The sequence below is a fragment of the Nannobrachium achirus genome, assembly GCF_963921795.1.
Source record: "Nannobrachium achirus genome assembly, chromosome: 13".
NCBI lineage: Eukaryota > Metazoa > Chordata > Actinopteri > Myctophiformes > Myctophidae > Nannobrachium > Nannobrachium achirus.
Window position 1 is genome coordinate 34,239,508 of NC_137833.1, and position 144,179 is coordinate 34,383,686.

Genomic DNA, 144,179 nt, shown 5'->3' on the forward strand with positions numbered 1-144,179 from the left:
AGGCAAGCACATTAGACACAGCCTACATCACTGAGTGAACCCGCTCTCCATCGCGTCACTTCCTGTGAGGATGTCTGTGATTGGCTGGTTGTGAGTGGAGGGAAGAGATTTTAGTTGTTTTTTTTTTTACAAATTTCTTTATTGTTTTTTGGCAGATGAACAGAATAAAGGATTAGTCATACAAAATTACATATCTGTTTTTTTTCCCAATAAAGAAGAACAAAAGAAAACAAGAAGAAGCAACCACACAAACACATTCATCCAAGGTGGGGAGGAGGATAGGAGGGGGAGAGGGGGTTTCTCTGCTCTTAGCCTAGAAGGAGAGGTCGTCGATTATGGTCAAGGTGCCAATATGGTCCAGCATGGGCTGCCATTTTTTATAGAAGGACTCCAATGAGCCACCCAGCGAGGCCCTGAGCCTTTCCAGTTTTATACAATACAAAATTTCCTGGATCCACCTATTGTGAGTAGGAGGAGAAGGATGTATCCAATTTAAAAGAATTAACCTCCTAGCTAGTAGGGTCGTAAAAGCTATAACTCTTTGAATGGCAGATGTTGAATTGGGGATTGAGGTGAGACCGAAAATGGCAATAAGGGGATCTGGATCAATACGTACACCTATTGCTCTGCTTAGGGTGTCGAATACAGCAGTCCAAAAACTTGTCAATTTAGAACAGGACCAAAACATGTGCATGTAGTCCGCTGGGGATTGTTTACATCTATTGCAGGCATCTGATCTATCAGGGTATATCCTAGCCAGTTTGGCATTAGTAAAGTGAACTCTATGTAAAATCTTACACTGAATAAGCCTGTGCCTAGCACAAATAGAAGTAGTATGTACCAGTTCTAATATTTCATCCCACTGCTCGTCTGAGAGAGTAATTCCGAGGTCCTGGTCCCATGCAGCTCTTAATGAGTTTAAATGAGTATGATTCAACTTGGAGATGTCATCGTATATCATTGAAATTAATTTTTTATCTCCAGGGTTAAACTTCAAAAAGGAATCAAAGGCAGTCTCTGGTGGGCGATTAGGGTAATGAGGGTACATATTCCTGACAAAGTCTCTAAATTGGAGAAAGCGAAAATGGTGACTGTTGGGTAAATTGAATTTTACTTTCAGTTCAGCAAATGAGGAGAATATACCATTTGAAAAGAGATCCCCGATAGATCGCGCACCCCCTTCTGACCAGATCCGGAAGCCCGGGTCCGAGCATGACAGAGGGAAGAGATGATTTCGATATACAGGGGCAAGCCCGGAAGCTGTATGTAAACCGTGTTGTTTTCTCAGTTGAGACCAGATTTTCAATGTATTTACAACCAAGGGATTATTAGAGGCTTCCTTAAACTGAATCGGCAAATGGGAGCAAATCATAGACCATAGAGAATACTCCGAGGATGCAGCCTCCATTTCAGCCCATAGGGGTATAGAGCCTGTTGCTTGTTCAGTATTCCAAAAAAGGATCTTATTGATGTTGGCGGACCAGTAATAGTGGCGAATATTAGGAAGTGCTAAGCCTCCCTCATCTTTGGAAAGTTGGAGAATCTCTAGCCTAATACGTGCCTTTTTATTACACCATAGAAAGGTTCTAATAAGCCGGTCAAGATTGGTGAAAAATGATTTACTGATAAAAATAGGAACGTGTTGAAAAGGGTACAAAAATCGGGGGAGTATTATCATTTTAATCAGATTGACCCTACCCAATAAAGAAAGGGGCAGGGTAGACCAACGAGCCAATTCCTCTTTACACTTATCTACCAGTGGGCTGAAGTTCCTGGCGAAAAGTCCAGTGAATGATTTAGTGACATTGATACCCAAATATTTAAACCCTTCTGTAACTTTCCTAAAGGGAAAGCGAGAGTGGGGAATTTGATCGGCCAAGGGATTAATCGCTAAGTACTCGCTCTTTTGGAGATTAAGTTTATAGCCCGATAGCACCTTGAATTGTTCTATAATGCGCAAGATAATAGGTAGAGAGGTCACTGGGTCCGAAATGTATAATAAAAGGTCATCTGCATAAAGCGACAATTTGTGCACGTGCCCAAAACGGGAGATGCCCTTGAACCCCTCTTCTCCGCGCAGCCATAAGGCCAGTGGTTCGATGGCGAGGGCAAACAACGACGGAGACAAAGGGCAACCTTGCCTATTCCCGCGGGAGAGCGTGAAACGACCCGATTTCATTCCATTTACATTAACCGAAGATACTGGGGAAGTGTACATAAGTTTGATCCATTTAATAAATTCTGGGGGGAAACCAAATTTGTCAAGAACGTAGAATAGGTACCCCCATTCCACGCGATCAAACGCTTTTTCGGCATCTAAAGAAAGCACAATTTCAGGTGAGTCAGAGGCGGGAGTGTAAAGAATATTAAATAATCTTCTCGTGTTAAAAAAAGAATGCCTCCCGGTGATAAAACCTGTTTGATCAGGATTAATAAGGTCCGGCATCACACCTTGAAGGCGAGTCGCCAAGACCTTGGCCATAATCTTAAAGTCCACGTTTAAAAGGGAAATTGGTCTATAGCTACTGCACAAAAGCGGGTCTTTATCTTTTTTAAGCAATACCGAAATCGAGGCTTCTGTCAAAGTAGGGGGGAGCTGGCCTTTCTCAAAGGCGTCATTGTAAACGCGCACTAAAGTGGGAGCAAGTATTTCAGCAAATGCTTTATAGAAATCTGTTGTATAACCATCAGGTCCTGGAGATTTGCCGCTCTGTAGAGACTTTATAGCATCAATAATCTCCCACACCATTAAAGGGGCACCAAGTGTAGTTGTAGGCCCTTCTCCAATCTGGGGATAATTCAAGTTATCTAGTGGGTTGGGTCCTTCCCAATCGTTTATATTGGATTCTGATGTATATAACTTAAGGTAAAAGTCAGAAAAAACATTACTGATATTGGCAGGGTCGGTTATCGTTTCTCCAGCGGGTGTTTTTATTCTAGGGACCAGCCTCGAGGCTTCCGCCGCCCTTGCTTGGTATGCAAGCAGTTTCCCCGCTTTGTCCCCGTGTTCAAAGTAGCGTTGTCTAGTCTGAAGGAGCTGTCTTTGAACAATCGTCGTGGATAACATATCATATTCAGCTTGAAGTTGGACCCGAGTCGTATAAAGGGCCGGAGAAGGGTTGACTGAATATTGAGCATCCAGATCTCGTATTTTGTCCGCTATTGAAATTAATTTGTTTTTTTCCGTTCTTTTGAAATAAGCAACAAAAGAAATTATCTGACCCCGGAGATAAGCCTTAAATGCTTCCCAAAGTGTGCTACTGCACACATCTGGGGTATCATTAATCTCAAAATACTGTTTTATTTGTATGTCGAGGAAGTCTTTGAACATGATTTCCGAGAGCAGATGAGAGCTAAATTTCCAAAATTTGGATGGAGGTCTGCCTTGCTGAAATTTGAGTACTAAGGAAGTCGGGGCATGGTCCGAAATAACTATGGCGTGGTATTTACATGCCTCGACACTATGCAGTAGTCTCTTATCCAACAAAAAGAAGTCAATACGAGAGTACGAACGGTGTACATATGAAAAGAAGGAAAATACTTTGTCCGAAGGGGATTTGGTCCTCCATGGGTCTAACAAGCCAAGTTGGTCGGCGTGAAATGTCACTGCTTTGGCCGATTTAGATAGCGTAGATTGAGCGGCAGATGACCTATCAAGATTAGGATTCAAAACAAGGTTCCAATCTCCGCCAATTATAATCTGATGGTCATTTAAATTAGGTATCGAGGAGAAGAACCTAGAAATAAATCCCTCATCGTCCCAAGTAGGGGCATACAGAGAGGCCAGGACCACGGGAGTGCCCTGCAATTTGCCCGACACTATTACATATCTACCATTGGGGTCAATCTTTGTTGTGTTCAGTTCAAAGGCAACATCTCTATGTATAATTATAGCAGCCCCTCTTGCCTTTTCAGAGTATCTAGAATGAAATAGGTGGCCCATCCAAGATCTTTTAAGACTAGAAATGTCTTTTGTGCGGAGATGTGTTTCTTGTAAGAAACAAACATCCCCTTTCAACTGTTGTAGGTGTGAAAGTACTTTTCCAATCTTGGAAGAAATATTTAGCCCTTTGACATTCCAGGAAATGAAATTAATATTCCTACCAGTCATTGGCACCAACGTCTAAATTATATCGGCATCTGAGCAGAGAGAGAGGGAGTGGGGAGGAGAAGGGAGGGAGGGGAGGGGTACACACACACAAGCACACAAATCCAAAACAATCCAAAAAATAAAAAGCCAAAAACAAAAACAGCGAAAGTCCTCCTGGAAGCACAGACGTGAGTATCATTGTAGATACAGACTAACCAAGTGGACCCTCCTATAGCTAAATATGAAAACAGTTCTAATCGACCTAAATATGGAATAATGAGCAATATAATATGTAGCAACGATCAGCAAGAAAGAAGAACAGAAAACAAACAAAAGAAAAAAAAGGGGGCCTACAGAACCCATTTCCCTTTATTTAGTTTTTTTCTCTACTTTTTTTTGCTTTTTCATCGAAAAACATTTCTTTTTTTTCCCCCTCAATTTTTATCATTTTATCTTTTTTTTTTTTTTTTTTTTTTTTTTTTTTTAAATATATATATATATTTTTTTTTATATATTTATTCCCGATTTGTTATTGATATTATTGATGTGCAACTGCTTATAGTACAATGGGTAAACCCATATAAGTAATCTCTTTGATCCCAGCCTCTTAACCACAATCCACATTATGTTCAATGCCAATCTACTCTGTGGAAAACTCAAGGCACTGCAAGGGTTACACCACACATGCAGCGTCACCCAAACAGCAACCAACGTCACTTCGGCATGAGCCGGAAGTAGGTCGCGTTAGACCCGGATGTGAAAGAAGTATTGCCGCGAAGTGCATTGTGGGATATAGGGTTCTGTAGGTTCAGTACACAATGGCATCATAGCCACGTTAGCAAGCATTGTAGTTTCAGGAACGTAAACACAAAAGCATAAATCCTACCACCCCCTTGTGCTCACTCGCATATAACAATTGTCAGAAAATACAATCAGCGATCTAATAGGTCTGAACATTAACGTTACAAATTATAGAGCAATAATTAAAAAACAAAAATAGTATAATGAGCGCAGACCATTTAAGTAGGGCGAGTGGCAGTTTTGAACAGAAAAGCTAACGGCTAGCGCACGACCACGCTGCCGAACCTATGTTTAATCACGGTTGTTATTAATGAAGTCTAAAATATAATAGCTACGACGTCGGCACCTCCAATCCACAGCGAACCGCGGCTTAGAGAAACGACGCCGTGCCTCCATTTCAATACAAAAACAACAAACGGGGGTGGTAATAAAGTCAGCATGGAAGAAAAGAAAAAAAAAACACACAAAAAAAGGGGGTTATCATTCCAACGAACCCATTTCGTAACCAATACAATAACAGTAGCTGCCTTGATCACTCCCAAACCCAAACAGAATAGAATAGTAGTAGTGCATGCCACTAATAATAAAAAATAATAATTAAACGCCAGTTCTCATATGGCTACTATAGCTACATAAACAAGAAAAGAGAAGGCTGTAAAATCCCCCCTCCCCTAGATACAATAAAGTAACAAAAATAGTTCCCTTAGTTATTTTCAAGCCTTGACAAAATGATAGTAACAATAATAGGAAAACAGCACATCAGTACTCGATCAGAAAAAAAAAAACGAAAGGGGGGTGAGAATTCAGATGAGTAGCCTAGTAGTTATCGGAGAAATGAGACTACGGATTTAAAACCAGCAATCAAATATTGCGATCATTTCGGGCAAAGCCACAAGAGTTATATCTCAGTTCGTTAGTCCTGTCCGCATCTCATTTCGTAGCTAAGAAAAAAGGCCAAAATCTAAGGGAATACAATAAACAATATTAATAATAATAAAAAAAAAAAATTATAGAACAAAGAAAAGTTGTGGGCAGAGGCTGATTTCAGCAGCAAAAGGATACGATCGGTGGGTTGAATCAGGTTCAATGAAGAATAGTCCTCGACATTAATAAAGTTAGTGAATTAGAAAACAGTCAGCCGATCGATGAACATTACCCCGTCCCATTGTCCTCGTCCTGCGTCTCAGATAGTGGAACCCCTTCGCCATTCGTCTCTCTGTTGATCGTCCCAGCCAGAACCTCTGCGTCCTCCGGGTTGTCGAATGAGTGCGTTCTCCCCAAATAGGTCACCCGAAGCCGGCACATAGGGTAAACGACTCCGGCTCTGATGTTCATATCCTGGAACTTCTTTACGACCGAGTCGAATCGTTTCTTCTTCTGGTAGAGTTCTGGTGGTACGTCTGTCTGGAACCACACACGTCTGTTGCCTAGCTTGATCTCCTTCTTCTTCCTGGCAGCTTCCCAAACCATGTCTTTGTCCCGATCATTAAGAAACTGCATGATAATGGTTCTGGGGTGTGCTCTTGCATCCTTTCTCGGGCCCAGCCTATGAACCCTACCAAGAAATATCTTGGAAGTAGGTTTGACATTCAGAGCCTTAGGAATCCAGTCCTCCAGATACGAGCATAATTTACCATTTGGTACTTCTGTCTCACAGGCGTTTGCAAGCTTCAAGTTGGACCTTCTGGATCTGGTCTGAAGATCCAGAACCTTTGCTTTTAAATCTTTGTTCTCGTTGTCTAGAGAAGCCACTTTAGCCTGGAGACCATTGACTGCATCTTCAGTATCAGAGATACGGGACTCGGTCGCAGTAACCCGTGTGACGCACCCAGCTACCTCAGCCTTAATTCCATCAATCGCCGCCATCACTCCGTCGAATCTGCCGTTTAGGCATTGAAATTTGCGGTCAAATGAGGTCTCCATAGCCCGAATAGCGTCCAGAACAGACCTGTTTCCATCATCTCCACTCCCGGTGGAGGGGGTAGCGGTAGCCATAGCTTCGTCAGACTGCATGTTGGAGTCGCCGTGTTTGTCCCCCTCTTGCTCGGGTTGTTTAGCGTGAGTTTCCATCGGGGAGAAAAGTCGATCAAAAGCTACTCTAGATTGTAGACGAGTTGCTGGTTTCTTGTTGGTCGATAATGCCATCGATTTAACACCAAAAATGCTCACTTTTATTAAGAACTGTCCAAGTTATATCAGTATTTTGAGTAACACTAGCGGAGGTACACCAAACGTGACTTGCTAGCAAGCCGCCATCTTGGAAAGTCCGAGATTTTAGTTGTTAAAGTGAACTGTGCTTACCAAACATCACATTCTCAATGGAGAATGGAAACATTGTCTTAGCTATACACAGGATTAGTCAACGTGGATCATTCCAATTACTCCACACAGGCCTGCTTTCACTCTGCATGTCCCAACAGCTTAGCTCATTGACTGTAATGTAACGTTAAAACGCTAGTTGTGTTTCATTATTTTAGGATTATGCTATGTTTGTAAATGAGTTGATTTGCCCAGAATAAGTTCTTCTGCATCAGTGTTTTATGAACATTCTGGGCATGTCATGATAGGCGAACATTCTGTGAAAATAGGCAGGCTTTCGGCAAACATACTGTAGGCTAACATTTGCAGGACATAGCATAGGGCTATTTTTCACTATACTTTCAACAAAGTAGTGTGGTTAAGCAATATCTCACGAGCGGCCATGCTGTTGTATTTTATATCAGCACAGCTGTAAATGTATGATTTTGTTGAGGACATACAGTACTGTATATCCGGCCCTGCTAATAAATGAAATTCCTTCAGGAATTCTCCAGCGGCTCTTTGCAGCGCTTCAGTGGTTGCACTGTAGACTGCACGTGGTTTCCCATTAGTTTCAGACAGTCAGCAAATTAACCGTCACTGTCAAATATCCTGTGGATTCAAAGATGAGCGCGCTTTGTCCACCACAGGAAACGGCCACCACACGTCTCTCTCAGGCCATCTCCTCCATACAAAGCATCCACAGTCATTTTAGAATAATCCCACTCTTTCACTCACTGTGTGTTTGTGTGCATGTGTGCATGTGTGCGTGTGTGCGTGTGTGCGTGCGTGTGTGCGTGTGTGTGCGTGTGTGTGTGTGTGTGTGTGTGTGTGTGTGTGTGTGTGTGTGTGTGTGTGTGTGTGTGTGTGTGTGTGTGTGTGTGTGTGTGTGTGTGTGAGAGAGAGAGAGAGAGAGAGAGAGAGAATGTATAGGTCTTGGGATTGAGTGAATTCCTGCCAAACTATGAAGTCATTATTTGTCCCTTCACCCCCGGCCAGGATGCTGCCTCCCAGAGTGGAGTGGAGTTGAGACAAAACTATTGCTGTTGTTGTTGTACTACTTAGCCGTGTTTTTTATTCAGCTTTTGAGCTAAATATTAAGCAGAAAATCATTAGCATGTTTTAGCCCCGCTGGCAGGGAGATGGTAAGACCGTCTTTGTGTCCATCCCAAAAAGAATGTCTTTAAAACCACTGACTGGATTGCCATGGAATTTTCTGTGCAGCGTCATTCCCGCGGGAGGATGAATCCTACTGACTGGTGATGATGACCTTGTGGCTCCTCTAGTGCCACCCAAAATGTACAATTGCATACGTCAAAAAAATCTCATGGGCATCAGATTGTCACGCTTTTGGGTTCTTGCTAGCTGATGTTATCTAGTATGACTTACCATGAGTGAACAGGTGGTCAGGGTTCAGTGTCTTTGTAAGGATTTTTGAAAGGTTACCTGGTTGGTTGACTGACCTGACCCTGCAAGGGGAAATATTATGATATTTCTACTGTATGTGGTGTTACCTGCGTTTGTTTTATGTTGTAATTACTTGGATTTCTCTTGCAAACCACACGCAATCATGGATCTAGATTACACAAAGTTCATGATATACATAATTATGTTTCTACATTTAGTTTTGTTGCAAGCTAACTCTGTGTTACACCATGGTAAGATAGGCTTGCCTGTCTGCCTCATGTCTCTTTTGATCTGGTTTGCTTTGCGTCCCACCCGCTGTAGGAGACCAATAAAGGCACACTGCAGCATGCATGTCTGTGGGTCTGCACTTGTAAGTTGCAAGCACCAGCGAAAATATGTAATGAAAATGTCTAACGATAAATCATGCTGAGATATGGACACACGTGTGTGTTGTACTAATCAGCATTTGTATAATATAGCAACGTACGTAAGGACTCCCCAACTGTGTCTGTCTCTGTGCACTGTGTTCCCCAGCTGTGTGAAAGCTCTTTGATGTGTGATAGTGAGAGGGTTTTGGTGACACACAGACTGGTATGAATCACTGACAGGCCCCTTGACCACATTCTCCTCAACTTTGCATTCTGTGGTGGGAATACAGCAGCTAATGAGCCAGCTAGCCTTCTAATGCCTTGGTTACTGAGGGGAAGGGCACACCACAAGTATTATAGTGTAATGGGTGCTATGCTCTTGTATTTCTGTGTAGGTTAGTTCTAAACAATGCGGTAGGCCTACTCTCACTGTAGCCCAGCCCCCGTAGTAACATTCAAACAGTGGGACAATGGGAGTTTCCACATTACTCTATAGTTTGCCCTGCTTGTCATTATAAAATCCAGACATCGAACTATTTCCATAAGGAACGGCTGTTGTGTTTTTTGAGCGGTGGTCACAACGCTCCTATACGTGGCCGTGTGTGTGGGTCTGTCTGTCTGTCTGTATGTAGCCTGTATGTAGTACCTTTTGTGACCACACATGTTAAGGGAGGGGCGCTGTTGTTCAGGCCAGGCCAGACCAGGCACACACACGCACACGCACACACACACACAGGGGGTAAGGGGGAAGGGGGGGGGAACCACCGCTCAGTTCACACGGGTGTGATTTTTTTATTTTCTGTGGTTGCGTATATTTGTGACAGCTTCAAACAGACAGCCAGAGGTGTGCATGTGCAGCTGATTAAAAGTTTACCATAAGGATTATTGATGTGGGCTTACTTAGTACTTAAGAGGGCAGGGGTGCAAGGGTTTAGCTCAATAATCGTTAATTCTGCGTCTGATGATCCTGACGTGGCACTTTATACCTCTGACTGCTCCCGTTGCTTGCAGTGATTACCGTCAAAAGAATCAGTGAAATCTGAATCTTGAATAAAGTCTTGAAATAAGGAGTTATTAAATCATTGCAACATTGCAAGGCATTTCATAACTAATAAAGAACAGCTGACAGTTTCTTTTCACTACTGATCTGGTACATTTGGAAAATGTGTTCCACTTACAGTAGCATTTATCATCACATGGTTCTGTGTTGAAAAGGCCAAATGGCAATCAGTTTTCACATCGGACATATTACAACGAGGCAGGCAGGCAGTCAGTCAACAAGTGAGTATGCCAAATATACAGCCAGCTGTTATTCAGTCAGCTTGCACGTCACCCGTCGGTCAGCCAAACAGTCAGTCTGGCAACCAGTTGTTCAGACAGTTCATTATTCATTGTATACAGCCAGCGAGCCAGTTATTCACTTTTGTTTAAAGTTGTTCTCTTGGCCTGGGCAGTTAGAGAGTTGGAGAGGGGCAGAGTTTGACCTCCTTTCCAGCTCATCTGAAGGAGGAGAGAGAGAGAGAGAGAGAGAGGGGAGGAGGGAGGGAAAACAAACGTCCTGCTAGGGAGTTCAGCCAACATTCCTACATCACTTCCTCCTCCGGCATCTGGCAATGATCATGCAGGGTGAGAGAGCGAGAAAGCGTTGGAGAGAGAATGAGAGGATGTAGATAGCCAGCTAGCTTAGCATCATGTCCCATGCTTAGACAGTTAGACATCACGCTGCAAGACAGACCCCTCACTCATTCTCTCTGCCAGCGAAAAAACAAATAGGGCAAGAACAAATGTTTGGATTATAAATGTGTACTCCAACCTCTGCTTTTTCTCTTTGCAGCTACTGTTTTGTTTTTCTTGCATTTTAAATTACTCTGTCTCACTCTCTTTTTGTTTCTCATGTTCAATTTTCCCTTACATCAATATGTGATCTCATCTCACCTTCAGTTTCAGCTCCTTGTTTCCTTCCCTGACTACAAATGAAACAACCAAACTAAAATCTCCTCCTTTCTCTTGTCTCCTCTCCTCTCTCAGGATGGCCTAAACGTGAGGTGCTGTCAGCAGTGAGCTTCCTGGACCAGAGGTGTGTACTAGCCCATTATTACAATACAATTTCTAATATTTCAACCACTTGAGGTGTGCTTGTTTTGTCTTTCCACAGAATGTGTAGAGCAGGGTTCCCCAATTAGTTTCCCCCAAGGGCCGAATTATGTCTAGGGTGCCAAGCCGAGGGCCACAACATTGTGGGGCGACGGTGGCGTTCCCGCTACTCCAGCGACAGTTCAGATATCGTCGTTGTCGGGTGAAAATCTTGTATGTCCAAAACCGTTCGTTTTGCATTTATTATTTTAAAAATGATTTAAACTAGTGAAAACAGCCGATCTACAAGCACACAACGCCTCGCACCGCAAGGCGTTGTGTGCTTGTAGATCTGCTGTTTTCACTACTTTTGTGCGACAGCCTTGTACGATGAAGCAGGGCTTTACTTTGCGAAAGAACGTACAAATTTGGAGATAACGAGGTTTCCACCCGACAACGACGATATACTAGTGTTTTTTCTGCTCTTATACCACCATTATTACTGGGGTTGGTGGGGGCCAGACAGTAGCCCCCGCGGGCCGCAAATGGCCCGGGGGCCGCCTATTGGGGAACCCTGGTGTAGAGCCTTAACATTGGCACATTGGTACAGTATTGACATAATTTCAGCTGTCCTTGGGACAAGATTGAGTATTGAGCTATTATTTTCACCAAACACTACCACCTGTCCAAATGACAAACCAAGTGTTGTTGTTTTTGTTTTATGTATTTCAAATGTGAAATGTGATTATGATACTACTGTGTACTGTGTTACTCGCTAGGTGTGTACCAAAGCCAGCAGCAGAAAGCAGAGATGAGTGTGACCTCTTGGTTTCTGGTGAACAGTGGGGGGACTCGCCACCGCCTCCCCCGAGAAATGATCTTTGTCGGGCGTGATGACTGTGAACTCATGCTCCAGGTGAGATGCATATTACACACATTCATACGCATATTGTAAACTTTGGTCACTTTTGATCCCTGTCCACTGGCATGCATAAAATAATGTACACACACACTCATGCATCCATACGCACACACACACACACACACACACACACACACACACACACACACACACACACACACACACACACACAGTACACACACTATTTCATAATCTGAGCAGTCGAAGAGAAAAAAGCCTTTGAGTTGAAATGATCAGCAAGAAAATTGCGTGGAAATTGTCATCTGTCATGCACATTCATTTCTTGATTTCTCACATTGATTCAATGACTTCTCTGAAAGAACCATTCTCTGTAATGCTCAAAATACACACACACAAATAAAGGCATAACAGAATCTCCTGTAAGCAGACAGATATCACTGTGACATGCTGAAAGCCAACAGTTACTCACTGAAATATGCTCTCATACTAGAATTGAATACTTGCTGTAATTATGCAGGATATGCACAAGATATTACACCTATACAACAGGCTATGCTTGTGTGAAATAAGCCAGGTGAAGACCCTGCATTTGGGTCTGTACATGCATAGCTACGCTAATAGAAGGTGATTGACCCGGTCAGGGTCTTGGATGGAGGCTATTGTACACTGTAGTACCGTAGCAACTTGACACTATTGCAATTACGACATGCATGCATTTGTGTGCGACGTGTGTGTGTGTGTGTGTGTGTGTGTGTGTGTGTGTGTGTGTGTGTGTGTGTGTGTGTGTGTGTGTGTGTGTGTGTGTGTGTGTGCGTGTGTGCGCGCGTGCGTGCGTGCGTGCGTTTGTGTGTTTGTGTGTGTGTGAGTGTGTGTGCACGTGCATGCATGCCTCAGATATAGTACTATTTATAGAAAGTGGGCCAGATACCAGATCTTCTTAGAACAGTTTGTAGGGGCTGGGGCTGGTACTTTCTGTCAATACATGCCGAGTGTTCATATCCAGCTTGCATCTAACATAGATTAACTGTGATCTATTGCTTGCCAAGTGCCTGTTTTATATTATTTTAAAGAGGACATTCAGAACACACATTTCAGTCGAAGACAGAAGATAACATCACCATGTAGAGCACTATAAATTGTAAATCCTTTTATTTTGCTATGTCTGGATTTCGTACTATAGGGCATTTACAGTCTAGTCAAACAATATTTTCAATTGGCTTAAAACTTCAAACAAGAAAACAAGTTTATATGATGCCCTTTTGAAACGTGTGACTTGTGAAGTTAGCATGATATCCTGTTGCAAATGTTTTGGACATAAAAAAGTATCTTTTGGCTGATATTAAAGCTATGCTAGGCAACGTTATAGCGGATCATCAGTTTCCATCTGTTTCTGAATGAAGACTTTTATTATGAATTAATTAATTAACATGTACACACAGCAATCGTACTGTATTTGATGTTAATCTCGTTAGGTCAAAACTTGTTACCCTGCTGATTTTTACATATTAGTCAGCAGAATCAAAACTAAATCACTTTTCTCCCACTCTGCTACATTCACTAAACATACTTTATTACATTAACAGAACAGCATAGGCTTCAAAGGACAAGACAATTAGGCATGCTTGGTTCCAGTATCTGTTTTTACTTTACCAACACTTTCTCTAAAGGGCTGTGTGTGTGTGTGTGTGTGTGTGTGTGTGTGTGTGTGTGTGTGTGTGTGTGTGTGTGTGTGTGTGTGTGTGCGTGTGCGTGCGTGTGCGTGAGTGTGTGTGTGCGTGCGTGCACGCACATTGTCTATAGCTGGAGAGTGTCACCCATGTGACAGTTAATCTGGCCATGGTGTCATATGGCTCACTGCTATGTGTTGCTTGTTCCATGGGGTTCCCAAATGCAACAAAGACACAGCGACACACAAAGCCAGAGAATATAAGAACATGTTTCCAAATAACGCATAACCTACAGCACGGAATATCAAACTAAATTCAATTATAGATTAGTTTGGGGTAAATGTATTGATTTATAATTGCATAGTATTGTTAAGTACACAATTTCCCTCTGTATTTAATCCATTATAACTAATGCTTAATGTCGTTGTTGTGCACCAAAAATAGCAGGTCTATTCAATGCATTGTGAGCTTGTAGATCGGCTGCGGCACCAGCACTCCACTAATAAATCTGGCGTTCGGCCTAGTATGCTCAGTATGAAGTTGAACCTTTGGAGCATTGTGGATGCAGGCTACCCTCTGAATTACATTGTTTTGTTACTTTACAGTAACTTACATATAATGTCTATCTACGGTACAAGCTCAGTGAGCTTGTAGATCTGCTATTTTTGGTGAAGAGACCTGGTGTACAGTACTGTAGGCTGAACAAGATTGCCAGTACAGTCCAACTCAGGTCTGTTTTACTAAGTATAAGTGTTAGATATGAATTATGATATTCTATGATCTGTGTATGAGGCTCATATGACCATATAAGGTTATATTATGAACTGAACTTACAGTATAGGAGACCATATTTTGGTTGTATACTGTAAGTTCAGGCTAATAGATTACAGGTCATGGCAACTTTGGTTGCCCTGACTATGAAATCATGTTTTGGTTTAGACTGTATGTCACTAGTGGAAAGTTACCAACACTACGTGTCACTGTCTTCCTTGTTATGATCTGGGAACTAATCAATGAGTCCCACAAAGATCTTACTGTCATAATCTGTACTCTTTATACCGGTATACTGAATGTTAACTTCCATTTTGAAAGAGAGAGAATTAGCAAAGCTGCCACTATGGTACGCTCACTGTTTTGTCTCCTTGTCTGACTCTCTTCAAATACAGCAATCTACGATATAGTCCTTTGGCTCGTCTCTATCTTATTTTGGTTATGGATTTATCCATACCCATATATTTATTTAACTTTATTAATAATTCATTAACAATAAGCATCTTATTTAGCAAAGTATTTTGAGGCACCCCTGGGACTGGCGTCCGGGCACCCACTTTGAGAAACCCTGCTGTAGAGAGTGCATGATAGAAAAGCAAAGTACCTCGGTACCGAGTCAGTTGTGCTATACTTGCATGACGACCACATCGAGACATTGTGATCATAGAATTCTCGATTAAATGTATTAGTTTGATTAACTGTTGTACCACTAAACTGTTTGTATGCAGCTCCAGAACAATACTTCTGAGGAAAGAGCTAAAGAACTAGTGCCAGCATGCGCATACATATCCTCACATGATCCATCATGCAGATTTTAAGGACTATGAAATGTGCAAAAAATCCTCATTTCAAAACATGTCTTCCCTTTTGTAAAATTCTCTGCTACTTTATTCCACTAAGTGTAACTGGGGTACTGTATGGTGAACTGTGTGGTTACTGGATTGTTTTAGACTAGAGCAATTTCTCTATAAAATGCACAATAGCTCTATTGTTTGTTCCCGGGAGCTACTTTAGCCCTACCTGGCATTCGAGCAATGGGGCAATGAAAGGACATACCGTATGTGGTGTTTTTGAGCGGTGGTCACACCGTCTCCATAGCGTGGCCGTGTGTGTGTGTGTGTGTGTGTGTGTGTGTCTGTCTGTATGTAGCCTCTGGTGTGTGTCTGTCTGTATGTAGCCTGCCTGTGGTGTAGTACCTTTTATGACCACACATGTTAAGGGAGGGGCGCTGCGGGGGGGGGGGGGGGGGGGGGGGTAAACCACCGCTCAGTTCACACGGGTGTGATTTTTATTGAATATACTGGCCATGGTGATTTAGAAATGTTTGCTGGTGGTTCTCAATGGTGAAACTTCTGTGGTCTTATAAGTATTTGGCCTGTTTCAGGAGCAGTGGGCACTGGGCACCAGTGGGCAGGGCAGCCATACTTTGTATGTCAGCTCCAGTTTTAAGGCTAGTTAGTGCCTTTTGTCAAGGACAGTGTCAGGAGTATGCTTGTCTTTTGATGTGCAAGGTAACCAACATGACCACAAGGAGAACATTCAAACTCTTTAAAGGCTCCACTTGGTCCCCAGTGGGATTCAAACCCATTACCTTCTGGCTGAAAGGCAACAGCGCAAACCGTTGGCCTCAAGATTTCTGGAATTGTGCTGTTATTTTCATAGACCGAGCAGCAGCTTGTTTTTGCCAAGTCACACTCCAACCAACAGTTTAGAACAACGCTGCTTACAAATTATGCAAGCACAGTTAGAATACTTGCTAGTTGTGGTTAAAACATGAAATGCTGTATTCTTGGGAAGTTACAGTATATGGACACAGTGATGTGTCCGTGTTGTCCGACTGAATCATAAGAGTATTGTATCCAACCATGGATATGAAGAGACTGGATGAGATGTGGTATAATAGCTGGTCGTTCTCTCCATGTCTCTCTGCATCATATCCTCTGTCTCATTGGATATAGTCCTCCCTGTGTGTGTGTGTGTGTGTGTGTGTGTGTGTGTGTGTGTGTGTGTGTGTGTGTGTGTGTGTGTGTGTGTGTGTGTGTGTGTGTGTGTGTGTGTGTGTGTGTGTGTGTGTGTGTGTGTGTGTGTGTGTGTGTGTGTGTGTGTGTGTGTGCGCGCGCGCGCGTGCGCAATCTCATGATGAATCTCTCTCATTCTCTCTCTCCTGTGGCTTAGTTTCAGTTTGGACATTATCAGAATGTTTTTACTTATACTAACATTTTCAATTTCAACTTGTTTAGAGGAAAACACTTTCAAGTCCACTTTTTTCCCAATATGAAACTACTAGTAAGACGCCTCAGGGCACCAATTCTTGGCCATATGGAGATCCATGTACTGTATATGGTACATCCCTTTTATGCCCATACATGGATATGGCCATAAAAGGGATTCTGTTAGAGTGGTTCCCATGACATCACAACATACAATCCATTTTATGCCCATACATGGAGATCCCTATTTGAACCAGCCACACAGATATGGGCCATGTCTTGGCCATCTGGCCAGTGATGTATATCGATCAGGGATCTTCATACGGTATATGGGCATAAAAGGGATTCTGGGGAATCCCAATATGGACTTTTACATAGGTGATGTCGCCTGTGATATCACCTGTTATGTCACAGTAATGTGTCAGGGGAACCACAATGTCAGGCGTGACCTACAGACAGAGATACGCGGACAAGATGCTGGTTTTCATAGTAATCTTGCGACCTATGGGGGGGCACGGTGGCGCAGTTGGTAGCGCTGTCCCTCACAGCTAGATGGTCCTGGGTTCGATTCCCACCGGGGGACGCTGTGGACGCTGGGGGTGTGTTCTCTCTTCCGAGTCATCAGCGCGCACACCCTAGGTAGGGTTGGCGAAAGGGACTTTCTGTGTGGAGTTTGCATGTTCTCCCCGTGTCTCAGAGGGTAGATACCCTCACAAAAACATGCAGTAATCCTGGTCTCTATAATGCCTCCCCCTGGCCAGCCGGGGCGCCTGATGGAGGGGAAAGGAACTGGTTGGAATAACGTGTTCCTTCCACACGCTACGTCCAAACCGGGGAAATCCCCCCTGTCAGGTGAAAAGAAGCAACTTGGACTACTCATGCTGCACTGAAGGAAGCATGAGGTCAGTCCGTTGTCTCCCCAGGCGCGGCAGAGGGAGAGCAGAAAACAGGATAACAGGTTAGGTAATTGGCACTGGGTGAAAAAAAAGAAGAAAAAAACCTTGCGCAATAACTAATATATTATCAAACTATAGTATTGTATTTAGAAACTACATCTTCTATATTATGAAAATATTTCAGAGCTGTATTTCGTGTGTTGTCTGTGTGCACATACTGTACTAAGATGAAACACTAAGTCAGGTCAGTCTGGTCTAAGTTGTGGAAGCTGTGGTGTTCCATGTTAAATCTCTTTTCAATCTGATTCCATCTTGTTTGATATAGCCTACCTCACTAAGCTAATCTGGGAGACGGTTGGCTCTCAGGAGCAAGCAGCTACTGTAAATGTGGCTCTGTCCAGCTGAAAGGCAGCCATGTGCTATAGGTTAAGCCTAGGGGGATTCCCACTTTCTGCTGAGATGACACTATGAGAAAGTGAGTTAAGACCAGCGGGAACTCCAGCACTCTTTGTATTTGTGCTTTTGTTTAGTCAGATAGTTGGAAAGCCAAGAGGGAGACTGGGAGACACAGGGAGGAAGACTGATGGGATCTGATTCTGATTCCTAGAGCAGCAGATGTGCATGTGGATAAGTGTCTTAAAGGAGTAGTTCACCCAAAAATTACTTATTTTCTATCAATTACACCCCATTCATGGAGATTCTTTTGTTTTTGTCACATTCCTATGCCAATAATTTATTGACGGGCGGAGTCTCCTACTGAGTCTCGTATTGACCGATGTCCCGGTCATCAAAGCACACGCGCACGCACGCATGCACGCACGCACGCACGCACGCACGCACGCACACACACACACACACACACACACACACACACACACACACACGCACACACATTTTCGAGGTGAGCTACCCCAACCACTTAAACCCTGTATACTTCTTTGACAGGAATCTCCCAGCAGTCTATTGCTAAATATCTTCGCCAATAATAGCCGACCTACAAGCTCACATGTTTTGAGCATGTAGATCTGCTGTTTTTGCCAGATGTTCACCCCAGAATAGGGACAATATGTCTACATTTCTCATTCATCAGTCACTAATTCCTCTTTTTTTATTTAGTTTTGTTTCTAGTTGATGGGTCTGTGATTTGTCACTTTAAGGACTGGGCTTGTGTAGCAGTATAGTAGCAGTATTGTTATTGCACTGCTTTATTACTAAATACATTAATTTAACCAAATAACTGCTTCTCTTACTGGTCAAGAACATTCATTGTTGACAAATCAGTCACGTCCTTTAAGTTACATAACACACATTCCTTGTCATAACCTATTAATCTTTATGTTAGCTGCAACTGGCAACATGCTATGGTCATGTCTACAGAGTCAGATATTTGGAAACAGAGGTTCCCAAAAGCAACACAAATATATTCTACCTTGAGATAATATCTGCTTAAATATATAAGGATTTCTAATTATGTGTGTTAGCTGGAATTCACAGTTTGTCTTATCTCCCCTTGGCGACCTTGATGTTTCATTCTTCTACAAGGTTGATGGGTCTTTGTTTGTAACAATTCATCTCGTCCTCTAAATAGCTGATAGGCTTATATCTGGAGAGAGTATGGAAAATCAATACTTAAAGCCAGAGTCTGTCTTTTCCCTGTGTTCGCTTTCCCTTTGTGTGTGTACGTGCATGCGTGCATTTTTGTGTGAGCTTTGTGTATGTGTGTGTGTGTGTGACACACACACACACACACACACACACACACACACACACACACACACACACACACACACACACACACACACACACACACACACACACACACACACACACACACATACACACACACACATGACTGCATGATACAGCATTAATATCCTATCATGCTCTGTAGAATGTGTAAAAATGCCTTGATGACCTTGATTTCGGTGCCATCTTTGGGAAAGATATGTTAAATAGGGTTAGAAATCATTGTCAAAAGCACACTCAGTCACTGTGATACATTAGTGTGATATGCAAGGAAAAACAGAAGAGGAACTCTTCCTCAGGTGACTGAGTATCTCAATGCAGGTCAGGACTGGGTCAGTAATAATAGTTGTCTGTACTCTGTAGTGTCAACAGCTATATACATAGAAAAGGATGTTAGTTAGAGTTGCAGTGCATAAACTCCTTGTTACAAAGACAAAAGGACATTTGAGAGTTCAGTGCTGGAAAACCCATAGGCAATCTACAGAGATGTGGAAAAAGACAACATGGTCAGGTGAGCCATGCTGCCCCATATCTCCAAAAGTGGGTGAGTGCATGTGTGGCGTACACCAAGAGAACGGTACAGGCCTGAATGAATATGCTTGACCCCTAAAGTGAGGGGATCTGATGGGTGATGGCTATGCTTTACTGTGGGTGCATTTTCCTGTTGAAGACCGGTGCCATAATGATTGCAAGTAGTTGCAAGGAGTTGCATTGGTATGGACTGGCATTTAGACCTACATGTTTGACAGCCTCTCTACTACTGTCATCAAAACACAAAATGTTGTTGTTGTTGTCACTGTAAATGTGCTGTATGAATGCATAGTACAATCATGTACAGTATGTATGTGTATAGAGGTTATGCGCATGCATAAAGTGAATGGCAAATCGATTGGCAAATTGAGTGGCAAACTTGAGTTTAATGTTGTTTAATGCAATCAGATATAACTTTTCTGTTTGGATGTATGAGCTGTCAAGGCCAGAAATTGTTTTTTTGCCTTCCGGGTATGATGATGATGTCACGCGCTTACCCTCTATACAGAATATAAACATCAATCACATCACATACTCTAAAAATAACACTTAACATCACACTGACACTAAAAATGAACGCTTGGAGTTGGAAGTTGTTTTTCTGGGTGTGCATGCATGTTAGTGCAGGTTAGTGTCCACACAGGCACAAGTATACAAATGTGCCTATTCATTGTCTCAGGGCACTAATTGAAATTCAAATGCTGCTATGCAGTAAGATGATATCACATTGCAACGTGTGCTGCGTGTAGGTGGTCCACTGACATTGCAGGTTACTACTAAGTATGCATTCCAGACATTGGATATTAATACCACTACGAAGGTTTAACATTGCTGCCAATGTCACACTCTGCCCTCCAGTGTGTTTTAATCTAGTATCTGAAACAGTTGCTGTTCTACAAGGACATAGTCTCACAGCTATGAATTCCTCATACTGCACTGTGGATTGAATCCAGTCCCAATTCACAACACAATTCAACTTGGTAGTGCTTGGGGTCATGTATACACAGTATTTTCTTTTAACAGAAGAAGTGTGCTTTTCCCATTGTAAAGCACACTTGTTTGGCTTGGATTGGATTTTATGGTTATGGTCTAAAATTGAGAAAGTGCATCAACATTTTATGCAAGCTATCCTCGACAAAGCATGGTGCCTACAGTACCAGATGAACGGTTGCTTATACTGAACACTTATACAGTAGTTATAACATGACTGTCAAAAGGCATGATAATAGGTTAGACCTTTTCACATCCAACTTATGCTGTGAATTGCACAGTCATACCTAAGCCTACTCAGTGTTGATGAAGTATGGGAAAGAAACAGAACTACTGCATATACAATACAAAACAATTATAAGTCTGTCTGTGTTTCTCTACTGGTGGGGTTGGTGCCGAAAATGTAAAAGTTCAGACAGGGTTACGGGCAAAGACCATCTATGTATATCGTCACTGTCGGGCAAAAACCTTGTATCTCCAAGTTAAAAAATGTGTAATTTTTTCGCAAAGCAAAGCCCTGCTTTATCATGCAAGGCCGTCGCACAATGGTAGTGAAAACAGCAGATCTACAAGCACACAACGCCTCGCGGTGCTAGGCGTTGTGTGCTTGTAGATCGGCTGTTTTAGTTCTAGTTTACTAGTTTAGTAAAAAGAATTAAATGATAAAAACAAACGGTTTTGGATTTGACTGTGTACTGGAATGCAAAATCCTGCATTCCAGTACACAGTCAAATCTTTGTGTTATTTATCTCTGACAGTGTACTAACTGAACCAACTAATTGGATGCGTATGGACCCAATAAGCGATAATTAACAGCAAGGACGTATCTGTGTAGGAAACCAGTTGAGCACATTATACAGTAAAGAGACCGAGAGGAAGAGCAGGACAAAGCAACAACACAGACACAGATTGAAATAAATCTAGGGGACACTTAGGCATTCATATTCAGAGGACAGTATTTTGCTAATCAGACGATGATAACCTTTCCATGGGCAGATGGTAAATGTCCACATTGAAGTGCTGAGTGAATCTGACCGTGTGTTTTCTTTTGCAGTCTCGCAGTGTGGATAAGCAGCATGCCGTCATCAACTACGAGGTCGGCAGCGATGAACACAAAGTCAAAGACCTGGGCAGCCTTAACGGGGTGAGTAATGGATGATAAGAGCTTATGGGAGAAAAAGATAGCAGGGTGGTAAAAGAATGGAATGGACACAAAGTAATCATGCGAGGAAAGAAATTGAATTTGAAGGAGGACATTTTGTTAAAAGAGAGATGCAGGGAGAGCTAGACAGAGAGAGAGAGACAGACAGACAGGGAGCAGATTCACCGTAGGGATGAGGTAATGCAAATCGGGGTTAGAGGTTAACCTTTACTTGGCAATCTGTCAATAGGTTAATGAAGATCTGTATCAGGGTCTGGGTCAACTGGAATCCAGATCCAATTAATTTAACAAGCCACAGTAAATTAAGCACGAAACCAGTTTGTGTCTCGGTACATCATGGCATGATATCAAAGGCAATGGTCGTCCTTTGTTGGATTATGCTATAACAATGAAGTCACTTCAGCTTGGCCTTGTGACCAATATTTCTCGGCTGACCAGTGTTGCTTTTATGGATAATGCTGTGAATATATAAAAAAAAGTGAAACAAAATGCAGTGAGCAGAAAGAAGGAAAAAAAACCCTGTCTTGACTCTCAGAATGGCATCTTTATTTAGCTTTTATAGCTTTGTTGGGGTGGTTCTCCAACGCATGGTGTGAGTCATCTGTTCCGAAAATCTGCTGACGGCATGTCAGTAGCTCACTATCCAGCTTTATGTTTTCTTATTTGTCAGATTGAATTAAACAATACATGTGTATTCTTTACAATGGTAGCCTGAGGAAGTGGTTACAGTGACAGGGGAATTCAACACACGTGCACACACACACACACACACACACACACACACACACACACACACACACACACACACACACACACACACACACACACACACCCTAACCCTAACCCACACACACATAATGTGAAAAGCTGGTGTCCAACGTATGTGGTTTGTGTTTTCACTACTATATCTTCGTTGTCGGGTGGAAACCTTGTTCGTTTGTTTTGTATTTATCATTTTTAAAATGATTTAAACTAGTGAAAACAGCCGATCTACAAGCACACAACGCCTCGCACGCGAGGCTTATAGATCAGCTGTTTTCACTTCTTTTGTGCGATGGCCTTGTATGATGAAGCAGGGCTTTACTTTGCGAAGAAATTTACAATTTTGAAACTTGGAGATACAAGGTTTCTGCCCGACAGTTACGATATGTGTGCCCTAAGGTGCCGCGGCTCCCACTTTGAGAAACCCTGCCCTACAGAATATCCATCACTGCTTTATGTCACACTTAGACAGTGGTGGAAGTACTCACATTCTTTACTTGTATTAAAAAGTATCAATACCACTATACTCTCTTACAAGTAAAAGTCAGATATTTAAAATGTACTTGAGTACAACAGTATTGGCATCAAAATATACTTAAAGTACCAGAAGTAAAAGTACTCATTATGCAGAATGGCCCATTTTTAACAAGTTCAATATGTATAGAAACCTTTTGAAAATACAGATCTATAAGCTCACAACACATTGCTTTTGCGGTGCGTTATGAGCCTGTAGATCTGCTATTTTCAAATAGCAGAAGTATATACTGTACAGGTATAAGGCTAAAGCGATTCATTTATGTTTTCTAATAAAAATCGAAAACCTACAAAGTAATTAGTAACTAAAGTTTTCAAACGATTGTAGTGGAGTAAAAGTACAATATTTGCCTCTTGATGTGTAGTGGAGTAGCTAAAAGTATTGACAATTTGAAATACTCCAGTAAAGTAAAGATACCTTGAATTTGTACTTAAGTACAAATACTTGAGTACATGTACTTAGTAGTTACTTTCCACCACTGGATTGAGAGAATTATAGCTCTGAAAACAGGATGCGGACATCGCATTTTTTGAAGCCACGTGGCGTGAGTCATGCTGCACAGCAGCAGCTTCAGCGCTCAGTCACGGCCCGCTAGCCTAGCTTACACACTACATCCCGTATCCTCTCCTCCTGGCATCACACAGGAAGCCACGGGTCACTTCCTGCCCTGTCAGGCCTAATTGGCTCGAATCCCTTCTTCTGTGGTGGTGAGTGACAGCAGCCGTACTGACAGGCAGGGGTGTGGCACCAAATTCTGGGTACAAACTCACATTTTGTGCTTTAACTTATGATAAAATAGCAGATATACAAGCCCACCGCGCTGTGAGCTTGTAGACACCCCCCCCCCCCCCCCCCCAAGCAAAATTTGAGTTACAAATGTTCGCTTAAAAAATACATATACTGTATATTGAAAGATTTGCACACATTTTCACAACTTTTCAAAAATTGCAGATCTACAAGCTTGCAGCGCGGCACTCGGTCCTGCGCTGTGAGCTTGTAGATCTGCTATTTTTCAATAGCTAAAGTTAAAATAATTAAGGCCCCCTCCACCTTGGGCCCTAGTAACCACTCCCCCCCCCCCCCTCCCCCCTTGTGACACCCTTGCTGACAGGATGCTCTCTCTGTCGCTCTCGCCGGATCAGTGGAAGTGAGGTGTGTGACATGCCAATGTGAAACGGCTTAACAAGCCTTGCGAGTACTGAGAGCTCCCTTTTTTTCTGTTGGGGGTCTGACTGCAAGGTTGTGATTTCATTTAAGCAAAGGGGAAGGGGAAAGTTGGTTTTACGACCACACTCAGCAACCTTAAGGTGTGATTGAATTTCTGCTGCCGGCCTAATGAAACGTGATCTGTGTGGTCATGCTGAGGAGAGCAGGAGAGAGAGAGACAGAGAGAGAGAGACACACAGAAAGAGGGAGAGGGAGAGGGAGAGGGAGAGAGAGAGGGAGAGAGAGGGAGAGTGTATTTGACAGTCAAAAGTGTGGGTGATGAGAGAGAAAGCACAGAGGTAACTGGTGCTCTGTCACTGTCAGGCTAGTGTCCTCTGCTGTACAGACCACCTGACACCTTCCTCTACACCAGCCTCAGCTGACTCTAGTGGCCATCTACAGGCCAGTGCTCAACAGGACCAACCTGACAACATGGCATTTTCCAGTTCAACTCCAGGCTCATTTGTCATGCAGGCCTATTGTTTATAAGTTGTCTATCCACGAGTTTCCTACGCCCCATAGTGCATTGCGCAAACGTCTGCACCGAGGTTCCGCCGCCGATTTACAAGCTCACAACGGGTTGCATCTGCGACGCGACGTGAGCTTGTATGTCTGCTGTTAAACCCGGAAGTTTGGTCCTGATAGTCTCCAGTAAACTCCCGCGGAAACTTGTGGATAAGTTGACCCATTAAGACCTGGGGCTGATTCTACAAATGCCTTCTAAATCAGTAGTTCAGACTCAAAAATAGCAGATGTACAAGCTCGCGGCGTGGCATGAATTGACGTGCTGTGAGCTTGTGTATCTGCTATTTTTGAATAGCCAATGTTAAAATCTAAAATGACACCGATGCTTTCCCGGTTTTAATGGGTAAACAGTATACAAGTTACTCATGAGTTACTATGCTCTTCAGTAGAGCTGCAACTATCGATTATTTTCATAGCGATTATTCTTTTGATTGTTTTTTTGATTAAACAAATAATCCAGGTGAAATCTTGGTTTACATTGGTGCTATTAAAGTCACTTCAGTTGATTTCAGTTGGAGAAAATTTTGGTTTTGCAAGCTTTGGAGATGTGATTAGTTCATTTTCATTAATGGGTAATGTTTTGTTTTCAACTACTTTAAGCCAGCCTATCCCATAACAAAGCATTTGAATATTGTGGGAGACAACACATCTGTCTCCAGAGACTAGTTTTTACATTCATTTAGCTGTGGTTACTACTGTATATCCAAATGAAAGTAAAATACTCTACAACAAATGTACAATATTTTAATTTGATACACCATTTATTTCGTACAAGCTTCTTAGAATCTTAGATTGTCAATTATTTACAATAATGTCAAACTTCTGCTGGAGAATTGATGTTGCTGATGTATAATTAGCATTTTGTGTGTTTTTATCTTCTTCAGACCTTTGTAAATGATGTCCGCATCCAGGAGCAGATGTACATCACTCTCAAACTGGAGGACAAGCTGAGGTTTGGATATGATATCCTTTTCATCTGGTTTGGACTCTGACAAGTAGATCTCTACCACCTAAAAATGATCAACTTATAGGTGCTAGTATTTCCAGGTTAACTTATCAGGATAAACACCAGGTAAATTCAAATACTCCTTCCCTTGGCTTCTACTATTCCTACTTTTGAATTAAGGTCTTTGCACACTGCTGTGTTTTTTCCACCAAATATCGGAGCGAATTTCGGAGCACGAAAATAAAAAATTTACCTCACATTATGTTAATCACGTTTGCCCACTGCCGCCCGGCCAGTGTGCAGGACCAGGGTTGATTTTTTCAGATTTTCGCAACTGTCGCAATAATCTAGGAACACCACCTGATAGAAATCAAAAAGGGTCATATTAGTCTGACTACTACCCTATCCACACAGCGATTCAAATTAATGATCAATACTTATTATCAAGCACCGAAGTCACTTAACCCTGCATCACATCTGGGGTTCTATAAAGACGCTGGCCCAAAACCGACAGGAGTGGAGATGCTTTGTTGCTGCCCTACATGCCAGCCGGCATTAAAGGCAGTAAGTAAGTAAGTAAGAAGTCACTTAATAAGCACTATTTAATACTCATGCATAGATTCAGGTCTCATAGCAGCAACAGCTGCCAGTAAGAATGAAACACAGGACAGGAGTTAGTGTCAAGAGTTATTGATCATTCATTTGAATCAACTGTGGGGAGGGAGATCGTCTAGGTTAAGTAGGCAGACTAATTATATGCCCTTTCTTATTTCTGTCAGGTTGTGTTGCCAGACTTCCCACATTATTATTGACTAACACGGATCACTGGAATTAATTGAATAAATTACAACAGGAAGTGATGCCCATAATTCACGAAAGTCCTCATGGGACACTGGAAACTCTGGGCTCAGTCACACACAATGCAGACGACAGTGTGTGTGTGCGTGCGTGCGTGCGTGCGTGCGTGCGTGCGTGCGTGCGTGCGTGTGTGTGTGTGAGAGAGAGAGAGAGAGAGAGAGAGAGAGAGAGAGAGAGAGAGAGAGAGAGAGAGCTGGCTCAGCGGTGCAAAGTCATAGAGCACTTTGATTTAAATGCATAGCAAGCAGCACACCCAGCCAGGCTGCGCTACACATAATAACCTTATATACTGTAGACTTGGTGCAACAATATGGATGTGTGGTCAATAAAGCGCAGAATTACCAGCAGCTCAGACTACTTTAATGGTCTTCTTTCAGGTCTCCTCCCAGGCTCATTTAGAAAGTTCTAGAGTTGTAACAAGGTCTAAATCCACTATTTTATGTTCTCAGATCTCGGCACTTGCTTCCAGTGGCTCAAAATCCCTCAAATGATTAAAGGCTGAAATACATCTCTTACTGTTCCCTGAGTTAAAACAAAGCATGGCGAGTTACAATTAAATTCCAGAGGATCTCGAGACTTGCGCCAACTCGGACTAAATCCAATCTAAAACTTAGATTATGTTCTCCCCTACCTTTTATTACATTTTGCACTGTGGCCTTTATTCTTTTTGTGCAATTAAATGTCTATTCGTTGAAATCACATTTATGCTTTATTTATAGTAAAGCACTTTGAATTGCCTTTGTGGGTGAAATGAGCTATACACATTTTGCCATGCCATGTCCATCTTATATTTACAATGGGCTTATTGCCGCATCCCACTTCCACGCCCCCTTTACATCCACTACAACTCATAGGTAGTCGTCTAGGACGTAAGGAATACAGCCCCTAACCCTATGCCGTCCGCTCATTCGCTAAGCACGAGAGAGAGGAGGCAACAGGGGAGGGGGGGCGGGCAAGCGAGAGAGAGAGAGAGTGAAATTTGACACCACTGTGTTTGCACGTGCAGCTCCACACTCACTTGTGGAGGAGTGCAGAGCACGGCAGCAGAGTCCCCGCTACAAGACAAGCATCAATGATCAAATATAGAGCAGTCCTGCCTGAGCGCCCGGAGGGCGCGAAGTCCTAGGAATGGAGCGGCGGCGCAGCCGCCGCGACAGTTCTAGTATATAACAAATGATTAAGTTTACCTTTCGAGCTGTCCCGAGATCACAATTTGTCAGTCTTTGCCATGTCCATATCTAACAAATGATTAAGGTTACCTTTCGAGCTGTCCTGAGCTCACAATTTGTCAGTCTTTGCCATGTCCATATATAACAAATGATTAAGTTTACCTTTCGTGTTGTCCTGAGCTCACAATGTGCCAGTCTTCAGTGCTCTCTGCTTGCAGCCCCCACAGGTTGCGTGGGAAGGCAGGTTGCTTTCCTATTTAGTCTTGGAAGCTTTGTCCCCACCATTGAGCCCATGGATCAGGCTGATCTCAGATGACTGATTTTAAGTCGCACCTGCGTGGGTGCCCGGCTGTCCGCTGACGTTTGTGTGGGAGCAGAGACGCGCAGAGAATGTTAGAGAAGCAGGGGCTGAAATTTATAAAGGGGCCTTTTGGTAGAAATATTAAAAATAGCAGACCTCCAAGCTCACAACGCATCACGCTGCGACGTGCTGTGAGCTTGGAGGTCGGCTATTTTCAGTGTGTGGTACCACTCTGAACTAAGCATAATCAAGTCAATCCTGGATATGTTGCGTAACGGCATGGATTTCTACACAGAGAGGGCAATTCTTTCAGCATAAGATGCTGCATTCAAGTTCAGGAGAGTTTGGACGAGGCAATTCTCTTGAATGCCGATATGGCATGGCATATGGCATTTGCATAACTGCATTCATGGTCTGGAAAGGGCACTTTTTACAAATGGATAAAAGGGCAGGGGCTCAAGCCCCCTTTGATATCTATGTGTGCACGTGCCTGTGTGGGAGTATCAGTTTTCCCTTTGCCAGAAGTTCCTTAACCTGCCTGTCTCACATACCAACCTGTTCACTGTGGTTAGAGGAGAGCTCACTGTACCTGAGGAGGCTCTCAAGGTAAACACCACACACACACACACACACACACACACACACACACACACACACACACACACACACACACACACACACACACACACACACACACACACACAGACAGACAAAATGGGCCCTGTGTGATTATGGACAATGACTCTTTGCTCAAAATCTAGAAAACAGTGTGCATAACAATGTAGTCCATTGCAAAACACATAGTTTTGTAACAGCACACAACACAATGCAATCAAACACAATTTTTTTAAGACACTCTCTCAACAATAATATGAGTGAAAAACATTAATGTTCAAATTGCAACATCATTAATACAATTTCACTCTCACATTATTTTTGTTTCATTTGCTATAAATCCTGTTAGAGGTTTCTAATTCATGATAAAACTTCATAAACATGCTTGTGTACTACATTGTGATTTTGCTTGTAATGACCTATAAATATGGGCATGCCTTTTATAAATTTCTTTCCCTCTGTATCTATCTTTCACTCTTTCGTCACTCCCCCCCTCGTCCGTCTATCCTTCTCAATCCAGCATGAGAAGTTCACCAGCGGCCTCCAGCTTAGCAAGAAGCCATCTAATGGTGAAACCACAACCACCACCAAATCTCCCATCAAGACCCCTACCAAAGTACTCAAGGCACCCGGTGGTGGCAGCCCGAAGCTGGGGGAGGGCAGGACAGCAGATGGCGTCGCCTCCCCGGCTGAACCAGCTAAAACCCCTGACATGCACAAAGTAGATGACAAGACAGCAGGTGAGAGAGCATGACAGTAGTATGAAGCTGTTTCACATGTTTTACACCAACTGTATGTTTATTTTTTGCAACCGTATAGGTCGCAGTTTACTATCAGAACCGTCGCAGCCTGACTGAATTGACATTTCGTTTCACTCCATTATTCAGTCTGAACGTGCTTTCATCCAAGGCAGTTTCTGGGATGGGCGTTGCCAAAGAGGCAGTCTTCTGTGATTGGTTCACCGTCTGACCAACACAACAGTAGCAAAGCAGATGATGTAGTGTTGTTATGTGGCTGGCTAGTGGCTAGCCTGTTGCTTGCTAGTGCTACTTGCTAACCAAAGAAACAGGCAGAATAGGAGCACTACGAACTAGTAATCAAACACAACATAACATGTCTGCTACTGATGTTTCATAGCGAGATCGATACGATCGCAATTTACCGCAACTGGCGACGCGATTTATGTTTGGGAATGTGCGGCACGGTCCGGCGGCGGCGCTGGTTTACTTGGAAACGCACATGAGTTCTGGGAACACCCCACCCACTCTGCTCACAAGACACTGATTCACGACACTGATTCGCTGTACGGATTTCCAAACGAGGAAAACCTCTTCAATGAGAGCACTTCCAGACTACCTGAATCGCCAAAACAACATTTTAAAGGGGTGTGGCTAGCGATTCAGGGTCTGGAACCAGGCTAAAACTCATTGCAACCCTGGATACTCTGGAACAGTCAATTGAGATGTACAGTACTGTATTACCCAACCTCAACATGTGTTGAGATAATGTGTGTTTGTGCCCTCTTTAAAGCTGTACTGTGGAAGCTGCTCAACTAGTGGTCAGTAGCGGTATTGCTTTTTTCGGCCGGAGTCGTTCCGGGGGTCGCGAGCACCTCCGCCTTGCCGATACGATTCCGTAGAGCCGTCTCCCATCATTTTTAGACCAGAATTGAGGGAGTAGCAAGCAAGATTCCTTCACCAATGTAAACACAGTTGCTGAGGGAAGCTACTTCCTTTAGAGACAGCAAGACTCGCTGTGATTGGCTGGTGGTGTATGATCGGCGCTGTGATTGGCCGGTAGTGTATCATGTGGGAGATGACATCATTTTGCCGGGAAATTCTCCCCCCCTCACAACTCATAGAAAACATATAAAGAGAAGGCTTCAGAAGCTGAAAATAACAGAGTGGGGGTTCTAAAACTTTAGCGATTTAACAGTTAGGACAATTTTAAGATTTGTTTTATAAAAAAAGTTACATGGTATAACTTTAATAAAAGCCTATGGACTTATAAGGAGTCAACCACACAGTCAGTTATCCACCTTTATTATTGTAAACTGGCTTATCCAGGGTCTGGAAAGAAAATCCATTGTAAATCTGACATTGGAACCCATGGCATTGCTAATTCCAGGTTGGTCTCTCTATAGAGAGACAGGATAGTGAGGGCAGAGGGGAGACATACAAAATGCAATGCAGGTTGCAGAATGGCACTGTGGTTGTTAATGGATATTGCTATAGCTGGCTCACAGCTTACAGGAGTGCCTTGATGCAGGTGATGTGAGCAGTGTACATACTGTAGATGGCACCGCTGCAGTTTGACATAACATCATTTTTTTGTTATTCTCCAAACACAAGTGTCATCCCAATTGTTTCTTTATGAAAACAATCAGAAGAAGGGGAAGGCCTCAAAGAAGTAGGAAGCTGCAGCAGGTTGATCAGGCTGGTTGATCAAATGTCTGTCTCGCTTAGTGACCATGCTCCATGCACACACACTACACTTCAACACCCACACTACACTTCAACATAGAGCATCATAATACAAACACAACATGTGCAAACATAATCCACACCTGTCTTGTCAACACAGTAGATGGGACACAGGACAGTAAAACATCACTTTAATCCAGGAGTCTTCAACGTTTTCAGGCCAAGGACCCCTTAGTTGAGAGAGAGATGAAGCAGGGACCCTCACAGTTTAATCGTTTGACAGCACAATCATCAGTGTATTTTGGATTCATGTCAATTTGTGTTTTCAGATATTTAACCACTTGAACCGTCAATACTTAACAATCTTGACCTTTCACTCTGTACTTAGTTTGCTCTTTTTTCTCCTCAACACCAAACCTCTTTGCCGAAAATAGCCGATCTACAAGCTCACAACGCCTCGTAGCGTGAGGCGTTGTGAGCTTGTAGATCAGCTATTTTTGGCTAAGGTTCTCAGAATATATGGACACTAGGGTTCAAGTGGTTAACATAAAAAAGGAGAAAAAAGGTTTCTATCACACAAAGATTTGGAGGCCCCCCCTGTAGTAACTCTGAGGACCCCCTAAGGGTCCTGGACCCACTTTTGAAGACCTCTGCTTTAATCCTTGTGGGCTTATACACCAGCCCAGCAGGGGGCGATAGATGTGTGTTTCAACCCTTTAGCTAGAGACTTACTACTCAGTGCTGGTTATAATATATCCAGTATACTCCCAGCCAGGTATTTCACTGAATCTATCCCAGGTCTACAGTATTCACTGACTGGAAGGTTATGATCAAAACTAGGGCAGGGGTCCTAGCAGGGGGTCTGGTCTAAGCTCCAGATGTTGAGACAGGGTCACATGGGGTGTGTCTGGGTTTGTACAGCTTAGCCCAGAGCGCTTTTATTAGGGTCACAGTGCCCAGACTGCCCACCCACTGCATGGCTTTAAATCCATATCGCCACTGTCGGGCAGAAACCTTGTATCTCCAAGTTTCATTGTACATTCTTTTGCAAAGTAAAGCACTGCTTCATCACACAAGGCTGTCGCACAAAAGTAGTGAAAACAGCTGTGTGCTTGTAGATCGGCTGTTTTCAGTAGTTTAAATCATTTAAAAAATAATAAATACAAAACAAACGGTTTTGGACATACAAGGTTTCCACCCGACAACGACAATATGCAACCATACTTTGCTCTTAAAGCAAGGACACATGCGTAAGGACGGACACACACACACACACACACACACACACACACACACACACACACACACACACACACACACACACACACACACACACACACACAGTATGGTATAGAGCCCCATATACCACCCACAAGACATGGTTCTACTGTAATAATCCTTGAGCGTTGCTACTGTAAAGCCAGGGCAAACCACATCCTCAATAACACCTCACACTAAATACATCCATTTTGTAACTTTATATATAGGGTAGGCCTCCCATCTATAGTTAGGAGCAGTACATGTATCATTATCTGCTTTGAAATGACTGGACTCACATTGCTCTGTTAAAGGGGCGTTCAAAATGAAATAGTCTATGTGGCAAAGTGTCCCGCTGGTGAGAGAGAGAGAGAGAGAGAGAGAGAGAGAGAGAGAGAGAGAGAGAGAGAGAGAGAGAGAGAGAGAATGTCTGTCTGTCTGTCTCCATCTTGTAGTAGGCTAACTGACCTGTAAATAGGTCAGTGCAGCTAATAAAGCCAACCAGACCAGAGCTCCCAGAAAAGGGAATGAAATGAACACACACAAATACATACTTACACACACACAAATACACACACACAAATACACACACACACACACACACACACACACACACACACACACACACACACACACACACACACACACACACACACACACACCGATTACATGGAATGTATTTGTCAACATTTTAAAAAGTAAATTTTGTTATCTATGTGTGTGTCAGGGGACATAGCAGCGGTGCACCGCGGGACGCCCCTCTACGGTCAGCCGTCCTGGTGGGGGGACGGAGATGCAGACGATGAGAACTCTTTCAAACAGGAAACCAAGACGTCCAGCAAAAAACACGACAGCTCTGCAGCAGGTGAGAGACGGTTTCAAACAGTCAATGCTCTAACACAACCTGGATACACGGTCACATTGTCAGATATTGTAAATATATATTTTTTTTTTTACACCTAACAGTGTATAAATGTAACCTGTAAGGGCCTATTGGTTACACTTTAACACTCACACCGTTACACATTGATACATTTACACTGGGGATTTTACTGTGTTCCAACAAGGCTATGGGAAGAAGGAACAGTCATATACGGTCAGTGTCACCGCTCGCACGCTCAGTCTGTGCTCTCGCTGACTCTGCTCTTTAGATAGGCCTGCCTAGAGAAAGAATATAATACACACATCGAAAAGTAAAGGATGAGGAAACAACATGTGATAGTTCTTCTTTTGATTTGTTGAATCCTTTATGTGACAAAGGTCACAGTAAAGCCCTTTGCACACAGGCGCGTTTAACCGCACGGATAAAACGGACAATATAATTTTTTGAAAAGAAAACAATGATTCTCTATGACCTCATGCACACCGGCTCCGAATTAGCCGTGCGACGAGTGGCTGCGGCCGTGCGTTTTTTTCTCGATCGAACCCAGTTCGATTCGTGCGTCTTGTTGCATGCGGTAAAAAACTCATCACTCCTTTTATGACTCCTTTTTGGATCCGCAGCGCCGATTCCGCACAGCCTTGCACACCAAATCCAATGCGTTTTATTCATGCCGCAAACGAAAAAAACGCAACTGTCCTGTGTGCAAAGGGCTTAAGTCAGCCAGCACTGGTTTCAATAGAACTGGCTCCACCTCTGCTATCGATATTACATTATGTGAAACGTATTATAACTAACATGCCAACAGCCAACCAGATGTGTCACAACATCTACGGCTTCTAAAGCAACATGAGTTTTTGGATGAAACCATCTAGTAATGATATGATGACTGTTTTAGTAATAGTTCATGTGCTGTCTCTGTAGCCTCATTGTAATACAAAATACTAAACATAGGAGTGTTAGAGCGATGTAGGCTATTTGTTGGATTGATCGTCACTTGCACAAATGGACATGTCCCAAAGCGCTTTCCTCACTGCAACCATTTTGTTCATCAATGTGTCCCTGAGCAATTGGGTACAGCGCCCCAGCCCCCAGTCTAAAGTCCAAATGCTTCCACACACCGCATGTCAGCTACTGTATCTACAACAGTTACTCTTCATCTTCAAAACCTCACTGTTCAGCAACAGAGTGAATAACAACTTGACCTTTCATGTAACAGGTCATACAGTTAATTTGAACTGTATTTACAATGGTTTGGCTTGCTTCAGGGTCATGAAAAATGACCAGGTGCTGAAGGTGTGTTGTCAACGGGTCTATTTGCTTCCATTTGTGCTCTTTCTGAGGTAAATTAACATTGTGGAGTCTACTGTGTATGTTTCAGTGGGTGATGGTCTGAGACACAATAGTCAGAAAATATATAGGTTCTATTTGTCATGTTGTTTTAAGGGTGCTTAAGTAGTGCTTAAGTAGCTGTCTCCACACAGTGTGACATATTAGACCAGGCTGAGTTTTATTTTCTTTAAGCATTGTAATGAAGCTTGGATCTTAAAGCCATCTAGCTTAGTTTATCTGCTCTTGTTTGTGCTGGGGGTAATGGCCAAACGGACTCTCTGTCTGTTTGTGTGCGTGTGTGTGTGTGTGTGTGTGTGTGTGTGTGTGTGTGTGTGTGTGTGTGTGTGTGTGTGTGTGTGTGTGTGTGTGTGTGTGTGTGTGTGTGTGAGTGCATGCGTGCACGCTTGTGTGCACGCTTGTGTGTAATGCTTGTATGAGTACTCTGTCCACGTGCAGACAAAGGTTTGTGTTTGTATGTGCCTACTGTATGAGTGTGTCTATATGTATACGTTTGTGTGCACACAAAGGATATTGTGCGTGTTTGCGTGTTTGTGTGTGCGCAGTCTGCGCACGAATGCGCGCGCATGTGTATTGTGACTGTGGGTCTGGGTGATCCCATTAACTATCAGTAGGGTGCTGTGCAGGAATAACAGGATTAGAGATCAGGCAGAATTTCAGCTGGACCATAATATGACACATTGAGTAGTCTGGTCTAGTAAGGGATGGATGGATTGATGGGGGAGGTACGGTAGACCACAGACAACCAAAAACACCAGGCTAAAGCTTTCTTCAAATCTATTTCAGTCTGGGATGAACACACGAGCAGCACTATGGAATAATCTCCCGGGCAGACAGTCGCGCTTGTTCTTGATGCTGGTGGCATAAGATATACCATTTAGCCCATTTCTCTGTGTTGACCCATGTTGTGACATCGGCAGTGGATTGCGTGCTGGCGGTGGAGAATCAACAACATCTTTGGCGATGTTTGTGAGATTGGAGTAACACTGATAATTTATTATACTTTTCGTTATAATTTGTTCAAATGGGGTTGAGAACTTCGGTAATAGAAGTGGGTGAGTACTACCTAGTTGGTGTTAATGTGTCAATTTGGTGGAATCGCAGCTACTCAACTTAAGATGGCTCAGGGGCCACCCAGAAATACAAAAAGTCTAAGGGCCACAAGCTAAAAATGACGGACCTATTTGGGACGTTTAGACAATGACTTTGTAACACACCACACAAGTAGTCAAAAGAAAACATCCACATTTACATCTATAAGGCCAAACCTCATTGTCATTGAACAAAAAAGATTGTCATGGAATGATGATTAACCCATTCAGGCCGGGTACACATTTTAGTGTATGGGAGGGGCTTACAGTACATGTACAGTATGTAGCAACATATTTGTTTTTGTAGGATAAATTCTGATTTAGGCCTAACTATAGGTTAGGCCTAAATGGGTTAATGATGAAATGATGTATCTTCTTTTGGAACAAACAAAATAGCAAAAAATCGAACCTCTGTTCGAAGTGGAGCTGTGTGTGTGTGTGTGTGTGTGTGTGTGTGTGTGTGTGTGTGTGTGTGTGTGTGTGTGTGTGTGTATTGCAGTTGATGCTCAGGGAAGGCTAGACTCAACAGCACCTCTCTGGTCACCCAGGATCATGTGTACCGATTTTTGTGACATTTGAAGAAAATATGTAGGAAAAGGAGCAAAAAGTGTGTTTTGGAGAAAATTCAAGATGGCGGAAAATCTATCCTGGCGCAAATGGGCGTGGCCTATATGGGGAGATGCGTCTTGACCCAAGGAATTCAGGGAAAAAAGAATTTTAATTTTCCGATCTACGGTTCAAGAGTTACGGGGCAAAACGTAAAGTGGGCCGTTATAGCGCCACCATGAGGCCGAGTGATGTAATTATTTTTCGATTCATTCTTAAAATCATTATGAATCTCCTCTCCGAGGTTTGAAACTGTAGCTCCTATGGTTTACGAGAGAAAAATACTTGAATGTGATTTCTTGCATTGTCCCATTATAAGTCAATGGGGACAATTAAGCGTCGTTTTTTGCCGATTACGTCGGCATGGTAAGGCGGATCGGAACGAAAGGTAATAGAACACCATTCCCGGCCGAGCCGCACATTTTGATGTATATATTGCGCGAGTGGCGTAAATGGTGCGACACTAGTTACGCGCCGAAGTTTAGGCTACACGGACGGACGGACGGACGGACGGAGACAGACAGACCCACACACACGGCCACGTATAGGGAGCTTGTGTTCCACACAGCTCCAAAAAGTATTGTACTGTATAAAAAAAGACACAAATTGTTTTCTAGTGGTTTTGGAGAGAAACTGAAAAATGACATTTGTCCACACTGAAAGTAGACAAAATATATTTTATTGGTATGACCATTACATGTAGCAAGGGCCACATGCGTCCCACGGGCCGCAGATTGAGTAACGCTGGTCTAATAACATCCAAAGAAGTTCTTGTTCTGCTTGTTTTTGTTTTGCATACAGTATCTGCTTTAACAAATTGCTAAAAAGCAGAAGGCAAGTGGTAGTGAAAGAGAGGTTCAACTGGCGGCAAAGCCTTTGTGTGTACGTGCGCATGGGTGTGTGTGTGTGTGTGTGTGTGTGTGTGTGTGTGTGTGTGTGTGTGTGTGTGTGTGTGTGTGTGTGTGTGTGTGTGTGCGTGTGTGTGTGTGTGTGTGTGTGTGTGTGTGTGTGTGCGTACACGTTTCAAGTGCATCCCTCTCCCCTTCCCAGTGAATAGGCTGTGTTGTTGGACCCCCCCCCCCCCCCCCTTCCACCCCCCTCTCTCTGTATTGTCACTCAAGCCTATTGGGTTACACCCAACCCCCCCCCCCCCCCCCCACCTCACACACAGATACACATGAACACACAGCACTCACACACTGTCTAGTGTCTACTACTCTCTCTGCACCGGAAGAGTCATTAGCCTATCTTTAGTGCTGTAAGTACCTCTATAAATTCCCTGTTTGATAATTGTACTAATTGTTTTAAGTCTTTTAGTTTGATGGAAATCTGACAGTGAAGTGTTTCACTCACACGTCAGCGTATTTTATGTTTTTGCTTGTCTACCTGTGTGGCCCTTTGAGACAATATGTTCATTCACCGGTCGGTTCTCTTTAGCTTTGTAGTTGTAATGTCACAATGTGGACACTGGACAGACACGTTGAGATGCATAAGTAAGAAATATGTAGTTTGGTGTTCAAACAGTCCTCACTGAAGCCATATGTGGTCTGTAGCATGCTGACTGTATGGTCCTGCATCGTTCAGTGTCATTAATTATGTAATACTTTAACCGTTAGCTAGTTTCACTGCTTGTTATTCTCACGGGCTATTGGTTACCTTCTTAGCTTCTTGGCACTCTATTTTCTTGACCGTTTATCCTTTTCTTTGTTGACTAGAGTTCATGCCACTTTGACTTACTCTAATCTTGCACTTTCAGACAGTCAGGGTAAGAGTGTAAATGTTAATGCTAATATAGTGCAGAAACATAAATTAAACTAAAAGCAGAGAGGTGCTCATGTAAAGTTAAAAGTTAATGTTTTTTTTTCTGTTTTATTTAGACCGTTTTGAAGGCATTCATCATGAGTCATGACGTGCTTTTGCAAGGAACAGTACTTTTTGTCACATACAGTGGCTGTATTTCAACCGGGTTCTTCCCAGACATATCATATGATTCATAGTAACGTCAGTGGAAGTTGTTAGAAATGCACAGTGTCATGCATTATCAGAAATAGGAACTGCCTCAATTCAAAATGTCGTCAGTTAAGGGAAGAAATTATGGTTACATGTAGAATTGTTAATATAGACAATAGAAAACACATGGTATTAATATAATACAGATCAATGAGTATAACTGAAATATCTTTCTATCAGTGTTTGCACTCAGTGCAGTGTGTTACATTGGTTTCAGTTCTTAAACCTCACTCGCAATATATTTCTTTTCATTTATTTTGACTTTGAGTGTCCATATCACCACTCTGTTCACAACCGTGCTTGTAAATCTTCCCAGACTTGCAGAGTGGCTTAGGCTGGCGAGAGCTTATCGTGTTTCAAACATGAGTCCAAAGAGAAGTTTTAGGACAGCGTCAGCAGCTCAGCACATAACCTTAAAGTGAGGATGAGCATGTACCGAGGCCGCCCGTCGCTCAGAGTCAGTTTCCAGCAAGATCCTGCAAGGTCACAGTTTCCATTCATATTATTATGAGCAACATTTATGTCTCTCTCTGCACAGAAAGAAAAAGCACCAATATCCCGGTAACTGCTATGCAGTATTCAGTTTCTTTTTGTTTAGTGATTCTTTTCACCTTATGCCTCACGTGTCTTGATTTTTTTTCCCCCTCCTAAATGTGAGCAGCTGGTTCCTCTAATTTCTAAACAGTATCATTTATCAAGTCCTGGTTTCACAGAGGCCCTGTTTTGTTAACGAGAACAGATGAGAAAATAAATGGTCCATATTGTTTATTAGCAAAATGCCCAGAGCAGATTTTAGACCGCTGCACCAGCAGCTTTCATCGCGAGTGACTGACTACATGCATGCATGCGTGCGTGTGCGTGTGTGGATGCTTGTGTATAGTTGTATAATAGTGTGCATTAATGTGTTTTTGTGTGTTTGTGATGGAAATAAATAGAGATACACAATGATCATGTGTTGTGTCCTTTGGTTGTAGTTTAGATTGGTGTCCGCTGCCATTCAAATTGAGACACTTATTTTGAAAAATGGCGAGACAGTCTCAAAGGAGACACTGATTAAATTGGCCTATATGGGGCCCCGAGCTTGACCTTTCACCTTAGTGTTTAGATAATGATCCCCATTGTCCGCTCTCTCAGTGACATTGACATCTTAATAAGCTAATAGATGACTCCTTCATGGAATGCCCTACATACATACTGGCTTGTCTGTGTATTTACCAGTAAGTTAGATAAGTTAAACGTAACTAGGTCAAGTCCTTTATCATCGGTTGCTGCTGAAAGAACACTAATGTATAAGTACCGATGGCACATTTCTACTCATGTGCAGAGTATAATCTTTATTCTTTATTCCAAAAACAAATATGAAATACCTTCGCTGTATTTTTAAATGTTTTTATTGAGGTGAATATTCCGATTGTTGAATACTCTCTCTCCCTGTTTTGTGGTTGTAGACGGCAGAGAGGCACGGCGAGGAGAGAAAGCCAAGGAGGACAGCCTCCATGCATCCACAGGCCAAGAGTACTTTGAGATCCCCACCAAAGAAGGCCCGGTGGCCAGCAACGGCATCCACGAGATCCCCACTAAGGACACGGAGGGCACTGGCGCTAATGCTAACTCCGCTACAGGTGAACGCAGTGTTTTAACCTGAATCTTATCGCTCCGTTTTGAGGACATGTGAAAATCCTGACATCTCACTTTTATCTAGGCACTCTGCGTTGAGAGGTCGCACTCATAGGCGTAGGAAAAGCTCTGCTATGATATGGAAAAATCACACCCGTGTGAACTGAGCGGTGGTTTACCCCTCCCCCCCCCCCCCCCCCTTCCCCCCTGTGTGTGTGTGTGTGTGTGTGTGTGTGTGCGTGTGTGTGTGTGTGCCTGGTCTGGCCTGGCCTGAACAACAGCGCCCCTCCCTTAACATGTGTGGTCATAAAAGGTACTGCAGGCCTGCAGGCTACATACAGACACACACACACGCACACACGCACACACACACGCATACACACACGGCCACGTATAGGAGACGGTGTAACCACCGCTCAAAAATGTCAGTACCTTTTACGTGGAAGATTTTCCAGTGCCGCTGCAAGTAATCTCTCAAGATCCAGAACACATTGGTGCATGTCAGATACGATTTTCACGTCCTCTCAACAGTGTCATGGCATAAGGAAAGTTTATGTTAGCGGCAAACAAATTGAACCCATTGAACGACACAAGCTGGCAAGCGATAACGACACACAAATTTGCCAATGGTGTGAAAACCTTGTCTACTAAAAAGCATTTGCATGCATGGCGAGCACCTGACAAATAACCTGAGTCTTTCATCTTTCAAGGACACGCCTCCTTCACCATAGAGTTCGACAACACGTCGCCTGGGAAGGTCACCATCAAGGACCACGTGTCCAAGTTCACGGCCGACCAGCACCGTCCGCGCTCCAAGAAGAGCGGAGCGGGCGGCAGCGGCGGCGGCGGGAGGGACCTGACCACGCTGCAGGCCGCCATGATGGCCTCGGAGAGCAAGGTGGCCGACTGGCTGGCCCAGAACGACCCTACGCTGGTGCGCAGCGAGTCCGCGGAGGAGGACAGTAAGAGCATCAAGAGCGACGTGCCTGTCCACCTCAAGAGGCTCAAAGGTGAGGTCATTTATTCTCTAGAGACTGGTGATACTGAAGCCCTGCTGTTCATCAGAGCTTTGTCAGCATCACCAGTGTGCAGACTCTGGGCCACGGATGTGCATGCCCTACCTTCTTCATTTATTCTGTCTTCTCTCACTCTCTGTGTCTCCCTGGCTCCATTGTCCTTAGCCCCACACGGACAGGATCAGATCCCGAAAGACGTCTGAGATATAATTATTAACAAGACAAGTCATTTCATCATGTTCCCAATTTCAACTACAGTATCCGGTAGTGTTAATTCACAAAATCCAGACATTGCTGTACATTTATCAGTCCCCCTGAATTTGACAGAAAACTGCTTGTAATTCACTTGGTAATTTTCACAGAGGTGGCTGGGTGAAAATCACAGAACCAGATGGAATTATGTACTCAGTGATATTAATCTGTGTCAGAATCTGATAGATAGGCCTGGACTACTTAGCCTAGCACAGCCAGCCATGTTAAAACAAGGTGGGGATATATATACTGCAGTTAGTTAGCTGCATTAGTATATAGTCTGGCCAAGCCAGGCTATGGACTGCTGGCCTAGCGGCCCAGACATCTAGGCTCAGTGTAGCCTGACAGCGTGTTGCGGGTTTGACTCCTGATCCCGGCAGCCTTTGCTGCGTGTCACTACCCATCTCTCTCTCTCTCTCTGCCCATTTCCTGTCAGCCTACTGTCCTGTCAATAAAGGCGTTAAAAAAGCACAAAAATAAATCTTAAAAAAGAAGAAAATCTGACAGTCTCTCTCTCCATCCACTCATCTTTCCATCCACAAAGTCATCTTCTCATCATTTCTCTCCACTTCTCTAACTGTTTCTGTTCTTCCTCTTTTGTCCTCTACCCTTTTATCTCTCACAAACGCACGCTGCTGTAAACTGATACAGTAAAAAGGCTCTTGTTTACACTCTCTGCGGCGCTGTTACCCTCCTGTGACTCAGTCTGTTGCTCTCTCGTGGCTCATTGGATCACAAGTAGCATCACATTGTGGTGGAAAGACACTTCATCATTGCAATATTTCAGTCCGTCCCACCCTTCCATTTCTTGTACCTGAGTAGCCGTTTCTTTGTGAGTAGCCAGTCAATTTAGCAGCATTAGCTGAGCCGGAGGATTAAGCAGTTTGCAGACGGGACCATTTAAACCCGATCCCCTCCTCTACCGCTCTGACAGCCAGTTGCGAGGCTTAGCTGAGAGCACACTTAATATTCAGGGTTCCTACAGAAAGTCATGAATTGTCTTCAGTTGTTTTCTCATTTCCATGCCTTAAAAAGACTGAAATGCAGTTAAATATACCAGGTCACGCAGACTTACTTTATATTCTCAAGTTTTAATGTTGTTTATTTTCACTGGTGAAATTGGTCCTTTCATTCGAGCTGTTATTATTTAAAATGGTCTTCTTAACCCATTAAAAGCAGGAAAGCATCTGTGTCATGTTAGATTTTTGTGTTGGCTTTAAAAGAAATTGCAGATAATATACAAGCTTGCGGCTTCCCTCACCGAACACAGGCCAATTGTGTTTACACAGACGCTCGACAAAGCCGGATTCACCACGGATTAGAACCCACCACCTCCGTAGTGGTAGGCAGGGACTTTACCACTGTGCCACCCAAGCGCTGTACATCTGCCATTTTTTATCCTTTTTAAAAAATCTTGAAAGTGTGATTACTACTGATTAAGAAGTCAATAATTGAACAAGTAAATATCAATGGCCATTTTGTGGGCATGGATGGAGACACCATGAAGTGACGGAGAGACGCAGATTTGATTGGGATAAATCAACATTGCTGTGGTTTTAGGTGCCCCTGGGGTACGGCTGGTCTCTGAAGCAAGCTGCTTTAAATACATGCATGCTTCTCTGTTCCTCATTGTTCCCTTTACTGTGTGTGCCTGGTAGAGCTGCCAAGTGCTGAGCAGGCTACTCCTGCCAGGAGCTCCTATGGGCTACAGTAGGTGCTGGGCTATAGGTGGGGAATACATGCTGCAGGTAGTATGGATGACTGAGGGAGAAAGTGGAGTGAGGTGAGGCTAGGAGGTTCATTAATGAAATAGGGGACAATTTATGATGACAGGGGCCATGAGCGCGCTTGTGTGTGTGTGTGTGTGTGTGTGTGTGTGTGTGTGTGTGTGTGTGTGTGTGTGTGTGTGTGTGTGTGTGTGTGTGTGTGTGTGTGTGTGTGTGTGTCTGTGCGTGCCTGTGTGTCCGTGTTTGTGCAGCTGCAGTTGATGAAAATGGAAATCTATGAGGTGGCAGTGAAAGGGAGGGAAGCCAATTCATTAGTTGGACTTACTGCTTCATGTGTGTCAGCTGTGTGTGACTGGCTTGCGGACCTGATGACCGGCCTAATGGATGGGAATGACTGCCTATCAAGTGTATAATGTGTGGCTGACAGATTGACTTACTGACTGACGGACAATGCAGTCTTTCCACATCTTAGGTGTGGCTCATTAGCAGTGTTGAGCTACTGTTGTAACTCTGGACACCATGAACTGGATCTCTCAGTGGCTGAAGAAGAGATGGAAACCACAGAATGGCCAGAAGGGTTGGTAATGGAACAGTAGTTTTGGCGAGGGTTCACTCTACCAAGAGCTGCACAGAGGAAGGGAGGGAGGGAGGGAAGAAAAGACAGGTGTGCACTGGGTGAGTAGGAGGAGGAAAAAGAATCGAGGAAGAGAGGGGGAGAGAGAGAGAGAGAAAGGGGCGAGGTGTATGGCTTGAGAAAGAGAGAGCTTATTCAGTGATATGCATTGTAGCTGCAGTGAGAATTGTCCTGATAAGCCAGAAAAGCACATCGGGGAGGAGAGATGGAGGGAAGCAGAGAGAGAGAGACTGGACTTTAGTGTAGTGTGGAGTGCAGGCTACAGCATTGCCCTTGCTGACAGTACAATCAGAATCAGACTTTACAGTAAGAGAAAGAGAGAAAATCAACAGGAATAAAGGCAAGAAAGGAGACTGCAGAAAGCAGAAAGGGAGGTAGGGAAGGAAGAGAGAGGAGGAGAGGTATTGGTCAGATAGTTGTTATAGTAACAAAGGCTGTCAGGAGTGAAGAGAGAGAGAGAGAGATGCAAGAGGAGGGAAATAGAGACGAGGCAAAGCGCTGGAATTGCTACACGTACAGTAGGACGGACAGTAAGTGTGTGTGTGTGTGTGTGTGTGTGTGTGTGTGTGTGTGTGTGTGTGTGTGTGTGTGTGTGTGTGTGTGTGTGTGTGCGTGCGTGTGCGTGTGCATGCGATGAGTGCGAGGAGATGAGCATGCATGTGATTCGGCAGAGTGTATGTGTGAGGCATGCGTCAGTGTATGTGTGGCGCTCTGTGTGTTTGAGATGTGCTCAGCGATGATGATTTGCGGGTGAGGAATGCAGCGTGTGTGAAAAAAGGTGTGTGAGATGCACATTGGGTGTGTCGGAGCAGTAGAGAGAGAGAGACAGAGACAGAGACAGAGAGGGAGAGAGAGAGAGAGAGAGAGAGAGAGAGAGAGAGAGAGAGAGAGAGAGAGAGAGATAGAGACAGAGGTGACCAACACTTAAATCTTAATTTTTCCGGTGAGCGAGTTCTTGTTACTGTCATTGTGTCAGGGTCTGGCTGTGTATTTATGTGTGTTCATACAAATACTAACGGTAATTGTAATTACAGCTAGTCAGTCAGTATAGATATAGTCATTTCTTGCATTCTCCCTGACAGAACGACATGGTTCTGAGAGGTGTGAGGGTGTGTTCCTAGATTGCCGTAGGATAAATTGCTGCAAGATTCTTGTCAGACAGATTGTATTGTGACCTTAATCTATTGTGCCTCGTTTAACATTCATGCATAATTTAATATTGCATATTCATTAAGGGTCAGAGAGAGAGAGGGAGAGAGAGAGAGAGAGAGAGAGAGAGGGAGAGAGGGATTGTGTGTGTGCAGCATGTGTGTGCAGGCATGTGTGCAAGCAGGTGCTTGTTGTGTCTGTAGTATGCTGATGCTTGTGTACTGGAGTGTGTGCTTTGCCACAGGACGTGCATGCATGGATACAGTATTTTCATGACTGTGTGTGTGTGTGTGTGTGTGAGTGTGTGTGTGTGTGTGTGTGTGTGTGTGTGTGTGTGTGTGTGTCCAGTGTGAGTCATGGTGGGGCTAGTGGGGCAGAGCGCTGGACATTCACAGACCCCTCTGTTCTCCTCTGACCTAACGGCCTCTTTGTCTGAAGGACACAGCATGACAGCTCTGCCTCTCTCTCTCTCTGTGTGTGTGTGTGTGTGTGTGTGTGTGTGTGTGTGTGTGTGTGTGTGTGTGTGTGTGTGTGTGTGTGTGTGTGTGTGTGTGTGTGTGTCTCTCTCTCTCTCTCTCTCTCTCTCTGTCTCTGTCTCTCTCTTTCTCTCTCTCTCCCTCTCTCTCTCTCTCTCCTTTACCTCTTAAGCCCTGAGTCTCAGCTTTAGTACAGTAGGTGCACAGTAGTGCATGACAGCAGTGGCTCGCACACAGCGTACTGTAAGTGTGGATCCTAGAAGTGCTGTATCCACTAGACCAGATGGTCAGGTTTAGGTATAAAGTTAGAAAAGGTGGTTGGTCAGGTTTAGACATTAGGTAAGAAATGGTTGTGTTAAGGGCAGGCGATAGGTTAGAGATGGTTCAGGTAAGGCAATAGGTTAGGATTCTTCCACTTGGACCAAGGGTCTTCAACAGGGGAGGGGGTCCGGAACCCCTCGGGGGTCCTCGGAGTTACTACAGGGGGTCCTGCACATCTGTGAGGGATAGAAACTTAACTTTGAAGACCCCTGACTTGGACTTCATATTATAACATCTGGATGTACATTTGAATATTCTAGCTATCACTATAAGCTAAAAGACTGCTGTGCAACATGCTGCAGGTACAGCCGTGAACTAGGACAGTGCCGGAGTGCTGCTATTTGTCTCATTCTCCAAGGATGGTATACTGTCGCCTACTATAGAAAATATCTAAATAGCACATTCTTGGCAATGGTATATATTCTTCATAAGTGTTATATATTTAATAAAAAGACAGAACGGAAGGGAATAGGCAGTTGCATCATGAATTGCAGCCTTGTAAAGGGCCAGTGTCCGCTGGCTCATCTAAAGTCACAACAGTGTAGCTATAATCTCCCCTCCTGCAGTCGGCTACCTCCGAAGCCTCTAGTGACTTACTGACCATTTGCCTTATTGACTGACTGACAGTGTGACCCTTCACTGTGAAATCCTTCAGCAGATATTTAACCCCTGAGAGTTTACAAACGGACACAAATGCTCTCACGATCTCATCTGTGTCATTTTTAGATTTTAACGTTGGCTATTCAAAAATAGCAGATCTACAAGCTCACAGTGCATCACTTCGGGCCGCGCTGCGGGCTTGTCTGATATCTGATATTTTTGAAAAATCTTGAATCATTTTGAATTACAACAAAGTTTGAGAACTAGCCTACTGATCTGGAAGGCATTTGTGGAATCGGGCCTCTGGTCTTAATAATGGGTTAATGTGACTGCCTGGCTGTCATCTCTAGCAGCGTGTGCCACATCCTGAGTACCAACCCCTCCTCCTCCACCAAGTCTCTCTCTCCTTACTTCTCCACCAACCCCCACCCTGCCATTTCCTACTCCCTCCAGCTCACACCCCACTCACCCTGTCAGCTTTACCCCATTTCTCTCTGCTTCCACCCCTCCATCCATCGCCAACCCCCCCTATTCTCCCCTGCTGCTTCCTCTCCCTCCCTCCCTCCATCCTTCTCTCTCTCTCTCTCTCTCTCCCTCTTTCTCTGTCTCTATCTGCCAGTGAAGTAGGCAGGGTTGATCACATTGTGGTGGCACGTCTGGATTAGTGTGGCACACAGTCTGCACACAGCAACGCGCCAACGCGGCACGCTAGTTGGGCTCAGAGAGAGGGGTGCGTAGGGACAGGAGAAAGCCACGGCAGGAAGGTAAGGTGGTTGGTTGCCCTATTTAGGAGCCATTTTGAAGTGGAGAATTAACCATTTAAGCTCCATGTTATACTTTGTCATGTGTGTTGTGTGGTGAAACTGCACAACAACACATTGCGAGCGTGTAGATTGGCTATTTCAGCTATTATTGTTGGTAACGTTTGAAATTCTCATCTGTAATGACATGCCCAATATTGTGATGCCATGTTGAAAGTGGTTATGATTAAGTTCTCAGTGGAGAAGTTAGAGTTAATTTCGTGTGCTATTCTTTCTTGTCTTTGCCCTCAAAGGTGGTCTTTATGGGACCATTTGTCTTTGTCAAGATTGAAGCTGAAATGTGGTGCCGCTGCTCTTTCTTCTGTTAAGGGTCTTGTCAGGATATACTAGATGTGGAAAATATCACCTGCCATAAAATTTTAGCTGGCGATGTTGTATTGTTTGTGATTGATTGTCTTGTCATCTGGGGGCAGATGCTTGCTATGTTATTGCTATTTTGTCCCTTTTGTCAAAGGGCATTTCCATAATTTAGACGTATTAGTAATTTAGTGTATATGTATATGATTTTGTTTCATTTAATTTCCTTTACACTGTTGAAAGACAGAATGAAAATAAGACATTTTGACATGATATTGATTTTTTTTATATTGCTCATTAAAATGTATGTGTGATATTCTCAAAAGTAGTTAATATAGCATCACAATGATTTGAATCACTTCATCCATTTATATGTTGGCTACTTCATTCCGCGCTGCGAGCTTCTATAACAGCTATCTTCTGTATTCTCAAAAAATGTTAACACAAATCTAAACCCTTTCAGATATCTATTTGACTTGAAAACGTTTTGAGAACCACTGCAGTCCTGTCCAGTATAGGGTGCATACTTACTGCAGTGCTTTCTCTTTGTCTGTGCCCCAACAGGCAGCAAGCATGAGGACGGCACGCAGAGCGACTCGGAGAACGGAGTGGGCCTGCGCTTTGCCGGTCGCCGCCACGCGCTGGAGGAGCGCCTGAGGGCTGCACACATCCAGGCAGCGGGTGGGGGAGGAGGAGGAGGAGGGGGAGGGGCGAACGGTACGGTAGCCGGGGCCCGGCCCACGGGAGGACCTCGCACGGCCTTCATGATCGAGTTCATCGACGAGGAGAACCCAGGACGCAAGCGCCGCTCGTACTCCTTCTGCCAGACGGCTCCCCTGCTGGGGGGAGGCCCTGGCGGGGAGGCGCTGTGCCCCCAGCCCCCCGCTCACCCCAAGGTGTTCAGCATCTCCACCTCGGCCACCATCAGCAGCGCAGAGCCAGGTAAACCACGCCCCGAATGGGAGCGTTTCTCTCTCGGCTCAATCAAAGACATGGATCTAGGTCAGGGGTTCTCAAACTTGGGGTTGGGATCCCAAGTGGGGTCCCCAAATTATTTTGTGGGGTCCCCAGATGATTAGCTTAATGTCATTTTTTTCTCACTCAATGGTAAACAAACCAACACACAGTATAAGTGTATACATGGTATCTGCACATTTATAAAGTGATAATTTAAGGACTTTCAATACTAAACTGGCCAAACTGTCAAATATTAAGTAAGCAAGACGCGAACATTGAGAAAATAGCAGATCTACATGCTCACAACGCCTCGCAAATGCGAGGCGTTTTTTGGGGCATGTCATAAAACATTCAGTGAAAATAGATCTACAGTATGCTGTTTTTGGCAAAGAGATTTGGTGTAGGTGGGAAAAGGAGGGGGCCATGGACAGAGCCCTGGGGGACAATAAGGTGTAAAGTGGTGAAATTAATGCTCCTATTTTATTCTCTTCTGTTCTGTATTAAGTACAGTACAGCTGTTTGTGATTGGCAAAAGTGTAGACTCAGCAGAATTGGACAAAAGCTGCATACATTTTTTGTATTCAAACACGAGCACTGTCTGCTTTTTTGAGTCAGGTGCAGTTCAAGTATTTCTTCCCTATAGACTTAGAACACTATTTTAAGTAATTTAAGAAAAAGGGATTACATAGATAGCAGCTGCCTTTCCTTTCTTTCTTCTGACTTGTATCTTGCCTGGGTTCTTTGTAGGTAAGGGTCCGGTGCCAATATCAGCGTGCGTGGCTGCAGGCGCTCCCAACGCCGCCCGCGTGCTCCTCAAGCAGAGATCCGAAGACCAGAGCATCGGCCAGAGTTCGGCCAGCACGGGGTTCCAGACAGGCAGCCCTACCAGCCAGTCACTTGCCAGTCCCATCGACGAGGCCTCGGTCGAGGGGAACGGAGCAGCGACAACCAGGGGAGAGGCGGAGGATGACCGAAGCGACAAGGGGACTTACACCATCGAACTGGAGAACAGAAACCCAGAGGAGGAGGAGGCCAGGCGTATGATAGACAAGGTGGGAGACATTTTTATAGGCTACAGCAGGGACAAGAGTCTGATAGAAGTGTACCACTGCATGGTAGAAATGATATTAACTCATCTTCTGCCCCCCCAAAAAAACCTTTTTAGGGCTTCTCCGTCAGGCCCGAGGAACCCGAAGATTTAATAAGCTTTAATTAAAAAATATATATTTTATCGCAGCTAAACTAAAATAGGCCAGAACTAATCCTCCGCGATCGGTTTCAACACGGACCCATTATGGTTTCAGTGGTTAATAGAATATAAACGGTGTGTGGCTTATGTGTACTGTAGACTAATATATAATGAGAAAGCTGTGCAGCTTTCTCATTATACCTCTCCCTTCACATACACCGTACCACTACACTGGTAGAATTATTTATGTTTTAGCTGCATATCAGTGCTGCTGTCAATGGAACATACCGTATGCAACTAATTCAACCTCAATCAACATGCATCAAATCGCATTTGAAGATCTTTCTCTGCCAGGGTTTTCTTGTGTAAATAATAGATAGAACTTTGAGTGAGGAGTAATTCAAACCATTTGAATCTTGAGCGTTCGATCATTATTCTGTTATACTCATGGAATAGCATGTGGAAATGCACAAAGAATGATGACTTTAACTCCCCATCTCTGATGAAAAGCAATTTGGTTTCAACTCTGCTTTGCCTCACAACCAGTCACGTCCAATTCCTTTTGACACTCCTGCCCTGAGAATCACTGCGGAAGCCTATCATCCTGATCTGAACCCACATTGGAGTGCACACCTTACATTGTAGCTATTATGTATTTGGTAAATGACCAAGAAAGTTATTTGGTTAGTTGTTTGTTTATGAAGACAGTAGAAAAGCTGATGAGAGTGACAGCATAGGCTGCAGGATAGAAGGCTTTGGTGGGATTTGATCCAAGTTCAGCAAGGCTATGGAGAATTTGTTCATCGCTTTCTTCATAAAAGGTGAACTGTATTCACCTTTTATAGGCAATACATGTGTAATACATTTTTATTGATTTGAAGTGAATTCTTGGTACAGTATGTCTGCAACAGTACCTCATACACTTAAATCAGGTGTTAATGTATCCATTTGTAACTCTGAGATTGTGTAAATGTAACGTAATTTGGTTACATTTGTAACACATTAAGCTGACCTAGTGTGTGGGAGCGTTACACTAAGCAGAAAAGCTAGCTCCAATACTCCCCCTATATTACCTGCTACGTTGGCACTTTCAGAACTAGCAAGTCCCTGGGGAGCCCATTGTTTTAGCCACTAAACCAAGCTATCCGGCCCGGGGTTGGATTCCTTGACCACCACCACCACCACCACCACCACCACTCCATCCTCTGAGTCTCTGACAAAGCCCACCAGCAGATCTAATGCTTCTCTAATAGCCCTGGGAGAGAGTCGGTCCATCGAACACTGCCCTCTTTTATTAAACAACACTCCAGGGAGCCTGAAAAAGCCACCAACCCATTCCGCGCCCACAGCCAGTCAAACATGTCTATGGAAGGGCAGGGCAATGAGATGAGTGAGAAGCCGCTTTGACTATTTGCCGTTTAATGACTTTCAGCCTAATTATCCATGTCAAAAGTGCCTTGCAGTAAGTGAAGATTACTGATTTAACAGAAGAAAATGTAGTGTAGCCATAAAGAAATGCACTAAAAGCCGTTTTGTTATTATTAGGCTGATTATTAACTAATCAGAGACATGTTATGCTTAATGTATGCTTAGTTGTGCACTTGTGTTGCAAAAATATCACACCTGTGTGAACTGAGCGGTGGAGGCTGTGTGTGTGTGTGTGTGTGTGTGTGTGTGTGTGTGTGTGTGTGTGTGTGTGTGTGTGTGTGCATGTGTGTGTGTGTGTGTGAGTGTGAGTGTAAGTGTGCCTGGCCTGCTCAACAGCGCCCCTCCCTTAACGTGTGTGTGTGGTCAGCAGAGGTATTGCCATGATACGGACATAGCCAGCCAGCCACATAGCCAGCTACATACGGACATACCTAGTCGAAGGAGCGGCTCCACCGCTAAAAAATAGCAGATCTACAAGCTCACAATGTATTGCATAGCAATGTGTTGTTGTGAGCTTGTAGATATTGTAGCTATTTTTGGCCCACGACACCTGCACACAATGAAGTATAAATGTTGGTACATTTAACACATTCAGGCCGGGAACACATTTTAGTGTAGTGTAGTACATGTACAGTATGTAGCAACATATTTGTTTTTGTAATTTTTGAATAATATTTGACTTTTTTTCAGAAAAGGTCAGGCCTAAATATTTGCAGCCAATGAAGATGGTTGGGCAGATATAAGACTCACTTAACCCTTTCAGTGCCCAGAATCACCACTAGAGGGCGCCCAATGGCCATAGAATCCACCATAGACATATGCTGTATATGCACAAGCCATGATGCGCCTGAACACTTTCCTTTGTGCATGAACAGGAACAGAATGAAGTTAGCTTGAAGTTAGCTATTGGCTACCAAGCATTTTAGAAGCCCCATTTTCGGCGATTTAGCCGTGATTAAACCTTGCACACCTCATGGATATGCATGGAACAGAGAAAATGAGCTCTAAAGATCCTGGATTGCATTGGAGTGGATGGCAAATATCGGTGGCGCGACGCTCTCGCGGGCCGTGTAAACAGATGACGGCCGGCGGCCCGGCTCGAAAATGTATTTATTATTATTTATTTTTTTATATAAAAAATAAAAAAATAAAAAATCCCGAACTAGTTCGGGATTGGCACCCTGGACGTTAATACGGTCCAAACTATCCCGAACTAGTTCTCTCAAACTGTGTCTTTAACACATCGGATGCCCACGTGGTGTCTACAAGTCAATTTCTTTGATGTCGCTGGAGGCCCACAACGCGTTTGACGCGTTGTACAGTAAACTATACTGTACTGTAGCTACTGCACTTGGCTACCGCGGTGATGAAACAAACTCCATTTCCCAACATGCAGCGCGCAATTACGTCACCCGGACGTGCTGTGTGTCTTGTTGACTTCCTGTTTAGCGGCTGCACAAAAATGCTGTTTTCTCCGGATTCTCTTCCTTTTTTCATTTTTTTCTCAAAACGGCAGCCTCTTCTACATGCCGTAACACAAACACTGTGGCTTAGAAATGATAAAAAACGGTCCTGACTGAAAGAAAAGATTTTCGCGAAATAAACAGGACATACTCGGATTACATTTACTCGGATTACTTTTCTCGCCAGTACTCTCGCCGGTAGGTAAAATGACGCGTTGCCATGGGCACCAGCAAATTAAGACGTCAAAACCACGTGGGCGTCCGATGTGTTAAGAGGTACACATCCCTTGTGTTACTAACACATAGAAGGTCCAGTAACCAGCAGGTTGTACTTGAGTCAGTTTTACTGCATTCTAAACTGCATATGTTGTTATGCTAATAGCTGTAATTAGCTGACACTCTAATTGGCACTCGGATCGCAGTCTGGCTCTCGCTTCCTTCCGCACTCTCCATTTTGTTCTTTTAAATGAGCATTGTGTCATTTGTGTGTGTGTGTGCGCGGGTGCACACATGCATGCGTGCGTGTGTGGTGTGTGTGTGGTCTTTTTTATGTGCACATTATTGTGCTTTCAGGGACACACAGAGAGAGAGAGAGAGAGAGAGAGAGAGAGAGAGAGAGAGAGGTAGAGAGAGGTAGAGAGAGAGAGAGAGAGCTTGCTTTTGAGGAATGACTCTATGATTACATGGGTTTATGTGATGAGTGCATCAAGCCATTTAATCAGACAGCTTTTCATTACAAAAGGACTGTCAGTGTTGTGCTGCAGTACTTGAAGCACTGCAACACATACTAATGTAATGGTTCTCTGTACAACGAATAGCACAATAGCTCATTTGTAGATCTGTTATTTTTGTAGGTGGGGGGGCACACACACACGCGCAGACGCACACACACACACACACGCACATGCACGCGTGTCACACACGCACACACAATGAATGTTGAACTGCCAGCCCAGACACTTCAGAACCACTGGTTGAGATATACTGCCCACTGCAAAACCCTGAGAGGGTGATGAAATACAGCACAATAAGGGTCCTTTTATAGAGTATGATTTCCAGATAAGCTGGCAGGCTTACAGTGTCACTCTGTCCTGTTGAAATGTCCCACAGGTGTTTGGAGTGGACCAGAACCAGAATCCAGACTCCTCTATACCATCTGACCTAAAGGGAGGGAGAGAAGTCAAGGAGACTGGAGACAAAACAAAGGAGGTACAGTATGGTGTCAGAACTAAAATAATCTCTCTACGATTCCAACCATTTCATTGATGCTGTTCTAGACCAGTGGTCTTCAACGTTTTCAGGCCAAGGACCCCTTAGTTGAGAGAGAGATGAAGCAGGGACCCCCACAACATGTTCATAGATTCCATGTACTGTAGTTTCATAGTTTGACAGAACAATCATTTTGGATTCATGTCAATTTGTGTTTTCAGATATTTAACCACTTGAACCGTCAATACTTAATAAACTTTACCTTTCAATCTATGCTTAGTCTGCTCTTTTTTCCCCTCTACACCAAAGCTCTTTGCAAAAAATTACCGATCTACAAGCTCACAACGCCTCGCAGCGCGAGGCGTTGTGAGCTTGTAGATGTGCTATTTTTGGTTAAAGTTAGGATTTAGAAGACATTTTTAGAATCGGCCTCAGATCTTAATGCCCAAGCTGGCTATTGGAACCCAGACAGTCACTCCTGCAGCTTGAACACACCACTGCCTTGCTTTCTGAGGCGGGGAGACCAATGGACTGACCTAGATCAGCATGAGATGAGGACAGACACGCTCTGCCCTCCAGGCAATGTCTTTTAACGCGTCACACGATGCGCTACGACAGGCTTTTACTGCATGGAGCTACAATGTTAGCAAAGAAAGGCATCTTCAAGGTTAAATGTTCTTAATCTTTGGTCAAATGGTATATACTGTAATGGTGAGGAGACGAAGGCAAGGAGCCACAGCTGACCAAATAAGATGTATGAATTAATTGCCATGTTTTATGATTACATAAGTGTGAAACATACAAATAAAATCTCTCCCTAAGTTAGAGTCCGTACACTGTTCTATGCTGGGTCAACTTGTCTTCCTGCTCGTATTTTACTGGTCTCACCCCACGTCCTCCCTCTCTTTCTCCCATCTCATCCCACCCCAGGCTCATGCTGGTGAGACTGGCTGGGTGTCTCAGTGGGCCAGTCTAACCGCCAGTCACACCAGGACAGACCCCGAGGGCTCGGGAGCAGAAACACCCGCCTTCCTGCACAAGGAGAGAGGTACGCAGTCAGGGAAACTTGACACTGTAGAGCATGAATAGATACAAAACAGCAGAGAAAACCTAGCTTTAGGCCTGTCACAATTATTACATAATTGTCTAATCGCAATTAATTGATATAATCACAATTATTTTGTCTTAATCGTCATAATCGTTTCCATCTTCAAAAATACTGGAAATAGTAGATCTACAAGCTCACAACGCGTCGCATCAATGTTCTATTTCAAGTATAAAATCAAATATGTCAGTCATTTCTTTGTATGTTTTGGTTATGCGTCATCTGCCATGTGCAAATTCAAAGCCTACAAGCCAAACAGAAATGTAATTGTCAACGACAAAAACAATTAATTTGTTAATCGCAATTATTTGAGTGACAATCATCATGTAAAATGTCATAATCGTGACAGCCCTACCTAGCTTTGTTATGTGAAGGCAGGTTGTCGATAACGGTACTTTTCGGTTCATTTTGTTTGACGTTTATTTGTCATCTTGATGTCTTCAGAAACTGATGCATTCGAGTCGTCCGTCCCCAGTCTGAGTGACCGCAAACGCAGGACCCTCCCCCAGCTCCCGGTTGATGACCCCAGGGTCAAACCCGGGGCCAAAGCTTCGAGCCTGAGGTCCGAGATCGGGGAGAAGCAGGACACTGAGCCTCAGGAAAAGGAGAGCCTGGAGCACAAGGGTGACGGAGAGTCCCTCACACCCCTGGAGGAAGGCCAGATGATGGGCAAACGGAAGCCAAGCTCCACCCCTCAGTCCTCCCCATCCAGACCACCTGTTCGCACCTCCGCCAGTGCCGAGCGAAAGAAGAGGTCGGAGGAGAGAAAGGCAGGAGGAGGTGGGGAGACGGGGGACGGGAAGTCAGGGAAGCCTCTGGTACGCCAGGGCAGCTTCACCATCGACAAGCCCAGCACCAACGTCCCCTCAGAGCTCATCCCCCGCATCAACAGGGGCGGACGCGAGCGCAGTGACTCTGTGGGCAGCATGGACACAGCCACCCTGCTCAAGGACACAGAGGCCGTTATGGCCTTCCTTGAGGCCAAGCTCAGAGATGAGAACAAACTGGACCAGAGGAGTGGCAAAACCAACGGTCAGGGTTCGGGTCCGGGCTCCGCCTACCCCCGCACTGGTTCTATTTCCCCTGAGTCGGACGTGGACACGGCCAGCACTGCCAGCCAGGTGGCCGGGGAGGCAGAGAGGAAAGCCGCCAGCGTGCAGAAGAGGCGCTCCCTAAGCAGCCTGCACCGGGAGAAGAGCAATGTGAGCACTGCGTCCAAGAGCAGTGTTGTCAACTCTAGTGCCCGCGAACGCCTGGAGAGGAAGACTAAAAGCCGAACCACAGCGGAGGCTACGGGCCGGACCGACGCACGGCGAACCGCCCAGCCATCAGCGTCCGCCTCTTCCAGAACTCGCCAAGCCTCTCTGGACCTCACCGACGACGACCTGACCTCGTCTTTCCCCATCTCCGACATCCTCTCCTCTGACCAGGAGACGTACTCCGGCCCCGGCCCCGGATACGGTCTACGCGGCTCCCACACAACCACGGATGACCTCCTCCAATCCAAGCTGGACAGCAGGTCCGTCAAGACCTCCACGGGCAGCTCCTCCAAGACCAGCCGCACCCTCCAGGCAGCCACCACCTCCTCCCTGGGGAAGCAGGCCTCCCTTCCTCAGCCGCGGCCCACCAGGGCCTCCCTCCTCCGCCGTGCCCGGCTGGGGGACACTTCGGACAACGACCTGGCCGACGCAGACAGGATGTCGGTGGCCTCAGAGGTGTCCACCACCAGCTCCACCTCCAAGCCCCCGTCCGGCCGGAAGGGCCCGTCGCGCCTGGACATGCTGGCCCAGCCCCGGAGGAACCGCGTGGGCTCCATCTCAGCCCGCAGCGACTCGGAGTGCATGGTGATGCGGAGCTCCACCTCCTCGCCTCGCCTGTCCACTGAGACGGCGCTACGCCTGGGCCTGCGCTCCTCCACGCCCACAGAGAGCAGGCTGACGTCCAGGATGAGAGCCAACAGCGTGTCCAAGCTGACCGAGGCCAAGAGCAAAACCACCACGTCTGGATACTGCTCTCCCACAGGTGAGCAAATGATGACTGTTGTCCTGGAAGTGAGTTCCCAATGGTTCCCACGTCCAGATTTCCAATGCTTTTGCCATAGGGTTTTATGGCCTGTGTTTAACTAATCCTAAGAGACTTTTGTTCTACCGTCAAACTGACGAGGAGGGAGACCATTGTATAATGTAACTAAATGTGTTTTAATGCCTTCAAATGTGTACTATACCGTTACCTATACACATGAAAGAAAAATGCTTAAAAACACACGACTACTTGGCAACATATTTAGAGTAACAACTCTTACTCTACAACATTACGGACATTAACATTGCAATCGTGAATGTACTTCTTTTAAACTGCGGTTTAAAAAAATCGATTTGTGGAGAGTACCTTGTTGAACGAAACATGTTCATAATCATCAATATCATACCTAACCAATTCAGTCCTCATTCCAAACCAGTTTGTCCTTTTTCCTTGCCACCATTTCATATGAAGCAACAATGCATGATTCTCTGGTAAGAATAGGGAGTTAATTAAGCCCAAAGCTTACTTAAGCCTTATATTTTGTCATATGACAATGTTGTGCAGGGAAAAAAAAGCTCATCTACAAGCTCACAACGTGTTGACATGTTGTGAGCTTGTAGATCGGTTATTCCGTAGGAATCTCAAAACTTTTGTAAACCATTGGACAAAATGTATCCGATAATGACTTGCTAAATCATAATCATCTTATTAAGCCTTTGACATATTATTAATACGTACTGTATATATTGTGGCGTTGTATTTTCAAAGCCTTGTGGAGTATAGGTACCCTTCATTACATGGCACAGTATTTGTGTACATCAAGGGTCTTCAACAGGGGGTCCGGAACCCCTAGGGGGTGCTCAGAGTTACTGCAGGAGGGCCTTCAAATCTTTGTGTGATAGAAACTTGTTTTCTCCTTTTTTATATTAACCACTTGAACCCTAGTGTCCATATTCTGATCACTTTAGCCAAAAATAGCACATCTACAAGCTCACAGCGCCTCGTGCTGCGAGGCGTTGTGAGCTTGTAGATCGGCTATTTTCGGCAAAGAGCTTTGGTGTAGAGGGTAAAAAGAGCAGACTAAGTATAGAGTAAAAGGTCAAGTTTATTAAGTATTGAAAGACGACAGTTCAAGTGGTTAAATATCTGAAAACAAATTGACATGAATCCAAAATACACTGATGATTGTGCTCTCAAACAATGAAACTATATAGAATCTATGATAAGGTTGTGGAGGTCCCTGCTTCATCTCTCTCTCTCAACTAAGGGGTCCTTGGCCTGAAAACGTTGAAGACCCCTGGTGTACGTCATGTGTCAGTGTGTACATGTAGTGTTTCCATTGTGATGTGACAAACGTGTCTTGGTTTTCACCGTCCAGAGAGCCCTCAGCCTGAGCATGAGGGCGACGCTACAGAGGAGGAGCTGATGGGTACTGTACCGCTACTCTAGTGCCTTAAAGAGGGCTGTGTGTGTGTGTGTGTGTGTGTGTGTGCGCGCGTGTGTGTGTGTGCGTGTGTGTGTGTGTGTGTGTGTGTGTGTGTGCGTGCGTGCGCGTGTGTGTGCGTGTGTGCGTGGTTGTGTGTGTTCATGTCAGACCTGAGTTACAATAACCTTGCCTGGTGCAACTGAAACTACTTTGTTTTATTACCATATTTATGATAAAAGACTAAATACAATTAATTGAATTGTCAATTTGGAAAAGGGTTGTATAATTACATAAGAATAAAGCTTGATTTTTACTTTGTTGTGAGTAAAATAGCTGATCTACATCTACTCTGAACCAAGTATAAATGAAGCATAACAGTAGCACCAATAGAGCTAGTATCCCAGGTCTGGCACGTGTGTTTACAGTATTATTAACTGTGTGATCCCACCCGTCCATTCAGCCATATAATACAGTGATGAAGATGACTCTAATGCTCTTTTCCAACCTATTAATTTCAGACATTTTACTTCAATTACACACATCAGTGTATATGGAGCAAATCACGTCCAGAACAATGCTCCCCCTTGTGGAGACATCTATTAGTGCCACAGAGTGTACATTTTAAATCCCGTTTCCCTTCTGAAATATAAGTGGAGAGTGAGAGAGCATGACGTTGTCTCATCACGGTGTCTGGGCTACGGTAACGCAATCCCTGTGACCATTGTGGAACCCTGTAGATTAACATGTCCTGGCTCCATTCAAGGCTTTCCTCATCCTTGTGGGACGCTTCTGTGGGCTGCCCTGGGTTGGGGTGCTTTCAGGTGGTGGGATTATTAACCAGCAAGGTTTTATGTTGCCATTTCTTTTCTGTTTTCACTAAATATTCTTGCAGCTGTGCATGAAGAAAAATAAAACGTAACAAGCTGTAAAGTTTTTGAATAGTTTTTCCATCACCAGCCTTGCCCACTGATGACCATAATGCGAATGGGAAACCTCACCCTGATAGGGTGGGGTTTCCCAGCCCTGAGTATGAAGTAAGACGTAGAACTTCATATTGTAGAATGACAAAATGCCTATCATGTGAATATGGTCCATTCAGAGCCCCAACATTCCTCCCTCCAGGAATAGTAAGCATGACAGAAAGAATATTTCAATATTTGCTTTCACAAATCATTCTGTTGTATAATACAATATCTGTGACTTTGCCTTTAACAGGCCTGTCTTGCTCAGTTTACAATGAACAATTCAATAACATGAAATCACAAAAACAGAAGTTAATAACTCTCCAGTCTGTTGCCTCATACAGCAGCTGTAAAATGTAATCCTGAAAAGAAAAATGGAAGTCTGCATCAGTCACCGCAATGAAGCTCCCAGGTTGCAATTATAGTAACATCAGGTCAGACCAGGTTGAAACCTTGTCCTCATTAAAGTTACAGAGTATAATCCTGGGGGGCTTCACTGCAGTGTGTGGACTTCCCTTCGTTTCATTTTTAGTCCTGTTGTCCAGCACGTGGTGTGCTTCGCCTTGGACTCCATTTCTAAATGTGAATCCTTTCAGACACATCAGACCAGGGACAGTTCTCAGGACAGTAACAAGAGCCTCTGTTATAAATGCATAGAGATGGGATTTAAGGCTCTTTGAAGTGAGCTGGATCTCTGGGATCCGTTCCTTTCAAAGAGCCGTTCAGAAGACTCATTTTAGTTACTCGTCACATTGTAGATTTTGATTATGATTACAAATCATTTTGGCCATATATACATTTCGGCCATTTGAAAATAGCCGATCTACAAGCTCACAATGTGTTGCGACGCATTGTGAGCTTGTAGATCTGCTATTTTCAAATTGTATTCATTGGAAAACTTGTGAAATGCGGCATTCTGCATAATGAGTACTTTCTACTATTGGTACTTTAAGTGCATTTTGATACCAATACTTTTCTATTTTTTCAAGTACATTTTAATTCCAAACTTCTACTTGTGGCCGAGTATTTCTACATTGCAGTATTGATACTTTTAAATACGTAAAGAATGTTGTACTGTTTAGAAAGGAACGGCTCCCTACTGCGAACCGGATCCCATCGTTCATTTCAAAGAGCCGCTCAAAAGACTCGATCCATTTCGCGAACGTCCCATTTCTAATAAACGCATAAACACATTGACTGGAATAAAGCAACCAGACATGGACCAAACAATAAACACGTTCACTGGAATAAAGCAAGCAGACATGGACCAAACAATAAACACAGTCTTCCTTCCTCCCTCAGTGTCCAGCAGCAGTAGGTGGAGACGGCTGCCTCCAGAGTACGGCTCCACCTCAGAGGAGGAATTCGGCTCCAACCGCAACGCCCCGAAACACGGAGGGCAACGCCCCCACCTGCGCCCCCATCACCCGGTCCTGCACCGCGGCGGTTCGAGGACGGGCAGCAGCAGCGGAGGCCCGGGCGCGGCCCCCGGCACGGCGACGACGGGCCCAGGAGGAGTGGTGATGAAATACCGCATGAGGGAGCAGGACGAGTACATGAGAGACTGGACAGCACACAGCGAGGAGATCGCCAGGTATTCATTTACACCGAGTCCATGCTCCGTCCATCATCGGTGCCTCCAGGATTCCCCGCAACAATTCTTAAGTTGTTAGTTTGCAAATTTGGGCCCGAGCCACACAATATTTCAGTTGGAGTGGTCAAAAGTGCTGCAACATTTGCCATTTTGGGCCCTAATAATCACAAACAAATCACTGCAAAATCCTGGGGGGACTGATTGATCTGTTCATGTTGTTATTTTAATTTAAAAATTGCAGATCTACAAGCTCATGCATCACGTGAGCTTGTATTTCGCTATTGTAGAAAAAGATTAAAAGTATAAAATGGGGCTTAAGTGGATAACAAAAGATAATTATTGCAACCAAAGGTTTGTCATGCCTGTATTAGTGACTGGAGCACCCAGCCTGTGCTAATGTACTCGTGTTACCTTGCCATGCAACATACAGTGCTGTAAATCCATGACCATACATTTTTGTGTGTGTAAGAATTATGTCCGAAACAGCTTTAATTTGGAAGTCAGTGCTGGAAACTGCTTGAATGTACTCACTGTGACATGCATTAAACAAAACAGCTATGGCTAAAACAATACCTTCCTGTCTGTAACGTAATGTGAACTTGAGTGACCAGTCACTGAGTGATAGTCATACGGTATACTTCTTTGGCTACTAGATTACTGGTTTTGTTTACCACACATCAGATTTTTGTAAGATTAATTAGTTTGAAAGACAGTGTGTTGTCTGCATGTAAACCATACAGTCAATAGTCTCTATACAGCAGTGGTTCTCAACCTTTTCAGGCCGCAACCACCAAAATAATCGTATTTTAACTGGGGACCCCCCACCCTGACGAGCACTAAGAGTTGAGGCATTACATTTTGTACAACACGGTTCTATTGTGAAAACAACGCCTCACAACACAAGGCGTTGTGAGCATGTAGATCGTCTGTTTTCACAATTTCTGCCTCTGATATTTGACAATTTGGACAATGTTTAATTTGTCATTTTAGAGGTATTAAAAAGTCCTTAAATTGTCACTTTAGAAATGTGCAGATACTCTCTATACACTTAAACTTTATGTTGGTGTGTTTACTGCTGAGTGAGAAAACAATGTCGCACATTAAGTTAATCATCTGGGGACCCCCCAAAAATAATTTGGGGACCCCCCGGGGGGTCCCGACCCTCAGGTTGAGAACCACTGCTCTATACAGAATGTACATGCACTTTTGCCTTGAGTCCTAAAGGACCCGTCTGATGGTTAACAGGTTATTCCCCTGTGTGCGCAGGATCAGCCAGGATCTGGCAAAGGACCTGGCCATCCTGGCGCGGGAGATCCACGACGTGGCGGGGGAGATCGACTCGGTGAGCTCGTCCGGCACGGCGCCCAGCACCACGGCCAGCACCGCCGCCACCACGCCCGGATCGGCCATCGACACCCGAGAAGAGGTAGGCCCCGCACGCCCTGCGCAGCCGGACATACAGGAAGGCATGAGAAAGGTGCCTCTTCTTCTTCTCCTTCTTCTCTCCATATTGGCATTCCTCCACGCATGTGCACATCGCTCCTCTTGACCGGCACCCTGCTTCTGTCGCGCTCAATTAAAGATGGCTAACTCTGACTCCTTTTGGTGGCTAACACTGCTGCTTTGGGATTTCTCCTCTCCGTTGTGGGAGGTATTCATTCCTTGCTCTTTCTTTCTTTCTTTGCCATGAGAGGAAGAGGAGCATCAATGCTTTTGTAATGATTAAAACAATGGGAGAAGTATTGACTGGCAACCCTCATGAAGCTTTATAACTGCTTAGCTTACCCATAGAGCTTTTAATCTTCTCATTTTATCTCACATCTTCATCGAATAAGTAAAGTTTTGTTTGCTAACCTCCTCTCCTCGACCCTCTTGTCCTGCTCTCTTCTCCCCCCACTTCCCATCACGTTCTCTCTGTGTGTCTTGTATTCTCTCTGCCTCTTTCTCTGTCCGTCCATTTTTCTCTCTCTCTCCCAGCTCGTGGATCGAGTGTTTGACGAGAGCCTGAACTTCAGGAAGATCCCGCCCGTGATCTCAACCAATAAGGCACCTGAGATCAACGGGCGTCCGGTGGAGCTCCGCCCCCGTGCTCCTGACACCCTGGAGCCCCGGGCTCTGAGGAGACGCACCTGGAACCGAGAGGAGGTGAGAGGAGAGGAGGAGGTGAAGAGAGAGCAGAAAAATAAGACAGGAGAGAAAGACATGATGAGGAGGATTAAACTGGTGACATACAGTACAGTACCAGAGGAATAATAAGAAAGTGTAGCCCTGCCATCAATGGGTTTGGTTCTCTAAATCAGTGTTTTTTTTCGAATCCAAGTACTGCCATTACCTGACTAACATTTTGCGTACAACATTGCAAGAGAAAACCATAGCTAGCATATGATGCTGTGAATGAATGATAACAGCCTTTTGAAGGATATAGCATTACAAACAGTGTTGGGAAAGTTCACTTTCAAAACAAACTAGTTCAAGTTCAAGTTCAAAACCTCTAAAACTAGTTCATAATTCTACATTTTGAACTAAAGTTCATGGTTCCTCAAAACGAACTAACTTAGTTCTTTTTCGTTCTTTTTTTAACCATAATATTTTTATACTTTTGGCTATTCAAAAGTTTTTTTTTTTACACAGCCCGCCCTATATAGAACCACACACAGCAATTATTTCATCCAACTTAACATTGAGGTGCCCACAATATTTAGGTGCCCAGTGCCCAGTTTTCCTCACCCTTATTGTGAAGGCAGATGTTTCTAACCGTCCGCGTTGGTTAAAATAGCTGATCTACAAGCTCACGTTGTCTCGTGGATGCGATGCGTTGTGAGCTTGCAGATCGGCTATTTTGGCATGCAACACACGTCACACGACGAAGTGTAGTGACGCTTTACTTGGGTGGGAGACAACGTAACGAGGAGGAGACTCCGCTTCATGTAGAGAAGCACACAGCTGCAGACAGCACCGCTCAGGCATGCGCTCACATATCAACGTCCCGTCCGCGAGGTCTGCGAGCCTGCAGCTGGGTGCTATTGGAGCATGTGAATGCAAAGAAAGACGAGAGGACAGGCGACCGCGGACCGCTGCACGAACGGGCTGAACGGGCCGACGACCGCCGTTCACGGACGTCAGAATGAACGCGTTCGACAATAACGTTCATCAATCGGAAACAAAGTGCGTTCAGTTCACGTTCGCCCAAAATATGAACGTGTTCACGAACGATCGTTCATTGAACGCGCTCGGGTACAACACTGATTACAAATATGAAATAAGTACTGCTTTCTATAAAGGGTATGTGGCTATGAGCGTGACATCATCGTACCCAGAAGTTATGTGAGAACGCCTACTGAGAGGCAGAAAACAGAGTCAGTAGGAGTCATGAGGAGTCAGGAGTTTCCCAACAAGCGCTTCCACACTCCAATGATTCATGCTGCTTTATGTTTAGCCACTCTAGATGTCTAGATGAGTGGCATATGATGCATACCCTCTATTCAATAACAGTTGTGCTTGTCAAGTTTTTTTTCTTTTTTTTTGGTTTAACACTTTACAGATCAGTAGGTTCACACAACTTTGTAATTTTATCATTAGAAAATAACAATAAAATAACATCTTACATTTGCCACTTTTCCTCACATGCCCCTTGTAGTACCTCTGCATACCCCTCAGGGTACACGTACCCCATTTGGGAAACACTATATACATTGAGCACACAATGTATTTTAAGTATATTATTCTTCAAGACTTAAGGGAAAGTCAGCACAAAAGTATAGGTCCAACAAGGTGTTTGTGTCTGTTTCAAGGTGTTGATTAAACAGATTAATTTGATGTGATGACAAGGATCAATAGGTCATGTACAGTGTTTAAACTGATAGTGAGATGTCATGCAAGGCAAGGTAGTCTTCCTGATTCAACTTAAGCGAAGCTCAATTAAATAATATTTTGAGTTGCTCTTGAGCCAGGAACTGTATGCATTTTGTTTTTCAAATGATGTATATCTGATTGAGGAAATTCAGTTTTCCTTTCACTGTTTGATTGTAGTTGTGTTGTCCTCTGCTCTGTCCATTCAGGCGGTGTTGGACAGTCTCCTGCTTACCTCAGTGTCTCAGCTGTCCTCCAAGATCAGACAGAATGTTGACAAGACAGCAGGGAAAATCAGGTAAATGTACATCTAAAGTTTTAAAGGTCCACCCCCAGTCGTTCAGTATAATCTCCTGGCTCCTGACACATTGACACAATGAGGCAGGAGCTACTTTTCTTCTATCATGACGTGCTTTATTGGACTTTTAACTTTTACGGTGGTTGTGGTGATCCATGGTTCCCCCTCAAACAAGTCTACAATTTGCTAGCTACTTTGACGATTTTTTAGGCATATAATAGTATCATTTTTGTTTTGAAATATGTTTATTATAATTGCATATAATAAAACATAACATTATAATAACTATATAATAGATAACACATTAGCTCTAGCATTTGCTAAACAGTGACTGAGTCGACATTTAAGATAAGATAAGCTTTGATAAAAGTTTAGTTTGGGTCATTTCAGTAACCAATATGTAGCCTAGCTACAGCCAAAGATAGACAGCTAATACAAAAACATGGCATTCTAATGTAATAGAACAGCATTAGAATTGAATAACATTCCAACGGGCATTTAGCACAGTGCCTGTAAGATACCTGCAGTATGACATTGTGTGTTTGTGTAACCAAAGTCATTTTTATCTGTCATTTTGCTCCAGGATATTGTTCAAAGACAAGGACAGGAACTGGGACGAGATTGAGAACAAACTGAGATCTGAGAGTGACATACCGCTCCTCAAAACCACCAACAAGGTAGGGCAACCCCTTGTATGGGTATTTGAACAATACAGTAGAAGTACTCAGATCTTTTTCTTCAGTAAATGTACTTGCGTAGTGGAGTAAAAAGTACACATACTCAAGTGAATTAAAAGAACCTCATAATTTTACTTAAGTACTAATACAGTGTAAATTTACTTTACACACTGGAACAGAGCACAGAAAGGATCGTAGTGATATGGAGAGATGGCGGTTTTGGGAGTTGATGGCATTGTTGCTTTCCTTTTCTTCTTTCTGCAGGAGATCTCCTCTATTCTGCTGGAGTTAAAGAGAGTTGAAAAACAGCTACAAGGTACTGTAAAAGAGGCACGGATACATGACGTGCACGTATACACGCACGTGCACATACATAGGAGCATTAAACATGATACACCTGCAGACAACATTCTCTCAATCAAATGCACACAAACATACAGACCAACATACAGCTCAACAAACCCATACAAACAAAACTACTTGTGTCCAAGCCATATCAACAGGCAATTCAAGAGTTGTACAGTAGATTGGCTATTTTTGTCAATTTCAAATATTTTTTTTAATTTTAGTACTTTAACAACTGACAATAATTAAATTTCAATATCAGTTTACTTGCATCCGTTGCTTTTTGTGGGGAAAAATAAAATAATTATGTTATGTTATTGTATTGGGACTAACTTATTAATACCTTCTTTTTTTAAATAGTTGTACAACACACACACGCACACGCGCGCACACACACGCACACATGCACGCACGCACGCACGCACACACACACACACACACACACACACACACACACACACACACACACACACACACACACACACATATAATATATACTGTATCGCAGTAATATTGTTTGGTTGACAGTCAGTGACACAAATACCCATGGCACACCCTGGACTTGTCACTTCGCTTGGGAACCACCACTCCATTGAACTTACCTTGAGCTCTCCTACTTCCACAGTGATCAACGTGATGGTGGACCCTGATGGCACCCTGGATGCCCTGACCACCCTGGGCCTGGCCACCAGCCCCACCACACCCACCAAGCCCCAGGCCTCCAAGGCAACCAGCCCAACCGTCCCTGGTCCCCTCCCGGAGATCCTGCCGGGGCCCGGGGGTCCTGCGGCCACCATCGCCAGCAGGGGACAGGCTGCCTCCGCCAAGCCAGAGGACACGGCACGAAACCTGGATGTGGGCATCGGTGGAGCGGGCAGAGGAGGGATGACGTTCAGCCGCATCAGACCAAGTGGAGAGGAGGCCATCGCTCAGAAGTGAGCCGGAACAAGATCTCTCCTCTGAAATAGTTGTACAGTGAATGCACGCCAGCCTGGGATTCAGAGCTCACATCAACATGGGACAACAGTAGAAATATGAAACAAACATTGACTCAACAACCACCACTTTCCTGTATTTTCAGGGGACGAGATTATGAATATACTTCATTTAGAGAGCGCAAGTGTTATCAGACCTGACCTGTGGTGAACTGTTCTCCAGGTCTGAATGAACGGACGAACTCCTGTGGATACTGGGGTGATCAGATCTTAATGGACACACGATTATAGCCCCTATAATGGACAGAAACCACATGTAGTGTAGCAGCCAAGAGGCCACAAACCGTAAGTGGATGGATCATGGATACACCCCTGAATGCAAAAACAGCCCTGTGAATGAATGGACACTGTCATACTACTACATGAGTAGCGTAACCGTAAACTGTATGTGCATACTGGCCAACTGCTACTGTAGTATATCAATGGTCAACTTCCTGTGGTTGCGCAATCTCTGCTCTCCCTTCAGCTTTCCTCCCCAAGCCTTCTCTAATGTGTCTGGACCATAAAGCATCATTTATACTGTGTAACTGTAAGGCTCCATTTATATATTGTTGCACATTTTGCCATGCACCGATAACAGCAGATCTACAAGTTCTCTGCGACAGGTGTTGTTGTGAGCTTGCTGTTGTTGTGGGCTGTTTTCGGGTGCATAGCACCGGTGCGCAACTAAATATAAATTGGGCTTAAAACAACCCCTGTAAGATTTTTTAGCTCATGGACATGATTTGAAATGTCTCACGGGTTTTGAGCCACTTGGCTCATACCTCCTTGAATTTCTAGCGGCTCACACCGTGTCATTATTGTCTCAGCATTGAGACGATTTATTGACTATTATGAGCCATGAGCCATGTATAGCTTGTTTTATACAGAATAAACTAAGTTTAGCTTCACAAAGGACATGCCTTAAAGTGCAGCATCAACGGACGGATTCCTCGTACACGCAATAAACAACAGAGGTCAAACAACATACCAGATACATACAATCTACAATATACTCCCTGTCAGTTGACAACAGATGTACAATAAATCTCGCAATATCAGATGCTTTATATATACACACACTATGCTGAAATGCAGTGCAGTACACTGCCAATGTTTTCCTCACACATTTCCAATAGAGAATAGTTTGTTTGCCATCTCAAGAAGTGCCCAAGTTGATATCAAGCCAAACGAATTCATTAACAGATGCACTATTAACTCTCCAAAACTCCTATAGAACCACAGAACTCTTATTATATGTGACTTTTCTCCGTCCACTGGCCCATCCTTAAGACTAACAGAATCCTATAGCAGACTGGAATGGATTTCTATAGTGCCTCCCTCTTCTCCTGCCTTTCATCTTGTAGTCCTACTCCCCTTCTTTTAGCTCCTGTTGTGTTTGCGTGCACACGCACGTGTGCTTCTCTGTCAGGAAGTTTGTATTAATCTTACTAATGTAGAATGGTAATCACCAATCATTAAGTAGAAGCTGCTGTTGGGAAACTAGTGACCCAACAATCGTTTTCAAATGCCATTCAAATTGTTAGCAAACCAACCACCCAGTGTAGCATACCAACATTTATTCTTTTCAAATACAGAGACCCCCACATGCACTCACACACAAAATAGAAAAGGAAAGAATTGTATTTTTGGACGTACGGTATCAGTTCATCTTTTGCTGTTTTAATTGTTTTCCGTTATCTACAGTATTTCAAGAACAGATTGATTTATGCAGATCAAAGATTCAGTTAACAAGCTATGGTGAAAAGCTTTTTTTTAATTGTTTGTGTTTGTATTGTACACTGAAAATCAGTGCACTTCGCATGATGTCAAATGTACTTTTGATGTACATTTGGCTTTTGTCTGCCCTTTTCTGTCATGGCTGATGTGATTTTTATTTTTTTGCACTAGCAGAGCACAGAAACATTGTGCTACAGGGGCCCTTCATAGCATTCAGATACTGTAACATATAGCTCTTTGTATAATCTTTTGTTGTGACTTCCACAAACAGCTACAGCAGTATCATATTATACAGTCCATAGTTTTTTTTTAATAATTTCATCGCCATTTTTATGTCCCTTTATTTACAAACTATGGACTCGAGAAAGCTGCTAGAATTGGTTTCGCTAATGTCTATCGAAACACATTGGCGATTTACAAGGACTGAGGTCCAAACCTCTAATGTGTCTTAAAGGACAATGCGTGATCTCAAGCTAACGACCGATCTATCCACAAACCTGTTGTAACACTTTTACGTATCATGTGGCTTCTAAACAATGAATGAAGATGCATTTTTCCCTTTTACACTAAGAGCGGTCGTACAAGTACTGTACTGTAAAATAATCCCCACACAGGCATGCACTTCCCCATTGAATTTGCTGCTTTTTTTCTAGCGACTTTTGGGGGGACTAGCCATTTTCTAATCATCTCCAGCTTATTGTCTGTGTCCTAGAATAAGTTTAATTAAAAGACAGTGTATTAATACTTAAGACTTTGGCAATAGTGAATTTAGGTACCAGAATCCTTTCATCCTTTCTTCTTTTACCGTATTGTTAAATATTTGATGCCTCCAAGTGCCAGGTTAACTACAGAATGGCATTGATTTAAAAAAAAAGGAAGAAAACTTGTCTCAAATGTTATTTCTCTTGTTTTGCACATCAGATTGTGGTGGATTCTTTGCCATGGAGAAGCAGTCACACATCACAGTACAGTGGTGGGACGCACAACGCTAAACGTCACATTCTGATACCAGAGCGACTGCCTTGTCTCTGTGGAACTATTCTAGTCTTTATACAATATTCAAGCCACTTGCTTTTTGTCACATTTGATCAAAAAAGAAAAGGGGATGGCGAATGCTCGGTACATGTTCGTTTTATTTTTTTAAGTTGTTTACACATCGTCTTATCAGTGTTTTTATCTTTTTGTTTTCTCTTGTCTTTTTCTGTTTTGTAAAGACCATTTTATTTATTTTGTTTAATATTTCTTCAATGTTTCATGTATTTTATATTTGTTTTACTATCTACATTTGTTACTTATTGTTAATAAAGAGCCATTCTGATGTTTATGTCTGTGGAGTGGATTTCAGACTATATCAGATAGTAATGTTATGTGTATATCACAACATAAGCTGTATTCTTAGTGCTATTAATGTGAAGAACGTTTCACCCTTTGCCTGATCGAATGGCATTACAACTCAATGACAACTCAGCACTGAAACACAAAAGAATTGAAAGCGCCACACAAACTTGGTCAAGTCCTTTTAATTCCCACACATAACAGCAACTTAAACTACAGGCAAAACTTAACATAACTGTGTCACACTGGGTTGTACATCAGTGGTTGATCTGGACGATAATGGCTGATTTAAGGAGTAGGGTGGAGGTGTTTAGCCGGGAGGCCAGCCTAGCTGGCGTCCTCCCAGGACGTGGATGTGGATGTGATAGACCGACTGGCCTCCGTCCGAGCCGTCGTTGACCACCACCCTGTAGCCTTTGGCCAGGCCCACCTGCTCTGCACACTTCTTGGCCACGATCATCATGTGACCCAGCAACTGAAGGTGAGAGAGACATAAGAACTGAGTGATTGTGATACGCAAGTTAAATGTACACAGTCAATTCCTGAGTGAATCAGAATTGGAATAAACTCTATTGTCACATCACAGGTTTACATGTGTAAAACAGTGGGTGAAATGCATTTTTGTGCAAGCTCTATCGTTTTTGTTATTTCCATAAGAGAAAGGGAGGAAGAAAAAGTGGGGCAAGGGGATGAGGGGGAGAGAGATAAAATAAATATATATATATATATCTGTATATCCGTATATCTATCCGGTGCTGTAAGTACCTGAGGTAAGACATGAAGGTGCAAGAGCATAGCAGCAGTTATACTGCAGTTACACTAACCAAGTTAGTTCATCACTTTATACTTTGTCGAAAATATCTGATTTACAAGCTCACAACGCAATGCATTGCAACACTATGTGTGGGGACCCCCTGGAACCCCCCAAGGACCCCTGGGTGTCCCCAGACCCCCCATTGAAAACTACTGTCCTAGCCTATGACTCAGTCCAGCTCATCATAAAGTGCTCTGCCAGAATAATCATTAGATACCCACAAAGCGGCTTTGAGGTTCCCTAAATACTTACAGCAGCATCACAATCTTCTGCTTTAGACAGCTGGATGATAGGCTTTAATGGGACAACAAGGAAGTGAATGGGTGCTTGAGGGGAAACATCATGGAAGGCTATACACTGAAAAACAAAAGGACAATTGGTCTTGATCAGAACAATCTGGAAGCAGGATGCACTGAATTTAATCATAGAGCCATTTGCAATGTCATTGTTTGTGTGTGTCCACTGCCACATAATGGCACTAGACGACTCACTAGACAAACCACTAGTTTTGGAGGGCTTTTAGGCCTGACTTTCAATACCATTATAGCCACACATTTGCCAATATCAAAGTTGTTTATGTATAATTTTCAGGCTGGTTTGGTAAATAATTTCAATAGAAAACGTGTTGAGCAGCACCACCATCTGTACAATCAGTGTAATATCACAGAATCGTTTAAATATCAATAAACAATTGCATAACTTCAGAAGTCTAGATTTAAACCTACTATGATCAAATGTGAATGCAAAAAAAAAAAAAAAAAAAAAGTAAAACACTATTTCTTTTTTTCATGGATTGATAAGGATACCTCTCCCAATAGTGTAAAAAGAAATGGAGCACAGACTAATCTATATGGCTCAACCTACACAAGTTTTATACATTTTCAAACAAAATTAACAGTTATGTTATGTGATTTTCCAAAGACAGAAATGCAAGGTAAAGTTGTACATTCTGCAGTCCAATAAAGCTCGATACAGATCTGACATGACTGAGTTGACAGCAAGACAGATTTATACGTCGTCGTACGACGGGTTCGCTCGCCGAAAATAGCAGATCTGAAAGCTCAAAACGTGGCGCAATGCGACGCGTTGTGAGCTTGTAGATCAGCTATTTTCTGGAAACTGTGCAGAGCAGAGAGTCACTAGCCTTACATTAAGACGCCCCGGTAGTTGCTTCTGCTTTGCTGACGTCTATACGTCAGCAAAGCAGAAGCAACTACCGGGGCGTCTTAATGTAAGGCTAGAGAGTCACCATAGTTATGGCAGAGCCGCACAAATAGCTAGGCTAACATTAACGTCATCAGCCAGCGAGCCATGGGTGGTGGTTAGCCGCAAGCAGCTCTAGTTAAGATCCTATTTTTAATATTTGTTATCTAGATTCCAGATATTAAAAATAGTTGCTTGCGGGCTGCGGCTAGTTGGGCTCTGGTTGGAAGGAGGTGGTGGACTGGTGGCAGATATCTCAATCAATGACAACAACAATGTAAACTTCCTTCCATACATAATGTGTAATATAGTGCATGCATGCAGTGTGGTCTCTATGCACACGTACGTAACATACCTGATCATCTTCGTAGAAGATCTTTGCAGGAATCTCCTTGCGGATGATTTTGCCGAATATCGTGTCTCCACCAGGCTGAGCAACCTGCGCTTTTGCTATTTCATCAGCCATGTTGGAGCTGACTACGACTAGACTCAACTGAACTGTCACACTAGCAGTCTAGCAACACCACACACTCACACACGCTGCGCTCCACTGCTCTTAAATCCCATATGTCAGAGGGGCGCCCGCTCGTGTTGTGATTAGCTAGGTGGTTGTCAGGCAACCGCCTATCTATGAAGTCCATTCAACCTAACCCGGAAGATAGCAACTGACGGCAAGTGAGCTAAAGAAGTCAACATGGGGACTCGTCTGAAGGTGAGATTTGTAGAAAGTCTTTGTTATTGTTCTTTCATATCAATAAATATCTGATCTGAAAGGACTTTCATTTGCACTCTTATCTGCTGTATTATTGTAGAAAATAAAGGTTCAGCCTTTGCCTGATTAAATGGAATAAATGATCTTTACTGTTACACATCTAAGTTCTCTAACCTTTTCATGACACTTATTATCCCACGGACCCCATTTGAAAAGATATATTAGTACGGCTCTAGTCTAGCAGTGATTCAGAATCATTTAATTTCAAGGACCCCCAGTTTGACATGCATTAGGCTACTGACTGATCCCCATGTAATGGTATCTGTATCTCTGAGACCAATCTCTGAGGTCCATTTGGTTCCTAACTATCATTTAGCTGGGGAGTGGGGACCTCATTTTGAGAACCAATGATCTAAATAATATGTGTGTGTGTAATTGTGTATTACGTAGGTGTTGGGCATATTTAAAGCGTTGCACAGAACCAGGATGGCTGTGTTCAAGGATGATCCAAGAGCACTGGAAGGTAAGTCATATTTGGTTACAGAAAACACTGTATTGTGCAGTTCACTCGTTGCAGTTGCCATTTGCAAGCATGGCAGATTTTGTCTCTATATAACTTCAGCCTCGTTTTCCTTTTCCTGCATCAAACTTGTGACAAACTTGTGTTTACCTTCCTGAAGCTGCAAGGTTACAAGTCAATGAGGGGTTCAAGAAAAACAAAGCTGAAACTGACGAAGAAAACATCAGAAAGGTACAGTATAATTTATGCTGTAGTGCAAACAGTCTGCTGGAGTATGTTTTTGTGCCGATCAGTGGTTCTCAAAGAGGGGGTCTGTGGTTCCAGGTAGAGGATGACATTTGACCCGTGGGATTCCCGCAGGACAGGTGTCAAATTTGTATTAATGCCAGGATCGGGACGGGACAGGAATGAAAATCAACAGGAGTGGGCAGGAGCAGGAATCATCCCAGACCAGTTCATCAAATCGCAGAAATAAATTGCACAGGAAAGTGAGGTCTTTGAACTGCGAACATTATAAAATTATACAATAAACATTATATCAAATATAGGAGTCATTGTACAGGAGTGGGACAGGACAGAATTTATTTTTTTACTCTGGCCCAGGATTGGGATGGGACAGGATTTTTTCTGCAGGAGTGGGACGGGACAGGAGTGAAAATCCACTCCCGTGTCATCCTCTAGTTCCAGGGGGGTCCCCAGCTAAATGATTGATAGTTACTGTAGGAACCAATTGGACACTTTTTCACTTGTACACCGTCAGAGTTAAATTAACACTGAAGATTGGAATTGGGTTCCAGAAAATAAAAAAAGAAGACGAAAAGCACTATGAGGTCTGTGGCCTAATGTGAATCAAACTGGGGTCCTTGAAATTAAGTTTGAGAACCACTTATCAAGGTACTGTAATAATCTGTATCATCTTTGTAGTGCTTTTTTAAGAACCCATCTTCCTGCTACTTTCAGATGATCAAGTTGGGCTCTAATGTGGACATTGTTCTTAAAGAGACAGTCATACAAGCAGAGCATGTGGCAGAAAATAAAATACGTAAGTTGTTTTACCCCCTCTTCTGACTTAATTTTACACTGTATCTATACTGTACAATTCTTCTCTATAACATACTTTTGCTCTTGCAGGGCTTCGACCCAGAGAAAGCCTTCTTCTAGAAAATGTACCGTATTGTGATCAGCCCAGGGGAAAGGAACAGTCCTCACCACCACGCTCAAAAAATAGGGGCTGCAAGACCTAAGCTACTCTTATTGATGATTTTCTGTCATAGTTAGAGTGTCATGTGTATACATGTATTTATCTGTGGTATTGATCTGACTATCACCCATTGACACTAAAGCTTGCCCACCTGCACCTGGCAGGTGAAGTTTGCTTTCAGGTTGCCCGACCGGGCAAGTGCTCATTTGAGAGAGGACACAAACGTCTATAAACACAACAAGAGATATCTGTCTAAACACCTGACCGTGGCCAGCGCGCTCTGTCTTCTGGTCTGTGGAATGTAAAATAAGAGCACTGATTACCTATAATGTGCTGTTTTTACTGTTGCTACACTTAAAAATGTAAAATAACAAGTGTGAAACCATAGAGATATTCAATCATAGCTAGGTGTTTGGATTTGTAAGTATTGAGGTACAGTATGACATTTTCATTGTACAGCCCCAGAAAGTAAAGAAATAAGTGTTAAATTGAGCGTTAATTAAAATCTTACCTATCATTTTATAATGGACGATGACAATGTACTATTCGGGCAAATAGGCATGACCTTTGGGCAAGTAGAACATGACCTGTACTTGCCCGACTGGCAAGTGCCTCTGAGACATTAATGTCAACCCCTGGACTATGCATGCACTCATAAGAAAATGCTGTGTGTGCTTATAGCTACAGTATTTCATGCTGCTTTATTTGTTGTATTCTCCAATTATCAAGTGTATATATATTTCTACCACTTTTTGTGGTCACATGTTCAGATACTGGATTCTGATTGGCTTAAAACAGTGGTAAATCAGTCAACAACCTTGAGTTGGCTCATGGACCCCGCCCACTGTTGTGTTGCAGTTGTATAACTAAATAACCTTGCAAGTTACAACTGTGTTTTCTTTCATTTATATGGTAGAAGTGGTAGAAAATAAATTTACCATTCGAGGGTCGTGGTAAATTGCAAACAGTGGTAAATCAGCCAACAACCCACTCCCTCTCATGGTAAATGGCTTACATTTATTGATAGTACACACACAGAGAGACAGGAAACGGGGAGTGACTTGCAGCAAAGGTCGTCGGGCTCGGAGTCAAACCCACGCCTAGCAACCCTATTATTTGGTTTGCGCCTTGACGGCTAGGCCAGCGGCACGCATCAAATGTGCTTTTAAACTGCCATGTCTGGATTTATTTGTTGTTCAAATTATCCTGGTCTGTATAGAAACTTAACATGGTCATGTAAACCCAGCACCATAATGAGTCCTAATTCACATAATTCTTCTTCCTATGTTTGAGTCCCGGTAGCAGTTATGAACAATTTGATATTATTTATACAGTATGTGAGACTAATAAAATCATGTTTTGTTTTCTGTTTATTTTTTTAAATTAAAAAATGTTGGTCTGGAAGGGGATTACAGGCAGCTTTTGCATTGCTTCTCTATGTATAGAATGTGAATAAAATAAATTGTGACACTTTGAAGCCTATATCTGTAATGCATTATAAACAATTATAATGCATTATCTGCTCATACAGTAACAGTACAGTTAGTTATTAGCATTCATACATAGAAATAGTGTTTTTTTTTTTTACACAATCGTAATATAGGTCTACAGCGTTGATGGCTTTTTAAGTATAAATGCATTATAGTCTGCTTATAACTGTAATTTCAGTAACAAACACTAATGTAATTAGGTCTGGTCATAATGCTTTATAATAATACTCATAATACAAGCATATAAGTCAAGTACCCTAATTAATTGCTTGTCTCTCAAAATACACATTTTCTTTTGATCAGTAATGTATATAGTGTAATAACATTCTCATAGTTATAATTACTTTAAGTCCGACCCTTGCATCAGTGTTGTGTACAGATTATATTCAATATTATTGGTGAAAGTTCACAATGTGAAGATTAGTTATTTTTATTCAACTTTTTATGAAGCTTTTGTCTATAATACATATTAGGCTAAATATATTATTTATGGATCAACAATTTTCTTTCCCCCAAATCCCCTCAAACGTTATGTTCAATAAAACATTTCTTGTAAATATTTGCAACAATCCTGTACATTACAGTAATAATCTCATCACAATTTAAATAGTCGACCACATTTACTGTTGATAGATATCGTACCTCAACTGAACCTTCTTATTATAACTCTATGCAACTGACACTCCAGTCCACAAGGCGGCGTTGTCATGAACCGTCCGCTAGGAAGACGCAACTGATATACGTACGTACGTATGTCATCAGCCTGCGGCGGCGTTGCTCTGGCAACGTTTATTTTGGTTTTCTTGCCATCGTAGCTATGAGAGGATATCAGCTGAAATGCCAAAATTAAGGTAAGATACTTGGACACAGTTATTACGTTCTGTAGTTTTGGTACTGGAATATTAAAATGATAAAATATAGACATAGACCGGTGGTTCTCAAAGTGGTCCTTGAGAACCAGTTTTACAGTTAGGATTAGGTCTGGAACATGGGTATGTAACTAATGTAGAGTGTATAAATGGAGTGCACTCTTAGTTAAATTAACATTGATTTTACAATAATAAATCATTTATATTATGCATTGGGGTCTCAGAGATAGAAATGCTATTAAATAAGGGTCCGTAGCCTAATGCATGTCAAACTGGGTGTCCTTGAAATTAAAATGGTTGAGAATCACTGCTAGAGCCGTGAAAATCTTGTCTTATGGGGGGGTCCCTGGCATATCTTTTCAAATGGGGGTCCGTGGGCTTAAGTGTCAATTTGGGGGTCCTTGACATGAAAAAGTTTGAGATTGAGAACCACTGCCATAGACAAGGAGAGTTTTTTTCTTTCTGGCATTTCAGCACAGACACGCTATGGGAGCTGGCCGCAGCGGAGGTGCAGACCAGGGAGAATGGATCCAGGGAGGAGGATGGAGGAGAAGCTGTTAGTGAGAGGACCGTGTTCCTGATGGGGAGTAAGGCTGGGGTACGCTAAACAACCACACATTAGATTACATCAGCAGGCTATTTTCAAATGGCCGAAATGTATGTAGGGCTTAAGTGGTTAGTGCATGTTTTGTAATAATAATCAAAATCTAAAAAGAAACTAGTATCTAAAATGTTCAATCATTGTAGTGGAGTAAAAGTACAATATTTGCCTCCGAGGAGATAGAATGGAGTAGAACTTAAAAGTACTGAAAACTGGAAATAGTCCAGTAAAGTACGAATACCTCAAACTTGTATTTAAATACAAGTTACACCACCGGCAAACAACCACACTTGCCTTAATACTACACACATCACACTCACATTTACCTTTTTCTAACGGAATCAGACTTTCTTCTCCTTTCCAGGGCAAAACTTCCATTCTTCTCAGATGTCTTGAGAGGTGAGTGTGTGCAGGAGACTGTCACTGTTATCTCGGCCGTTTGTGGCTTCTCAGCTCACTTGTTTCCTGTGACACCTGTCTTGAGTTGATACCCCCTCAAAACCTTGTAAATTAACTCATAAATCGCACCACTCACTACACGCTGGGTGTGTTTTTTGTTATTTTTCATTCAGAGATGAACCGTCCAAGCCGACCCTTGCACTGGAATACACTTTCGGCAGACGGGCCCGAGGACACAACACAGTGAGTGAGAATACAGGATTAAAAAACACCATGTGTAGAATACTATGGAAGAGGTGACCTAGCTGGTGCATTTCAGCTAGGTCAACAAGATTCGGTGGGCACACCTTACGGTGCTCCTCATAATATGAGGAGCACAAGATATATTATATCTTGTGGCCATGACATAACTAACTGAACTATGCTTGGACACTCCTTCTTCAGTAGAATACAACACATGGTCATTCTCAATATTTACTGTCTATATTCTTAATTCATTCTCTATGTCTCTTGTTTATAGAATATTTAGAACACACAAGGTTGTTGTGGAAATGTAGCACATGAATGAGCACAACTTTGTTTAAATAGTCTGGTAAAGCTGACAGCAAGGTGATCCCTGTCTTTCAGCCCAAGGATATAGCCCACATTTGGGAGCTGGGAGGGGGAACGTCCCTTTCAGACCTGGTCCAGATCCCCATCTCAACAAATAATATCAGGTAGACCACAAGCACACTCTCTCATGTCCTGATAGCAGTTTTTTATTGTACTGTTATTTTAAAAGTGACACACTTCCAGAGACAAAGAAGATGAGATGGTCCAAGATGATGTGTTGTGGTGTGCAGATGTGTGTTGGTGTGCCCGCTACCAGTGTAAAGGGGGTTCCACACTAGCCGCGGTCACCGCCTCCTAGCAATTCATTTTCTGTAGTGTGGAGAGCCCGTAACATTGTTTTATATTATATGGGTGAGCTCCTTTGTATAACTGTAAACTCACCGCTGGCATAAGTCTACTTCTAAGTGTACTTCTCCACTTCTTTCTCCAGGCCTACCCAGAAGCTACTCCCACAATGTTTTTTTTTCAGAGAAAACACATCATCTCTGTAAAGATTTTAGGCAGTGTTTTATCAGATTAAAAAACTAAAATATGCTGTTTTTACACAATATTATTGAATTATACTGCATATTTAGAAAATAATTTAGTAATAAAAACAATAACAGGATTTCTTCAGACAGCTTTATGTTGGAAAAACTTTCTTCAAATCATTGTTGTACTCGGAATTTTCATATTACCGTAGTGGTGAGAAGAGGGTTCAGGGTTTGAGGCCGCCTGGAAATGAGGCAGTTTAGCCATGTATGAACATTTTTTTCCAACATGGATATTATTATCCAAAAAGAATTGTGATGATCTTTTTCAAATAATTGCGATTAGGCAACAATTACCCTATATGATAACTGTGACAGGCCTACTTTGGGTTTATCCTACTTCAGTACAAATTTCCTTTGTTTCCCAGGACATTGTCAGTCATACTAATCCTGGACCTGTCTAAACCCAATGCCCTGTGGGGCACCACTGAGAGGCTGCTGCAGGAGGCACAAGCCCAGGTTCAGAAGGCCTTCTCCCAGGTGCAGCGAGCAAGAAAGGCCCAGGGTGGAGCGAAGCAGCAGGCCTCTGTCCAGCCAGCAGCACGTGTCTTGCCTAAAGACTATCCGGTAAGAACTCAAGTCAAGAAACACAAAGTCAGAGACTTACTGTATTTCCATTGTGGTCCTCTCACATGAAGCCAAGAACATATTAGACATACATGAATAAAATCATGCGAAGTCATTTTAAAAGGCTAAAACGATTTGAATCAAGTACTGGCAAATACCTTATATTCTTACATTACATGTTAGACAGTGTGGCAATTAACTCAGTCGGTGCCATATTTAAAGTGGGATGACCTCTTATATTGCCGGTTCGCCAACAAAGGGTTAAAAAAATAGTGTGCACGCTGGTGCACACATTCGTGCACAGATCATGCACTATGCATGTGCATGCTTTTCACAGCTTTCAAACAAAAAAATCCGCTTGGAAATCCGTTCAGGCATTCAGGAGAAAGGAGCCCTTATGTTTTCTTCAAATGTAAACAAACATGGCTGCCATGTTTGAAAGATGGGGTTGGTATGGGGGTTAAACATGCAATTTCGCGATCGCGATCATGCCTAGTACACTGTTGGAGGTCCAAAATCTTTTTTTTTAATTTTTTTTTTTTTTTTTTTATTATTTTTTTTAAAAAAGACGTTCAGAAGACGTCTGGCAGGGAGGTCCATAGTGAAAAAGACGTTTTAAAGACGTTTTTATCATAGAAACGTTTTTTTTGGCAGGGTATGAGTTAATGGTATTTAAAGCTTGCAGCCCCTACTATTCCATTTCAAAAACATTTTTGGAACATGTTTCCACAGCTTAAACAACATGTCCCCATTTTTTGTGTATGGACATACTGTCAATTATATATGGCCTCATTTCCACCAGGTTTGGACTGGGTGGCGGGCAGCCCTTGTTGGTTGAAATGTATTTTACACAGATGGCTCTACTGCAGGGGTCTTCAACGTTTTCAGGCCAAGTAAATTGTCCCCTTAGTTGAGAGAGAGATGAAGCAGGGACCCCCACAACCTTTTCATTGATTCCATATAGTTTCATTGTTTGACAGCACAATCATTAGTGTTTTTTGGATTCATGTCAATTTGTGTTTTCAAATATTTAACCACTTGATCCATCAATACTTAACAAACTTGACCTTTCATCTGTACTTAGTCTGCTCTTTTTCCCCTCTACACCAAACTTCTTTGCTGAAAATAGCTGATCTACAAACTTGTGAGCTTATAGCTCTGCTATTTTTGGCTAATGTTCTCAGAATATGGACGCTATAGGGTTCAAATCGTTAATATAAAAAAGGAGAAAAAAAGTTTCTATCACCAAAGATTTGGAGGACCCCCTATAGTAACTCTGAGGACCCCCTGTGGGTCTCGGACCCCCTGTTGAAGACCCCTGCTCTACTGTGTTATGATTAACATATCCTGTTTTGTTATGCTTGCACAAACAATTCTTTCTTTATTTATAGTGTTATGTTTTTGCTTTGTAGTGCAGTGCTCCCTAGTGGTCGATTTGAAAATCTTCCACACAAGTTGTGTCATCATTTGCCCAGCAAAAATCATAAAACAGGAGAAATTGTGCATTATAAAAACCTTTCATAAAAGCAGGTTTTGAGAAGAGATGGAAAAGATCATGCCGAGTTAGTGCCTATTAAATTCGATTATGCTGTTTCTTACAGAACAATATAATGCAGTACATGGAGAGATTCATTCTGAATCATGAAGTATTTGGAATAGCTGACATAGCAGTATGACTGGCGAATGACTCAAGGTAGTCTAAGATCTAGGCTGACACTGAGAATGCTGGTATGTTGAGTGCACTGTGACTCCATCCACAGGACAGAGAACTGATCAACCCCTTCCCCATACCTCTGCTCATCGTCGGCAGCAAATATGACATCTTTCAGGTGGGCTACACACTGTGGACTACACTCATTCTAGACTTCACTCAATGCACACACATTTTCACTCAGTTGGTGGGAAATACCACTTCAATGACTCATGACATGTTCACACGGTGGTCATTTTGTTCTTGCTTCACACACTTACACTTAATTCACACACGCATTTTCCGACTTGTTTTCAGGAATTTGACTCAGAGAAGAGGAAAGTGGTCAGTAAGACCCTACGCTTTCTCGCCCACTACTACGCAGCGTCTCTCATAGTAAGTCCACGCTTACGACGTGCAGTGAAGTGTATTCATTTGCAATCCAAAAGTGAGCACCTCTTCTGTCAATAATGACAATTTAATTACTTCCTCTTATTGGCATAGACTCCATCCATTTGAACAGCTGCCATCTTTTCTCTTTATCCTGGTTTCTTACCGTCTCCTCTTATCTTCTCTTTAGTTCACCAGCATCAAGTCAGAGAGCCTGATGTCTAAAACCAAGACCTTCTTCACCCACCTGGCCTTTGGTCTTGAAAGAGGGTATGAGGATCGTACTGTAACTCACCCACTGCACCAATGATTACACTAATGGTGCTCTATAGTACTGAGAGTAGGCCACATATTGTTGGGTTAACCACTTAAGCCCTATATACTTTGTTGGAAGTAAACAGGGCTGATCTACAAGTTCAAGTTGAGTTTAACATTTCTTTTGTTTATTTGTTCACCTATAGCATGCCGAAAATAGGCAACATTTTCATGTAAAAAAAAAAAATCCAACCTCGGTTCGAAGTGGAGCGGTGAATTTGAGCAGCTGTACCCTATGTGAGTGAGTGAGTAAACTGTGCCTGTGAGTGAGTGGTGAGTGTGCCTGGCCTGCACAAAACAGCGCCCCTCCTTTAACTAGTGTGTTGTGTGTGGCCACTCAAGGTATTGCCAGGCTACGGACATGGCCAGCCAGCCACCCACCCAGCCAGCCAGCCACCCAGCCACCCAGCCACCCACATACCCACGGACATACCTGTCTATTGGGAGCGCTTTCACCGCTCCAAAAACAACAACAGTTTTTGAACCCTGAACCAGTCCTTAACTTAATTTTCAAGAAAGAAAACAAAACATAATAAAAGCAAAGCTTACAAATGTTTTGTAAAATGTGACTTCGTAGAGTAGACTTTTAACACCTCTCACCCACCGCATGGGTACATACCGTAGTAGACCCCAAGTTGAGGGCCACAATGTCATGCTGACCACACAATTTCCTCTCCTTCCCAATATGTCCTCGCTAATTTTTTATTTAATCTATAAGTGACTTGTGTGTTTTCAACCATACTGAGCTGGGTGTGTTTCTGTGTGTCTTCAAGTAACCATACTGAGCTGGGTGTGTTTCTGTGTGTTTGTTTTATCAGCAAGGTTGTGTCATGTGACGCCAGCAAGCCTCTCATCATACCAGCCGGTTCTGACTCTCTCAGCCAGATAGGTGAGCACAGTGTCTCCCTGTGGCCAAAGTTAGCACTGCAGCTGCTGTGAGTTGTGTGCAAACATACACGTTCACAGTGTGTCATGAAATGGGAAAATACTTACTGTATTTGCATTCAAAATGATGTTGTGTTGTGTTACTACCAGGTTCCCCACCTAGCAGCGATGTGGACATTACATCTCTGCATGCCAGAAACCCACTAGACCTCTGGAAGAAGGTCTATGAGCATGTCTTCCCCCCGGAGGTGAGTCATACTCAAGATCTCTCCCCTTGACCGGCCATGCGCAGCGCAGTAGCCCACCTGGCGCCCAGGAGCTTCATATCTCCCTTGGCCAAGGGGGATTCCCCTTTAGCCGTAGATGTTAGGTGTCACACTGTGGAGATGAGACCCACATTTGAATCCAGATGTACAATCATCTCATAGACATAAAAGTAATGTTCAAGGTCATGAGATGTGTGACTTCACTCACAACCACTGTGCTGAGGGACCCCTTAACTCTTAAAAGTCCTTACTCATCAGGAGCGTTTATTTCAGAATCATTTTAACTGTTAGTGAGTACATCCGCACAGAATAAATTTTTTTTTTTTTTTCAAAACAACGATCAATCAATCAATATCTGTGTATGAAGAGCGAACCGCACACTAATGCACATGCAAACAATAGCTCATGAAAGCAGGTGAATTGTCCTTGTGTTTCTGTTGTCCAGAGCACCAGTGAGCGCCGGGAGCTGAAGGATCCAGCCAAGGACTCTCAGTACACAGAGCCACAGATTGATGCCATGAGAGCACAGAAAGACCAGGTAAATCAATAAGTCACTGCTGCATTGGCACGGACGTTGCATGAAACATAAAGAAGGGAAACTATGATATAAAAGTAAACTAAACATGAATTGTCTTGTCAGCATGACTGCTTTTAGGTTTTAACTGAGTCATAAAGAGACTGGTATTTTATTGGAATAAGATGTTTCTTTACCTTTACTCTTCTCATAGAATGCTTTATTTTAATGCCACAAGGACCTCACATTGATTTACAGGTTTAGAAAAACACAATTACGACACCGATTAACAACTAGACTAGAGCACACAACAGCACTTCCCCTGTGGGATCATTAAAAGTCTACGTCGTATGTCATCTTGTAATGAGAGCACTGCCCCATAGTAACCCTTTGTCCTGCATGTAGTAAAGGTCCGGTTATGATATGATTTAATGGGCGGTAATATAACTCATGGCCTTGAGGCAAAATACTTGCTGTCCCTTTCTGTATCTGCCTATCTACTGAATGTGTCTGGAAGCTTTGCTGGCACATTTACCCTTTCCCATCATTCACACTCATCGCACTTGATGTTATCAGTCTCTGACTCTCACCTAGTACTCCTACTGTATCGTGGAGTGCAGGGCTAAAGGTTTATGCCAATTCTAATATGGAGAATAAGGCTTGCACGGTCCTAAACACGTGACGTGTCTAGCACTCTAGATACAGTAGATTGCAAATGTGTATTCCTTCGACATGCCCAGGCTGCCCTTGCCTCCCAATAGAATGTTATGATGAAGAAGATGACATTTTGCACATTTGATCTCAGTTTCTCATGTTTTTGGATTGCACTGTAGAGCATAACGTTGAGTCAAAAATAAAAATAAGAGCACTGATGTACCTAGGGTTGCCACCCGTACCGTATAATACGGAATCGTTCCGTATTGGACAATTAAAAGATGCGTTCCGTATTGAACCAATACGGAACGCGGTTTGTTCCGTATTTAACCAAATGCCCCATAAAGGCCTGTCACACAAACCTCAACACAGCATTTAACAATAATGAATGAAATAAAACACAGGAAAAGACAGCAAAAGGAGAGAGAGGCTCGCAGTCGCTGCGCTCTGCGCTCTGCCTCGTCCTCTCCTCTCCTCTCTGCCCGGGCTGCCCGGCCCCTGTCTGCATAATGCGCTGCATGTCGCTGTCAATCACCGTTACCTAGTTACAGTCAGTGATCACTGAACTTCCTCCTTCCACCAGGCAGATGCACACCGCACGCTTTAAAAGCAGAAAAGAATTAGTGCTCCATGGTTAATCGTTTTTAAACCGAAATCGCGATGTGAAATCCCGCGATTAGCGAATCGCAAAGGCCACGGTTTCTCTGCGAAGTAGTCTTCCCAAGCAACATGGAGACGTTTTAATTTTTAAAATCCCTTCATAATTGACTAAAGCAATGATCAAATCAAACTGTGATGACTTTCTTTGCTTCCACGCATCTCCACAGCACACTGCTGAAAGACAAAGTGAATGTGATTTTTTGGCACAGTGGTCACTGTGCAGGAGCATGGGAACAGCATGGGAACTAGGGATGCTGCAGGTGTTACAGCACCCCTATGGGGAAGTTCTCATTTTTTATTTAAATAAGAAAAGAACAAATCAAACATAGCAAAAATACAATATAGGTTATATCATGTTGTGTGTTATAGTTATAACTATTCTATGCATTTCATGGGTTTGGGACTGCATTTCTTCGCCGGCCGGCGGCTGTGCCACGCGCACGGAACGCACAGAACGCACGCACCGCGTGCCCGGAAGAGGTGTTCCTTATTTCAATTTCTGAAAGGTGGCAACCCTAGATGTACCTCAGTTATTTGAAACCACAGTGATGTCCTAACATCAGTGAAATGAATGATGATGACAATTACAGTATGATGAGGTTGACTCTAAAGACACAAGGCAAGTACAGTATATTAGTGTAGCACATTTCAACAAGGCAATTTAAAGTACTTTACACAAAACAAACATTACAAAACAAAACAAAATGTTGAAATAAAAGTGCAGATGAGATCATAAAAAAAAGAACAGAATAACAGATATGTGGCACATGAAGCCGAATGTTGCTTTCACACACATTTAAATCAGAATCAGTTTTATTGTCACATCACAGGTTTACAGGTGTAAAGAAATGGCTGAAAGAAATGTGGGATAGAAACATTTGCATCACATCCAGGTGTATGTTCTTTTAGAAATATTAGCATCATATGCATGTGTGTACATACTGTAACATCCATGAGGCAGCATGTTTTGGGTTCACAGGGTTCAGGGAGTGCTCCTGACGATCTGAGACGTCTAGACGTTTCGTCATGTAGCACATTATCACTTCCAAATATCCAAATATAATGTGGCTTGATGTTATCAGTCTCTGACTCTCACCTAGTACTCCTACTGTATCATGGAGTGCAGGGCTAAAGGTTTATGCCAATTCTAATATGGAGAATAAGGCTTGCACGGTCCTAAACACGTGTCTAGAACTCTAGATACAGTAGATTGCAAATTTGTATTCCTTCTACATGCCCAGGTTGCCCTTGCCTCCCAATAGAATGTTATGAAGGAGAAGAGAACATTTTGCACATTTGACCTCAGTTTCTGTTAATGTTTTTGGGAAGAAGTTTGGGGATTGGATTGTACTGAAGATAATTAAAAATATGAGCACTGAACCACAGTGATGTCATAATATCAGTGAAATGAATGATGATGACAATTACAGTATGATGAGATTGACTGTAAAGGCAAGGCAAGTACAGTATATTAGTGTAGCACATTTCAACAAGTTAAGCACTAAGACATTAATATAAAAGCATTAATACAGTACAAAAGGATGTTTGAGTACCATTCAAAATAAGAAGGAAGATAAAAGAATACAATTACAGTGCAGAGGAGATAATGAAAGAAAACTCAATGGAAAGTGCTTTACACAAAACATGGAGTTTTGAGACATTAAGACAAAGAGCATTAAAACGGTGCAAAAAAAAGGTAAAAAATATTTTTAATACAATTAAAAAGAAGAGGTTGAAATAAAGGTGCAGATGAGATCATTAAAAAAAAACAATTCAAAATGCTTTACACAAAACATTAAGCATCAAGACATTAAGTCACAGAGCATTAAAACAGAATAACAGATATGTGGTACATAAAGCTGAATGCTTTCCCACATTTTTGCAACCCATTTTTCTCACCTGGTGACTACCTAACCTGTAGTCCTGGTTTCCGCTCTCCCCCTGCCGCGCCAGGGGACATTGGGGAGCACCCGGCTGGCTAGGGGGAGGTAGTATAGAAACCAGGACTACTGCATGGTTTTGTGTGAGGGCCTATGCCCAAGGAGACACGCAAACTCACCACAGAAAGGCCCTATCGCCAACCCCACCTAGGGTGTGGGTGCTGATGATGCGGGTGGAGGAACACGCCCCCAGCGCCCACAGCTTCCCCCGACGGGAATCGAACCCAGGACCTTCTGGCTGTGAGGCGAAGTGCTAACCACTGCACCACCGTGCCCTGTGCTTTCCCACATTTAAATCAGAATCAGCTTTATTGTCACATCACAGGTTTACAGGTGTAAAGAAATGGCTGACAGAAATGTGGGATTTGGAAATATTAGTATCATATGCATGTGTGTAGATACTGTAACATACCACCATGAGGCAGCATGTTGCATTCACAGTACACGGTACAGCCTCTGCGTTCAGAAAACGCTCCTGGCGGTCTGAGACGCACAGGATCACTCATGTATTTTGGCCCAAATCTAATGGGGCTTGATGATATCAGTCTCTGACTCTCACCTAGCCCAGATATCTTTTGTTTGGCATAACTGAAGAAAGTTTGCGTAGATCCAATCAGTGATTTTTTTCAGTGTATTTAGTGCAGTAGAATCACTCAGCGAGACAGAATAGAGAAAACAGCCTGTGGATTCCAGGGTTGTCCTAGAAAAAGATTATTGCCCACTAAAAACATAAACAACTAGAAAAAGTCCTTCTCGGAGCACAGGTCAGGAAGGTTATTGTGGGCCAGAAATGTTTGGAATTCAGCCACGACTATAGACATAATGTGTACCGATTTACGTGATGTTTGGAGAAAATGTGTAAGAGTAATACAATAAAGTAATGTGTTTTGCAATAATAGGCCAATAAGGCCACATACGGTTAATAGTTTATACTCACTACTATGCACTGGGTCATTTGGGGAAACAAACGAGGTGCCCTGCCAAGCCTTTAATGTACCAGTAGCCTACAGTATACATGTTGGATTAATATTTGAATGTCCTGCTTTAGATACAGCCAACACCTTGGACCAATATAGATTTTATTGGTGTTGATGAATAAGATGTTTAGGGCCACTGACCTACAGTAGATATGTAACTTTAACATTTGTTTTTCCAGGTCAAACCTTGTTTACTGTATAATGATGGTGACAATGTTGGACATGGCAATGCATTCATTAGCTATAGCTATATCATATATTTTAATTAATCAGATGAAAAAAAAATCTATATTGAGGTATAAGTAACAATGATTTAACAATTCCTCTCTATCTCTCATATTGTCTTCCCTTTAACCTGATATTTAAAAGTCAGATTTTATTAAATTAATTCATATAAAACCATTGAGTTTTATTGTTGCAATTTGACCTGCACTGATTTTACCTCAAATGTTTCCTACTTGATGTCTTTTTACATGTCTTATGTTAAAGGTTTCTCTCTCTCTCTCTCTCTCTCTCTCTCTCTCTCTCTCTCTCCCCCTCTCCCTCTCCCTCTCCCTCTCCCTCTCCCTCTCTCAGGAACTGGAGCAGTATAAGAGGGATGCAGCCAAGTTATGGAAAGGACTGGAACTTGAAAGCTAACAGTCAAATCTGCTTATTATTGCTCACATTTACACTAATTGTACTGATTTATAGTAGCTGCGTATACACTTTATTGCGACCGAAGGTCGCAGTTTAGTATGTGAAACGGCACATGCTGACTCCGTCTGGACGTCTGGATGTCCCGGACGTGTACACTTTTTTACGTCTATGTGTTTTCCGCTCTGACATCATGCTCTGACGTCACTGTGATGTCAGGGGAACCACTCTAACAGAATGGGTTTGCCTCTCTGACATCACGCTCTGACATCACTGTGATGTCAGGGGAACCACACTAACAGAATGGGTTTGCCTCTCTGACATCACGCTCTGACTTCACCGTGATGTCAGGGGAACCACACTAACAGAATCCCTTTTATGCCCATACATGGAGATCCCTGATGTCATCAATATTAACTGTACTGTACATGGCGCGACCTCGCCCTTTAGGTCGCCCTGAGTCGTCTTACTAGTATTTATACAATATATGTAATTTTGTTTCGGGAGCCTTTTGTATCCAATAGCTGGCCATTCTTACAATGTATACAAAATGGTATTCAAAATATTGTTGAACATGTACAAAACCAAGCAATTTGTTGGTGGATTAAAAGAATGTTACAATCTAGATTGTTTTAGTTTTTTTTTATGTACATGAACATTTAATGTTCTCTACAAAAATAAAATATTGAACATTTGCCCTGTCCACAGAGATCCTGGTTCAAACATCACAACATAAGCAGCAATACAGATATACTATATCATATCATATCATATCATATCATATGAAAACAAAACAAAAATATTAAAATTAATATTGGCGAATACTCGACTTTGATGTAAAGTACTTGAATAGTGACAGTGACAGTTAAGCTATGATGATCATTTGTGGGCCAAGAAAGCACCTGTATACAACAGAGGAGGGGCCCACAGATTTGATTTTTAATTAATGTATACATTTAATTGTAAATTGACAATGACCACGTGGCCCAGTTCCCCCAAGGGCCCCTGAGAGCCAAGGGCCCCTGGCAACGGCCCCACCGGCCCAATGGTTAATCCAGTCTGAGACCACTTTACTACCTGTCAGAAACTCAGGGCACAGCTCTCAAATTAGTGTTTTGAAGTGGTTTTTTTTCCCCTCCTGTTCCTATTATTCTAGCCTTGGAAAAAAAAGTAAATGTTAAATAAGAGACGCATGCCAAGAGTGCCTGAGAGGTGGTATAGTGGTCTAATGACTAGATCTTCGCCTCAGGGGTGCCATGTTCAAACCCCAGTCTTCCCAGAGTACAATGATGCACTACTTTGGAACTTTCTATGCAAACATATAGATGGGTGACTCAGCATGTCTTTATAAATGCATTGGGCATTACGTTTTCCTAGTTGTGGTAGCTCTATTGGAAAAGCTTTGGACTCATCATCAGAAGGTTGTGGGTTCAAATCCCAGCACCTCTGCTGCTCAGCAATTGACAATAATGGCTTTATTTTTCTCTCCTTTAAAAGGCCATTGTCATTGACAATGCTTTGGGCGCTTAAAGTTAAATATTTCAAGAACTACAAATGATTTCAAAGTAAAAATCTCAAGCATGCATGTCCACAGCAGGGTGGAATTTTTGAATTGTGAATCAAGTTGCTCGGTTACAGTATGTAGGAACAGCTAGGTGCCAAAGTTTTCAGATGTAAGATTTAAAAGTTAAATATCTCCAAAACTACAAAACATTTCAAAGTAAAACGTTCCAAGCATGTGTGTCCACAGTTAGGTGAATTATAAAAAGTATGAATGGAGTTTCTAGGTGAACGTGTTTTTTTTAGGCGCACACAACTGCCATTGAGCCCCATGTTAATTTTCATAATTTTGTAAAGACTATATCTCTAAAACCATGAAACATTTCAAATATTCATTTTCAGGCAAACATTTCCACAGTAAGCTGAACATGATAAAGTGTGAACGGTGTTTCTAGGTGTAGGTTTGTAGCTCTAGTAGCCTGACAAAGTTTGTGCTTTTTCCATTGACAATGCATTGGGCGCTTAAAGTTAAATATTTCGAAAACTACACATTATTTCAAAGTAAGAATCTCAACCATACATGTCCAAAGTAAGTTTGAATTTTTGAATATTGAATCAAGTCGATAAGTTAAAGTATGAAGGAACAGTGAGGTGTCAAAGTTATCAGATCTGGGTTTTAAAAGTTAATTATCTCCAAAACTACAAAACATTTCAAAGTAAAATCACACATTAAAATTGAACCTTACTGTGGACATGCATGCTTGAGACTTTTACTTTGAAATCATTTGTAGTTTTTGAAATATTAAACTTTAAGCGCCCAATGCATTGTCAATGGAAAAAGCACAAACTTTGGCAGGCTACTAGAGCTACAAACTTACACCTAGAAACACCGTTCACACTTTATCATGTTCAGCTTACTGTGGAAATGTTTGCCTGAAAATGAATATTTGAAATGTTTCATGGTTTTAGAGATATAGTCTTCACAAAATTCTGAAAATTAACATGGGGCTCAATGGCAGATTTGTGCACCTAAAAAAAACACGTTCACCTAGAAACTCCATTCATACTTTTTATAATTCACCTAACTATGGACACACATGCTTGGAACATTTTACTTTGAAATGTTTTGTAGTTTTGGAGATATTTAACTTTTAAATCTTAAATCTGAAAACTTTGGCATCTCGCTGTTCCTACATAATTTAACTGAGCAACTTGATTCACAATTCAAAAATTCCACCTTACTGTGGACATGCATGCTTGAGATTTTTACTTTGAAATAATTTGTAGTTTTTGAAATATTTAACTTTAAGCGCCCAATACATTGTCAATGACAATGGACATTTAAAGGAGAGAAAAATCAAAACATCAGTGTAATTTGCTCAGATGCAGAGAGACCAACAGTGGGATTTGATCCCATGACCTTACGATGATGAGGCAAGAGCTTTTCCAACTAAGCCACCCAAACACACATTCAACCCCTTTACTATATACCTCAAAGTACGCAGGCCTCCTTGAAGACTTTATTAGAAGTTTGCATAGGAAAAGGTACAGTTTCATGACGGTACAGTTCACTGGTACAAGGTCAACTAAAAGTAGATCCTAGTAAGCACTTGGCTTATTTGCACAGGAAACCATTAAAGTATCTCATATAACATTGAATGACAGACGAATAGAACACTGTACTATGCAGTAGATATAGTCAGAAAAACATATATACAGTAGATAATTACAAAGAAGGCTCAGGGGGAGGGTAAGGCTGGGCTAGGTTTGTTTTTACCAGTTACAAACGGCTGCCGCCTGTAGCCTAAGTGGTTTTTCAGGGCGATTTTAAAGGATGTTAGGGATCTACACTCCTTTAAGGCCTTCGGTAAGGCGTTCCACATTTTGGTGGTATATTAGCAGGAGAACGAGTTTGACCCTTTGTTTGAGCTGACTTTGGGTTGTACGTGTTGTGGCGCTGCCTCTGGTGTTGTAATTGTGGACATCCTTAACCTTTTTAAAGTATTTTGTCAGGTACATGGTTATCTCAGTGGTGTAGTGTATCTTGTACACCAGCACCATTGTAAGATGCTGCCCTGTCATCTACAGTCTGAGCCGCCCCACTCTTAACTGGTGAGTAGCGGTGAGGTGAGTCTGATAGTCTGGTTTGGTGCCATTGTTGCTGATGTCACTGGAACAAACCATTACATTTTGAGTATATTGTAGTGTTTATTTAGAATAGTAGGTGTTTATGTGTTCAAATAATTCTAATTGCCTAACTGTTTAATTATGTAAACAAGAATTATGTTATCTCAGGGGACACCAAGGTGAAGTGGTGCATGGGAGTGGGGAAGGGATAAAGCAAAGCAAGGGTTTTTTCCCATCTTCAACATGAATAGATAAGCTGGAGCTGAGAGGTGGGGTGGCCCCCATAGTTCACTGGCCATTGACGTGGATATTACAACAGATAGCATACTTGAAACAGTAAAAACACAGGGTAGCTGATAGGTTGGAAAGCACCTGGGAAAGTCACCTTCAAATATATACAGATTGGGACCAAGACCCTAATTCAGGTTAGCTTTCTCATCATCTGATGTGTAACCTTTTTCTCTAAGGCAGTGGTTCTCAAACTGTGGTACATGTACCACTGGTGGTACATGGGCACCCCTCTGGTGGTACTAGAGGAGTTTCCCAAAAATAAGAAAAAATATATAAGTGGAGTGAAATATTTATATTATACTACAGGTAGTTCTTCTGACCAAGCAATTGGTTGAAATAGGCTCTCCAGCTGTGCTGAAATGAGCATGACATCACACCTAGCCGTTAATAGAGGATTTGAGAACGGATTAATCACATTAGAAATATCATCAGTTTGCATGGGAAGTTCACAGATAGATAAATCTGTTTGATGACCCGGTCATCAACTTATTGGCTTAGAAATGCAACAAAAACTAAAAAATCTTCATGAATTCAAGGAATAAATTGGCCACCTGTGTGAACTGTGCATATATGGGGTGGGTCTACGCACCTGTATTTTAATACCGGTATATGGTGGTACTTGGAGAGACACATATTTTCTGAGGTGGTACTTGACGTAAAAAGTTTGAGAACTACTGCTCTAAGGGTTTTCCCATTGAAGTACTTGTCCGAGTTACTTATCTCCTGTAACCCTTCACCCAGACATCACAATACCGTGATATTGTGATGTCATCCTTTTCCCCCCTATCTGATTGGCTGAACTATAGTTCTTAACGGCAACCACACTTGCAATTTCCAATTGCATCTTTCTAGCTGGTGTTTAGTTGCTGTAGATCCGAGAACCTTTGTCACCTAAAGTAAACCTGTTTTCATTACCTTTCTGTAATACCAAAATCCTTACCTTTCTGTAATACCAAAATCCAAAATAAATTGAGTTCAATGAACGTTTTTTGTAACCTTTTCTGTAACCGTAAAAGAGAGAGGGTCAGCTAAGTCAAGGAAAGGATAACAGTAAAATCTGCTTTATTTTTGCAGACATTTACACTACATCTTAATGTACAGAAATATATACACTTTATTCACTATAGTAATTTTGTTTCAGAGCTTTTTGTATCCCATAGTTGGCAATTCTTACAACATATACAAAATGTATTCAATATACTGTATATTGATGAACATACCGTATACAAAACAAGTAATTTGTTTACAGATTGTAAATTGTTCATTGTACATTACTTCACATTTTGTCCTGTCTACAGAGATCCTGGTTCGATTATCACAACATAAACAGCAGTACAGAAATGATGTATCATATACTCATCCCATTCTGACTGCAATTTGTGCAAAAATATTTACAGTTTTATCAGTATAGTTATTGTGCATGTTTGTGGTTGTCTGGATAAAAAAATATATCATCAAAGGACTTTCCAAACTGTGGCTTTTGTGCTTTGTATTATGAACCATGAATCAGTTTATCAATACACTTGATCTCATAAAAGTATCCCCTATAAAGGAAAGGGTAGAGTGCAAACATGCTCGTCAAGTAGAAGTTACAGTACTTTTTTGATGAAAGTTCTAACTCATTACATAAAACCCTTCACAGGCTCTTTTAGGCCAGTAGATCAGTGGTTCTCAACCTGTGGGTCGGGACCCCCAGGCAGGGTCTCCACAATATTGGTGGTCCACAGATGACAAGTAACTGTTTTTTTTATACATAAAAAGGTAAAAATGTAAAGAAAGCTAAGAAAAAGACCATTACTCAAATGTAATCAACTGCTCAAACGTTGACTTAATTGTCAAATAATATAAGAAAGAGTCAAACATGAAAATAGCCGATCTACAAGCTCACAACACCTCTCAACGCAGGCCGTTGTGAGCTAGTGGATCAGCTATTTTCACGATATTTATCTGTGAATAAAACAAAATGGAATGCCTCAACTTGTCAGGGTGGGGACTGGGGGTTCACCAGTTCAAATATGATTATTTTGGGGGGTTGCGGCCTGTAGAGGTCGGAGAACCACAGCAGTGGATGACAGGATTCTCCCGATGGTTTTAGTGACGCACGAGGTGGTCTCTGATCTTGAAGCTGACCATGCCCAGCAGAAGGAGGACAGGCAGGAAGGAGTAGAGAAGCAGAAAGTCCTGTGTGTATCGATTAAGAGCCCCAGGGTAGCCCTGCTCAATGATCTGATCACCATGGGTGATTGGACAGGCTGTTGGCAGTGGACTGCTGTCACCTGGCACACAACAAACAAAACACGGAGAGATTAATTGTTAATGATTTCCCACCAACAATTAAAACATTATAAACATAAATCAATAAAATATCATTGGATTTGTTATGTAAATCGCCAACTATAAAGAGTGTTGTAAACAGTAAAAGCAGGTTAGAAAATAACAGCCGTGACCTCACTTTGTTTGATGTTTACAGTTTACAGTTAGGGGAAGTATATTGCAAAGGATGACCCATTGGTAATGATAACCTACTGCATGTGAAGTTGAGGCCATGGAACTCGGTGACAATGAGCAGTTCAGAGCTGTACTTCTGGAAGGTCAGATAACTGAGCAACTTGAAAACCTCTGGCATCTGCTGGGTACTCCTGTGGAGAAAAAAATGAATGAGACACATTTGTGCTTTTGGTGGTGAAAGTCTTGCATGTTAAGTCAATGGTTCTCAACCTGTGGGTCGGGACCCTAGAGGGGTCCACAACTTATTTTGGGGGGTCCCCAGATGTTTAGCTAAATGTTAACATTGTTTTCTCACTCAACAGTAAACAGACCAACATACAGTATAAGTGTATACAGGGTATCTGCACATTTCTAAAGTGACAATTTAAGGACTTTATAGACCTTTTTAGTACCTCTGGTCAAACATTGGTCAAATTGTCAAATATTAGAGGCTGAAATTGTGAAAATAGCCGATCTACATGCTCACAACGCCACGCGTTGGAACAGATCGAGTCAAACTAAATGTAATGCAAACTCCAATTCCAAGTGCTTGCCAGGGTGGGGGTCCCCAGTTGAAATATTTTGGGGGTTCGCGGCCTGTGGTGTCTCACCTGAGGAACCCAGAGCCCAGCATGATGCCAGCTATATTCAGTAGAGCCACTCCACTGTTGACCATGTTAGGGTCCTGGACCACCCCCAGTAACACCACAGTTAGCAGCTCACCTGGGTACAAGAACAAACACCAATGTTTGTCAATTTAGCCATTTGATTATTTATTTAAAAGCAAACATATTGTATCATAACATTTCATTCAATTTTTTGCAACCCCACTACTGCTGCTCCTGCAGAAAAGCCAACCTGTTTATCAGTTTCTTTCTGGAGTGATATGATCACTGTAATCATTATCTATGGCTGTTTGGGTGCTTATAGAGTGTTAAAATCGTCACGCTTATAATTTACGAGAGGTTACTATAGGTAACGGCTTGAACTCTAATAACACACACAGAAGAGACAGTGGGTAAAAGACATGCTGTGTGGGTAAAAGACATGCTGTGTGCAGGTACAGTTCTCTGGCTAATAGACAAAAGATAATCCTAGTAACCTTTCACCCAGTGTCAAGCACAACAATATAAGAGAGCCTACACACGCGCGACGCATGCACGCACACCTACACACCCACAGCTCACCTGGGTACAAGAACAAATACTAACGTTTGTCAATATTTATTTAATCTGATAATTGTAACAAATTGAAAGGTCAAGTTATTTCTATACTATATGTCATAAAAATGACAATCTGGCTAGCCATCGTCAAGGAAAAGTTCGGTCACTCTTTTCACTTAACTGGAGCTCAGTTGAAACTCGGGCTCAGTTCGGCTGTTCTTGAGAGACTATAAAAATGATGACACGTTGTCACATAATTCATAAATGTAAACAAAAAGCATTGCAAAATTATTAAATGTCTTTGTACACTGTAATTAAAAGTGCAAAGAGTTACCAGTATACGTAATACTAACAAACTAAAAAGTTGCAATATACAATGGCATCAAATTTATGTTTTTTTATATGTAATGTAAGGCTTACTAAAATCGTAAAATAAAAAATCATGCATTCAAAAGTCATGTTATACAATAAAAAGTCATACTGTAGCTTCATCCAAAAAGTTTGAAACAATGGCTTTCTGCCATTTTTGACCTCACGACCAATGTTAAATATTGATGATAGCTTTGTAGTGCTATGTATCAAACATACTGTAGCTCAGCAGCTGATAGCTGCATGTCATCTACAACCCCTTGCATGTCTGATGCCCTGGAAGTTATGCTTCTATCTTACACAAAGTAAAAAATAGGGTCATGTTTGCAATGCAATAAAGTGTCATTGTTTTGTCTCACCTATGATATGAGGTACGAGGACAACGGCAGAGAAACAGAGGAAGCGGAAGATGTCTGCGTGCATTCCCACCGTCCTGAGGAAGGGACGTAGAACAGGAGAAAAGACAAATCAGGGAGTTTGGTAGGGTCGAGGCAGCAGGCACAAGGGCATTAATGACTTGTGATTTTTGCAAGTCGACTTGACTCAGTAAAAAAGTTGAGTTGAAGTCGACTTTATCGTTTGATGACGTCATCACATCACACACGACCCCCCAATTATTTTGGGGGGTCCCCAGATGATTAACTTAATGTGCAACATTGTTTTCTCACTCAACTGTAAACAAGCCAACATAAAGTTTAAGTGTATAGAGGGTATCTTCACATTTCTAAAGTGCCAATTTAAGGACTTTTTAATACCTCTAAAATGGCAAATTAAACATTGTCCAAATTGTCAAATATATAGGCAGAAATTGTGAAAATAGCCGATCTACATGCTCACTACACGTTGTGAGCATTAAGATCTGCTATTTTCACAATATAATATAATATATATATATATTCTTTTTTTCAACTTCTACTTTCTACTTTCTCTGGTGGGAGTCGACTTGTGTAATGAAGTTGACTGAGTCGACTTTTTCGTTAATGCCCTAGCAGGCACTGAATATTTGAGCCATGATAGAGTTCAGTGATAGCAACTCCATGGGCAGCCCCATGCCCTCTCAGAGACCACACACACACACACACACACACACACACACACACACACACACACACACACACACACACACACACACACACACACACACACACACACACACACACACACACACACACACACACACACACACACACACACACACACACACACACACACACACACACACACACACACACACACACACACACACACACACACACACACACACACAGTTTCTCTACTCACCAGTAAAGGAAGGAGGTGAAGATGAACACACTGATAATGCTGAAAGGCAGTATGTGGAAAATGTACGCCAGGAATACCTGCCATTTACTGTACAGACCATCCTGACTCTCCTGATCACTGATGGCCCGCAGTGCTGGGACTGGATTCACAGAACACATCCACATCCACATCCACATCCACAGACAGAAAGACAGACAGACAGACAGACAGACAGACAGACAGACAGACAGACAGACAGACAGAAAACAGATCATTATGAAGATATGCAAGGGAGAGATGAGAAGTGTGGACATAAGTATCTCTTAAGACATAAGAGTATGAGGACAAAAATGATTAGAAATGGCCATGCAAGTTGAAAGGGTCATCACATAATCACAACATCCCATGCTTGATTCTGGCTGAAGACTTGTATCCTTCCAACTCAGTTACCTACATTTCCGGTCTCTCTGCTGTTCTACATAGTGTAAATACAAAACAAACCCTACAAAATTAAATTAACTAGCCCTTACCCGTTCAAAGATATGAGCTCCGAAATGATGTGCAGTGTGTGGGTTATGGGGTGTGCACTGTGCACACAGTATATGAGGGATGGAAAGTAACTTTAACTGGTGCTTGCATGATAATATGTAGGAGCATCAATTAAAAGAAATACCCGTTTCGTTTAATGGCTACAGAGATACTGTGTACCGATCTGCATCTCACGCACGCACGCACGCACGCGCACACGCACACACGCGCGTGCGCGCGCACACACACACACACACACACACACACACACACACACACACACACACACACACACACACACACACACACGCACACACAATGTGATAGATTTCTAAATAAATGTAACTACTAATTTGTTTCTAAAGTAACCAGAAGAGTCATGTCATTCACATAGTGGCGTGTCAGGATTTATATTCTAAGCTTCAGGCCAACCATGGAGTGAGGCACTCCCTCACCTGTCACCAGAATGTCGTGTCCTGTCATCTAACTGTTCCTGACTAAAGCCTTATATGGATGTCTCTGATTTACCCCTGCTATTCCTGTATTCCTGTATTCCTGTCAGTGTATATAATGGGACCATGCCTGAGAAACAGGAGGCAACACTCTGCACGGGTGTTGTCTCAGAGCTCTTGAATATATTGTTAATAAATGTTGTATTTCATTGCACTCCACCCTCTCAGAATTCAATTTATTATATTATTATTAGTATAAGTATGATGCTTAAAGAATTCTATTACAACACACACACACACACACACACACACACACACACACACACACACACACACACACACACAGCTGGTTAAACATGTTGCCTCATGCTAGATGCAGAATAGATATGCCTCATGCTAGATGCAGAATAGATAGTAGATACACCATAAAAATGCTAATATACAGCATATGATTTGTGAAAGTGACAAACAGGCTTCACAGTTATGTCAGGTGTGTTCATATGCTAATGGTGATGCGATTTCAGATCAATTGCTCCAGCCACTGAGGAGAAACGCTGTGACAGACAGACACTCAGACAGACAGACAGACAGACAGACAGACAGACAGACAGACAGACATTCGGAAAATTATATGTTTGATAAATAAGAACGCTTTTGAAAATCCTAACTCATCTGATTGTGCAGTATATGAAAACATCACATCAACATGGTAGAATTGATCATTGAGAGAACAACTTGCTAGGGTAGAAGTCAGACAATAGCAATGGCACATTCTGCAAAGCTAACAACCCGTACTGTAGAGTATGTCTTGGAAAAATATATTCTAAAATGTAGCCGCTGAATATATTTTCTTCAAGAGGTAAAAAAAAACCTTATGGAACAGAATGACATTGCCTTAATTTTATGGCTACTTCATTGCAAAAATAAAAATGTTGTCTTCATCCTGGCATCCCTATTTTGCGTATGTCATTATTGGCAAACATTGTCTAACTTTCTAAGAATTTCTTTCTCTTAAAAAGCTAACATATGCGGGTTTTTACAACCCCACTACTGCTGTTCCTGCAGAAAAGCCAACCTTTTTTTTATCAGTTTTCTTTCTGGAGTGATAAGATCACTGTAATCATTATCTATGACTGTTTGGGTGCTTGCTTATAAAGTGTTTAAATCGTCACACTTATAGTTTACGAGAGGTTACTATAGGTAACGGCTTGAACTCTAATAACACACACAGAAGAGACAGTGGGTAAAGGACATGCCATGTGTAGGTACAGTTCTCTGGACAAGACAATTAGTAACCTTTCACCGAGTGTCAAGGAAAACAATATAAGAGAGCCTACACGCACGCACGCACACGCACGCATACCCATTACACACACACACACACACACACACACACACACACACACACACACACACACACACACACACACACACACACACACACACACACACACACACACACACACACACACACACACACACACACACACACACACACACACACACACACACACACACACACACGTTTACCCCAGATAATGGTGCTTTAAACATGCTGTTGAACACCAACTATCTAAAGGTCACTCAAAATAATTAATTATATTAGTATTTGTAGGACAATTAAGGACTTTTTAATACCTCTAACATGACAAATTAAACATTTTCAAATATTAAGAGGCAGAAAATTAGCCGATCTACATGCTCACAACGCCTTGCGTTGCGAGGCGTTGTGAGCATGTAGATCTGCTATTTTCACAATATGTTATACAAAATGTAATGCCTCAACTCTTAGTGCTCGTAGGGTGGGGGGTCCCATTTTAAAATACTAGAAGCTGGGCCGCCCTTTCCCAGCGTCTAGTCGGCGACCTGGCCAACTCGGGAACGATGTAAATAGAGAATGAATGCCCCGCCCTTTAATGCAAACCCCATTATACCTGTTGTCATAGGACCCGTTTTGACCATCTGTTTGCCTGTGTCCATTTATGCCCATATATGGAGATATCTGTATCTGTCTGTCTGTCGGCGTCCATTTTATGTCCATATATGGAGATCACTGCAGATATAGTTCTGGGTCCATTTTATGCCCATATGCCCATATATGGAGATATCTGTCTATTTGCGTCCATTTTATGCCTGCCCCACCCTTTAATGCAAACCCCAATATACTGGGAAGAACGGTTCTCGAGATTCACATACATACATACACATTCACAGAGATTTTTTGTTGACTCCTGGCGTACGTGATGTCAGAGCCTTTTATGAAGTGATGTCACAATGAGTCAGCGATTGTACCGATTTCCTCAGGAACAGCCTGATGTTAACAATCAGCTCCGCGTAAGGAGATTCCGAACGTTTCGCGCCGCTTCGGGAAAACCGCATGCCGAGTCGGGCCGAGGCCCGGCACTGCACTCCGCGCCGCAGCGGGGAACGCGCGTGCCGAATCTGAAGCCGGTGGGACGAACGGTTCTCGAGATACGCGGATTACAAACAAACAAACAAACAGACAGAGATTTGTCGCATTTATAGATAGATGATTATTTTGGGGGTCGTGGCCTGAAAAGGTTGAGAACCACTGACCTAGACATGCCCCGAAATTATAATAGTATGATACAGTAGGTCACGTGGTCTCTCTGAAAACGGTCTGAAATAGTCTGAAACTCATGTCACAGTGTAATCTGGCCCTCGCTCCCCAACAACAGCTGACCAGTACAGTAAGTAGTCTAAGTATAGTCCATTAATTTGATTGGCTTATAAATGCGCATTTCCACAATGACATCATACAAATATTAACTCATATCTTAAGATGACTTTTTAAAGTGACAGTACCCCTTTAGGTGACAGTACCCCTTTAAAGGAGTCATCCAGACCAAAACACATATAGGGTTAAATCTGTCTTTTCTCATACCCCTTTATACCTGCTTTAGTCCATTTTTTTCATAGCTGCCCCTTTTGCTAGATTTCGGCTGCCCCTGTTGCTAGATTTTGCAGGCCCTCTCATAACTAACAGAGTAGATAGACTTTATACTAGTGCGGTTATTTCTTCAGCTTCAAAGTTAGTATTTTTTTATTGGATTGTGTTTACACAACGTCCTGAGACCAACCAAACCGCTGTTTTGACCTCACAGGCACCCTTACTTGTCAAACGGCTTCTGCTCTGCACCAGAGCAGGGAGAGGAGAGGCTAGAAAGGGAGGGGAGGGAGGGGTCGGTTTGACAAGTAAGGGTGCCTGTGAGGTCAAAACAGCGGTTTGGTTGGTCTCTAGAATAAAAAGAGAAGGATATCACACTGGGCGTGTCCCAGCCGTGGTACCGGGGTATAGCACATGCGCAGTACAATCTGGCCTGCGCCTACACTTTGGCTCAGTAGATGGCGGCGTGTAAACATTAAATGGTAGTGTTTGTTTTGTCCTACTTTAAGTGCCTGCTGGGGACTTGCTCTTTGCTCAAATTAAATGTTCTTATGCCACAAAACAAGTAGGCTTATTTGGTGCCCTAATAGGCACAACTATGTGTTGCATATCCTGAATGAATATAAGTTATAGAAATCCATCGGATTCTCATCTACTGCTGTTTTACTGATATGTTGTGTAAGTGCTTACGGTATAAATAAATTAAATTGTGCGGTCTGTTGAATCTTTTGCACCATACAAGTACGGCACACAGTACAAGTTAAGACATATGCTTCAAAGTACAGGATTATATAAAAGCATCCCTCTGAAGACCAATTATTTCCCACAATTGATTGATTTAAAACTTTATTAGAAGTTTGCATAGGAAAAGGTAGTTTTATAACAGCTGGTACAAGGTCAACTAAAAGGATAAACACCTCCAAAGAGCCTTGGGCTTGTTTCAATTGGGGTCCTTTAAAAAAAATAAAACACAGCACTATGCAGAAAATAAAAGAAAACCTGCAGCTGTTTAGGTGATGAGTGGAGAGAGAACAAAACAAACACACACACACCTCGCTCTACTGAGAACGGATCATGATCTTTTTTATCTAGTGCCTCTGCTGGAACACTCCACCATGGCAGTTCCTGTTAACACTGCGCATGTGCAATACCCCTGTACCACGCTGGGACACGCCCAGTGTGATATCCTTCCTTTTTATTCTAGGTTGGTCTCAGGACGTTGTGTAAACACAATCCAATAAAAAAATACTAACTTTGAAGCTGAAGAAATAACCGCACTAGTATAAAGGCTATACACTCTGTTAGTTATGAGAGGGCCTGCGAAATCTAGCAACAGGGGCAGCCGAAATCTAGCAACAGGGGCAGCTATGAAAAAATGGACTAAAGCAGGTATAAAGGGGTATGATAAAAGACAGATTTAACCCTATATGTGTTTTGGTCTGGATGACTCCTTTAAGCATGCCTGTACAGGGGGTTGAACTTACAGAGGGCCACTGCGTTGAGCATGCCGGTGTAGGGGGAGGCTGCCACCGACTGGTAAATGATACCAATGCGATCCTGCACGGCTCCCTTGGTGACGTCCAGGTCCAGGCGCATGACGAAGAAGGCGACAAAGAGGCCATAGATGAGGTTCTGGGACAGACGCATCAGAACGCCCATCCTGTCCCGCGACAGGTTCCGCGCTGTCCTCCTGCACACAAAGCACACATTACTGTACATCAGGGGTCTTCAACAGGGGGTCCGGGACCCCTAAGGGGGTCCTCAGAGTTATTACAGGGGGGCCGCCAAATCTTTGTGTGTTATAGGATCATTCTTTCAAATTAACAACTTGAACCCTCGCATCCCTATTCTGAGGAGAACTGCTGCGAGGCGTTGAGAGCTTGTAGATCGGCTATTTTCGGCAAATAGGTTTGGTGTAGAGGTAAAAAAGACCAGACCAAGTACAGAGTGAAAGGTCAAGGTAATATTTGCGACAGTGGGATAAGTTTGGTGTAAAATAATGTCATATCAAAGCAGAATGACAGTTTATATTTCTTTTTGGGGGGAAAGAACACTGACCTGAGCAGAACACCCAGTTTGACTGCACCGCTGGGCGACTCTTTGCTCTTGAAGGGGATGGCCGGCTTGTCGGCCCGCTGCAGGCTCTGCTCCATCTTGCTCAGCATGCACGAGTAGATAGCAGAGGCCTGATAGGACGAGGTGATTTCATGCATGCGGTTGAAAGTGGCGGCCTCTCTCTCGCTGTTACGCGTATCCACCGAGGTGAAGTCAACTGCCAGACACACCAGAGAATTATTTATTATTTATAATTATAACTTAAATGAGCTGGCTGCCATCAGTCAGTTTTAGTTTCACCTGATGCAGAGATGTCAAGTGCCCTCCCACCTCGTTAACCTTGCAGCTGCAAACAACTTTATTGGAGACAGCCAGAAAGCATGCCAAGTTCTATGTACTACTAGCTACCTTATTGGTGTGAAATGGCATGAGGGACCCCCACAAAAAGACCACCCCAAAAACCGGCATGCAGAAGTGCCCTTTTGTGACGGTGAGGTTTGAGCACCTGCCCCCTCAGTGCTCTCTGCACGGCCCTCTAAGTATAGTAAGCGGTAGTGGCTCATGACGTAGAGCGGCCGCTTGGGACTTTCCCGGTTCCATCCTTCCATCCTGGGTTAGAGTCGAAGTGTCCTTGAGCAAGAGACTTACTGCTCCCAATGAGCAGGTCAGTGCCTTGCATGGTTTCCTCTGCCATCGGTGTGGGAGTGTGTTTGACTGTGAATGGTTAAATGTAATGCACGCTTTGGAGAAAGGCACTATTTAAATACGAGTGCAGGGCACATGGCCAGTGCACAGCAATAGAGAGACATACCATAAATGTCAAAGGGGTTGCAGTACTCCGGACATTCATATCCACATTGGCTGAAAAAGTCGACCATCTCCCCAGGCTCCCCACAGAACACCAGCTCACCACAACTCATGATGGCTATCCTACTGAACACCTAGAAGACAGGAACACGGACACACACACACACACACACACACACACACACACACACACACACACACACACACACACACACACACACACACACACACACACACACACACACACACACACACACACACACACACACACACACACACACACACACACACACAGACAGAGGTCATCAGCCAAAAGCCATCTCTCTTTCACCATCTCTGCCATTTGACGATTATAATTTTCTATCTCTGGGACCCCAATCTACAATCCTCAGTGTTAACTCCCTGAATTACATGAGGGTCCATTGGGCTCCCAACTATCATCCATTTAGCCGGGGACCCCCTGGAACCCCCTCAAGGGCCCCATGGGGGTCCCCGGACCCCACATTAAGAAGCAGGGTTGTCTAACACCCACCCTAAAGAGCTCAGAGCGTGGTTGGTGGATGGTCACTATGACGACGCGGTCCCTCTTGGCCAGTTCTGCAAGCAGCACCACGATCTGGTTGGCTGTCATGCTGTCCAGCCCTGTGGTCGGCTCGTCCAATAGGATCACCTCTGAAAAACATCATGGTAATGACACCGTCACTGGGTGAGTCAGCCACACATCCAGGGAATAGTGAGAGAGACAAAAATCATCATGTGGGTTTTTTCTTTTCTTTTTTCAGTTGCAACTTTTAAAAGCTTTTAATGTACTTTTATTAAGTGGCAGACCCCTCAAAGGGACAAAATTAATGTGTTAAGATAAGTAAGTCCTTTTTTTTGTTAATTACTCTAATTAGGACAATTAAAAGATTGCCTCTTTGCATTATGAAAGCAGAGTGGAATTAGCAGATGCATTAATTGTGAGATTAATTCATTTCCTGGTTGATTGGAAAGGCACTGAATGGGAACTTCTTATTACCTTATTACTGTGTGTGTGTGAGTGTGTGTGGGTGTGTGTGTGTGTGTGTGTGTGTGTGTGTGTGTGTGTGTGTGTGTGTGTGTGTCCAGTCTAATCCTGAATGAGGACTGAGGCCTTTGCACATCCCTAGGGGACAGACCTGATAAACTACAACTGGGATGCATGCACGTGTGTGTGCGTGTGCGCGCACGCACACACACACACACACACACACACACACACACACACACACACACACACACACACACACACACACACACACACACACACACACACACACACACACACACACACACACACACACACACACACACACACACACACACACACACACACACACACACACACACACACACACACACAGGTGGGTCTCTGCTCCAGAGTGGTGTGATAACCCGGTCTTTCATTACCTTCATCTATTCCTCCATCCCATGTGACTTCCTTCCATCCCTCTCTCTCTCTCTGCCATTCCTTGTCCACTTCTTAATGAGTTCCTTTTCTCTAGTGTGGACTTTTAGAACTCTTTTGGGATAGACAGTCTTTTTGAGGAGAACTTCTCTCCTCAGGATAACACACTGCTTCTAATTTAGATAGTGCTAGAGATTATAGATTTAAAGTATATCCAGCACGTTTAAATAATGTTAAAATCTATAATAAATAATGATTTCAGACCAGTGAGGAATACCAATATGGCTTCATGGGGACTTCATGAATGATCAAAATCAATCCGGAATTTATTAAAGGAGGACTTTGCCACTTTCTTCATATAATAGGTCCTCACTAACGTTCATAATAAAATTACAAAAAAGAATTCTACTCTGTCGAAGTCTCTTAGGAGAGCTGTCGGAAGCTCAGAAATCCATAGTCTTGTGACATCATCGTTTGACAGATTTTTATAACAAAATTTTTGAAAATAAATATTTTTGATTTTCATTATCGCCAGAACAACAGCTTCCACTTTAACATTGCAACTTTTCAGGAATAGAAAGCCTGTATTTTCTATTAGCTTGGATTCCCCATTGATGATGTCACAAGACTATGGATTTCTGAACTTCCCACAGCTCTCCTTATTGGACCAAGTAGAATTCTTTCTTTTGCTATTTTATTATGAACATTAATGAGGACTTATTATATGAAGATAGGTTGAAAAGTGGTGAAGTAATCCTTTAAAGACAAGCAGGCAATGTGGTGTGAATCCCTACATTATCAGCTTATTGGTGCTGTGTTCAGCATGATCAGCTTGTTAAGGTTAAGGTTCTGGCACTCAGCAACATACTTAGCGTCATGTCCAGGGGGTGTACTTGCACATAATGCCTGGGGGATGCACTTGTACATCAAGCCGCCTCACGCTACACGAGTTGGCACTCACTTACTTACCCAGCATTGACCGGATTATTGTGTGGGTGACCCCCACCTCCTTTCCCTCTCCCTCCCCCTTGTCTCATCTACAGTAAACGTAAACGTACCTCTTTCCTCCCCCCCAAAAAAGTGTTGCTGGATGTAGAGAATAACTTTTTATAGAGGAATGTTGTGGTACATATACAGACTTCAAGGTTACTCAAACCTGTACCTGTTTGTGGCATTTCGATTATCTCGCACATCTATAACAGTGGTTCTCAACCTGTGGGTCAGGACCCAGAGGGGGTCCCCAAATTATTTTGGGGGGTCCCCAGATGATCAACTTAATTTGTAACATTGTTTTCACAATAGAACCGTGATATACAAAATGTAATTCCTCAACTCTTAGTGCTCGTCAGGGTGGGGGGGTTCCCCAGTTTAAATATATAATAGATTATTTTGGGGGTTGTGGCCTGAAAAGGTTGAGAACCACTGATCTATAAAAGGAATGAGACTCCTGAGCCACTCACTGGGGTCCTGGAGCAGCTGGCTGGCGATGGACACCCTCCTCCTCTCTCCTCCAGAGATCCCTGGGAAGACACGGCCTCCGATCACACTGTGGGCCACGTGACTCAGACTCAGTTCTGCCATCACTGCTGACACCTGCAGGTCAAAGGGCACTTATTGAGAGATAAACCACTGACCAGTATGATGGCTGGCAGGAGAAAACATTTTTAAAATAGAGATCTACAAGCTCACAATGCGACGCACTCCATGAGGCATGACACTGACCATGATACTGACTATGATACTGACCATGATACTGACCATGATACTGACCATGATACTGACCATGCTACTGACCATGATACTGACTATGATACGGACCATGATACTGACCATGATACTGACCATGATACTGATATGATACTGATATGATACTGACCATAATACTGATATGATACTGACCATGATACTTATATGATACTGACCATGATACTGACCATGATACTGATATGATACTGATATGATACTGACCATGATACTGATATGATACTGACCATGATACTGATATGATACTGGCCATAATACTGATATGATACTGACCATGATACTGATATGATACTGACCATGATACTGACCATGATACTGATATGATACTGATATGATACTGACCATAATACTGATATGATACTGACCATGATACTGATATGATACTGACCATGATACTGATATGATACTGATATGATACTGACCATGATACTGACCATGATACTGATATGATACTGATATGATACTGGCCATAATACTGATATGATACTGACCATGATACTGATATGATACTGACCATGATACTGACCATGATACTGATATGATACTGGCCATAATACTGATATGATACTGACCATGATACTGATATGATACTGGCCATAATACTGATATGATACTGACCATGATACTGATATGATACTGACCATGATACTGACCATGATACTGATATGATACTGGCCATAATACTGACCGTAATACTGACCATGATGCTGACCATGTTAGTGGCTTAAACCATTGCGTTTGAAATATACAAGACCGCTAGGGTTTTGGAAGACGCCTCTGTATTGAATTATTATTAGCTTTGATAGTTTGGCCAGAGGAAGACGTTCTGGCCTGACAGGTTATCTGCGGTCACCTTCTTCTTGATGCCGTCGGCCGAGTGTTTCCGCAGGGCAAGCTGAGCGATGTAGGTCAGGGTCTCCTCCACGGTCAGGTAGCTCAACAGGTTATCACTCTGCATGGGGCGAGAGAGGGGGAGAGAGAATCTGTTCGTCTGGGCCAGTAAAGAGTTTCTTTTTTAATGAGGGCACTTTGACATGAAGCTAGGCGGAACGCGGGAGCAGGAGCAGGGATCAAATTTAGAACCTTCTCAATCGAAAGAAAGTTGAATCCATCTCAATCTATCACTATTCACTCTATTCAACCTATCTTCCTCACTATTATTTGCATGATAGGTAAGGGGATTATGGATTTATGGTAAAGAGGGGTATGCAGTACAATATTCTATGCCTGTAGATAGATGTTGTTACTCTAACTTTAACCAAAGTAATGTGTGATGAGTGCATATTGTCAAATATTGGAGGCAGAAATTTGAAAATAGCAGATCTACATGCTCACAACGCCTCGCAACGTGTTGCGTTGTGAGCATGTCGATCTGCTATTTTCACAATAGAACCATGTTATACAAAATGTAATGCCTCAACTCTTAGTGCTCGTCAGGGTGGGGGGGGTCCCCAGTTAAAATATGATTATTTTGGGGGTCACGGCCTGCTCTATGTGAGATGGTAAGGCACAAAAACTTTCTGTGTGGCTCTCTCTGGTAGCTGTGCAGGTTACTACAACAGCAGTATCTGACTCACATCGGGTAAGCTCTGCTTGCTGCTACATCCTTGAATTACTGTAATCGCTGATATTGTGCTGCAGCAACCTATATAATATCAAGTATGTTCCTCCATCCGGTGTGGCGGAGCTACGCGAACACACTCAAACAGAAACACACACTTCGAGACAAATCTTGAACCTAATGAACTCACTGCCTGCTTCAATTAACACGCGGTGCCTCGTTGGTCCCATGTCTCCTCCGAATGACTTCTATCAGCAGCCCATATCACCTCTATATCTGCAGCTTAGCAGAGGCAGTTAATGACAGGGCTTAGAGAGCAGAAGGAGCCGGGGCGGCCGCTATCGGCTGGAACAGAGAGACCATTTGAAAGGGAAGCGAGGCCGGTTTTAAAGCCCACGATTTTTAATTCAGGCTTTGGATACACATGAGCACCTCTCAATGAGAGATTAGGTGTATGAGGAGGCTATCAAGGTTCTCAAGTTAATTTCATACAGGGGCCAAGCCAACCTTTTCCCTAGTTCTTTTGCTGTGTGTGTATGTCTGCGTGTTCAGAGTGCCTACTTTTGTATTTATGGTTATTGTTGTAACCGCAGGTAGCCCTGGATACATATACTTCTGTGAGTACACACATACACAGTCAGCAGTACAGCCATTCACTAAGTCAAAGGTCAAAGATTAACTTGATAGCAAATAATGAGTGGTGGGAACCAGGATAAAGGGAAATGCGTGCATACATGCATGTGTGCATGCATGTGTATGATAATACCAACTCAAAGTGGAAGCTGTAATGGTCCTAATGCTATAATGCTTCTAATTTTGGAGTATGTTATTAGAGTCAGTGAGGGCCTCATTTGTGCAAGTGTGTAAAATGAACATACTTGATTAAAGTCTGGGAGAAGATCGCCAAGATGTAAATGTCACAACGCTATGGTTCAGATGGCAGTCAAGTGCCAGTTTGAGGTCAGGAGGTCATTTGCTATAAGATGTTGAGATGCAATCTTAACGTCAATGTCATCAGTGCATGGCTACTGGCAGCTGAAACAACTGTACCAGATAATATGAATTTAACAGTTAATAAAGTTCTTATTAACGAGTTTGGCCTTTTTCACATGGGGACTATTTTAAAATAGCATAGTATTTGGAAGCCTTATTTACACTTCATTGTGCGAAGATGTAACACACTGTTATTTTCGTTGAGCGACACTATCGCGAGCATGTTGGGGGGGGTGTACCTGCAGTACATAGGAGAAACAGTCCTGGTACTGTTCTCTCTTCAGGTTCCTGCCGTTAATGTAGATTTCTCCCAACAGTGTGCCAGAGTTTCCAATCCTCCCAGAGATGGCATCCAGAAGGGTAGTCTTCCCCGAGCCTATAATACACACACACACACACACACACACACACACACACACACACACACACACACACACACACACACACACACACACACACACACACACACACACACACACACACACACACACACACACACACACACACACACACACACACACACACACACACACACTGAAGTTCTTGGCATGTCTATCAATCCCTCCTGCTACACACAACAACACCACCACTGACCACTTTCTTAACACACTGAGGAATAATTAAAAAGTACCACATTTCTTTTGGCAGTCTTCATAGATGTCTGACATCATAGACCACATGAGATGTCCATATATAAACTCAGCACAAAAAGAAAGGAAACTTGACTTCGGTCCATTATATCTCCCCTTTAATAATACCAATTTGAATTGTGTTCTCCATATATGGGCAAAAAGGGACAAGGATGGAATGGTTACAAGACCTGACAGAAAGTTTCATCTTTCTAAAAGATTCGTTTTTATTGATAGGACAGTAGACTGACAGGAAATGGGGAGAGAGATGGGGAGTGACACGCAGCAAAAGTCGTCGGGATCGGGACTCGAACCCGCGACACGCTGTCAGGCATCAGAGCCTGTGTGGTATGCGCCTGGACCGGTAGGCCAGCGGGCGCCCCAGTTACATCTTTCTAGTTTGTAATTGTATTTGTAATGATCATGAATTTGTATGATTTGTATCACTATACCACGGGGAGGACACACACACACACAAACCCACACCCACACCATATTAGCAATTCCATACTGTATCCACTGAACAAACAGTCAGGAGCCTCAGTCGCAGTTGGAAGAACCACACACAGACGCAACAGCATGGTCGTCACACATTGCTGTGGGATGGCATTCCATTGGTTATGGGTCGGCCAACGGAGTCAGACAGTAAACTATGTTTCAGTAAACTGTACTGTACATGTGTTAGCTGCCGTGTCAATGGAGTCAATGACCAACAAGAGAATATACAATCTTTGGCTTTGGCAGGGCACATTCGGCAGATTTCACAAGAGACCCCCAGCCCCAGCTGTTATGTGCCCTAACATGAACTAAAACTAACCCTAAAATAGGGCTAGTCTTCTGCAACCAAGCTCCAAGCATACCTCGAAATAACCCAAATATTCTAAAATATTCTAAACAAAACAATTAGTTCAGTGGCCCCGAGCTCTAATGCCAGCAGAATAATGTATGCCAACCTGAGTTGCCCAGGATGCCCATGATCTGCCCGCTGTCTACGTGGAAGGAAACATCGTTGAGGATCTGACGGGTCCAGCGCTTTCTGTACGAGGGCAAGTCCCACCACGGACCCACATGTTCGCTGCACCACACACACACACACACACACACACACACACACATATATGCACACGCACAAAGATAATTAACACACTGTGACAAAATGAATCTGCACAATAAATCTTAATTTACTTCCGACACATCTACAATATGAGAGGGCATTAAAAAGGAAAAGTTGAACCAAACTCCCTGTCGGCTATAGTTGGTATGCCAGCTTCTGCCTAAATAAATCTGTTTGGCTTAATATCATCCAGCAATTTTAACTAAATCTGAATGAGGCTTCCTCCCCGTTTTGTGTGTCATTCATACCTGACAGTGTAGGACACCTTACTGACGCTGAGGCAACAGGAGGGCTGCTGCCCTTCTCCCCCGTTCCGTCTACACATGTCCAGCTTGTCCTCCGACACAAACTTATAGGACTCTCTGAACCTCATCCCGCTCTCCGGTCCAAGAGGCTCCTCCATTGAATAGGACCTGTTCATGACTGCTCCGATATGCTCATCCAAGTGACGTGGTGTGCAGTATAAGCCACAGGGTACCTGCAAAGTTCTTGTGAAATCAAGCTAAAAAAGCAATCCGAACCGCATATAGGGCTATGGTTGGTAGTTTATGCAGAGCTCTCAAAGCGTAGCCAAAGATGCAGGCTTCAGTATACGTGTGTGACTGATTTCCGTGACCAGTCCCTAAACGGCTGACCGGTGGTGTCCTCTCTCAGATGCACACAATGAGTGGTGGTTGGTTGTCTTATCTCAGAGACCTTTGGTCTGGTGTGGTTAAAAAAAAAAAAAGTAGGCAGTTAAACGACTAGATAGATATCAGTGTCAAATCATTCTTTACACAGTAGCCTACAACCAAGGGCAGTGGAACTAACAGCACACACACAACAGTGAAGAACTGAGAATGTATCTTGACATTTGGATGTTACGCTTACTATGGAGGCTGATTTGACTTGGTTAAAGGAACCGGAGCTACGTGAGTGTGTGAGAACGTTTCAGTAAACTGTGCTGAATCAAACTGGACAGTAGAGGAGTTCTTCAGCTGGCCTGGAGAAGAAGAGCGCGAGAAGAAACAGTGAGAGTGAGAGCAAAACAAAGTGAGAGTGAGAGATAGATAGAGATAGAGCACAGAGAGGTGGTAATATTGGAGGGCAGAGAGAAGAGAAAAGGGGTGAATTGACCCCTGACCCTGCAAACTACAACCAACAACCTGCATCACCATGGACACAGAATTAGTCACTAACCCCGGGTCAACACACAAGGTCAGTCTGCATCCTGCATGGGAATGGGAATCATTTAAATGTTAATGGTGGGACCTGTACTGGACACAACATGTTGATAAAGGTCTATTACACCATGCATTGATTGTATGCTGTCTATACCGCAGTGGTGGCATTTACAGTAGAGCAGTGTTCATTTTTTTCAGCAAATTTTGATTTAGTCTTAGTCTTTTGAATAACACGCCATTTAGTCTTAGTCCTGTCTTATAGTCTTCTGAAATTGTTTTTATCTACTCTAGTCTTAGTCGACTAATTATCAAAACATTTTAGTCTTAGTCTTTTGGGATTAGTCTTAGACTTTTAGTCTTCGTCTTTTAGGATATTTTTTTAGGCTAAATTTAACTACATAATTCTGAACTAGAAGTCATTGTCTTCTACTGCCTGTTACAGTACATGGTCAAAATAAACCATACATAAAAGATGTATTTGGCTTTAATTTCATTGCAGTTACATACCAGTGTTAACTTTTACAGCCATTAGTCTTAGATTTAGTCTTTGTCTTTTGAATAACATAAATACTAGTCTTAGTCTTCTGAAATTGTTTTAGTCCAGTCTAGTCTTATCGACAAAATATCAAAATCTTGTAGTCTTTTAGTCTTAGTCGACAAAATTAACACTGCAGTAGAGTAGCTTTGAGTCAATTATATTCCATCCAACAATTTAAGGGGGATTAGTCACCCTCCATACAGCATCCGACTGTTTGGCTCAAGGTCTTTGCATTTGCTTAATACAATTATTTGTTGATGTTTTTCTTTATTTCTTTTATTCTTTTAAATATATCTCAAGTATCATCGAAGTTCTTTCTGTAAGTTGACTGGCAGGTAGAATAGAAAAGCATTTCTGATAGGTTCCAGGCATGAGGTCAAGGGGTACGGGTACTGGAGTAGCTAGAGGTCCCAGCTGTTTTAAACAGCTGCATCAGCACTAAAAGAACATATATTAAAACGTTTCGTTTAGATTTATTTACACAGGATGCCGGTTAGAGACCAGAAAATGTGTGTTTAAGTTACTTAAGGGACAGTAAAATCCTCAGTTTTACTTTATCAATTTGTAACTCTGAGAGTCCATTACCATACCTGGTTATATTTGTACACTCTCATAGTTAAATGAACACTCTTGTTTTTCTGTGTATTTGTAAAAGGTAGTAGTTGTCAACGTCAAGTAGTAGTTTACAGTGCATCAAATACTGTACTTATGTCGCCGGTTTGATTTCAGCTGAGCACCTGTATGCATGTGCACCCTACGATGCTTATGAATATTAAAAGCAATTTGTAATCTTACATGCATACAAATTCACTTCAATCCACACAAGTGAAGGTATCTGCTCAGTGATAGTGGACTCATTTAAAAGGCATGGTCAAGATAAGGGCTAACCTATAATTGGAGACACAGCTGCCACCTCTAACCCATATCTTGTTATCTAAATTCAGACCGTCAGTCTGTCTTAGATCTGTGTCTTATCTAGATGAGAGGATACAAGATTACATAACCATAACATGGACCCTGGACCCACAAAAGGACTCAAGCAGCAATTGTTTACACATACAAACAACATATGTGAACACACGCACGCACACACACACGCACGCACAATCGCATGCACACACACGCACAAGCGCTCGTGCGCGCGCACACACACACACACACACACACACACACACACACACACACACACACACACACACACACACACACACACACACACACACACACACACACACACACACACACACACACACACACACACACACACACACACACACACACACACACAGTATTCAAATTGTCCAATGAAAGAGAGTTCAGGTGTATGATTAATAACTCATTAATAACTCTGGTGGTGACTATTTTAATGACTATGATGTGTACCTGAGATAGCAGTTGGCTGTTAAAGTTAAGGACAATGTCCTGTAATGACTTTAGTGGCTACAACTAAGGCGATTCTGAGGCACATTAAGTACACTATAAAATCCTGAGAGTTACAAATGGGTGAATTAACAATTTTGAGGTGTAGAACTTCTCAGACAAGAAGAAGTACCTTTCACATTCCACATTATGACATTATAATTATAAGCATACCCACATATATAACCACATATCGTCGTTGTCGGATGGAAACCGTGTATGTCCAAAACCGTTCGTTTTGTATTTATCGTTTTAAAAAATGATCTAAACTAGTGAAAATAGCTGATCTACAAGCACACAACGCCTCGTTCTGTGCTATAGTCTTGTGTGATGAACCAGGGCTTTACTTTACGGAAAAAAACGTACAAATTTGAAACTTGGAGGTATGAGGTTTCTGCCCGACAGTGACAATATGTTTAAAAGTGCAGGTATGTCGATATGCTTCAGTACATCGTTCATTCTTGGCATGCCATCGTACCACCAAGAATCTCTGTGAAGCAAACTGGAGCAAAGAGGAGTTGTTGCGTATCAGGACTTTGATACTCAACAGTAATACATGCCATGACTCTGGCACACATTAGAGGGGAAATACTTTGACTACCCTAAAAAAAAAAAAAAATTGTAACGTGTGTTGCACTCATCTACCTGTCTGTCTGTCTGTCTGTCTCTCTACCATGTCAGAGTCGCAATATAGAATTGTTCTCCTCATCAGAAGAAGACAGCAGTCTGTATTTCACCTACAGCGGCGGATGCAACAAGCTGGAGGTCAATGACCTGCACTATGAGGTAACTACAGGACACGGCTGTCTCTCTCTTGGTTTCTTTCTTAGCAAGAGGACAACCCTCTCTGGAGAACAGCTCACCACTTAACCCATTAAGACCAGAGGCTGATTCTACAAATGTCTTCTAAATCTCAATTTGCCTCATTTCATTGTGTCATAATGTCCAATTTCACTTGTTTCATCTGTATCCCGTGCAAGTTCTCTCTCCTGATTGGATGACATTGGTATCCCAACGTGAAAATGCATTTCCTGGTTACTAAAGAGCTGGAGAGAAAGGAAGACTCCTGCTACTGAACAAACACTCACTAGGGCTGTCACGATTATTACATAAGCCTAATCGTCTAATCGCAATTATTTGACATAATCGCAATTATTTTGTGATAATCGTCATAATCGTTTACAGTACATGTTGAAAAATGTTTATATACGTTCAAACATTAAAAGAATTGTGGAAATAGTGAATCTACAAGCTCACAACGCGTCAATGTTAGGGAAAGGATTAGGGTTAGAGGGAATGAATGAATGGATGAATGAAGACAAAGCAATGTGCCTGACAGTTTGGAAAACCTGTGTGTGTGTGACTGTGTGTGTGTGTGTGTGTGTGTGTGTGTGTGTGTGTGTGTGCTGTGTGTGTGTGTGTGTGTGTGTGTGTGTGTGTGTGTGTGTGTGTGTCTCACTAGGTGGACACAGCAGCCCAGATCCCCTGGTATGAGAGGCTGTCAGAGTTTAAGATGCCCTGGGAGATGAAGGGAGACAAACAGACAGCCATCAACAGGCTCAATCTCCGAGTTCACAGTGGACAGATGCTGGCCATCATAGGCAGCTCAGGTAACATAAACCTAGGGTACTGCGAACACACACACACACGCACGCACGCACGCACGCACGCACGCACGCACGCACGCACGCACTACAAGCTCACAGCGTGGCACCGAGTGCCGCGCTGCGAGCTTGTTTGTATATCTGCTATTTTTCAATAGTTGAAGCACAAAATAATGCTCAATAATGCGTTCCCAGTCTAAGGGGGCCAGCAGTGAATCCTTGTACCCAGGGACCAGAATTTGGTGCGACACCCCTGTCTGTGAGCAGACGCTGACTACAAGTGTTAATTACCTGTCTAACCCAAGGCTGCGGCAAGACCTCTCTGCTGGACATCATAACGTGCCGTGATGAGAGCGGCGTGATCAAGTCAGGTCAGATTCTGATCAACGGGAAGCGCAGCACGCCGCAGCTGGTGAGGAAGAGCATCGCCCACGTGCGGCAGGACGACCGCCTGCTGCCGCACCTCAGCGTCCGAGAGACCCTGGCCTTCGTAGCCAAGCTCAGGCTCCCTACACACTTCACCCAGGCTCAAAAGGACAAGAGGGTAAGACTAAGTTAAATGGGATCCCAGCAATATCCAGTATCTACAGTACCTGTAGTACAGGTTTGCCAGGCTTATGCAAAGGCTAAAATGTAATTTTAAATAGACTGATGCCAGGCCATTTTCGACTAGACATCGTATCGTACAACGAAGCTATAGGTTTATAGCTTCGATGTTTAGAGCGTCTGCTAAATGCCTAAATTGTAAATTGTTTGCTATGAGATAGTACAACCAAATCGCATTTGTTCCAATGGAGATCTCCACTAGACTTGCTTTGGTTGTGTTAATTCAAAGAATTTTGAACTCTGTCGTTTACGTTTCACTTTAAGCACAATATTCATGCCAAAGTTTCAATCTTCTTTCAAAATACTTTCTGCACCTTTATGGCACGCAGGTTAATTCTAATGAATTGGAAACAAGCTCAGCCTCCTGCATTTAAAATGCTGGTTAATGATGTCATGCAGCACCTTAAGTTAGAAAAACTAAGATTTACTCTACGGGGTTCTATAGAAAAGTTCTTTAAAACCTGGCAACCTTTCATGGACTATGTAAATGCTAGGCATTGAATTTCTTCTGGCTTACGGTGGTTCGAAAATGGGCCAATGGTCATCACGGAGAACACATGAAGAATATATAATGATGAAAATGTAACCTTCATGCACTGTCTTTTTTTTCTTTTTATTTTGTCTCGTCTTTGGCTCGGTTGTGTGTTTTTTCCTTTTTGTTCTGTTTAATGTATGTAATGTCTGATGTATGTTTCTGGGGTGGGGGGGAGGAGGGTGTGTGTTTGTTTTGTGTGGTATACTCATCTACAAAGTATAACCAATATTGTATAGATTCATTTGTATGCCTGTATGTCCTTAAAAAAACCTGTATAAAACCAATAAACAGATAAAAAAAAAAAAAAAAAATACTTTCTGCTTCGTTGTACAGGTTACAGGGTCCAACACACATACTTTATACTGTATTTGAGTCCTGCCAGCACACCTAACCGTGTCTACCGTTTTCCCATGGCAGGTTGATGATGTCATCGCAGAGCTGCGGCTGCGACAGTGCGCTAACACCAGAGTGGGGAATGAGTACGTGAGGGGCGTCTCTGGAGGAGAGAGGAGGAGAGTCAGCATAGCTGTCCAACTGCTCTGGAACCCTGGTGAGAGAGAGACATATTTATAGAAGCTTTGAAGGTAAATGGTAAATGGTAAATGGTGCATTTATATGGCGCTTTTATCCAAAGCGCTTTACAGAGATTGTGCATTACATTCACCCATTCACGCACACATTCATACACCGGTGGCGGAGGAAACCATGCAAGGCACCAACCTACTCACCGGGAGCAACTAGGGGTTCAGAGTCTTGCCCAAGGACCCTTCGACATTAACTCAGGAGGAGCCCGGACCCTTCGGGAACCCTTTGTGCTCTAATAACGGTTTCTCTACCCCTCTTGACATGCTGTTTTTATATCTATCTATCTATCTTCAAACGAGTATTACAATGTTTTAACTGAAAAATCCACTCCAGTGAGCCATGGCAGATGAATTAAATAAAAATTGATTGACACCTGCGGGTTGAGTTCAGGAGACAAAAATCTAATATAAATGTGATGTCATGAGAGCTTTAATAACCACACAGAATCACACATAAAGTACAGTACAGACAGACAGACACACATGAAGTCCCATACCTGTACTTGATGGTCTTCAACCTGAGCCCCTCTTTGCCCCCATAAGGCATCCTGATCCTGGACGAGCCCACGTCGGGCCTGGACAGCTTCACGGCCCACAACCTGGTGATCACTCTGTCCCGGCTGGCGCGGGGCAACCGGCTGGTGCTGCTGTCCGTCCACCAGCCTCGCTCCGACATCTTCCAGCTGTTCGACTTGGTGGTGCTGCTGTCCTCCGGCTCGGCCGTCTACTGCGGGCCTGCCCGCGACATGGTGCCCTATTTCACCGCCCTGGGGCACCCCTGCCCTCGATACTGCAACCCCTCCGACTTCTACGGTATGGGTGAAATGCATGAGCAGGGGGATGGCGAGAGAGGGAGGGAGAGAAGACCGACATGGAATTAGTTTTAGTACTGGTCCAGAGACATACTACTGTATATCCACCAGACACAGAACTACCCACCGACAGGATGGACAGGACGACGGGACATACTGCGTGAACACAATAAAAGCGAACTCAAAGTGTAAAAATGAAATCAAATAGACTTAAGGGTCCATTTGGTTGCATTTTGTACACTCAAGAGTTAAATGAACTCTATTACTGTGTAGAGAGCAACATAGCATGCATAACATACATTGTAATGACAGACTGGACTGGACAGACTGACTAATGATGTGCGACAAGTTGACAACCCTTTAACTTTCACCTCTGTTTGTGTGTGTGTGTGTGTGTGTGTGTGTGTGTGTGTGTGTGTGTGTGTGTGTGTGTGCGCGTGTCCAGTGGATCTGATCAGTATAGATAGGCGCAGTCCAGAGATGGAGAGGCAGTGTTTGGAGCGCGCGAGGATCCTGGCTGCGCAGTTCATGGACAAGGTGCGGGACACAGACGACTATATGTGGAAGCCAGACGGATCCAGTGCAGCACTGACAGACACTGACAGGTAGCTGCACTGTAGCTCTGTGTGTGTGCGTGTGTGTGTGTGTGTGTGTGTGTGTGTGTGTGTGTGTGTGTGTGTGTGTGTGTGCGCGCGTGGATTCCTCTGGTGTCTTAATCGTTATAAAGAAAGTAAAGGTCTGCAAACAGTATACTCTCCCGTGCTTTAATCCATTGAGATCTGAGGCCGATTCTACATTATGCCTCCTAAATCAATGTTTTTCTCAAATGTTTTCGTGCCTAGGAGGACCCCCAAAATTATATGTATTTGGCCACGGACCCCCCAGAAGAGAGGATTTGTGTTAAAAAATAAAAAGATTTTAAATTTTAAGATAAAAATAAAAATAAACCTTCAAAAATAGCTTTGCAGCTGAGTGCAATACCTTGAATATCTGATATTTGAGGTTTAAGTGGTTAATAATCAGATTCTGAATGATATCACTCCAATCTGTCCTCCCCTCTCCTCCTCAGTCACTGGATAATGGTCTTGGTCATTGTAATAAAGCAGGGTGTGTCTGTGCAGAGGAAAGGACACATTAAAGGGGTGCTGCTGTGTGTCTGTGCAGAGGAATGGACACATTAAAGGGGTGTTGCTGTGTGTCTGTGCAGAGGAAGGGACACATTAAAGGGGTGTTGCTGTGTGTCTGTGCACATGGACATATTAAAGGGTTGTTGCTGTGTGTCTGTGCACATGGACATATTAAAGGGGTGTTGCTGTGTGTCTGTGCACATGGACATATTAAAGGGTTGTTGCTGTGTGTCTGTGCACATGGACATATTAAAGGGGTGTTGCTGTGTGTCTGTGCAGAGGAAGGGACACATTAAAGGGGTGTTGCTGTGTGTCTGTGCAGAGGAAGGGACACATTAAAGGGGTGTTGCTGTGTGTCTGTGCACATGGACATATTAAAGGGGTGTTGCTGTGTGTCTGTGCAGAGGAAGGGACACATTAAAGGGGTGTTGCTGTGTGTCTGTGCAGAGGAATGGACACATTAAAGGGTTGTTGCTGTGTGTTCTCTTCCAGCGCTCAGCAGCCCAGCAGAGAGAAGGGAGAGGAGGTGATCACTGTGTCACAGCAGAGGGACAGACTGCCTGGCAGACTGCACCAGTTCACCACACTCATCAGGTGAAACCAACACACACACATGCGCACACGTGCACACATGCACACGCACGCACTCTTAACTCAACTTTTTGGTCTCCCCCCAGGCGTAACATGTACAATGACTTCAGAGACCTGGTCACCCTATTGGTCCACGGCTTTGAGGCCCTCCTCATGTCGCTGCTGGTTGGCTGTCTTTACTACGGGGCGGGACAAGAGCGTCTGTCCGTCCAGGACACAGTGGCTCTCCTCTACATGATCGGAGCTCTGACTCCATTCGCTGTGGTGCTGGACGTCATAGCCAAATGTGAGTGATTGACAGCTGTCGAACTATTAACCACTCAAGCCCTATTTTATACTTGAGCCCTACCGTGGTGTCGCATGGCAGAAACAGCTGATCCACAAGCTCACATCGCGTCGCCTCATGATGTGTTTTGAGCTTGTAGATTTGTTTCATATTATACACAGTCATTTTATAAAAACTTGTGGCTAAGTGCAAATTAGTGCTACTCTCTAGTGAGAATTCTAGAGAATTGGCATGTCAGGAAAGAGAGGGAGTCAAATTCAGAATGACATAGCAGCAAGTGAAAAAATCAACTTGCCAAATAACATGAGTTAAATAAAACATGTTACGATGAAGCCATTGTGATTACAAACTGAATTACTCTACTGTCTCACCAAAAGCCAAAGTTTGGGTCACCTAATGTCAAATCCAATCAAATTATGAGCCATAAAATAATTATATAACACATTTTTAAACAATGAAATGATACCAAAATGTAATAGTACTAATGGAACTTTTAGGTGTCATAGAACTGTTTTAATTTCCATAAATAACCTTTTTTGCTGTAAGGTAGAAATACTATGAGTCTGAAAATTCAAAAAAGAAAGAAAAAAAAAAAGTATATATAGGCATATATATATATATATATATATATATATATATATATATATATATATATATATACCGTATATAAAATGATTTAACACATTTAAGGTTTTGGACTTAGAGCCACTAATAGGGCTAAGAATAGAAAAGCCTGAAGGTAAAATGGTGGATCTGTGAGCTACAATGTCTCTCTGTTCCAGGTCACACAGAGAGGGCCATGCTGTACCATGAGCTGGAGGACGGCATGTACAACGTCACTTCCTACTTCTTTGCCAAGGTAAAACAGTTCCAGCCTTATGCAATGCCAAGGTAAAACACTGTTCCAGCCTTATGCAATGCAAGAAACAGCCTTGATCGGTTACTTCAGTGGTTCTCAACTTTTTCAGGCCAAGACACCCCCAAATTAGTCATATTTGAACTGGGGGACCCCCCACCCTGACTAAATGTTGTCTAAAAATATTGACTAAATAGCTGATCTACAAGCTCACTTAGATCGCCTATTTTCACTTTTTCCCCCCTTTTTCTTATTCAACTCTTTTTTTCCCCCTTACCAGTTGTTATAGTATAGATTGTTGATAACTTTTTCTGTTTTGTATTAAAAATGTGTTAAATTGTCACTTCACTGTCATCTAGAGACCCCCCAAAAATCATGTGGGGCCCCCTGGGGGTCGCAAACCACTGCGTTATTTGACAGAGTGACTGATAAATGTCATGTAGGCAGAGAGGTTGAATGTGTGGTGCTTCTGGAGAAAGTCTTGGAAGTACAATATAATGAGCCAGACTTTCTCAAACTAGTGGCGTAGCGAGTGGGGTCGCCCTTGGACACCTGAAAAAACAAAAACTGTATCCTTCCCATTAAGTTGTATTTGTTTTAGAAAAGCATAGCCTGTGATATCTGAAGACAGATAAAGCCTATGTATACTGTAACTGTATGCTTACAAATGTGTACAGAAATGCTTTTTCTGTAAAAAAAAGAAAATAAAAGAAAGAAAAAACGTGGAAACTACATTGATAAGACTTTTAAATTGCACTATAAAAGATGTGTGGGGTCGCCAAAGAATTTCCCCCATAAATTGGGGTCTTTTGGTATCAAAAGGTTTTAGGACCCCTGATGTAACCGATTCCAGAGAAGACAGCTCCCCTTTTAAACCAGTAGGGGTCAGTCTAGCTCCATGTGGAAGAAATAATTATGCGAAAAATACTTGCCTGCTGTACAGGGATGCAGTGTGTGCATGTGTGCATGTGTGTGTGTGTGTGTGTGTGTGTGTGTGTGTGTGTGTGTGTGTGTGTGTGTGTGTGTGTGTGTGTGTGTGTGTGTGTGTGTGTGTGTGTGCGCTGTGTGTGTCCATGCAGTACTGGATGTACATGTTCATGCGATGTGTGTGACTGTATCTGTCTGTGCACATAACGTATGCTCTCTCACAACAACCCACAGATCCTAGGGGAGTTACCGGAGCACTGCGTGTTCACCCTGGTCTACGGCCTGCCCATCTACTGGCTGGCCGGGCTCAACGAGGCCCCGGACCGCTTCCTGCTCAACTTCCTGCTGGTGTGGCTGATGATCTACTGCAGCCGCTGCATGGCGCTGTTCGTGGCCGCCACCCTGCCCACGCTGCAGACCTCTGCCTTCATGGGCAACGCCCTGTTCACTGTGTTCTACCTGACCGGAGGCTTCGTCATCAGCCTGGAAAACATGTGGCTAGGTGAGAGAGGGGACAGACAGAGACAGACAGAGGCCCGGCAAAGAACCGGTTCCAGAACCAGTGTCGGTTCAACTTTCTTGGAACCTTGGTTCGTTCTTGGAACCTTTGGTTCGTTCTTGCGAACCGGCTTGCGTTTCCACCAGATTGAACCATGATTGAACCAGAGGAACCAAGGAGTTTGTGGTTCCCGTTCGGAACCAACTTTTACGGTTCGGAACCAACTCCGGTTCTCGGTGGAAAAGCTCACCTCTGGTTCATCCCAGAGGCGGGAGAAAGAACCAGAACCGCTTCTTTGCCGGTGGAAAAGGTCCCACAGACAAGACAGGCATACTACACTGAAGAACCAGTGGTTCCCCAACTTTTTAGCTCAAGACCCAAAAAAGATCAGGCACGTGCACACACAGACATCAAAGGGGGCCCTTAGTGTTATCCATCTGTAAAAAAAAAAGTGCCCTCTCCAGACCATGAATGTAGTTTTTACTATGGTGAAAGAAATGCAAATGCCCTCTTTCCATGCCATACCTGAAGGCAGCATTCAAGAGAATTGCCTTGTCCAAACTCTCCTTGAATGCAGCATCTTGAAAGAATTGTCCTCTGTGTAAAAATCAAGCATCGAAAATAGCCGCTCTCCAAGCTCACAACGCATCGTGCTTGATGTTGTCTCGCTGGGACACTAACTACAGTATAGTGAAAATAGATGATCTACAAGTTCACCACACGTCGCATCACGTAGCAAACCTTAAGTATACAACGTCAGTTCCATTGATCCAAGCCGGAACACAATCGATTGATTGATCATTAGAATAAACATGCTCTCAAAATGCAGGTGCATGCTCTAAATCAGCAGTTCTCAAAAGTGTCGTTCACCCACCTGATCACACGTGGTCATATCAGATGGATGGGCCTACTACATTTTCAGAGCATGTTTATTTTGGGAGCATATCTAGATACATGTTCCCCAGGTTCTATGTTCCACCGTAAACCCTTAGGCAAGAGGGTAACATAGAACCTGGGTAACAGGGATGACACCAAATAATGGTGTAAATACAGGTATTTTTTATCTCACAGCGTCTGGTTTCAGAACACTTGGGATTGCGCTGCACAAGTGGTGGAGTATGGTCATTATTGAAACGCCAAGAACTGAACTGGTCACCTTGACTTGACTTGGTTTTGGAGAAGTATGCAATGGAGTTGTGCAGGCAACCTCCCTGTTGAGTACACACTGTAATGACAGTATTGTCATGTTTTGGCTACTTTAGTTGGTCCAGAGTGATGCAGACTGTTACTTTATATTTTGTTGGCTGGTAATATGTCATGCTAATCGCGCGCGTGTGTGTGTGTGTGTGTGTGTGTGTGTGTGTGTGTTGCTCTTACCAGTGGCATCATGGCTCTCCCATGCTTCCTTCATGCGTTGGGGGTTTGAGGGCATGTTGCAGGTCCAGTTCAGAGGCAACATGTACCCAGTCACCATTGGGAATTTCACCTTCCAGATCGATGGCATCCATGTGAGTTTAAAAACTGATGATGACAATGATAACATAAATCCACCCTATAATAGTTATCTGACGTAGTCTCTCTCTCTCTCGTTTCACTGCACATCTAGGTGGTGGAAGCCATGAAGATGAACCAATACCCTCTGTACTGCAGCTATCTGGTCCTGTTGGCTGTAATTGTAGCCTTCATGGTGCTCTACTACCTGGCACTCAAATTCATCAAGCAGAAGTCCAGCCAGGACTGGTGAACACGCAACTCTGAATGTACAAATTGTATACCCTCCTTGAGTCTTTGTTTCAGATTCGACTGGTTTCGAAATCTGTCCTTATATTTCGCACTTTTCATTGTAGTACTTGACAATGCTAAAACAAGTTGATTATTTAGAGAAAACAGTGGCTGTATACATATATTTTTGTGTCTCATAAGCAGCATTTGTTTAAAATGTTTTAACAAATGCTGAACAATAGTTTAACATTTAGATGACAAGGACTTACACAAATTCCAGGCATGCAATATACTACATCGAGGGACCAGTCTAGTTCTAGTTAAAATTCATAAGAGTTTGACCCTCTGTAACTGGTCCAAAACAAGATAAAGTACATATTGCAGTGCCACTGTCTGCCACTGGATGGCAGCAGAACACTTCAGAGTTTCAGTTTCTACATGTTTGCAATGTCATTTTTCATTCATTTGCTTTTTTCTGTCTTGGCAAATGATTAGAGTGCCACTTTAGCAGATATCCATCTGCAGCTTTTGCCTGTTCAATTTTCAATCTTTTTTTTTTCCTACAGCTTAATCTTTTTTGTATATGTAAGGTTATTAAGCTTAACATGTGTGTGCCAGTATAGGCAAAGCGGAGAAAAGCCAAAGATACATTTGTAGTAAATCACACTCCCGAAAAGGAGCTTGCGTTTGTTGCGTTCTTATAGATTGAAGATTATGTAAACTGTGTTTTCTTTTTTTGCACTGGTGCAAAAGCCTGATAAATGTATCACCGACATGCTCTGGATCCGTAGTAAATAAATCAAGTTGCTTCACTTGGAGGTGTTTTTCTTCTTTAACGGTAGGATGACAGACCTTCCTCTGGCTCTTTCTGAAGGACTAGTCTAACAGTATAATGACTTTGAAATTACCACTCACACACACACATATACACACGTGATCAGCTGGGACATCTACAGATGTGCCGTTTCAACTCTTCAGTATTCACTGCTATTTTCTTGAAAATGTCCTGCAAATGCATTTTTTTCCCACCGGTTTCTTTCCCTTTGCTTTTCAAATTTGTATGCAGAACAGAGCTTAACTAGCAAAAACAGTTGATCTACAATCTAAATTTTCTGCAAATCCCCTGAAAATCTATGGTCTTGCCAATGGCAGGGCGTGTGAAGTTTTCAAATGGCACATCTGTATGATAGTGTTTCTCAACCTTTTCAGTGCCTTGACACCCCAAAATAACAGTATTTATACTGAGGTCCCCCACCCTGATAAGCACTTGGAATTGTAGACATAATATTTAGTTTGACTCGGTTCTACAGATACATATTGTGAAAATAGCAGATCTACAAACTCACAACGGCTCACGCTGTGAGCTTGTAGATCGGCCATTTTCTCATTTCTTTCATATATTATTTGACAATGTTTGACCAGCTTTTATAGTATAGTTTGTCCTTTATTATTTTATTTAGGTATTAAAAAGGTGGCAACGCCCCCAAAATAATGTTGGGACTCCCCTGGGGGACCTACAGGTTGACGTCATTTATCCAGGACATATCTACTGTATGGCTCCAAATGTCACTTTGTAATCCAAGGTCATCAACTGGCATCACGATGCCAAGATCATCAATAAAAAGTTCAAGTTTGTCTGTGTGCCCAGATTATGCCCGACATCAGCGCAAATCACAGCCGTAAGAGCAACACAGTAGCCCATCTGGCATTTTTAGGTAAATCAAATTATTTTGAAAGTGCAATCCTCGATAAACAGAGCAGTTGACCTATGACAAGGTGAAACACAGACACACACACACACACACACACACACACACACACACACACACAGACACACACACACACACACACACACACACACACACACACACACACACACACACACACACACACACACACACACACACACACACACACACACGGCACTCATTAAAATCAATCATGTAACATCTGCCAATCTTCTGAGAAAACCGACACTTATTTTTAAGCAACAAGACAACAGGACGCCATGTTGATTCCTAACTTTATTTATTAGCATAAATACTTCTGTACATCATCATCTTCAGTGGTGCAGCGGACAAACTTTTAACATACCGACAGTATTTCACAATTTACCCCAACTCAAAGAACGTGTAAAAAACAAAAATTAAGGACAAAGAATGGAGGGATGGAGGGAAGAGGTGAGGCTGGGAGAACGAGGCTCTACTCCTCTGTTGCTGCCTGGGCTTTTCTCTCCTTCAGCTTCTCTGCATAAAACTTAAAGGACTCCTGGAAGCATAAACAAAAGAGAGAGGAGATAAAGAGCAAATTAGCATCAAACAGGAATAAACTATTCCCAACGACTTGTATGGGGAACAAAAGCCATTGTTTCATAAGCAGAGTGTGTTTTGTTTTTCGTTTGTGCATTTGTATTTGCGCGTGTGCGTGTGAGAGAAATACTTTCCAAAAAGTAAGCAACTGCCGAGGTCCCTCTGGGCTCAGCTAAATAGTCTCCACTTACCATGGTGAGGTTGTTTCCTTTCATCTTGAAATTCCCATTAATATACAAATAAGGGATTTATAAGCAGGCTCTCTACACACACACGCACATACGTCCATAGAACTCACTGTTCTTTCCGTTCCTCACTCTGGCTTCTGCTAATTAATCACCGTTTTGATCCAAAGAGTTGTGTTCTGTTATTCTGTGGGTTTAGGGCAGGTGGGGTTGTGAATGCTTTTCACAGATTACAGTTGTTCCCGCACATTGTACAGTCCCTTAATAACGCAAGGATTTAATGTCAATAAGTAGCTATGTTTGTCGCAAACAAAGAGGACGAAAGGATGATTGTGTGAGAGAAGGATTGATTGAGTGAGAAAGAGAGGGGCTGGAGGGGGCTCAACACCTTCCTTATCTCCCCTCTCCTGAGACACGTTGTCCTGGAAGCCACTGTGACAAGCGGAGGGAACCAGCGGAGGAGGAAAGGAGAGAGTCAGGGAGAGTATTGACCCTGAGATTGGTTTGTTGAAAACTTTTCCTAGATACAATTGCAAACTTTACTGGGGGCACGTCTATATTTTGAGTATATTCACGTAATGTTCTGGCGCAGTCTTGTCTTGGAGATAGGAAACAGCTACACATCACCACTACAAAAGATACAGACCATAAAAAGCAAGTCTCACGGCCCCCATCTCTATTTAATACCGGTAGCCAGCAGAGGCGGATCACCATGTTATCGTCAGTTTTAAGGTGGTACAAGAGGTTGGCGAGAGAGAGATGAGAAGAGGTGAGGAAAGGTGACTGTGATGTGCACGTCTCCCATTCCCCCAAGTGCATTCTCCTGTGCTTAAAAAACCTGGCCTTACTTTACCTCTCTGACTGTGAATAATACAGAGGATGTGTGTGTGAGAGAGAGAGAGATAGTGAGTGTGAGTGTGCGTGTGCGTGTGTGTGTGTGATGCACACAAGTCATCCACAACTAACAGCCTTGCATGGACTTAACAAAAATGTGCAATGCACCTGAAAACTCTACAGCAATAGGAGCTACAAATAGATTGAGTCTATTGCTGTGACACCGTCTCACTGACACAATCCATGTACTACTGTACAGTATGTGACTTCAGACAGCACACACACACGCGCACACACACACACACACACACACACACACACACACACACACACACACACACACACACACACACACACACACACACACACACACACACACACACACACACACACAGTATACGACAGCAATGGCACATGTGCCAGCACTGGTTAGGACTTGCTAGTATGTGTTTTGTTCCACTGCTGTTGTTGTTGCTTTATTCAGATAAGAGTGTGTAGAGCAGGGTTTCTTCTAGGCATTTTCTGTGACCAACAACATTATATTATTCCGGCCAGGTGTTAAACTAACCAGACATAATTTAATACAAGTCATGTGCGTGTTAAGATAGTATGTGTGTGTGTGTGTGTGCACGCACACAGGTCGTGTCGTTTAACTCAAAGGGTACAAACCACAAGGGTTTGTGAGGCATGTGCTGATGTATTGGCAAATGAGCATTATTAGCCCTATAAAATAACCTTTAAAGTGACTAACTTTTCATTCTCTACCCTTCAGAATCCCAAACTCGCCACAGGGCTATTCTTGGCATTGTAGGTGCGTTTGGCGGCAGCAAGGTTCACAGTTTGAGATTGGGAGCAGTACAACACTCACCATTTTGAACAAGGCACTTAAACCATTTAGCATTTGCAATTGATAAATACATGTAGCTTGTCTCCCTGTATGAGTGTGTACTGTATGTGTGGGACTCACAGGGGGCTCTATGAAGGGGACTTCTTCCCCTGCGTTCCGGTAGAGTACGGCCAACCGTTTGAGTGTCAGCTCGTCCACACTCACTCCTTCCTTCACCATCCGCTCATGAAGCTCTTTTGCTGATGCCAGGTCCTTGTCCTGAGCTGTGAGAGGCCCGAAGGAGACACAAAGACAGACCGTCAGCAAATCAGGAAATCTAACTGAACTAATTTCAGATTTTGTGTGTATTTATTTCTGGTGTGTAACACTCCACAGCGAATGGTGGAAGTTTTCTCTTCCAAGGCTAAAGAACAGTAACATCTATAAACTTGTGGGAGTTAAGTAGTGCTCCTGTCTAAACCACGGCTGTACATAAAGAATACATCATAAACCCTCTATTACCTAGTAAACTTAACCAGGTCGGCTCTGTGCAAAATAGGGATGCTAGGAGTGGTTACATTTTTGCGTTAATTAACATAGCAAGGCAACAGCAATAACTGAGGTCAAACAGAGTAAAGCATGAGTGTGTAGTTTGTAAAGAGTAAGCGATAAAGATGGGACGGGGGGAAAACAAAAGAACAAAAGCAGAAATAACAAAAGAACAGAAGAGGGTAACGGTACAGAGGAGAACAGAGCCTTGCCCTGGGCTGTCCGGCCGGCTAGCTAATACTAATTAAATAGTCATGTTCACTTTCTGTACGGAGGAGAAAAGGAAGACCAGAGAGGATGAGGAAACGGAGGAGATGGAGGTGAACGAGGAGAAAGAAGACAACAGAAGCGTTGGGAGAGGAGGAGGAGGAGGAGGGTGGCTGAAGGACAGGAAGCGAGGGACACAGAGGGGAGAGAGGTGAAGAACAGAGTGGCGGAGCGTGTTGCGATTAGCACGCTAGGCTAGCCAGGACGGCCAACTCATTAAAGGACATGTGTTCTTTTAACCCTGAATGGCTGTCTGTTCGGCTGCAAAGACACAGAGACTCTCACACACACACACACACACACACACACACACACACACACACACTAGCCTTGCTCTGATGCATTTTTAATCCCGCCGCTAATGACAAGTTAGCCACAGGCCAGCGAGCCGATCACTGCACCACTTTGTCTACTGCTCCGAGTGCGTTTTTCTTACCGTAACACTTAATCATATACGTGTACTGGACGTCCTTCTCCGTGAAATCAGGGATCAGGCTCAAAAGACTCTTGACCTTTCCCACCTGCATGCCAAATACAGTAAAATACATATTATACAGACATACAGTAAGGAACATAAATGCATAATCAATCTAGACAAGTTCACCCACTGCATACTGTGTGTGTGTGTGTGTGTGTGTGTGTGTGTGTGTGTGTGTGTGTGTGTGTGTGTGTGTGTGTGTGTGTGTGTGTGTGTGTGTAGGCGGGCACATATATGACACAATGCACATCAGTGGAGGTCAAATAGGCAGTATGTCACAAGTGTCAGCTTAGAGGAGGTTGCATTTCTTGTAGAAAGAGCTCAACATGTTAGGAAGAGGATGGCAGATCAATGATTTTGTGATTACGAACTATCACACATTAACCCTCATGACGATATAATAGAGAAGAGACTCAAAATGTGAGAAATACATGTAAACATGTTTGAAGGGAGATACTTTACAACAGCATTAGGCTGGTGTCATGCACATGCTGAAGACGTGTTCATGTACTGTACAGTATGTAGAAGAAATCAAAAGTCTTGTTTTACCTGTCCAGGTTTCTGGGACAGCCGAGTCAGGTAGGAGACAAGCACGTTCTTCTGTTCGGCCACTGCGTTACAGCGCTACGGCAGACGGGGGACAAAACACATGACACTGTCACGATGAGACCTGACATTTAGGGCTGTCACGATTATGTCATTTTACATGACGATTAATTGTCACTCAAATAATTGCGATTAACGATTTAATTTTGCTTTTGTCGTTGACAATTACATTTCTGTTTGGCTTTTAGGCTTTGAAGTTGCACATGGCAATCATGACACATAACTTAAATATACAAAGAAATTAATGACATATTTGACAATTTTATACTTAAAAAAGAACATTGATAGTGGAAATAGCCGATCTACAAGCTCACAACACGTCGCATCGCGACGCGTTGTGAGCTTGTAGATCTGCCATTTCCACTACTTTTTGAAAGTGTTTGTAACTATATTAACATTTCTCAACATGGAAACGATTATGACGATTATGCAAAAATAATTGCGATTATCTAAAATAATTGCGGTTAGACGATTATGTAATAATTGTGACAGACCTACTGACATTGATCAAATGTTTCTTTTATTAAACCAAAGAACCCTCCAACCTCTTCACCAAAGACATATATAAACAAACTACTGTACTGTAGCTCACACATAAGCTCGCTCTATGTCTTTCGCACACACACACACATACAAGTCATAGGTTAATTACTGACTTAATAAGTGGGTCAGAAACACAACTCCTGGTTTCTTTAGGAATTGTAATACATATAATTAATATACAGCACCACTCACTTCAAAAAGCATAATTATCTACACTTAGTCGCATAAAGGGCCACCAATTTAGCACTTAGTTGAAATCTAAATATACCCCAAGCTGTTCATTGGGTGGTTTTAGCCTGTACGACTTCCTGACATTACCATAGAGGTGTAATATTATAGAGGGCGGACTACCCCACCCACAGCTATTCATTTCAATGAAAGTTGCTCAGTGGCGTTTGAAGCACCCGGAAGACTGCCGGAAGTACTTCGATTGGCACCAAAAAGAAGTCTAGAGCACCGAGCAGGCACACTAGGGTACACAGTATCATTAGCACGCACAGTAGCATTTTAGCAACTATCCCAGGTTTGACCCACCAGGTGAAGTCTGCTTCAATGTTCTACCGTGGTTATGGGGGCTTGGACATTACCCAATTAACGCAAACCAGGAAGTGAGAGATAATGACAGCAATGTGTTGGAGAGAGAGAGAGAGAGCGAGAAGAGAGGGAGTGAGAGAGAGTTGGAAAGAAAGAAAACCACAGACGGACGAGTAAGAAGCTTAGTTATTTGACTTAATGCCAACATATTATGGAGCAATTTTCCACATAATGATGTACAGTATATTCAAATACCACACCACCCGTAATTCACAGATCCTGCAAGACATTTTTAACTCGCGTACCACAGGAGATTTCAACCTGCATGCGCTACTAGCGCCCTACAATCGGGAGCATTTATGCATGCGTTTCAAAGTGCGCGTACGTGTGTGTTGCATGAAAGTTGCAGTGTGCTAAGCCAGTGAGTGGGTGAGAACAGAGAGAGGCCGTGTGTGTTTCTTTTCCTCTGGGCTGAGAAGCAATGAGGTCACATTACTAGCCAGTCGTGAACTGACGTGTTTTACTCCTTCTCCTACTCTTGCAGAATTAAAAGGGGCAAGGCTTGCTAGGCTTTTAACAGTCTCACTCACTCTCCCACTCCCTCTCACCAAGCTCCGCTCTCTACATAGTCACTCAGCGGCAGAAAGGCTTTGGTACAATCAGGCAATTAGGCTAAAACTATGCCACTTCACTCAACCCCCCCCTCACTCTTACATCCATTCCCTCTCCTCCCCCCTGATCTCTCTCTTTTTCTCGTTTTTCTCTGCTAGACCGAACACTCCAAAAGGCCAGGCCCAGTAGGGGCTACCTTCTCCGCTACACGCACACACACTGCATAAGAGCTACATCATTTCCCCAATGGCCCTCACCAACACACACATACAGTACAAGAAAGAAGAAGAAGAAGAAAAAAGGGAGTATCCCGCCTTGCCGCTTTTTACTATTCTATGTTTCTGTTCACATTTCAGCGCTGAATGGCTCTCTCTCATTCCACCCTCCCACCGACAGGTTGCCCGTCATTATCAGTTGCGTAGCTAGTTAGCTAGAAGCTTTTCAGAGTTCCTTTTGGCCCGGCTTCATTTATAATGGGACAGGAAGGAGGAGCTGGGTTGGTACCCCGCAGTGACCTCTAGACTAGTGGTTTTTGGGGTGGGGGGTGAGGTGGTGGACTATGGCGAGGTACAAACTAGAACCAGTACTGGTTGAGTCCACAGATCCTAAACGAAAATATTTTCCATTTTTATTACATATTGTCGTTGTCGGAACCTCGTATCTCCAAGTTTCAAATTTTGTATGTTCATTCGCAAAGTAAAGTCCTGCTTCATCGTACAAGGCTGTCGCACAAAAGTAGTGAAAACAGCAGATCTACAAGCACACAACACCTCGCGTCACTAGTTTAAATCATTTTCAAGATGATAAATGCAAAACGAATGGTTTTGGACGTACAAGGTTTTCACCCGACAACGACGATATGATTTATTTAATCTACACATTGGGAAACATTTTGTTTCATTTTCAAAAATGTTATCAACAGATCTGCAGATGTGAAAAGCGGCTAGGAAGCACATCGAGCTAAAAACAGTACAGCCTGAAAAAATAAAGAAGAAGAAAAAAAACAAAACATGGAGTCTATCGGTTGGCATTTAATTAATTAGTGATGAAGATGAGAGCAGGGCCAAGTCATGTATACATGTTCATTAGCATGCATGCTAGCCAGACAGGCCTGTTTAATGATTGAGACCTATAATGACTCAGGAGGTCAGGGAAGGAGCAGGAACATCACAGCAAATGTCTTGTCTACATCAGTGGTTCCCATACATTTCAGGTCAAGACCTGAAAGAGAGATTAGACGTCTGCCCGGTACCCAAACTAGTGAAAAAATAAGCTCTACAAGCACACAACGCATCACTTGTGAGCTTGTAGATCGGCTATATAATATTAATTATTAATGTTTTTTTTATGTTTATGGAATTTTGTTTGTTTCAAAATGTACAGGGGAAAATCTTTTGATTCTTTTTTTAACGTAGGAAAAGAAATTGGGATTTTTACTTTGAGTGACCCCAAAAAATTAGTCCCGAGTCTCCGACCCACTGTTTGGGAACCAATAGTTACACTCTACAGTACGGGGCCTTTTGCACTGGCAAAGAAACGGTTCGGGTTCTTTCTACCGCCTATGGGATGAACCAGAGGTGTGCTTTTCCACCGAGAACCGAGTTGGTTCCGAACCGTAAAAGTTGGTTCGGAACGGAACCACAAAATCCTTGTTTTTTCCAGTGAACCTTGACAATATACTGGGGGACAATGGCTCTGGTTCAATATGGTGGATATGCAAGACGGTTCGCAGCCGGTTCGCAAGAGCCATAGAGTATATATAAAATAGAGAGCGGACGAGCCCCGCCCCCACTATCATTTCAATGCAAGTGCTCAGTGGCGTTTTGAAGCAACGGCTACGTGCTAGCATGTAGCTAATCCAGGTGCATTCTGGGGGAAAGTGGTCTCTAATCCAGGTGCATTCTGGGGGAAAGTGGTCTCTACCTAGCTACATGCTAGCGTTCATGTTTTTTTTAGGCTGCAGTTCCAACTTTGGCCACCATCGGGGTTGCTTCAAGTCTAGCCCTGGGTTCTGGGGGCTTGGCAAGAGCGAACCAAGGTTCCAAGAAAGTTGCCATCCCATAGGCGGGAGAAAGAAACCGAACTGGTTCTTTGCCGGTGGAAGTAAATGCTATTCTGGGCATGTCATAGGCAGACATTCCGTAAAAATAGGAGATCGTTGTGTCGGCTATTTTTACCAAAGAGATTTGGTGTATAAGTGTAGTCCTATGGAGGTCACCGGTCAACTAACAATATAGGGTTTAAGTGGTTAAAAACAAATTGTACCGGTATTTTACAATACTTGTCTTTCTTTCCCCGTCTTCATAAAGACAGACAACACAGCGAGTGAGAACGGTGTCTTGTGACCTACTAAACACAGATCCATTTAGTTCCTTTTGAAATAGTGATGAATGGTGGTCAGCAACAGTAGTTAAGTAACATATCCACACTCAGTAGCATGCATGCATGCCAGTCAGAAACACAGCTAAATGATTGATAGACGAAGAGAGCGAAAATCAACCAGGAGATTACTGGTGGAGCGCTTGAGGTGGATCTCTCAACCGTCTGCCTCGCCTGGTTTCTCTCTCTCTCTCTCTCTGATGCCTTCCGCTCATCTATCTTGTGTTCTCTTTCCTGTCTCTGTCTCATCTAAGCTGGTACGTATTCACATCCCCAGAGCCGAACACAGAGTCATGGAGCTGCACTTGATGAAGCGTGATCACATAAGCAGGGGTGTCGCACCAAACTCTGGGCCCTGGGTACTTTAACTAGATCTACAAGCTCACACATCTTTGAGCTCTACAAGCTCAAAGATTTGCACTCTTTTTCACAACTTTTTAAAATTAGCAGATCTACAAGCTCGCAGCGCGCGTTGTGAGCTTGTATATCTGCTATTTGTCAATCGCTTAAGTATAAAATAATTAAGGTCCCTCCACCTTGGGCCCTTAGTAACTCAGTCCCACTCCCCCCCCCCCCCCCCTTGTGACGCCCCTGCACATAAGTAAAGTGGCAGCAGGCCAATTTCACACAGCCTACCCGGCGTGGTGTGGTGGGATGGAGGGAAGTATCCCCCTCCGCTTTTACTATGAATGAGAGGGATATGCATCTGGATAAATAAGTCAACTAGAGGAATGCTAGATGGATGTTACTATACACACAGAAGTGGCAAACAGAGTTTATTCCCCCTGTGCTTCTCAGAGGCTTATCTTGCTGTTGCGTCTGAATGTTAATTTAACTCTGACAGTGTACAAATGTAATTGCTACATTTGTACACTCTCTCTGAGTTATAAATGGATGAATTAACACAGAAGCATCAGAAAAACTAGACACCTTTTGAGAGATAAAGACAAACCTTGGTGGTCTGTGTTTTCTCAGAGGGAAACCTGGACACCAAATGCATCTGGCTATCTCACAAGAACTCCATTATCACTTTGGAAATTGGAATGCAGTAATCTACGTATATCCCAGATAAAGATTGCATAAGGGTTGTTTTGTGTGTTTTTTCTCGTACAAGCTTTCCCTAATAACGGTTCATGAGTAAATAACACTGAATTGCTTTAGTTAACAACGTTCGGGTTCTGTGGCTTCCAGCTACAGTACCCACAAGTTTCCAACGTCCCATGGTGCGTTGCGCAGAAGGTGTGCGGCATTTGCCACACGACGTGCGCTTGTATGTCAGCTGTTCTCCGGATGTGTCACACACACACACACACACACACACACACACACACACACACACACACACACACACACACACACACACACACACACACACACACACACACACACACACACACACACACACACACACACACACACACACACACACAACGAAACACTGGCACAAACTTAAGGCATATAAAGTGACAGTATGAACACACTTACAGCTAGCATGAACTTTGCATCCTCTACTTTGTCCATCTCTAGAAGCTCCAGGAAGAGGTCTGTGGCTGGCCTGTAGTTGGCAAAGTGATTGGCCAGGCGCTCTGCCATAGCACTCACTGCAACACACACACACACACACACACTCCATCATTAGTTATATGCTACACGTGATGATGCATTATACTGTATATATATATTATATTGTGTGTTGTTCTGTCTTACGTTTGTCCATGGCCTTGTCGTTGTTCTCCTCCAGGACCTTTCTGAAGACAAAGGACATGCTGGGGGATGAGCTGTCTGGAGCGGTGTACAGTGCCTCCAAAACCTCTACAGCAGACTCCACGTCACCACTGAAAAATAAACCAATAGTTGTTTGATATAAAATACATTTTACGAATCTGAAAAATCGGACAGATTCGTATTCATCACATGACCAAAAATATCGGTATCGATTTGGGTAATATTTAGATAAAATGTGAAAAGGTGCGGGCCAGAAGTTTTAACTTGGCCTCAAGGGAGTGTGCATACATAGTTTTAAGCAGATCACTGCAGTTATAGGTCAGCACGTGACTGTTATAGCGCCACCATGAGGCTAATTTGAAAATTTTTGGACGGACGAAAAACGGTGCAAAACAAAGTCTCGGCCATGCCTTTTCGGCCAGGCGGAGACAATAATGCATTATGTTTCAATGATGTTCAGTAATAAATAAGGTTCAGCTCCCAAGACTCAAATGCTTTGATTTCACAGGGACAAATGTGTCAGTTTAGGAAAACCGGTAGGGTAGGCTATGTTCGACAGTCATGCAAGCTACTGTATGAATCGGGTTTTAGGACAACACACCTTGTGGACAATGTCTCAAGCTGTCTGTCAGCTTTCACTAAATAGCCGATCTAGGCTTAATGTTTCCTTTACAACCCCTCTCCACTCATACAACAGTCTAACGCGCAACCCCCATACACACACACACACACACCAACACACTGCACAATGCTTTTCTGCTGATGCTGCCACAACCAAACAGGACCCGGGCGGCAAATCTCTGCGACCCTCAAACAACTCAATCTGGCAACCCGGCTTAGCTAATAACACTTAACACTCCTCTTCCTCTCCCCACCTCCTCCTCCTCCTCCTCCAATGCCACCAGCCGTTATGAATATTTAACGAATAGTGTAAGTGTATGTGTGTCTACGTGCGTCTGTGTTGGGGACGTATCCAGCTGATTGTTGCGACTGGGGACGTCTGAATAATTCAGCGAGGGTGGGAGGGAGGCTCTAAATGTGGCGCTCAGTTTTCCGGTGGCCCCGCTTGTTTTTTTTCGCCCCGGCTCTTAAGCAGTCAGCTCGACTCAGGCGCGCCGGGGACGCACGTGTCACAGCTGCTCAGGGCTACCGCTCCCAGAGGTCAGAGTTCAAAGCGACAAGCGCTCATTTCCCCCGCCCCACCCGCCACCGGTGGCCAATCGGGCGTGAGGCCGTCCTGCCTTTATTGTATTTCTCCGTCTCTATTTTCTGCTGTCCGTTCTACGAGTCTACGCGGGGTAGTGCTGATCGGGGCTAATGTAGGGCGATGAAAGTTTGATGTGCTGCCCCGCTTTAAAAATGTGTTCACTCGCTTTTTCAGACGAGATGAAGGCGACGCAGAGGATTGCGGTAGAGAGAGAGAGAGAGAGAGAGCATTTTGCTATTTTGTGTTTTAACACATTAAGGAGAGAATGTATGAATAATCCTATTGCCTTCAGCATAATGCAGTAGTGTGTCAGAAACACGTCGCCTGGTAATGTGTTACACGGACTATAGGGTTTCAGCTTAAGTGCGGCGTCTGCCTGTGATGTTCTAGAATCTATATGGACTGTCTCCCTAATACAGAGCTGTACAACCTTATACTTAAAAAAAAAATGTTTTGCAAAACAGTGTGAGCTCCAAAATCACAGCAAATGATTTCATAGCATTCTTTTCAACACAAAATGTAACTAATTAGAAATTAGATGAGTGGATTGTCTACTAACGCTACAGCCATCATATCCATGAATGGTCTCCCGTTTTTTTTATTGTATTTTCAGATTTTCCACCACTGCTGGGAGGGCATAACGTATGCAGAGGAACATGTTATTCCTCCCAGTTCTGCTCCATAATGAACAACCTGAGATCATTCTCCCCTGCCCTCTTCCCAAATGCGAGCACAGCCAATTATGGATATTGGAACGGTAAACAAACCAACATAAGTGTATACAGGGTATCTGCACATTTATAAAGTGACAATTTAAAGATTTTCAATTCAGGCCGGGTACACATTTTAGTGTATGGGAGGGGCTTACAGTACATGTACTGTACAGTATGTATCAACATATTTGTTTTTGTAGGCTAATTTCTGATTTGGGCCTAACTATAGGTTAGGCCTAAATGGGTTAATACCAAACTGGCCAAACTGTCAAATATTAAGTAAGCAAGAGGGGAACATTGTGAAAATAGCAGATCTACATTCTCACAACGCCTTGCACTGCGAGGCGTTGTGAGCATGTAGATCTGCTATTTTCACAATATTTATCTGTGGAACCGAGTCACAGTAAATGTAATACCTACAATTCCAAGCGCTTGTCAGGGTGGGGGTCCCCAGTTCAAATATGTTTATTTTGGGGGTCATGGCCTAAAAACGTTTGAGAACCCCTGTTCTACAAGAACCACAATTAACCGTCCAGTAAAATGTCAGAGTGGTGTCAGCTGTCAGCCCTATCGGTCTCTCACCTCCTGATGTGTGCCAGGGCAGTGTTGTTGGCGAACAGCATACTGGACACTGTGAGGTCCAGGGTCTTGGTCAGGGATTCCACCTCCTGGATGCCCGCAGCGTCAGCTTCACTGCCCAGGGCCTGCACCAGGCGGGTCATGGCCAGCTGCGTGGGCACCTGGTCCGCCTGCAGCATGGTCTTGAGCGTGGCGATGCCCTCTGGAGGGTCACAGGGAGGAGGTTAAAAGCACCGTTTACCCCAAAACACGGCCGGGTCAAGTTGAAAATAGCAGATCTACAAGCACACGACACGTCGCGATGCGAGCTTGTACTGTACAGTAGATCGGCTATTTTCACTAGTTTGGGTTAAAGGTAGACAGCATATTTCTCTTTTGGGTCGAGCTAAAAAGTTTGGTAACGCGCGTGTGAGCGGTTGCAACCAACCGATTATTTTCTTAGCAATTATTCTGTTGATTCCTTTTTCAATGAATCAAGATTTTGTTTTTTAAAATATATCATTTATTTAATATAAAATAATCGACGCGAACGTTTTTTCCGGAATGGAGTAAATAAATTAGTCTAACCATTCTAATTTCAAAGTCAATCAGTCTATCTATAAGCTCACACGCCATGAGCTTGTAGATGATCTGATATTTTCTGTATTTTCTTGAGGGAAAATTAAATGTTAGACGTATTAAATTGTTGTTAAAATGTTAATTAAATTAAATTAAACATATTCCGTATTATTGATTAGTTCAATTAACTGATGTTGGGGTGTGTGTGTGTGTGTGTGTGTGTGTGTGTGTGTGTGTGTGTGTGTGTGTGTGTGTGTGTGTGAGTGAGAGAGAGATACAGTATGTGTGAGTTTTATTACCTTTCACTTGGCCTTTCCTGCTGAGTGTGACAATGAGCAAGCTGTTGGCCATGTCATTGAGATGAAAACCTGAGTAACGAGACACAGCCCTGAGGGAGGAAGAGAAAGAGACGTAGTTTGGGTAGAGGTCACCCTTAACAGTCCACACACCACAAAAGTACACTCGTACTCTTTCGTCATGCCTTAAACTCCAATAATAAGTGAATAGAGTGAACTTCTCAATAACATGTAATAAAGTCTAAGTACAACCCAACCCAGACAAAGTAAACTAGATAAAATGCAACAGCACATGGTGGACATTGGACAATCTTGTTACGCCTGTAAGCTTTGTCCGAAGACAGTGAAAACAGTTGAGAGGAAAGAGAAAGGGATTGGGGAGAGGACAAACTAAAAGGAGCAAATCTGGTTGAGCCTCTTGTTGACGTCAAATCTTGACTTGTTTTAGAAGTGTGTGTTGTCCTGTCCTGTTCTGCTATATCGTTGTTGTCGGGCGGAAACCTTGTATGTCCAAAACCGTTCGTTTCGTATATATCATTTTAAAAATGATTTAAAATACTGAAAATAGCCGATTTACAACACCTTGCACTGGGTGTAGATCGGCTATTTTCACTATAGTTTTGTTTGACAGTCTTGTGTGATGAAGTGGGGCTTTACTTTTCGGAAAAACATACAAATGTGAAACTTGGAGATACAAGGTTTCTGCCCGACAGTGAGGATATGTCTGTGTTTTATAAGGGCCAGACAGGGTGAATACTGTGTTGCAGAAGCCTAAGGAGGAACCTTCTCCTCGTCACTTCTTTCTTCCTTCCATCCTTCTCTTCCCTCTCCACTATAACCTCAATCACGCTGTCCTCTTTTTGTCCCTTTTCTTTCTAATACAGTCCCGCCCCTACCACGGATTAAGCCATCCGCTCAATTGAGCATCAGGCGAGTGGCCAATCCTAATCGCCTGCAGTGTCTCTGGGGCTGAGTAGCAGCCGGTGGCTGCGGTAATACAGTCGCCAACGGATTGCAGTGGAGACTTTGGCAGCGAGGGTTTAAGTTTTCAGTTTCAGAGACACATCCGTTGGAAGCCTCACTTCTCAACACTCACCGCTGCTCTTTTTCTCTTTGGCCGCACTCTAGAACGTTGGTCCCACAAGTGTACCCTTCAATGGTCTCAATTCGTTCACTCTCCCTGCACTCTCTCTTATCATCATCAATCTCTGCAAATCTCTTAATCTTGGCGTCGCCCGCTGCTCAATTCCATACAGATTAGATTACCCCAAAATACACACAACTAATGTTTAATTCTCTTCATTAACCTCATGCGTCTTCATCCACGCATGAGGTTGGTCCTCCTCCCCATCTCAGACTCCCTTCTTCGTTCATCTCCCTCATGCCTCTGCTCTCATTCAGGAAAGAGATTAACTAAGCTTCTTTTCAGATCGGAGACAATAAAAAGTCAAGGGGTGTGTGTGTGTTTACTTGGGGGGGTTCAGAGGAACATGGAGGTAAAATCAATACGATATATTTGCAAATTGTACAAAAGCACGCTCTGTAAAGGACTGCCAGGGGAGAGATGGAAGGAAGAGGCAGGGATGAGTAGAAAGTGGAGGCAAAGGAGATAATTGAAAAAGAAAGAGACGGACATACAGAAATGGAGAGAAGAGAAAGGGGATTACCTAAAAAGATCAGGGGTTTCTCACTAAGCTCAGATCTCCAATTCCTCTGTCTGTCTGTCCATTTGTCCATCGGCTAAAGCCCCGATATGTCCCGCGGTAGCAACAACACACGCGATAGATTACTAATCAGCGGAAGATTGACGTTTTCGCGCAAAGTCATCCGCTTCTCTGAAATCCTAAATTAATCTGTGTGTGTGTGTGTGTGTAGGGGCTTAGTGAAGACTGCAGTTCGCATCCAGGGGACGGTCGGGGGCCGTTTGGGTCAACACACAATCAGTGTGTAATCCTCGTTGAGGAGCTGCTAGTCTTAGCCTGAAGTGAGAGGAAAACGGATCACCGGAAACAGAGGGGAAAGCAGGGTAAAGTAGATACGAAAGTCTGCCGTTATGTTTAGAAGCACTGTCACTGAAGAAAAGAATGCACAGGATGCCTAGAACTTAAAATCCTGATTTACTAATTATAATTGTTGTGTTCTGTAAATTGTTTGAAACGTTTGTGTTTGCTCTTGATGCAGCAATTCCTTGACCAGGTTTAGTATGTAAAACGGAACATCATGTCTCCGTCCTTTTGTCCGTCCATCTGGACGTGTACGCTTTTTTTACGGTCTATGGGTTTGCTGCTCTGACATCACTGTGATGTCAGGGGAACCATACTAACAGAATCCATTTTATGCCCATATACAGCATGGAGATCCCTGATCCTCATCAATATTAAGCCCATATCTAACTTCATATGGGAATGCCAATATAATGTATGGAGGCCACATCGGCCACATACCACACTAACAAAATCCATATATGGCCAATACAGATGGCCAAGACAGCCCATATCTGTGTGGCTGGTTCTACAGACAGGGATCTCCATGTATGGGCATAAAAGGGATTGTATGTATGATGTCAGATGTCATAGACGTCATAGGACTTTCACATAACGAATAACTGCGTAAGCATGTTTGGGCTCTCACAGCATATCTCCATATACAGTACATTGATCTCCATATATGGGTAACAGGGGTCTCCATATATGGGTAACTAGTCCGATATACATCACTGGCCAGATGGCCAAGACATGGCGCGACCTCACCCTCGCTTGTCGCCCTGAGGCGTCTTACTAGTGAATCAGACTCTGAATGTGGAGAGTTGCGGATATGCGCAACTACAAATTATGTGCGGACCCGAGCATAGTGAATGAGGCCCATTATTTCTATATTAACTGTTGGGATTAATAATCTGAAATGAAGAAAATATAGCAGAGTGCTTTTGTGTGAGGCATACAGTATTCATGTGCAGTTGCAATGATATTAGAGGCCTTGGGATGATACAATGAAATTCTGATAAAATAGGGTATGGGTCAAATGTCAAATATAAAATAGGAGAGTCTTGACCCACAAAGATAAAGATTTCTCAAATGTATGTCGTTTTAGTCCAGGGAACCCGAAACTAAGTTGATACAGTTTATTAGTAACCAGTAAACCAGTAAAATAACTGGTGGTATTGGCACTGAAAGAATAACGTTACTGTTTGGTATCATATGGGGTTAAGAGCTCAGGTGCTGCAGAGTCACTCACATGTCTTTCACCTCCATGGCATCTTCCAGGTTTCCCTCAGCCAATAGTGCACGGATCAGAATGTCATAGGCGGCAGTATTCACATCCACCGCTTTATTATGAGCGTCCTTCAGCATCACATAGGCCTCTGTAGAAAATGTAAAGTATTTAAAGAATGTAAGTCAAAATGTAAGATTGTCTTTGTATAAAATAACATAAATTGATTGGAAAGACACTCAAAAAGAGAAATAATTATGAAAAAGTAGGACCAACGGCTAGTGACAATTCAGCTTAAAAGAAGATACAAGGGGAAAAAAACTATTGTGTTAAGGTATTGGGCAAGGACATTTGTATGTATTGGTATTTATTGTGAAAATGGTAAATGATATCATAGGTGCTGTATTTTCTTTACATTATTTGAATATTATCCAGTGTTTAAAAGTATCTGTTGCCCTGCCTTTAATGATCCCCACTCACCTTTGGACTTCTTCTTCTTACAAAGTGTCCCCATAAGTCTTCCGTAGTCCGCCGTTTCTCTGCTGGGGGCAGCAGGGGCAGCCGTTGTACTGCTGGGGGCAGCGGGGGCAGCTGTTGTACTGCTGGGGGCTTCAGTCACCACCTGAACCTTCTCCTTGGTGGAGACGTCTTCATACCATATCTGTTGAACACACACACACAACACTTTGTCTATTATTGTTACTAGAAGCG

At 43.0% G+C, this 144,179-nt stretch overlaps 7 protein-coding genes across 9 annotated transcripts in view; 4 read left to right on the top strand and 3 right to left on the bottom strand.

The window, feature by feature from the left end:
- Positions 1 to 11,848: 11,848 nt before the first annotated feature.
- Positions 11,849 to 69,895, top strand: cep170aa (centrosomal protein 170Aa; the record flags this gene model as incomplete). Of its 2 annotated transcripts, XM_080741169.1 has the most annotated exons (21): positions 11,849 to 11,953; positions 21,786 to 21,875; positions 25,806 to 25,886; positions 28,745 to 28,801; positions 29,331 to 29,550; positions 33,218 to 33,355; positions 39,876 to 40,049; positions 40,755 to 41,054; positions 47,902 to 48,279; positions 49,042 to 49,346; positions 53,485 to 53,583; positions 54,514 to 54,631; positions 55,133 to 56,710; positions 58,089 to 58,139; positions 60,401 to 60,692; positions 61,959 to 62,169; positions 62,670 to 62,837; positions 64,751 to 64,839; positions 65,423 to 65,516; positions 65,781 to 65,832; positions 66,487 to 69,895. In XM_080741169.1, 21 exons carry the CDS (start codon positions 11,849 to 11,851, stop codon positions 66,798 to 66,800), a joined length of 4,914 nt encoding a protein of 1,637 aa, XP_080597295.1. In that variant the 3' UTR covers positions 66,801 to 69,895. The 2 variants fall into 2 exon arrangements, with proteins under 2 accessions (XP_080597295.1, XP_080597294.1); XM_080741168.1 differs by lacking the exons at positions 11,849 to 11,953; positions 21,786 to 21,875; positions 25,806 to 25,886; ... (2 more) ...; positions 33,218 to 33,355; positions 58,089 to 58,139 and adding an exon at positions 35,414 to 35,775.
- A 184-nt stretch (positions 69,896 to 70,079) lies between these two features.
- Positions 70,080 to 72,452, bottom strand: hint1 (histidine triad nucleotide binding protein 1). Its single transcript, XM_080740247.1, has 3 exons — positions 72,283 to 72,452; positions 70,977 to 71,081; positions 70,080 to 70,385 (listed from the first exon to the last, which is right to left on the bottom strand). Exons 1-3 carry the CDS (start codon positions 72,391 to 72,393, stop codon positions 70,221 to 70,223), a joined length of 381 nt encoding a protein of 126 aa, XP_080596373.1. The 5' UTR covers positions 72,394 to 72,452; the 3' UTR covers positions 70,080 to 70,220.
- A 110-nt stretch (positions 72,453 to 72,562) lies between these two features.
- Positions 72,563 to 75,764, top strand: lyrm7 (LYR motif containing 7). Its single transcript, XM_080740266.1, has 5 exons — positions 72,563 to 72,639; positions 73,090 to 73,162; positions 73,320 to 73,390; positions 74,120 to 74,201; positions 74,291 to 75,764. The coding sequence occupies exons 1-5, from the start codon at positions 72,622 to 72,624 to the stop codon at positions 74,401 to 74,403; spliced, it is 357 nt and encodes a 118-aa protein (XP_080596392.1). The 5' UTR covers positions 72,563 to 72,621; the 3' UTR covers positions 74,404 to 75,764.
- Positions 75,765 to 76,676: 912 nt separating this feature from the next.
- On the top strand, positions 76,677 to 88,784 carry dync2li1 (dynein, cytoplasmic 2, light intermediate chain 1). Its single transcript, XM_080740366.1, has 13 exons — positions 76,677 to 76,701; positions 77,194 to 77,317; positions 77,685 to 77,719; positions 77,893 to 77,962; positions 78,347 to 78,435; positions 79,230 to 79,428; positions 81,189 to 81,257; positions 81,437 to 81,514; positions 81,699 to 81,778; positions 82,642 to 82,712; positions 82,859 to 82,956; positions 83,420 to 83,512; positions 88,296 to 88,784. Exons 1-13 carry the CDS (start codon positions 76,688 to 76,690, stop codon positions 88,356 to 88,358), a joined length of 1,083 nt encoding a protein of 360 aa, XP_080596492.1. The 5' UTR covers positions 76,677 to 76,687; the 3' UTR covers positions 88,359 to 88,784.
- A 4,580-nt stretch (positions 88,785 to 93,364) lies between these two features.
- Positions 93,365 to 112,432, bottom strand: abcg5 (ATP-binding cassette, sub-family G (WHITE), member 5). The gene is made up of 14 exons (XM_080740211.1): positions 112,038 to 112,432; positions 111,629 to 111,750; positions 110,286 to 110,422; positions 108,346 to 108,444; positions 107,189 to 107,321; positions 104,835 to 104,974; positions 104,307 to 104,436; positions 103,499 to 103,712; positions 102,925 to 103,130; positions 97,574 to 97,712; positions 96,652 to 96,725; positions 95,372 to 95,483; positions 94,800 to 94,912; positions 93,365 to 94,549 (listed from the first exon to the last, which is right to left on the bottom strand). Exons 1-14 carry the CDS (start codon positions 112,208 to 112,210, stop codon positions 94,365 to 94,367), a joined length of 1,977 nt encoding a protein of 658 aa, XP_080596337.1. The 5' UTR covers positions 112,211 to 112,432; the 3' UTR covers positions 93,365 to 94,364.
- A 140-nt stretch (positions 112,433 to 112,572) lies between these two features.
- On the top strand, positions 112,573 to 125,870 carry abcg8 (ATP-binding cassette, sub-family G (WHITE), member 8). 2 transcript variants are annotated; one of them, XM_080740505.1, is made up of 13 exons: positions 112,573 to 112,986; positions 115,591 to 115,695; positions 116,372 to 116,519; positions 116,819 to 117,057; positions 118,072 to 118,204; positions 118,782 to 119,051; positions 119,496 to 119,655; positions 120,670 to 120,771; positions 120,855 to 121,054; positions 121,837 to 121,913; positions 123,072 to 123,339; positions 124,717 to 124,844; positions 124,943 to 125,870. In XM_080740505.1, exons 1-13 carry the CDS (start codon positions 112,945 to 112,947, stop codon positions 125,078 to 125,080), a joined length of 2,010 nt encoding a protein of 669 aa, XP_080596631.1. In that variant the 5' UTR covers positions 112,573 to 112,944; the 3' UTR covers positions 125,081 to 125,870. The 2 variants fall into 2 exon arrangements, with proteins under 2 accessions (XP_080596631.1, XP_080596632.1); XM_080740506.1 differs by lacking the exon at positions 115,591 to 115,695.
- A 1,199-nt stretch (positions 125,871 to 127,069) lies between these two features.
- Positions 127,070 to 144,179, bottom strand: part of lrpprc (leucine-rich pentatricopeptide repeat containing) — a gene marked incomplete at its 5' end in the record, with an annotated part of 86,887 nt that continues 69,777 nt past the window's right edge. Inside the window, 10 exon segments of the mRNA XM_080739714.1 lie at positions 127,070 to 127,326; positions 129,354 to 129,496; positions 130,465 to 130,549; positions 131,056 to 131,130; positions 136,666 to 136,781; positions 136,888 to 137,015; positions 139,408 to 139,606; positions 140,262 to 140,350; positions 143,493 to 143,619; positions 143,949 to 144,129. Coding sequence (XP_080595840.1) covers positions 127,261 to 127,326; positions 129,354 to 129,496; positions 130,465 to 130,549; positions 131,056 to 131,130; positions 136,666 to 136,781; positions 136,888 to 137,015; positions 139,408 to 139,606; positions 140,262 to 140,350; positions 143,493 to 143,619; positions 143,949 to 144,129 — 1,209 coding nt within the window. The 3' untranslated portion in view covers positions 127,070 to 127,260.

Bases quoted from the DNA above. Each gene is read 5' to 3' on its own strand.
- hint1 (XM_080740247.1), bottom strand. From the start codon at position 72,393: ATGGCTGATGAAATAGCAAAAGCGCAGGTTGCTCAGCCTGGTGGAGAC. The intron at 71,082-72,282 runs GTATGTTACGTA...TTTGTTTTTCAG, and splicing joins TCTTCTACGAAGATGATCAG to TGTATAGCCTTCCATGATGT. The intron at 70,386-70,976 runs GTAAGTATTTAG...TCTCACCTTCAG, and splicing joins CAGAAGATTGTGATGCTGCT to TTGCTGGGTCACATGATGAT.
- dync2li1 (XM_080740366.1), top strand. The intron at 82,713-82,858 runs GTGAGCACAGTG...TGTTACTACCAG, and splicing joins TGACTCTCTCAGCCAGATAG to GTTCCCCACCTAGCAGCGAT. The intron at 82,957-83,419 runs GTGAGTCATACT...TCTGTTGTCCAG, and splicing joins AGCATGTCTTCCCCCCGGAG to AGCACCAGTGAGCGCCGGGA.
- abcg5 (XM_080740211.1), bottom strand. From the start codon at position 112,210: ATGAACAGGTCCTATTCAATGGAGGAGCCTCTTGGACCGGAGAGCGGG. The intron at 107,322-108,345 runs GTGACCGCAGAT...TTTGACCTGCAG, and splicing joins CCGACGGCATCAAGAAGAAG to GTGTCAGCAGTGATGGCAGA. The intron at 96,726-97,573 runs GTGAGTAGAGAA...TCCCTTCCTCAG, and splicing joins TTCACCTCCTTCCTTTACTG to GACGGTGGGAATGCACGCAG.
- abcg8 (XM_080740505.1), top strand. From the start codon at position 112,945: ATGGACACAGAATTAGTCACTAACCCCGGGTCAACACACAAG. The intron at 117,058-118,071 runs GTAAGACTAAGT...TTCCCATGGCAG, and splicing joins AGGCTCAAAAGGACAAGAGG to GTTGATGATGTCATCGCAGA. The intron at 121,055-121,836 runs GTGAGTGATTGA...TCTCTGTTCCAG, and splicing joins GCTGGACGTCATAGCCAAAT to GTCACACAGAGAGGGCCATG.
- lyrm7 (XM_080740266.1), top strand. The intron at 73,391-74,119 runs GTACAGTATAAT...TGCTACTTTCAG, and splicing joins ACGAAGAAAACATCAGAAAG to ATGATCAAGTTGGGCTCTAA. The intron at 74,202-74,290 runs GTAAGTTGTTTT...TTGCTCTTGCAG, and splicing joins TGTGGCAGAAAATAAAATAC to GGCTTCGACCCAGAGAAAGC.